The 144,179-nt window shown below is 42.0% G+C and overlaps 2 protein-coding genes and 3 pseudogenes across 5 annotated transcripts; 2 read left to right on the top strand and 3 right to left on the bottom strand.

Annotated features, from left to right (window-relative positions):
- Positions 1-3,964: 3,964 nt before the first annotated feature.
- Positions 3,965-4,372, bottom strand: LOC308421771 (small ribosomal subunit protein eS26). The gene has a single exon (XM_080918206.1). It carries the CDS (start codon positions 4,361-4,363, stop codon positions 4,016-4,018), a length of 348 nt encoding a protein of 115 aa, XP_080774332.1. The 5' UTR covers positions 4,364-4,372; the 3' UTR covers positions 3,965-4,015.
- Positions 4,373-36,959: 32,587 nt separating this feature from the next.
- LOC308422099 (large ribosomal subunit protein eL15-like) lies at positions 36,960-37,536 on the bottom strand (annotated as a pseudogene). Its single transcript has one exon. The product of its transcript is annotated as a large ribosomal subunit protein eL15-like (transcript).
- Positions 37,537-42,732: 5,196 nt separating this feature from the next.
- LOC308422100 (ribosome biogenesis protein NOP53-like) lies at positions 42,733-43,879 on the bottom strand (annotated as a pseudogene). Its single transcript has 2 exons — positions 43,655-43,879; positions 42,733-43,428 (listed from the first exon to the last, which is right to left on the bottom strand). The product of its transcript is annotated as a ribosome biogenesis protein NOP53-like (transcript).
- Positions 43,880-55,400: 11,521 nt separating this feature from the next.
- On the top strand, positions 55,401-97,141 carry LOC308421369 (type-1 angiotensin II receptor A). Its single transcript, XM_080917724.1, has 3 exons — positions 55,401-55,505; positions 63,446-63,524; positions 95,250-97,141. The coding sequence occupies exon 3, from the start codon at positions 95,302-95,304 to the stop codon at positions 96,379-96,381; it is 1,080 nt and encodes a 359-aa protein (XP_080773850.1). The 5' UTR covers positions 55,401-55,505; positions 63,446-63,524; positions 95,250-95,301; the 3' UTR covers positions 96,382-97,141.
- An 8,102-nt stretch (positions 97,142-105,243) lies between these two features.
- LOC308422101 (ADP-ribosylation factor 1-like) lies at positions 105,244-105,860 on the top strand (annotated as a pseudogene). The gene has a single exon. The product of its transcript is annotated as an ADP-ribosylation factor 1-like (transcript).
- The last annotated feature ends 38,319 nt before the right edge of the window (positions 105,861-144,179 follow it).

The raw sequence follows: 144,179 nt of genomic DNA on the forward strand, positions 1-144,179 counted from the left end.
ATGTCTGATAGGATTCTGCACTGAACCAATCTGAACCTGGGCTTTTTTGGTTAGGAGGCTTTTGATGACTGCTTCTATTTCTTTAGGTGTTATGGGATTATTTAGATGGTTTACCTGGTCCTGGTTTAACTTTAGTATCTGGTATCTGTCTAGGAATTCATACATTTCTTTCAGATTTTCCAGCTTTGTTGAGTATAGGCTTTTGTAGTAGAATCTGATGATTTCTTGAATTTCTTCAGTTTCAGTTGTTATGTCTCCACTTTCCTTTCTGATTTTCTTAGTTTGGATACTCTCTCTTTGCCCTCTATCTAGTCTGGATAAGGGTTTAATCAATCTTGTTAATTTTCTCAAAGAACCAGTTCTTGGTTTTGTTGATTCTTTGAATGGTTCTTTTTGTTTCTATTTGGTCAATTTCTGCTCTGAGTTTGATTATTTCTTGCTGTCTACTTCTCTTGGTTGTATCTGATTTCTTTTGTTCTAGAGCTTTCAAATGTCCTGTCAAGTTACTAGTGTATGCTTTCTCCAGTTTTTTCCCCCTTTGGAAGCACTTAGAGCTATGAAATTTCTTCTCAGTACATCCCATAGGTTTGGGTATGTTGTGTTTCCATTTTTATTAAATTCTAGAAAATCCTTAATTTCTTTCTTTATTTCTTCTTTGACCATGCTATCATTTAATAGAGCATTGTTTAGTTTCCATGTGTATAACGGCTTTTTGTTGTCTTTGTTGTTATTAAAGACCGTGGTGATCTGATAAGATCCATGGGAGTATTTCAATCTTCTTATATCTATAGAGGCTTGTTTTGTGACAGATTATATGGTCTATTTTGTAGAAGGTGCCATGAGGTGCTGAGAAGAAGGTGTATTCTTTTGTTGTAGGATGAAATGTACTGTAAATGTCTATTAATTCCTATTGTTTCATAACCTCTGCTAGTTTCACTGTGTCCTTGTTCAGTTTCTGTTTCCATGATCTGTCCATTGATGAGACTGGGGTGTTGAGGTCTCCCACTATTATTGTGTGGGGTGCAATGTATTTTTTTGAGCTTTAGTAGGGTTTCTTTTATGAATATGGGCGCTCTTGTATTTGGAGCATATATGTTAAGGATTGAGAGTTCCTCCTGACAAATTTTCCCTGTAATGAGTAAAAAGTGTCCTTCCTTATCTTTTTTGATAACTTTTGGTTGAAAATCTACTTTATTCGATATTAGAATAGCCACTCCAGGTTGCTTCTTGGGGCTGTTTGCTTGGAAGGTTTTTTCCCAACCTTTTACTCTGAGAGAGTGTCTGTCTTTGTCTCTGAGATGAGTTTCCTGTATGCAGCAAAATGCTGGATTTTGTCTATGTATCCAGTCTGATAGCTTATGTCTTTTTATTGGGGAATTGAGTCCATTTATGTTAACAGATATTAAAGAATAGTGGTTGCTGTTTCCTGCTATTTTTGCTTTTAGAGGTAGAATTGTGCCTGTGTGTCTTTCTTCTTTTGGTTTTCTTGCTTAGGTATTTTCTTGTTTTTACTAGGATGTAGTTTCCTTCCGTGTATTGGGTTTTCCACCTATAATTCGTTGTAGTGCTGGATTTGTGGTTAGATATTGTGTAAATTTAATTTTGTCCTACAATATCTTGTTTTCTCCATCTATGGTGATTGAGAGTTTTTCTGGGTACAGCAGCTTGGGCTGTTCTCTTAGGATCTGCATGACATCTGTCCAGGATCTTCTAGCTTTCATAGTCTCTGTTGAGAAGTCGGGTGTGATTCTGATTGGTCTGCCTTTATATGCTACATGACCTTTTTCCCTTACTGCTTTTTGTATTCTTTCTTTGCTTTGCATATTTGGCAATTTGACAATTATGTGTCAGGAAGAATTTCTTTTCTGGTCCACTCTATTTGGAGTTCTGTAGGCTTCTTTTATGCTCATGGTCATCTCATTCTTAAGGGTAGCGAAGTTTCCTTCTATGATTTTATTGAAGATATTTACTGTGCCTCTTAGTTGATATTCTTTGCCCTCTTCTAGTTCTGTTATCCTTAGGTTTGGTCTTTTCCTTGTGTCCTCGATCTACTGGACATTTTGGGTTAGGAGCTTTTTGGCTTTTGCATCTTCTTTGACTGTTTTGTCTATGTTTTCAATGTTGTCTTTGGCCCCTGATATTCTTTCTTCCACCTCTTGTAGTCTGTTGTAGATACTTTTATTTGTGACTCCTGATTTCTTTCTTAGGGTTTCTACATCCAGGGTTGTCTCTTTTAGTGTTTTCTTTATTGTTTCCATTTCCATTTTAAATCCCTTCTTCTATTCCTTTATCTCTTTGGTTCTGTTTTCCTCTAGTTCTTTGATTTTGAGTGTTTTTTGTGTTTCCTCTTTAAAAGCTTCTAATTCTTTTTGCTTTTCCTCCCGTTCTTGTTTAAGTGAGTTATTCACGCTCTTCTCAAAGATCTACATCATCATCTTGAGGTATGATTTCAGGTCTGAGTCTTCTTTTTCTGGAGTGTTTGGCATTCTGCTGCTTGCTGCAATGGGAGATCTGAGTTCTGATGTTGCCAGGTTGTCTTGGTTTCCATTGGGTAAGTTCTTTTGCTTTCCTCTTGCCATCTTGTCTGTGGTTATATATGGTCTTGTTGTCAGTAATTAATTCCAGTCTCTCCTGTGTACCTGGCCTGTGTCCCTGGATTTCTGCTGTTTTAGGTGGCAAATGGCTTGAGCATTTGGTCTGCATGCAAGGGCCTTCTGGGTGAAACCAAGTCCCTATGGCAAAGTTCCTGCTCCCCTGGACTAACCGGAGGGCTGCACCTACTGCGTGCTAGGCCTAGCCCTCTCTGCCCCCTGTGTACTCGCAGCGCAGTCTCACCAGGCCTACATCCCTGGATCCCTTCTTTGTCTTCTTGAGAGAGGTAAGTTTAATAAGTTTCTTAGACATGCATTACTGGTCAGTTGTGTTGTTGATGTCAAAGTGACATCATATGGTATTTGGTTCTTAGAAGGGAAGACAGCAGACTGTGTGGCATCTATTAGAATTCCTTATCCAGACTCTTTTGATCCCAACTCACTTGGTAGAGTTTCTCTATCCCCACACATGGTGAAGGTTAAAAGGCCCACGTAGGGCACCTGTTCTCCCTTTCCTAACCCTCCTCCACTGGGTTACTTAAACCCCATGACTGCTTGCCAAACAAGACTACATCTCTGCCTGTCTTCCATCTTCTGGGACTTGCCTTATTTATCCTGCTTGCTACTAGGACTTGCCTAATTCCAATATGTTACCAGGTTCTCTCTAGCAAATAGGGCGTTAACTACATCGTTCTTTTTGCTTGAATTCTAGTTGGTCTATATTGTGTGAGCACTGCTCAATCCAATGTAGGTCATAGGAGATCTCAGATAGGAGGCCTGCAGGAAGTATGTAGGTTAGTGCTGCACTCATGTAGTTAGGCTAGGGTCTTTGGTATGAAAGGTGGGAAGCTCTGAACAGTCTTCAAGTGGCAGGGACTACGTCTGAAGGTGGATGGTGTTGCTGGTGTGAGGTGTGTGGTTCCATGTGGCTCTCAGGTGGTGGGAGTTTGGATTGGCAGGTGGGCAAGTCTACCTATGAGGTTTCAGGGCTCTGTTAGGTCCTAGAATAGTAGTGACTCAATAGTGTTACCTGTATGAGTGCACGGCACAATTCATTTACTCAGGCGTCAGGGCTGGGGTCAGTGAATGTGCGACTTTACTTCATACCTAGGTGTTAGCAGCTAGTTTTGGTGGTTGATTTCGGCTACCCATGACATATACATCTCTACAAAGCCCTCAAGTCTCAGGGGCTAGAGCCAGTCTTGTCTTGTATTACCTGCAAGTGGTTCATGGCCAGAGATCACATCCAAAGACCTAGGTATATACAATCTGGCTGGAATGCAGATATACCCTGAATTACAGTATGATCTGGCAGAAATATAGACATTTCCTTAGTACAAATCTTTTTTTTTTTTTTTTTAAAGTACAACTTTCACTTTATTTTCTCAAGGCATTTTTTCTTCCCATCCTTACGAAAACACTTATTACATGGGCTTTGGAGGAGGTCGTGGAGCAGCGCCAGCAGGTCTGAATCGTGGTGGGGGTGTACGGTCCTTCCGGGCCTCCCGAGATCGGTTCCTGACGACCTTGCTGTGGATGGCACAGCTCACACAGTAATGCAGCTTGACGTAGAGCTTGGGAAGCACGTAAGCATCGAAGACGCTTGCTTCAGATATGTCCCTGACGGCAGCGGCTTCTACAATGTTCCGAATGACAAACTTCTTAATGGCCTTATCCTTGGGCACGCACCGGGCGCAGTTCGTGCAGCGAATTGGCTGCACATGGCCGCGGCCCTTTTTGGCACGACCGTTGTTTCTTCTTTTTTTGGTCATCTTGGAGCCAAGACTCGAAAGAGCAGTACAAATCTTTAATCCCTAACAATGAAGGTAAGGTTAGTTTGTAGAAAGAAGCAGCCATGTTTGAAAGTGATGTATAATTGAGGGGCAGCCAAAGTGATGAATCAGAGAAAGATCTGGCAGAATGAGTCAGAAATCAAATAAGCCCAACTCTCACGAGGGCAGCACAGGAAAGAGACTATTTAAGAGCAATGCAGGGACAGTGTAGGCAGTCAGATTTGGAGTCAGAGTCAGTTGGGAATAAGTACAATGGAGTTGAATTTCTCTGTGACTTCATGCAGTTCAGGGCAGGTCAACAGAGGCAGTTGAAGCCAGAAACTAAGAAGGATCCAGAAGATTAGAACAAATTTCCAGAGTTACTTTAAGGTGAAGCAGAGCAATTCAGTGAGAAGCTGAGAGAAGCCAGATTGAATCAGCCAGCTCGGAGAGGAATTTGTTATGACATTTGTACCACTGTTGTACCAGTGTACTTGCAGGCAGGTCACTGTTATAGGCCACAGGGTTATCAGATTGTGGAGAGCAACCAATAAATTTGGGTATTACCTGCAATGTTTTGGGATGTCTAAGGGACATACTTTCACCAATGACTCAATATAATGTAACCCACTTCTAGTATTGTGGGCTTTACCTGCTATTATATTGAATTGTTCCATCAGTTTGTATATTTTCTTACATTTCTTTCGTAATATCCAGCTTTAATCCATGGTGGTCAAATAGGATACAGGGCACTATATCAAACTTTAAATATATGTTGAGACTTGTTTTGTGTCCTGACATGTGGTCAGCATTGGAGGAGTTTTATGGGATGCTGAGGAAAAATCATATTCTTTGATGTTCAAATGAAATGTTTTGTTGATGTCTGCTAGGTCACTTTGATTTATCACATTATTTAACTCCAAGATTTCTATGTGCTTGAACAATATGTCTATTAGCTAGATTGGGTATTGAAGGCACTCACTAACTGCTGTTTTCTCTAATACATTATGTGATTTTAGCTATAGTTGTGTTTCATTTTTAAACTTGGGTTCTGTTTTGTTTGGTAAATAAATGTTTAAAATTGTAAGATCCTCGGTTTCCTGTCTTACAATTGTAAGAATTGTAAGTTGAATTTTCTATTTAATAAGTCAGTTGTATCCTTCCCTTTCTCTTTTGGTTAGTTTTGTCTTGAGGTCTGTTTTGTCAGATATTGTAGTGGGTACAACTGTTGGCTTCTTGATTTCATTTGCTTGAAATACCTTCATCTTTTTATCCTAAGATAATGTGTATCTTTGGTGATGAGAAGTATTTCTTAGATGCAGTAGAAAGATGAATCCTGTTTTCTAATTCATTCTATCAGTTTTCAGAGATTTGAGACCATTATTATTGAAAATTATTAGTAAGCAGTATTTATTAATTCCCATTATTTCATTGTTTTGTTGTGGGTTTCACCCTTTTTTGATTTACCATTTTAAGGGTATTTATTCTTTGTGTCTTCTTGCAAGCAGTTGACCTCTTCAGACTGAAGTTTTCTTTCTGGTGCCTTTTGTAGAACTGGATTGGTGGATAGCACTTTATCAAATTTGCTTTTATTGTGAAATGTTTTTATTTTCAGGCAGCTGTGATTGATAGTTTAGCTGGGTATAGTAGTCTGGGCTGGCATCTATGGTTTCTTAAAGCTTGTAGATCATTTGTTTAGGCCCTTCTGGCTTTTGGAGTCTACATTGAAAATTCAGGTATTATGCTGATGGGTTAGCCTTTATATATCACTGTGTCTTTTATCTTTTTAGATTTTAATGGTTATTCTTTGACTTGTACTGTGTTTTGATTGTTGTATATTATGAAGAGTTTCTTTTCTAAATTCATTTGATTTTCTGTATGCCTGATAGATGTCTCCATTTTTTTAGATGGTGGAATTTTTTTATGATTTTGTTAAAAATATTTTCTGTGTCTTTGACCTGAGTTTCTTCTCTTCCCTCTATATGTATAATGTATAGGTTTAGCATTTTCCCAGTGTCATAGATTTTCTGGGTGTTTTGTCTCTGGATTTTTTTATATTTAATATTTTTTGACTGAGCTATTTGTTTAGTCTGCCTTGTCTACATTAAAATTTCTTCTTCTCTGTCTTTTAATCTGTTCATAGGACTTATCTCTGAGGGTTTTGTTTGACATCCTGGGTCTTTAATTTCATTTTCTTTCAGTTTGGATTTTCTTTAGTGATTCCACTTCTTTGTTAAATTCTATCTCTATGCTTTGAATTATTTTCATTCAGCTGCTTGTGTTTTTATGGTCTTCACTAAGTTTATTCATATATTCTTTAAGGTCTTTGAAAATATTCAAAATTAATATTTTTAATATTGTCTTTCTCAGGGCCTAAAACAACAGAGTTTCTGATTTCTGGAGGAGGTAAATTCTCTTGGTTCTTTATGTTTGTGTTTTTGTGCTAGGGTTTGGCATCTGGAGTTATGATATTTGAAGGTTTTAAAAATTTATTTATATAACTATATAGTCTTGTATTTGTTGAGGAAAAGTTCTATTCTTTTGTTTCTGTCCTAGCCAACTGTGGAAGCTGTGAGGTTCTTGATACACAGCATTTTTGGATTCCAGCCAAGTATGTTTGAGAACTATCCTGCAGACCAGAGAGATGTCACAAAGAAATGAAGATGGGCTAGAAGGTAAGGCTGAGAGAGGCAGTGTAGAAAAACTAAGGGACCCTGGGTCTGCACTAAAAGGACAAATCCCCAGGGGATGGAGTTGAGCTAGAAGCAGGAGCTCCCATGGACAGACAGAAGGAGGTGTAAGGTAAGTCTAGATAGACAGAATGGGTAGCAGGAAGAATAATAGAGATCTCCTATATGAGTTCTGGCCCAGTGTGGCTGCTTTGGGTCCTTGATAGAGAGGGCTCTGAGGAGGTCCCCACTAAAGAGCCGAAGTCCCTAGGGAATGGTGTGGGCTGGATTTAAGAAAGATTCATATCATGTAGTAGATATAATGTTGACAAAAACTAAAAAATTTGAGCTTGTACAACACAATGTATTGAAGTTGATTAATGATGCATTGATGTCTATCATGGAGTGTAAAATGCTAGCTCATTATCAGTTCTTTCCCTTTTCTAAAGGCTGTCATTGTCACCCTTATCAGATATTCAATATTACATGTCATAAACACTGACTTAGGTATCTATTGCTGTGAAGAGACACCATGACTGCAGCAACTCTAATGAAGAAGAGTTTTTAATTGAAGCTGGCTTACAGTTCAGAGGTTTAGTCTGTTATCATCATGGTGGCTAGCATGCAGCATGCAGGCAGACAGGGTTTTGGAGAGGCAGCTGAGATTTCTACATTTGAATCTCTAGGCAGCAGGAAGAAACACTGAGACTCGAGGTCTATCTTGTGCTTCTGAAAACTCAAAGTTCATCACCAGAAACATACTTCCTCCAACAAGGTCATACTTATTCCAACCTTCTAATAGTGCTCCTGCTTACGAGCCTGCAGGGTCACTTTTATTCAAACCACCACATTCCACTCAAGCCCCCATAAGCTTGTAGCCATATCACAGTGCTAACTGCATTTAGTCCAATTTTCAAAGTCCCCTCTGAGACCCATGACAATATCCTCTAAGTGTAATTTTTATAAAATCAAAATGAAAAAGAAGATCACATATTTTCAACATATAATGGCACAGGATATATATTATCATTCCAAAATGGAGTAAAAGAAAACATAATGAGGAAATACTGTATTAGAACAAGAATGAAAAACATCTGGGCACACTCCAAACTGTTCATCTCCATGTCAGATGTCAACGTGCTCTTCACTTCTCCAGCTCCCTTCAGCTTTGTTGACTGCAACAGACTTCTCTCCTCTGGGCCTTCCCCACTCTTTGTTAGCAGCTTTCTTCAGCAGGTATTCCACAGATCTGGCATCTCCAACATTTGGGGGTTTCCAGGCTTTACCTTCACAAATTCATACAATGGTCCCTTTAGGCCTCCATACAGTGACACCCCTGACACATGCCAGGTCTCCCTAGCTTTTTTTTACTAATGGAGGGAGATTCTATGACCCTTTCCTTCTCTCCTTGACTCTAAGGCCCAAAATTCAGGGATGAAGCTGCTATTGCTTCCCGGGGCTGGAACATTGCCCCTTTGTTTAATTACATCTTCACCAGCTTTCTGTTTCTGATGGATTCCTTCATTGCCTAAGCTTGTCTGCCCTACAAGTTTTGCTCTGTAGACCAGGCTAGCTTTGACCTCGAAGATTTGCCAGCCTCTGCCTTCTGAATGCTGGGATTAAAGCTGTGTGGCACCATGCCTGTCCTAAGTTTATCTTTAATTCCTTTTCATCACAAATTGGAAGCTTAACTGGGTGGGGTCTTGCTCTGAGGTCACCACTCCTTGTATTCCACGTAACACCAGGCTTCTCTTTAATCTGTTTACACTTCCCGGTGTCCCTTTTTCTCCTGCAACAGAACATTTTGTATTTTTCCTCTCTCAGCCTGCTCCTTTCCATTATACATCTGTATAAACACGACTGCTAATAAGCAAGCAACACAGTCACCACTAGGGCGTCTGGAAATTTCCTCTGCCAAAGCTGCTAATCCATAACTCTTTAATTTAGCCTGAGGTAGATTCTGGATAAAGGCAGAAATCAACCCCATTCTTTGCCAAAATATCGCAGTAAAGGTCTCTAGGCCACATACTAATATGCTTTTCCCCTGAAACCTCTTGAGCTAGGTCCCTACAGTTCAAATCACCCTTAGCTCCACTTTCTTCTTTGTTCCTACTAGAATGGCTCATTAAGCCACAATTAAAGCATTCAGCAGCTTTTCTGATACAAAGTCCACATTTCTCCAAATAAAAGTACAGCCAGGCCTATCACATCAACACTATAGTCCCAGTACCAAAGTCTGTCTTAGTTAAGGTTTGCATTGCTATGAAGAGACACCATGACCATGGCGTTTTTCTTAGAAAGAAAAGCATTAAACTGGAGCTGGCTTATTGTTCATAGGTTTACTCCATCATCATCATGATGGGAAACATGACAGCATGCAGGCAGACATGATGCTGGAGAGGTAGCTGAGATTTCATTTCTACATCCGGATATGCAGGCGTCAGGAAGAGACAGATCTGGCTTGAGAGCCACTAGATCTAATTTGAGCTTTTGAGACCGCAAAGCCCACCCCAAGGACACTCTTCCTCCAACAAAGCCATACCTACCCTAACAGGACCACGCCTCCTAACATTGCCACTGCCTGTAAGGCTATGGGGGCCATTTCTATTCAAACTACCACAGACACCCAGGAGAGAAGACAATGTGTTCATGCTGGATGAAAAAAAGTCAATGAGCAATAGTATTTTTTCTTAGACTGGAAGTAGAGAACAGATTCTTTGTCTTTTCAACTGTCTCCTTTTCAAAGGCTTTAACAAGCTTCTTGTCACATGTTGAATGTTTCATTCATGAACGCTAAAGTGTGCTCTTATAGAAATTTTGTCATGCTGAGTGGAAAATGAATCACACATTACACGATGAATTCTTAATCTTACATAATTATCTCCTCTGAAATTTCTTGTCACAGAGCTACTTTCCCACTTATGAACCCTGGCGTGTGTTCTCGTAAGGCAGGATGTGCTCGTGATGAATGGAGAATGCAGTGCTCACAAGCTCACTGAATGCAGTGGGAACAGGTGGCATGTTTAATGTCCCTTCCCAAATCTCTAACAAGGGGCTTTGTCACGTGATGAATATAGTATAAAACACAATCTTTTCTGATGGGTATAAAATAGACAGTGTGTCCAGAATCTTCTTCTGAAATGAATGTATGGTACATTCACATTGTTCTATAAAAAGTCTCTAAGAGCATTTTTACAGATTGTAAAAATATGGTGGCACATATGGCAGTAGGGAATATATGCTTAAAACATACTTTCTCGATGCTTGTTGAGAGGTGAATCATACAAAAAATTGTCTAGACTTATGGGATACAATGACACACTTGTATGTCTCCCATGGAGAAAGGAAGCATCAAACATCTTTTCACATAGTGACTGTATCTAACTTGGGCAATGTTAACTCTATTCTTACAAAACTGAATAAGACTGTTCTGTGGGAGTAGCTGGAATCAATACCTGTGATGAACTCTGTGACCTCACAGAAGGCCTGTATTCCAATCAGGGATATTGCAGTTTACCTGAAAGATGTATATGTATACCACCAACAAAACACAAAGGACTCATGGATTGAATTTTACCCAATCTTTGCTGAAGTGCCTGCTTCCTGCTGGTGGCTTGCATTTCAGAAAGATTAACTATTTTTGTAAGTAAAATACTTCTGACATGAGAATAGGGGTGCCAGGTTGCCTGTTTGTCTTATCTCTTTTCTCTCCAGGATCCTGTCCCCCTTTCCTCCAAACTATCCTGAGGATGTGACCAAAACCATGAGGGAGACTAGACTGACTAGCACAATCCTCAGTCCCTTTGTCCAGTAAAGTCTTATTAACTCAAGACAACAAGACCTAAAGATATTCCTTTCAGGACTTCCCAGGACTCCTACTGCCATACGGGAGCTATGCCCTCTTTCTATTGAGTTTCTTCTAACAACTTACTTCTTCATAAGCACTCAGCCTCTGTAGTTGAGTTTCACTCTTCCAATATTGGAGAACTCCAAGCCTCTGCCTTTGGGTAGCTTTAGTGGCTATTGAGCTTCTGGGATCCCAACCTCAAGATAAGCACACAGAGCCAAGATAGGCTCTGCCATATTCAAAGACACTTCCAAACTCCCATACTGTTTCTGATTTGTTGGCTGAACATCTGAGGAGGAAGGGAGGGCACATGAACCAACATTTTGCTTTTCCTGTGCTCACTGTCTCTATCTTTCCTCTTCCTGGTTTCCTCAGTGTTCCAGTTATTTCTCTGTTGTAGTGATCAAACATTGACCAAAAGGAACTTGGGGGAGGGGAGATTTTATTTTTTCTTACAGCTTGCAGTCCATTATCCAAGGAAGTCAGGGCAGGAGCTCAAAGCAGGAATCTGAAGGCAGGACCTAAGCCAGAGACCAAGGAGGAATGCTGCTTACTGGCTTGCTCAACTACTTTTCTTTTCTTTCTTTCTTTTTAAAAATATTTATTTATTTTATGTATATAAGTGCTTTATCTTCATGCACTTTAGAAGAGGAAATCAGACTCTATTATAGATGGTTGTGTGAAGTTGATGTCATTATGCAGGAAGGCAGGTTTAGGATAAAGCAAGGCCTGTCATTAAACAAGAAGAAATGATGGTCAGGGACAAAGTTTTAGAAGGAGAGGAAGGAGCGAGAGCAAGGAGAGGAGGCAAGATGGAGGAAGAGGAAGATGACCTTCTGTGTGTCTCTGCATAGATACAGGTTGTTATGAATATTTTTAAAGGATGGGTTTGTACAGGATCAATTGGATCAGAGATGTTGTGTGGCATGTCCTTTCATGTGTCGACTTAATTGAGTTCAAGAGAAAGTGGCATGGTAGGGTGTCACACAGGCCAGAGAGAGCGGAGTGCAGAGGTGCACAGAGCGGTACACCAAGGTGGGCGGCACAGAGCGGTACTCAGCTGGGTCAGAGCCAGTGGGCGGGGCATGCGGGGCAGTAATGTGCAGGAACCGGTTCACCGTTTTTTTAAATATTTGCCACAACAGTTGTGTTGCTGTGTATTGAACTCAGGAATTCTGATAGAGTAGTCTGTGCTTTAAAATGCTGAGCAATCTCTCTAGGCCTCTCAACTGCCTTTCTTATGTCACAGAGGTCCACCTCCCCGTGGGATGGCACCATCTACAGCTGCCAGAGCCCCCCATCATCAAGAAAATGCCTCAAAGACATGGCCACAGGCTAACGTGATAGAGGTGACTTTAGTTGAAATTCTCTTTCCCCCAGCATATCTAGGCTTGGTCAGGTTGACAAGATACCAGCATGCTCAGAAATGAGCACATTTATCTCAGACTAGAAAGGTTGACTTCTGTGGGGAATCTGAGTCTCCTCCCTCTGTTTGCCTTCTCTTCAGCTGTGAGAAGGTGTGTTCTATGGGGTGTCAACTGAGACTTGCACCTGGGTAGGAGAGCATTCTACACTGTCAAGTGCCAAGGAGACTGGCACTCTGAGATGGTGGAACCGGGAAGGCCACCCTGAATCTGCAGGGCCCTGTCTAGGGGAAGCTCAGATTCTGTCCATGACCTTAGAGAGTAGATTGTCAGGTATTAGACAAGCGTTACTAGCGAGAGAGTGGCCACCAGAGTGATGGAGACAGCCGTGCTCAGCTGGTGGTTACAGTAGCGCCTAGGAGGTGATGTTGGCACCCTGAGTGATGAGAGACAGTCTCATGCATGGAGTTATGAATCTGTTCTCTCTGCTGCCCTCACGACAGAGACTTCTGAAGCGGCTAAAGACCCCTGGCAGGTGCAGCGACACTTACCACAGGAGAAAAACTTCTCGGACCTCCAGACCCCAACAACTCTGGGCTTTTCAAGGTCCTTGGTCCTCTCTCTCAAATGGACCCTTCTTTCCTGCCATTTCAGGAGATTAGCACAGACACCCACAAGATGGGGAGACACTCTGGTGCATGCTCCCTTTGCTTGCAAGACCTGAGACAAAGCTTACCCTGGTGAGTTTTCAAAGATCCAGACACGTGTAGCAAGGTCTTGATGGGACTCATGAGATTCTTTAAACCAGCTCGGAGAGACATGCTACTCCCAAATCACACTTTGACCTCCTCCGTAATGACTGAAGCCTTACAAGCTGCCCTAAGTCATGGGGCCAGATATACACATAGATACATGCAACAAATGCACAGATACACACAATGCATGCACAGATACATGCAACAAATGCACAGATACACACAATGCATGCACAGATACATGCAATTAATGCACAGATACATGCAGTGAACTCACAGATACATGCAATGAATGCACAGATACACACAATGCATACACAGATACATGCAGTAAATGCACAGATACACACAGCAAATGCACAGATACACACAATGCATGCACAGATACATGCAGTAAATGCACAGATACACACAGCAAATGCACAGATATACACAATGCATGCACAGACACTCGGAATGAATGCAAACATAAACCTCCTAGCAGAGGAGGCACAGGTACAAATAGAAAGCCAGCCACCTTTCAGAGTGGGGATGATGAAAGCTATCTTTTTTTTAGAATTACCTTTTCTCTCAAGGGGTAACCCTTTTCCAAGGAAACCATACTAAGGGCATGACCGAGGCTGAGAAGGACCTCAAATATTAGAACAGATAATAGGGTGACCTGAACACTTTCCCTGCTTCCTGTAGGTGCCCAGGAAACCCCAAGTGACTTTGTAAAGAACAGGTAAGTCTGGAGTGAATGTGTATTTTATGAACTTGGCCATGCCAAGGACTCACTCACTGCCTCAGACCTATGGAGTGGCAAAGCCTTCCCTCCAGGGTGTGACTCGGAGGGATATTTAAACCTTCCTGTGGTAAGGAGTGTGGATGCTGGCAGTGTGTGTGAAAATACAGGCATTTACAAACAATTGACCAGTGTACAAACTCTAGCAGCTTCAAGTTTCTCTTCCTGATCTTTAGAGCTCGAGTCTGCTGCCTAAAGACCCCTATATTTCCTCATCCTTCATTTCTCCCTCCCAGGGTGTCCAGATGCCACTGAACACCAGGCTGGAAGGAGGAGGCCGAGTCCAGAACTGGCAGGATCCTGGTTCAGCTGAGCACGAGTATCTCAGGGGCAGGGAGAGAGAAGGCCTTCTCTGAGGGTCTTCAACGAAACAGCTCCCTGAGATCTTAGCTTGTGCATAGACCTTTATTTGGGGTGGGTTTGTATGCGTATACTCTTTTCAGGGTGATCCAAGGGTTATATAGTTTTGGGGAAAGGGGAAGACAGATATCTAGGATGGGCAAAGGTCATTGGCTGAAGGCTAAGGCTACTGAGATGCCTCATTAGCATGACGAGATATTCTAGGAATTTGAGGTACAGGACTACATGACAATCCTCAGGTTGTTAGTGGTGGGACCGAGATCCCCCAGAGAAGAGAAAGCCCCCTGACAAGGCAAAGGGAGTCAGCCATTATGCACTGAGCTCAGGGCTGTCCTGTACTGGCAGACTTGGACCTTAGTAGTAGAGCAACTTCCCCCCCCCCCCACAGTGCTGGACATGAATGTGCTGAGGTTCTGCTGTTGCGTAGGTGGTATTATTTTGTCTGAGTGCTACAACCCATTTGGTTCCAGCCTTTCTGTGTGTTGGTGCGTGTGTCCTATCTTCATTCCCTTGCTACCCACAGCCAGGTCAAGGCTCCAGATCAGACCGGACAGGGCATCTACCTGGTAAAGCCTAGACAAGGAGGCTTAACGATATCCTATTCCCAGGAGCCCTTTCTACTATACAGGAGCTCTAATATCTTCTCTACAGAGGTACTGGGGAGTTCTTGCTGACTCAACACTAGCTGGAGCCACCACAGTGAAGAGGACCTCAACTGAGGAAGTGCCTCCCTCAGACTGGATTGTGGGCATGACTCTGGAGGCCTTTTCTTGGTCAGTGATAGATGTGGGAGGGCTCACTACACAGTGGGCACTGTCACCTCTGGGCAGGGTTGTAGGAGGAAGCAACCTGAACAAGCCAGAGAAAAAGTCTTTCTCCAAGTTCTCTGCTTCAGTTCTTGCCTCCAGGTTCCTGCCCGGGTCCCTGCTGTTTTCTCTCAATTGTAAACTGTGACTTGGAAGACAAAGTCTCCCCAAGCCCACCTGGTTTTAGTCAGTGCTTTGTCACGTTAAGAAAATGTGAGCTGGAGTAGCTCTCTAAAATGCTTCAACAGCTCACCCTCTGAGTGCCCAATTACAATCAGACACCCCAAAATGTTCCCGTATCAATATTCCGATAATTCTGCAAGAGGAAGAAAGTATACCACAACTGTTTATGACAGAGTTTGCTTGGGTTAAGATTCCTCTCTGTTTGTGGAGGTTTGGGATAGACTGTGGTTTTGATCATTTCTATGATGGGGAGTTGAGGAGTCTGATACTTCCCAATTACCCATGGAAAATACTGCAATATTGTCTCATTTCACATTGTAAATAAACACGCACACATCATATATATGTGCTATTTTATACATCTATATTTCAGTAACACTTGCTGGCATTTTCTCTTGTTGCTATGGTTCTGTTTGAAGGTGCACATGCCTGTGCAAATATACTATGTTTACTTTTTACAGTCATATTTAATCCCGAAATTTGTTTCTGAAATGAGTCATTTCCTTCAATTAAGTGTAAGACACACTGCTTCATGAACACTACGTTCTTGGCCATCATTGTTAATTCACTCTCTGCAAAAAAAATCTGTAATTTAAAACCTAGACTTAATAAAACAAGATTTTGTTCTACAGAAAAAAAATGAAGGTAATGAGGATTTTGAGTACAGGGATACAAGAGCCTTCATTAAATGTCATTAGTCTTATTCGAGTGTCTAGAGTGCTCGTTCTTTGGTACAAACACATTTCGTGATGTACTTTTAAAAGCATAATACGTGTTTTGATATTGAAGTGTGTTTTGAGGTTTGCTCGGGACCAGTAATCACATATTGATCACCACGTTGGTTTTATTCACTCACTTACTTGTATATATTTTTAATGATGGGAAGCAGATAAAATATTTAATGTAGCAACACCGGGAAGGTGAACAATGAGACCCAGTGAACAGACCTCCCCCACCTACTCCATCTGAGACCGACGGAGGGTCTCACCTTACACACAGGGTCTAGGATATGCACCACGCTGTGTCCCACCACCCTTGCCAGTCATTGCTTGGGTTCATTCTCATCCTGTGAGGTAGTCTTAGCTGTTAGAGCGATGTGAAATCTCTGCAAGGTCAATTCCATGCTGGCTGGGACACTTTCTCTGCACATGAGATTCCTGGGAAATTTCCATTTATTAGGGGGATTTTTTTATACCAATAATCTGATAGTGACTCTTTAGAATATTTTTATTTCTGCAAGGCTGATTAAAATTCCCCAATTTTAAATTGACACATACTGTTCATGTCCACAAGCTATCATGTAACATTTTATTATTATTTATTATTTATTCTTTTTTAATTGAATATTTTATCTATTTACACTTTAAATGTCATTCTCCTTTCCCAGTTTTCCCTCTGGAAACCCCCTATTCCATCCTCCTTCCCCCTGCTTCTCTGAGGGTGCTCCCCAACCCACCCTCTCCTGCCTCCCTGCCCTGGCATTTTCCTACATTGGGGTATCAAGCCTTCCCAGGACCAAGGGGATATCTACCCATTGATGTCCAATAAGGTCATCCTCTGCTACATATGTGGCTGGAGCCATGGGTTCCACCACGTGTACTCTTTGGTTGGTGGTTTAGTACCTGGGAACAATTTGGGAGTCTGGTTGGTTGATATTGTTGTTCTTCTTATGGGGTTACAACCCCTTTAGCTCCTTCAGTTCTTTCTCTTCTTCACTGGGGACCCCATGCTCAGCCCAATGGTCTGCATTTGTCAGACTCTGGCACAGCCTCTCAGGAGACAGCTACATCACGCTCCTGTCAGCATGCACTTCTAAGTATCTGCAATATCATCTGGGTTTGGTGTCTGTATATGGGATGGATCCCCAGGTGGGGCAGTCTCTGGATGGCTTTTCCTGCAGTCTTGATCCACACTTTGTCTCCATATATCCCCCCATGAGTATTTTGTTCCCCCTTCTAAGAAAGACCGAAGCATCCGTGTGTTGGTCCTCCATCTTCTTGAGCTTCATGTGGTCTGTGATTTGTATCTGAGATATTCTGAACTTTTAGACTAATGTCCATTTATCAGTGAGTGCATACCATGTGTGCTCTTTTGTGACTGGGTTACCTCACTCTGGTAATTTTGTAATTCAATCCATATGCCTAAGAATTTCATGAACTCATTGTTTTTAATAGCTGAGTAGTACTCCATTGTGTAAATGTACCACATTTTCTATATTAATTCCTCTGTTGAAGGACATCTGGGTTCTTTCCAGCTTTTGGCTATTATAAATAAGACTGCTATGAACATGGTGGAGCATGTGTCCTTGTTATATGTTGGAGTGTCTTTGGGGTATATGCTCAAGAATGGTATAGCTGAGTCTTAATTTTCTGAGGAACCTCCAGACTGATTTCCAGAGTGGTTGTACCAGTTTGTAATCCCACCAACAATGGAGGAGTGTTCCTCTTTCTCTACATCATCACCAGCATCTGCTGTCACGTGAGTTTTTTATCTCAGCCATTCTGACTGATGTGAGGTGAATCTCAGGGTGGTTTTGATTTGTATTTCCCTGATGACTAAGGATGTTGAGTATTTCTTTGGGTGCTTCTCAGCCATTTGATATTTCTCAGTTGAGAATTCTTAGTTTAGCTCTGTCCCCCATTTTTAATTGAGTAATTTGGTTCTTTGGAGTCTAACTTTTTGAGTTCTTTGTATGTATTGGATATTAGCCCTCTATCAGATGTAGGAATGGTAAAGATCTTTCCCCAGTGTGTTGGTTACCATTTTGAACTATTGACAGTCGTCTTTGCCTTACAAAAGCTTTGCAGTTTTTTGAGGTCTTATTTGTCGATTGTTAATCTTGGAGCATAAGCCATTGGTGTTCTGTTTAAGAAATTTCCCCCTGTGGCCATGTGTTCAAGGCTCTCCCCCAATTTCTATTCTATTAATTTCAGTGTATCTAGTTTTATGTGAAGTTCTTTGATCCACTTGGACTTGAGCTTTGTACAAGGAGATAAGAATGGACCGATTTGCATTCTTCTACATGCTGACTTTCAGATGAACCAACACCACTTGTTGAAAATACTGTCTTTTTTACACTGGATAGTTTTAGCTCCTTTGTCAAAGAACAAGTTACCATAGGTGTGTGTGTTCATTTCTGGGTCTTCAATTCTATTCCTGCCTGTCTCTGTACCAATACCATACAGTCTTTATCACTATTGCTCTATAAAATAGCTTGAGGTTAGGGATGTTGATTCCCCGAGAAGTTCTTTTATTGTTGAGAATAGCTTTAGCTATCCTGGGTTTTTTTTTTTTTTTTTTTTTTTTTTTTTTTTTTGTTAATCCAAATAAATTTGTAAATTGCTCTTTCTAACTTAGTGAAGAATTGAGTTGAGATTTTGATGTAGATTGCATTGAATCTGCATGACTTTTGGCAAGATGGCCATTTTTTACTATATTAATCCTGCCAATCCTTGAGCATGGAAAATCTTTCTATCTTCTGAGATTTTTTCAATTTTTTTCTTTAGAGACTGTAAGTTCTTGTTATACAGACCTTTCACTTACTTAGAGTCACACCAAGTTATTTTATATTGTTTGTGACTATTGTGAAGGGTGTCATGTCCCCAATTTTTTTTCTTAGCCTGTTTATCCTTTGAGTAGAGAAAAGGATTTGTTTTAGTTAATTTTATATCCAACCACTTTTCTGAAGTTGTTTATCAGGTTTAGGAGTTCTCTGGTGGAATTTTTGGGGTCACTTAAGAATACTATCATGTAATCTACAAATAGTGATATGTTGATTTCTTCCAATTTGTATCCCTTGACCTCCTTTTGATTTCTGATTGCTCTGGATAGGACTTTCAGTACTATATTGAATAGGTAGAAGAATGGGCATCCTTGTCTAGTCCCTTATTTTAGTGGAATTGCTTCAAATTTCTCACCATTTAGTTTGATGTTGGCTACTGGTTTGCTGTATATTGCTTTTACTATGTTTAGGTATGAGCCTTGAATTCCTGAATTTTCCAAGTCTGTTATGATGAAGGGGTATTGAATTTTGTCAAATACTTTCTCAGGATCTAATGAAATGATCACATGTTTTTTTCTTTGAGTTTGTTTACATAGTGGATTATGTTTATGGATTTCTGTATATTGAATCATCCCTGCATCCCTGGAATTAATCCTACTTAATCATGATGAATGATTGTTTTGATATGTTCTTGGATTCCGTTTGTGAGAATTTTATTTAGTAATTTATTATGAGTAAGAGAAAATGGTCTGAAGGTCTCCTTCTTTGTTGGGTCTTTGTGTGGTTTAAGTATGAGTGTAATACTGGCTCCATAGAATAAATTAGGTAGTGTTCCTTCTCTCTCAATTTAGAGGAATAGTTTAAAGAGTATTGGTATTAGGTCTTCTTTGAAGGGGTGATAGAATTCTGCACTAAACACATCTTGTCCTGGGCTTTTTGTGATTGGGAGATTTTTAATGACTGCTTCTATTTTTTAGGGGTTATGGGACTGTTTAGATGGTTTATCTGATTCTGATTTAACTTTGGCACCTGGTATCTGTCTAGAAAATTGTCCCCTTCATTTAGATTTTTCAGTTTTGTTGGGTATTTTGTAGTAGGATCTGAAGGTTTTTTTTTGGATTTCCTTAGTTTTTGTTGTCCTTCACTATAATTTTTTTTTTACCAGATTCTTCCAGTTAAGCTTCTGTGCCTTTTCAATTCTAACATAAAGAAAAAAGAATTTAGAAATACTTTAATTATCTTTGGATTCTCACCAAACTGCCTGTGTGGATTTTAATTCTTTTTATTATAATATAGCATACTAAAATTGTAGGAGATTTTTAAAAAGTTTATAAGGAATGTGATGCAGTAGTTTTCCTCAGTTAGCATTATTACACAAGTAAAGGAAGCCCTGCCAGGCTCACCTATTCACTCCCCATCTCTGTCATCCACACATGGTGCTCTAAGTTTCAGGAGACGTCTTTTCTTTATTTGTTTTATCTTAATACAAATATAGAGATTTTATAGTCTGAAGATCTCCAAAAGGTTCACAGTAAGTCTCTGCCTTTTAAGAAACTCCCAGGGAAGTCAAATCAATTATTAAGTGTAGGAAGTCTTCATCGACTGCCCCGTGAAATCCCCAAGACCATGGCCTCTTTAAAAAATGGAAATAGCCTTTCTGTGAGGCATGTGGACCCTACCCCATCTTCCCAAGCCTGGGATTGAACCAAATTATGTCTTAGACCCAATTCTCCTGCTTGTATTTTGTTCCTAACTTTCTTCTCAGCTCTGTGTTTGAATTTCTACATCAGTGAGACTAAGAACCAGCAGCATATTTAGATATTAAAACACATTATTTATACCACTGTATATCACCCCAGCAACTGTCAAAGTATGAGCCTAGTAAATGAGCCAAGGCAAAGGTATTTCTGCACATAGGTAAAACCTGAAACTAATCCTCTTTAGTGTGACCAATGAAAGGAGTTTACATATTTTGGAGGCACTTAATAGAAAAAGATATTTTAGGCCATTTGTAGGTTATTCCATCTCAATTCTGTAATTACATCTCATTTCAACTGGACTTCCCATAATTAACATTTGAAAGTACCAGACTCAGATCATTTTAGGGAGTAAGCTTAAAACAATGGTTAAAACAAAACAAAACAAAAATCATCAACCCCTCCCCCAATCCAATTAGTATTTTCCGTAAGTCTGCCAGAGACATATCTCAGAAACCAGTTTCCTTTTTTCTTATTTTAATGTCTGCATTCTTGCGTTCTTTTCTAAGATGTCTTTATTTCCGAGTGTTTTGCACTCGTGGATATCTTTGACCTATGTTCCTTCAGTGGCTGCAGAGGCCAGCAGAAGGTGCTGGCTTCCCTGGAACCGGGGTTGTGAATGGTTGTGAGACACCATGTGGGCGCTGGAGTCGAACCTGAGTCCTTTGTAGTGCAGCCAGTGTGTTTAACCATGGGGTCATCTTTCTACCCTGAGTCCTCGGATTTTAGATTGAAAACACACACACACACACACACACACACACACACACACACACACACAAAACATATAGAAGCAGTTGCTTTTATGAATCTACAGTAATCCTAACCACATCTACACACACAAGCACTCACATATTTAAAAAGGGTGCTGATCATATTTTGGGTGCACAAAGAGCTTCGGGGGTTGTCTTTTGTCCCATTACTGTTTTAGAAATCGTTGCATGTTGAATTTTCTTTTATTCATTTTATGTGTATGTGTGTATATATACATGCATATATGTATTTATGTATGTATGTATGTATGTATGTATGTTTAAGCAGTTACTTTACATGGAGCAGTAATGCTTCTCCCTGAAGCTATATGTTCTCAAACAAAGAGCCTGGTGCCAGCTGTGGGAACCTCCCTGAGTTGTTGGTCATCGACACACCACAGACCCCCGAAAGGGCAAAGGGTGTTGCCATTGCTCTTGTCCCACCAGAACAGGGTAAGACCTTTTCTGAAAGTCACATGTTGGCCATAAGACACGGAAGAGTCTTATGATTGGTACTTATTGATCAAGAAGCTTTGTCCCTGGCCGCTGCTATGCACGATGCTGAAAAGTGCGGAGAGGAGAATTCTATCAACGGTCTCACTCAGCGGTGGACCCTTAGAGCTCCCTTAGCAATTTAACTGGCAAGATATGCCCATTGGAGATGGCAGCAGATGCTGGCAAGGATACAGAGAAAGAGGAACACTTCTCCACTGTTGGTGGGGTTGTAAACTGGTACAACCACTCTGGAAATCAGTCTGGTGATTCCTCAGAAAATTGGACATAGTACTACCTGAAGACCCAGTTATTCCACTTCTGGGCATATACCCCAGAGAAGCTCCAACATACAACAAAGACACATGCACCACAATGTTCATAGCAGCTCTATTTATAATAGCCAGAAGCTGGAAAGAACCCAGATGCCTTCAGTAGATGAAGCAAACACTTTTGGATTTGAGGCACACAGCACAAGATGAAATCTTACCTGGCCTTATAAACCTGGCATCAAGTCCAGAGTTGGGAAAAATGATTCTTCAGAATCTATGTTTATGTTATTTATACCAGGTCTATGACTTAAAACTAAAATTACTGTTGATTTTTAACATTCTTTTAAAAATTAGATGTAATTTCTAAAACCTTCATTAATCTTTTTATCCACACCAGTAGTTCTATAATTTCTTTTTTTTCAAGATGTTTTTTTTTTATTTCAAACAAATTAGGTTAATTTCTTAATGGTGATCAATTTTGTTGATGAGGAATTACAGTTTAGTGTGGAAAAAAATTGAAATATTAAATGTTTCCCACTGGGCAAAATGTAAAAGCTTACTTATCTTTAGTTTGATTTGCCCATTTTCCAAATTCATTTAAGTTTTATTAAGATAATTATCAAACATTACACCAGCTAGAGTATTAAATAGAAGTATTTCCCGAATATTTCTCCCGTCGTCAAATCTCTGCTCTCCATTTTCTACGGACAATAACAAGCTTGTTCGCGGTAGCTGGGATCCGCGTTTGGGTTAGATGTATGTACTTGCTTTGGTGAGTAATTCCCTCAGCTCCCACCAAACTCAGCTGCTCACACTGTGCCTCAGGCTTGTTCTGTACTTCATGAGAACGGGAGGAGGCTGAAGACACTGGGTAACCAGCCTCTGTGTGTCTTTCTGAGTCAATAAGTTCTTTCCACCTTGAGAGAGTGTGTGCTTTGAGGAACACTGAGATTGCATCTCCACGCTGCTGGGCGGAGGCAACAAGTCCCTCTTACCTTCAGCATCTCTACGATGAGGTGCTCAGGGATTCACAATCAGAACGCCACGGCATGCAGTAAACAGGAGAGGTCCCAAAAAACAGACCGGATATAGCAGGACTGACAGGAGGGGAAGGCCAGCTGTTAGCCAATCAACAAACGCTCCAGAGCAAACGAAACCAGAATGCTCTGAAGCTGAGTACTCGGGACAAGATGGATATCTCAAACAGAAAGGCTGAAACAGAGCAGAATCCTAACAACCAGCTTATAATAAGCCAACAGACTGATGGCCAAACCAAGGGAGGGTGGAGCCTTGGAAAGAACTCACCAAAACACACCAGGGAGGTGATGTTGAAGGACAAGGTGCAAGGGACCACGCTCATCCCAGATACGCATCCAGGAGACGCATCCAGGAAACGCCTCCAGTGAAAGTGTATTATTTCCGCTGCTCCATACTAGATGTGTAGCTTTAGATACATAAACGCAGCTCTGATCACAAAGGGAGTGAGTTTCTTCTGCAGTCAAATGTGGGTGACACTGTAGAATACATTTGGAGTATCTCAAATGCCATATTCTACATATGATAATAGTGGGTTTTTGTTGTTGCTGTTTTGAAACAGCCAGCTTGATCTTAGTTCTAACTTCATTTGGAGTGGCTAGCTCTAATTCTTAGGTGAAAATGGTTTTTAATATCTAAATTACGGTAACTTTTATTTGTGGATATTTAGGATACTGAGTTGATTTGTTTTATTATACCAGATTTAGCTTGGAAATGTATATGGAAAGCCACATTTTAGAGACAATTAGATAACAACATAGTATTCTCTTAACTTTTCTTTTAACAAGATTGCCTTTTTAGCTGTACCAGATACTGACTGGTAGGTGGAAGACACAGGGGATGAGGCCCATTAGAAACCAGGATTCTGCTGGCCTTGTAGGCAAGACCAGCCCTTCCCAGCCCCTTATTTTCCTGGTTAGAGGTAGAAGTGGGATTGCAGAATAGATCGCTGTGGTGCTGCCCACTTCCTTTTTATTGTCACAGCTAGTCAGAACAATTTCTGTGTACTGCCTTTAGCTGTGTGTGTCCTTATATGGTTTGATGCACATGAGTGGAGGTGCCCCTAGAAGTGGAGGTTCAGAAGCTTAATGTGGGTGCTGGGACCCACAACTGCTAAACCAACCCCAGCCCTAAGTAATATTTATAATTCCTGGCTAATTATAATAGATGACTACTTAAATATTTAACGAAGGGACATCAGTGGTCAAGGTAAAGAACACCATTAATGTTATTAGAGACTGGTGCCTTCTGCATAGTTTGTACAAGAAGAGTTAACGCAAATCTTTGGGTTTGTCTAACTGGAAAAGATACTTCCTTTCTTAAACATCGGAGCACACGATAGGGTCTTTTACAACATTTAATGTTTTAACTTCAAGAGAAATACAATATTTAGTATATATGTTTTTTACTTAGAAAAAAAGTTTATTCTCTTGTTTTAAGAATCTGGGTATTTGCAAACTAGAAATTTTTTTTAAATAAGGGGTATTTTGGGGGGGTAGTTCAGCAGAACTTGATTGATGGTATTCAAAAGAGTAGGTAAGGCTCCCTAGGCCCCTCCTATTATTATGGGGGTCTGGGTTGGAAATTGTGAGGGAGATGCTCAGTTGGGGGCTGAGTTGGGATGGGACTCCTCAGCAACCGAGGGCCTCTGTTTTGCTCTCAGTGTCCTTGCTGGGGTGGGCGGTCCAGGGTTTCTTACTCCTTGGAGGCCATGTAGGCCATGAGGTCCACCACCCTGTTACTGTAGCTGTATTCATTGTCATACCAGGAAATGAGCTTCACAAAGTTGTCATTGAGAGCAATGCCAGCTCCAGCATCAAAAGTGGAAGAGTGGGAGTTGCTGTTGGAGTCACAGGAGCCCTTCCACGATGCCAAAGTTGTCATGGATGACCTTGGGAGGGGGTGAGTACGGGAGCTAAGGTGGTGCAGGATGCATTGCTAACAATCTTGAGTAGTTGTCATATTTCTCATGGTTCACACTCACCACAAACATGAGGGAGTTGGAGATGATGACCCTTTAGGCCCCACCCTTCTAGTGGTCCCCGGCCTTCTCCACGGTGATGAAGACACCAGTAGACTCCATGACATATTCATCACCCCATTTGATGTTAGCAGGATCTCGCTCCTGGAAGATGGTGATGTAGACTCCATGACACAGTCATCACCCCATTTGATGTTAGCGGGATCTCGCTCCTGGAAGATGGTGATGGGCTTCCCATTGATGACAAGCTTCCCATTCTCAGCCTTGACTGTGCCGTTGAATTTGCCATAGGTAGAGTCATACTGGAACATGTAAACCATGTAGTTGAGGTCAATGAAGGGGCTGTCGGTGGCAACAATCTCCACTTTTCCAGATGCAGAGCTTAAGGCAGCCCTGGTAACCAGGCACCCAATACTGCCAAATCCATTCACACCGACCTTCACCAACTTGTCTAAGGGATGGGGCTGGCACTGCAGGAGAAGACGTGGCTGTCTCTGGAACAGGGAGGAGCACTTAACTAAGTTTCTGTGAATTTAAAATCTAGATTTTCTTTATCCAATTTACACTGAACTGTGGTGAGAAAAGTGTGTTTCACTGAGTGTAAAAAAAAAAAAAAGACGCTTGAATCCTTTAAACACGAAAGCTGGATGTAATTAAGATGGGAGTCTGAGATAAACAAATAGTCACAAAATTAATGATTAACTAGAGGAAATGTTAGCACTATCACGTACAACTTCATTAGAAACAAGATTAGCCTTATTTTGTTACTTAGGAATGTACAAGAAAAACCGTAATTAAAACCTAAATCGGAAAGGATTTAAGAAACATAAAGAGTGGGAGGAAGCTCAGTCACTCGGGGAATTTGGTTATCAGTGGCGTTGAGGGTGAGCGTCATCAAGCATTTTTGAATATCACGTGGGTTTGTGTTCTCAGATGTAGTTGGCATGTGTTGGATGTGGAAAATGTGAGTCTAAAACTTTACCTGCATTTGTAAGCTGGGTGTTGGTTAGCAGCTGCCGGATACTCCCTGCCCTCTAGTCAAGGAGGGTTTGTAACCAATTCTGACTTTTTAATTATCACATTTAAGGTCCTCTGCAATATGTATATCTCTATATTGTAGAGATGGCTCACAGTTTGTACTTAGTTTTTGTGGGATACCAGGTATTTGCTTGGCAGGGAGATCTGAGTGTGTTCATAAAGAAGTGAATCTTAGTAGAAAGCCCAACAAGTTAGTTAATTTTGATAATTAATTAGCATGACTGTTGGTCTAAAAAGTCAAATTTAGGAACAGATTTAAAATTTGTCCAGTAAAGTAAGTTTCACAACCATCACCAAATTTTAGTAGGAACCTGTTAAGTAGGAGTTGTTCCTTGAAGATAATTTTTCCACAGTAAAGTAAGTATTTAACAAAGGAAAGGCTTTGCCCAATGAAGAAACATGAGACATAAAATAAAATCTAACCACAGGTTGTAAATGCCTCACAGTAAAATAATAAAGTGAAGTCCTTATTTATCTATGCCTAGAATTTAAAGGTTTTATACTAGGAATATTTATTAATAAATTAAGCCATATGCCTTTTACATTAATCATGACTATTACATAAATTAGATAAACTTTTAATTTATATGTTTTAATTTAGAAGCTGTTTTGAAAGGAAACTCATCAAAATCAATGTATAGAATGTTACATTTTATAATTTAAAGAAGCTTTTATCTTATAAATCCAGTGAATATTTTTATAGAAACAAGTAACACTTTAATATTTTATTAAATACTCAATAGCTTCAAAGATATCATTTTAATACTTTTAAGAAATTTAGATACCCAAAAGATGCTCCAAAATATAACAAAGACACATGCTCCACTATGTTCATAGCAGCCTTATTTATAAGAGCCAGAAGCTGGAAAGAACCCAGATGTCCCTCAACCGAGGAATGGATACAGAAAATATGGTACATTTACACAGTGGAGTACTACTCAACTATTAAAAACGACTTCATGAAATTCTTAGGCATATAGATTGAGTTATTAAAATATCATCCTGAGTGAGGTAACCCAGTCACAAAAGAGCACACATGGTGTGCACTCACTGATAAGTGGATATTAGCCCCAAAGTGCAGATTACCCAAGATACAATTCACAGACCACATGAAGCTCAAAAAATGTAAGACCGAAGAACAGATGCTTCAGTGCTTTTTAGAAGGCGGAACAAAATATTCACAGGAGGAAATACAGAGACAAAGTTTGGAGCAGAGACAGAAGGAAAGGCCATCTAGAGACGGCCCCACCTGGGGAATCCAGCCCATATACAGACAAAAAACCCAGACAATATTGTAGATGTCAAGAAGTGCATGCTGACAGGAGTCTGATACAGCTGTTTCCTAAGAAACTCTGCCAGAATCTGACAAATACAGAGGCAGATGCTTACAGCCAACCATTGGACTGAGAATGGGGTCCCCAGTGGAGGAATTAGAGAAAGGGCTGAAGGAGCTGAAGGGGTTTGCAACCCGATAAGAACATCTATATCAACCAACCAGACAGCTTTAAAAAAGGAGATAATTTTAAGGTAGTCAAGGCAGCCTGGCATTCCTACAACCTTAATGAATCTGAAGCTAATTCAAAAGTGACACCTGCATATATGATTGATTGAAAAACGATTCCTAAGATCATTGGGAAATGACAGTTTTCTTTAACAAATACTGATGGAAAAACCGGATATAAATATGAAAATGTCATGATCTACACAAAAGTTAACTCAAATTAGATTGTAAATATTTTGAAACCTAAATTTATAAAACTATTATAAATAAACAGGAGAAAGTCTTAAGTTTGAGATTAGTAAAGATGTTTTAGGGCCAAAGTAAAAAGCTATATATGAAAGGAAGCCCCATCGGAGTGTGAGAGCACACATAGGCAACCCAGGCACTTGGGAAATGGGGCAGGACTGAGAAGCCAGTTTGCCTGAGCCCCACAGTGAGAGTCTGGGTTCAGTCACCGAAGGCTGGGCGTACAGCTCAGTTGTATGGAACTGGCCTAGTATGTGGTTCATTGTTAGATCTGGAACCAAAGGAAATAAAAGAGAGAGGAGGGGAGAGGAGGGGCAGGGTAGAAGAGCATAAAGGAGGAGAAGGAGACAGACAGGAGGAGACACAAGGGAGGGCGGGGAAGTGGTGGAGGAAGGGAAAGATGATTAATTGGGTTTCACTAACATGAAAATATTCTAGCCTTCTAAAAAGAGATAAAGAATTAAAAGTCAAGTTAAATGAATGGAAAATATTCACAACACATATATCTGATGAATGCCCAGCATCTTTACAATAATATATGAGATATAATCTATATTTCTCAGTTTTTACTCTCTCTCTCTCTCTCTCTCTCTCTCTCTCTTTTTGTGTGTGTGTGTGTGTGTGAAAGAGAGAGAGAATCAACAAGCATAGGCTTATATTTCATGTGCTATAGGCTGTAGTCTTACTGGTTTCAGGAAAGCTAATTTGATATTCAGGAATTCAAACTGAATAAAAATGTAAGACAATGTGGCGAGAATACTCTCGAAGCACAGCTGCATGAGAGCGGTGCTCTAGTCGCACAGTGAATGCTGATGCCTGCATAACAGTAAAGCAAATACAATAGAACGTTGGCACATTTGAATGAAAACGAACTTAAGATGAGCAGTCAGGGGAAGACAACTATAAAATCTACAATTTGGTCCGAGGGTGTAGGTCAGTTGGTAGAGTACTTTTCTAGCCTCCATGAAACCCTGGGCTTGATCCTCAGCACCACAGAAACTGGGACCCCAGTCCCAGAAGTGAGTGTGACTATGTGAGAGCTTCAACATCATTCTCAGCTACATACTGTGTTTGCAAAGCCAGATTGATGCACAAGAGGGTCCTGTCTCTAAAAACAAAAGAGAAAATCTGATGCTACTGTATAACAAAATGACTAAAGTACACTCTGATGATTCCAAGGCTGAACATGGCTATGAAAGTCCACAGCATAAAGCCTAGGCTTACAAAAGCATATATCTAGATATATGAGGACTGGTGGGAAATGTTCTTGGAAACTTTCTTTATTAGTAACATCTCCAAACTGAAAAAAAAATTTTAACTAACTAACTAACTAACTAAATGGCGATAGATCTATACAATGAAATATATGATGTATTAAACTGGTTATATATTTATATAAGCATTAATCTTTTTTTCCAGATGGGGCTAACATAACTTGTTAAATTTCTAGTGAACTAGATGATTTCCATATGGCCACAGACATCATTAATTAGTTTAAAGACTATAGAGAATGTTTTACGTTCCATAAAGGTCAAGAGAATCCTGTGAATAGTCTTCAGTATAAGGTCTTTCACAAATCTTCAGCCTTCTCATCTACCCTCAAGATTTGGAGACTCATTATTGTCTGCGATTACAAGAGACAAAGCCGTATAATATGCTCCTTTTTCTGTGTGGAAAGAGTAGATTGATGGGTAGGTCAATGATAGAAACAGTAGAGATAGATAAATAGATGATAGTGGTGATTACAGTCAAGGTAGATGAATGGCAATAGAAGGTGGGTAGATGGATGGATGGATGGATGGATGGATGGATGGATGGATGGATGGGCGGATGGATGGGTGGATGGGTGGATGGATGGATGGGCGGATGGATGGGTGGATGGGTGGATGGATGAATGGATGGATGAATGGGCGGATGGATAGGTGGATGGATGGATGGGTGGATGAATGGGCAGATGGATAGATGGATGGATGGATGGGCAGATGGATGGATGGATGGGCGGATAGAGAGATAGATAGATAGATAGATAGATAGATAGATAGATAGATAGATAGATAGATAGATAGATAGATGATAGTGGTGATTACAGTCAAGGTAGATGAATGATAATAGAAGGTGGGTAGATGGATGGATGGATAGATGGATGGATGGATGGATGGATGGATGGGCAGATAGAGAGATAGATAGATAGATAGATAGATAGATAGATAGATAGATAGATGATAGTGGTGATTACAGTCAAGGTAGATGAATGATAATAGAAGGTGGGTAGATGGATGGATGGATGGATGGATGGATGGATGGATGGATGGATGGATGGGCGGATGGATGGATGGATGGATGGATGGATGGATGGGCGGATGGATGGATGGATGGATGGATGGATAGAATTAGTTTTGTTTCCCTGAAGACTTCTCATTTGTGTTGAATACAACCCAGCAATTAAAATGGGATAAACCACTTTTACATGTCATACTATGTAAAAAGTCATGTGAGTAACAGGAGTCATCTAAAAGACAATATGATTTAGTTCCATTATGTAAAACTCTAGGAAAAACCCAACTTCTCTTTACCAACAGAACCCAGGCCACTTGTTACTTGGGGATGGGCATGGATGATATTCAGTAGGATACAGCCTAGGAAACCTTTCCCTTGGACCCACAGGAAGCTCTAGCCAACAATGGTGATCCTTCTAGTGGCAGAACGAAAGAAGGGCGAGGCAGGTGATGAACACAGTGCCCAGGGTCTCACAGCAAAGGTGAGCTGAAGACAGCTTTGCTTCCATCCACACTTGACCAACCACATCTCAAACACATGTCCCATGCAGACGGATGGTGCAGCTGGGAATGGCAGGTTGTGCTTTGCACAGTGTCTGCATACAGATCTAACATGAAAGACTCTGGTACCAAGAAGAAACAATCTCCAAAAACAAGCCCCAAGAACAATTGCAGCAATTGTTTGAACAGGAACAACGTCACACAGAAATTCCATTGCTTCTCTTAGTTCAGTTATGCACCAGGCAGACCATGTGCTAAACAGGAACAACGTCACACAGAAATTCCATTGCTTCTCTTAACTCAGTTATGCACCAGGCAGACCATGTGCTAAACGACAGAATGCGTCAGCAGCATTCACAAGGGTAATGGTTTCTTTCTCCTCACAACTCAGCACAGAGGACCGGGAAATGTGTGAACCGCTGCTTCCTAGCAGTCAAAGATGGATGTGGTTCCATTCATTTCATAAAATATCTCTTAAAACTCATTTTGTCCCACTGCCATATTATCTCCTCCCAGATCATTAAAATAATGACTGTTTTTATTCCTGATATTTTTACTGGGAGATGCTCAGGGCAAAGCATACCACTCACACAGAAGTCATTGATATCCAGGTAAATCTGCCTACATAATGAATTAATTCTAATGGGAAATTTATTATTTCAAATCATGCCCTCAGTGGGACCCCACGCAGCAAGGAACATATGAACACACCCAAATTCACAGCAATAATATCTAAAAATTCTTGGACTCACAAAGATGATTCATTAATAATGTATTCTATTAAATAGTTGAATGTGCCAAGAGAATATAAGAATCCCATTATAATTGGAGATACACATTAATTAGTGGATGCTACATTACTTTTCAACAAGTGAAAAGGTGACACATTCCCAGCATCCAACCTGTACACATTCCCTGCATGTGTAAATATCTACAGAAAGCCTGGGAATAGATTTCACTGGGTCATCTTTTGTCACAGGTCCACCTGTGAAGCCAAACATTCTGCTCTAAAAGATGCCATTGCTGTTTAGTCAGGCTTGGGCCACTTGGCTACTCTAAAGCCGGTGGATAAAGTTACTTTACTGGGACACACAAACTGAGATAGTTGTGAGTGTTTTTGCTGTGTAAAAGGGCAGAACAGACATCACCATAACTCTGCACAACAACAACAACCTTAGTAACAATAACAGAAACAATAATATACAAATTCCTCTTCATATGTTACAGAGCTTGCAATCAGCTTGTACATTTTGGGTGTGACCATAGACACACGGATGCGTGCACGCTTGCACGCACACATGCACGCACATCCTGGAAACTCTTCTCTACTTCAAATGAAATTGATCTTCATTTACCTAAGATGCCTGAGTTTTCACTTAAAATTGTGTCTTTTTCTTCATCCATGTCAAACAAATCAGTGACCACTACAATGAAACCACTTGGCTCTACAGACTCTTGGACGAGCCAGTTTTCTTGTAGTAACAACGACCAGATCATAGTTCTTCCTAATTTTCATGTTTTTGAAGCACACACCATCATGTTACCTGTTTTACTGAAGAGAAACCACATACTTCAAGACAAGGCATAGACTAGGTGAATAAAACAGTGTGTCCGGCTGGGGAGATGGCTCAGTGGTTAGAGCACTGTCTACTCTTCCAGAGGTTCTGAGTTCAATTTCTAGCAACCACATGGTGGCTCACAGCCATCTGTAATTTGGATCCAATGCCTTCTTCTACAGTGTGCTCATATATACAAATTAGATTTTAATAATATCTAAAAGGGAGGCTGGAGAGATATCTCAGTAGTTGAGAGCACTGGCTGCTTTTCCAGGAGTCCTGAGTTCAATTCCCAGCAACTACATGGTGGCTCACAACCACCTGTAATTGGGATGCCCTCTTCTGGTGTATCTGAAGATAGCAACAGTGTAGTCATACGCATAAAATAAATAAGTATTAAAAAAAGGAATAGTTTAAAAAAACAGTGGTGTCAAATGCTTGTCTCTTATAACACAGTTAGAGATACATTGCCACTAGCAATGATTTTTCCACATCATCACTACGTGACAGAGTGTGTAAGGACTGTGACAACACATTCTCTCAGCCAGGGTGTCATGGAACCACAGGTCTAGTGGACTGTCACTGCTTTTACAGAAGGCAGAACCCAATCCTTGTGTCGCTAGGGCTCCAGCTACACGCTTCTGTTATTTCTTTATCCATGTGCCAACGTGTATTTTCAATCCACCCCTTACTGTTTTAATCAACATTTAAAGGAAAAGAGAGGTAGGGCTCCGCTAGGAGGAGTGGTAATTTAGTTAGTTCAGTGCCACTGGTTGTCAGATGAGCCTAAAATAGTCATTCATCACTCCCCAGCACTGTTGGGATTACAGTACCAAAATAGTGCTCAGAATGTTTAAAACACCTATTAAAATAAATCTCTCAAGACCTTCCTGCATAAAAAAGGATTATAAGGCTTAAAAGAAATCTCTTTTTTTTAGTCATTGATCGACAATTGGTTTTATAAATCATTCTTATTTTTCTTCTGAGAATAGGAAAATTAAAAACATTTTAAGGGATTAATTTTTTCCAATTAAAATGGGTTTCAGGAAGCCACAAAATGCACCATTTCCTTAGATGAAACTCACTTCTGCTTTTTTATTTTTAGGAAAATTAAAAAGTGTACATTCTCTGCTATCATTCCTGTTTTCCAACTGCAGCAGACATTGTACTCTAGGACAAGGCATTTTATATACATATGCAAGATCTTAACGAGAGGTCGCAAGCAGACTTACGGTGATTTCTGTTGCTTAATGTTGGTTTGCATGCATGCTGTTGATTTTGCTGGGGGAAGCAAGCATGTATCAGAAACTGTAGCTACAGTGTTTTCGTGAACCACTGCTGAGTGGCGGATGTCAAACTGTAGCTCCTCCTTCACAGTGTTTGTATTCAGTTATGCCAAATCTTTACAACAATGCCTCCTGTTATGAGAGGAGCCCATCCTGAAGCGGTTTATAGTGACCACCATTTGGAAGGTCATAGCGTGAGGCTGTAGACTCTGATGCATTCAGAATGACAAAGGATGTTTTAAAATTAAAATCATCAAAAAATTGTTTAGGGGGAGGGTTTTGTGCCTAATATAGGTAGACATCTTCATGGAATTAAACTGTAGTTGAGATATGTTTTACAATCTGGAGCAACGTTTATTTTTTATGACAGTGAGTCAGAAATCATTGGGAAGTTGGGTGGTATGTAGTTTCCTGCCAAATGCTGACATTCCTACTGCACAGTGTAGGCATCTAAGGTCTATCTACTGGCCATTTTGAAAACTATGAACTACTTGAATTCTGTGTAAAGAGAAGCTTAAAATAGTTTAATAATCTGCCACAAATGAAAACCTATTCCTGGCTTCAGGACATCAAATCATTTTCCTGATATTAGATGCGTTGTAATTATAACCTCAAAAGTAATTTTAAAAAACCTGATGGTACAATTAAAAGGAAAATATATGCTCTAGAAATAGTCACTAGTTTTATTTGATTTTTTGCTTTTGTTTTCTTTATTTCAATAATTTACATTCTACAAATGTAAGTAAATATAATGAGTAATTTATTAAAAAATGAAATTTAGACACTTTAGAGAAAAAGAAATTTAGCACTTTTTATATGCTGATTACAGAAGAAAAAAATTCCATTTATGATGGTCTGATGGGAAATGTCCCCCATAGCCTCAGTTGGTGGCACTATCCTCCCTCTCCCTCTCCTCCCTCTCCCTCTCCTCCCTCTCTTTCCTCCCCTCCCTTCTCTCCCCCTCCTCCCTCTCCCTCTCCTCCCTCCCTTCTCTCCTTCTCCCTCCCCCTTTCCTCCCTTCTCTCCCTCTCTTCCCTCTCCTCTCTCCTTCTTCTCCCTCTCCCTCTTCATCTCCTTCTCCGTCTCCCTTTTCTTTCATCCCATATATTTTTTATACATATACACATACACATACACACACACATACACACATACACACATACACACATACACACATACACACATACACATACACACACACACATACACACACACACATACACACATACACATACACACACACATACACATACACACACACATACACACACACATACACATACACATACACACACACACATACACACACACATACACATACACACACATACACATACACACACATACACACATACACATACACACACATACACACATACACATACACACACATACACATACACATACATACACACATACACATACACACACATACACACATACACATACACACACACACACACACACACATACACATACACATATACATAAGCATGTGGTTGATGATGTGGTATCCCATCTTCTTGTTCTGACTGCTCGCTGCCACACCTCCCAGGCCATTATGGATTCTCCCTATGAAACTCTAAGCAGGACTAAACACTTTCTTCCGGAAGTTTCTTTGGGACATGATGTTTTGTCAAAGCAACTGAGAAGTAGCAAATACCCTGCCTAAACTCTCTATCTGCTATTTGTATCTTTAGAATAATGGCTGAGGGTAGAAATCCTACGGGCTAATGGTACTCTTCAGGCCATCCATTGAACATACACTCTATGTATGAGTTCCTTTTTACAATTTCTTAAAGCTCCCCTTGGGTTTTCTATGTTTTTAAGGAGATTTGAGAAGTTTGGAAGACTTAATTCCTGAGTCACATGTGCCTCCATCTTATGTCTTCAGTTACACCTGAAAATCTCTATTTCATAGTCAGCTCATGTTTCTTTTATTCAGTTCTTAGCAGCTGATCAATGGGCTGTCTTCTTAACCCAGCGAGTCTTCAAGTGCTACGGTAATCACTCTATCACTTGCCCGTCTAAGCCGATGTGAGCTTTACCAACACAGCAGACGCAATCGTCCTTTTAGACCTAGTTTATAGATTTTCTGAGCATTGACAGAAGCGCATTGAAGGGAACAGAACTATCGCAAACACAATATCCCGAATGAAAGAAAGATTTCTGATTTCTCTGTTTTGGGTTTTAGTATGGTTTTGTTTGAACTGACATGGTTGAAAAGGATGCAATTAACTTACAGAGGGAACACTGACTGGAAAATCGATTAGTTATGTATCTCTCCTCCCTAAGGACTTTCTGCAATATTTATTTTGGACAGTGCTTGATTTCTTATGATGAATCATGAGTTCTTTGCAGGAAAAAATATGTCTAGGTCCCTGAGCCAAAATGATTACAGCTGAAAATTTTGGCTTGTTTCTTGAAGATGAAATTAAAAACAGTCACCAAAGCAGATCCTAGAGAGGGGTTTGCTTCCTAAGACATGTGAGACATTTTCATTCACTGAAGTGTAAAAGTGCAAAAAATTAACTCGTGGTTCTCAGTCTATCGTTTATAAACCATTCTTCATTTGAGTAACAAAATAACTACTGATAGTTCATTCCTGATTTATTTATTAGGATCTCACATATTTAACTTAGGCAAAATTCTGGGTATGCTGTATAGATGCCCAGGAAAAATCATGTAATTAACTTAACATTCTCCACCAGTTTAACTACTAAGTATTAATTGGAAAACTCCAGGCATTCATTCTTACCTTCCATGTTGTTTGAGAAAAGAACCTCTTGATGTTTGCTGCCACATATTCCAAGTGAACTGGTCCCCAAGCCTGCAGGAATATCCTGTCTCTACCTCCCATCTTGTCAAAGGAACACAAGGAACCTGAATTTAGCTTCCCACATTTGCACAGCAAGTACCTTGCCCTGTCTCCCCATCCCTGCCAAGGCTCAGAAAACAGCAGAAGAGAAGGCAGAAAAAACCCAAGAATTGGAGGACAGACTAGGGTACTTTGGGATGCTGTCTGGATATCACATGGATATAGTGTTCTCACAAGACCTGAGCTAGATCAAGCCAGCCAAGATTTCAGCAGGGATATGGATATTTTCAGCAGAGTTTTACAGGGCCCCACACATAGCTGAGGAACTATTGGTGGTCTATAGATGCTAGGAGAGAGGGAAACATTCTCTTTGAGGATATGACCAACTGGTAAGTGTTCCACACTCCAGTAAATGACTCCACAACCCTGCACATATGAGAGGCTCTAATTGGTTTGAATGGATGATTCCTAAAAAAGAAGAAACGTGAAGTTGGAGGGGGGGCTGGGGGTGGGGAGTATAAGAGGGAAAATGGGCAGTGATCCTATCTCATTGTATATATATCATTGGAGGTCTCAAAAAATAAATTCACAGAAACATTAATTATGACTAAGTTGGCTTCATTCGAGACATGAAAGGATGGTTCAATAAACACTAAACATCAGAAATCACATGATCATCTTAACATCTAAAGGTTTTTGACAAAATTTAATATACCTTCTTGATAAAAGCCATAGACTATAGGTATAGAGAGATTATATCTTTTTTGGCTGTCCTAAATTGTTTATTGGATATGAATTTTCAAATATTACGTGTATTAGTGGTAACGGTGGAGCTGGAGTGCTGCGCCTTCTCCAGGCTGCACAGCGAGATCCACCAATAGTGTGGTGAAATTTGTGACGCTTTCCAGGGCCATAGCTCTTGCGGCCAGCAGATGTCAGCCCACACATCTCTCTGTGCTTATGGACTGGTTTGGTGATCAGGGTTTCTTCTGATAGCTTTATGGAATGGATCAATGAAGATAAACTCAAAAAATTTATATGTGCAATCTTCACCAACCCAGTAAGAATTCAAGACTCTCAAAGTTCCACAAGAGCACCCAGCTCTCTCCTCAGCAACAGACTGAAGGCTTCAGGCAAATTTTGGCTGTTAACATGGCTTGCCGTAAGTTGCACCGTTAGGAACTGGGCGTTTGTGACCACCATGTCAGACACTAATCCTGTAAATGACATAACCTTGTTTAGCCTTCGAGATTTATCAGGCCGGGTGGGGCGGGGAGCCCTGTGCAGCTTGGGGAGCTGGCGGTATTGCCAGCAGCGGATCCTCAGGCGGAAGCGCATCGCGTCGGACTGCCTCTTCCTCCATAGCTCCTGGATGTACTTGTATGCACCCATCTTGGCTCGCCTGGTGGCTGTCGCCAGTGGAAAGGCGAGAGATTATATCTTAATGAAATAAAGGCTGTATATGGTAAACTATTGCCTATATCGTGCGAGGTGTAGACATCTCCTAATAAGGACAAAGCCGACGTCTCCATTTCTACATGAGACTGCACTTCAAGTCTCAGCTAAAAGCTGAGAGAAGAACACAGCCATTCCAGCCAATCAGTGAGCTTCGGGATCCCTGTCTCTGAAAGGAGAGGAAGGGCAGCTGCAAAAGACACCAGGCATTGACCTCTGGCCTCTACGTGTGTACATGCACATTCACTTGGCACACCTGTACACATATGAACACACACACAACATATATGCACATACACTCTGTTTTCTCCATCACACACATGCACATATCCATGCACACATGCACACACATTCACACATGCATGCACATACACACATGCATACACACACACATGCAAAATTCTATTGATATAGTTAACCTGAACATTTCTTCAGGGCAGATGAAAATATTTTATTTTCATCATTGATAACCAATCCTATGTTTTAGGCAAATTTGTTGTCCCTGTACCAATTCATATTCTACATTCCAGCAGCAAATAATACAGGCATGTGTGTGCATGTGTGTGATAGAGAGGATAGAGTATATGTATATGCACATTTATGTGTGTCTTCACATGTGCACAGGTATGTTATGTGAAGTGCATACATGTATGTTTTTGCTGCTGGAAAGTGAAAAAAACAAGTTAGAAGAGGTGAGCATACGTAGATGATTGTCTTCAAAACATCACTAAAGCAGGCTCTCACGTGTGCACCTAAGTAGAAATTACCTAAATAAATTGATGTGGCTAAGCGCTGTAATTAAATTTCCAATTGAACTCTTCTGTAAGACAAGATTACTTCAGAATGAAAGTGGATTTCTCTCAGCCATCTTAGAATCTTCTTTAGAAGCATTTACATTAGGTGTTGTGAGAAAGAATAAGGCGGCTTCATCCAAACCTCAAAAGATAACCAGGAGGAAAGGCAATCTATTATCTGCTTCCCATTTCCACAGGCACACATGCACGCACATATGCAAAACCCTTTATCCCCAAATGAACAAAACTGTTCAGGAATATTAGCTTTTCCTTAAATGATTACCTAAATTCTTTTCTCCCCTTTCAAATTTAAGAAAGCTTATTTTATTATTTCATCAGCTTTTTGGTTATTTCTTAGCCTGTTAGAGAGGACTGTGTGCTCCTTTATGCCACAGAAATCAGCTTTGCTGGGTCAAGACGCAATTGATCTATTTCAGGGCTCATACATTTTCTCCGGAACCTAGACCTTCCTCTACAAACCAAGACCCAATCTACAGCCTCCTTCCTGATTCCACATGGCTCAGGATCTTAGAATTCTTTAAACATTTGTACATGTTTTAATAAAAATGCAGACAGATAATATACAGATTTAAATAAAATATGGCTGAGACGCAGCCACTGCCCGTTTCTTGTCGACATCATTTTCACATGCTGGTGGCAGAGTTGAAAAGTCACCATAATGACAGGGTAGCCATGAGGTCAAATGCAGTTAGTCCCTTGGTAGACTGGGTAGGTGGGCTTGACTGAGAAGAAGCAAAGAAAGCCACAGCTGTTTCCTGGTAGCTGTCAGAGTGCTCCATGGGTGACAAGTTCTTTCCCCTGTGTCAGAAATCTAGTTGTCTCTCCAGCTGCCTGCACATTTGTATCAACAAGTGATCTATGACCTCAAAACACTCTGGATTCTTTGTAACAGCGTTTGCATTGGAGTTTTGTTCCCCCTTGTTCACCTTTCAAGAGGATCATAGGACGAAACACACTAACAGGAAGACATAACTTACTACGATTTGGAAAGTAGAAAGAGTCACTTTATTTTTAAACAGATCTCAATGGTCTAACAGCACACCTCTCTTTTAGGACTTGACTAACTAAACTTCTGTTAAAATGTCTATATCTCTGAATGAATTGTTGCCTCCAAGATGACAAGAACCAAGGAGAAATCTTCATCTATTAGCATAGCCAGATTGTAAGATGAATCTTCTAGAAAAATTTGCAAGCCCCCTTCTGCTTCTCCTTAGGTGCTGAGAAGATCCAATAAAATGTGCTGGGTCCTCAAGATATTATCTGTCTCACTGTTACTATTCGAGTCAGTATATTCCCATGATGTCTTCTGTCTTTGGTCATTAGATATGTGTGTTCCCTTCAGAGTCCCACCTCTACTTCTTCATGTACTTTTTAATCCTTAAACCCCATTCCCTCCTGTAGTCTTTGCAGAGGTTGACAGTCATTTGCCAACTTGACAGAATCTGGAATCTCAGAAAAAGCAAGCCTCTGAGCATATTTGTAAGGAATATTCTAGATTAATTGAAGTGGAAAGTCCCATGCTGACTCTGGGTGGCACCATTCCTTAGGCTAGTGTATTATTAGTCAGGGTTCTCTAGAGTCACAGAACTTATGGGTAGCCTCTATATAATAAGAGGATTTGTTGATGACTTACAGTCTGTAGTCCAACTCCTTAACAATGGTCAGCAGCAGCTGTGAATGGAAGTCTAAGGATCTAGCAGTTGCTCAGTTCCACAAGGCAAGCCGGTGAAAAAGAGAGGACCTTCCTTCTTTCAGTGTTCTTACATAGGTCTCCAGCAGGAGGTGTGTCCCAGATTAAAGGTGTGTACCAACAAGCCTGGATATGGGACTTGCTTTGTCCCAGATGACCTTGAGCTCAGAGATGTTCTTGTCTTAGTCCCCTGGGATTCATAACCACTATGCCTCATGATCTCCACACCAAGATCCAAGTTAGAAACTTGTATCTACCAGCCTCAAGATCAGGATCACAGGTGAGCTTTCCAATCCTGGATTGTAGTTCATTCCAGATATAGTCAAGCTGACAACCAGGAATAGCCACTACAGGTAGGATCTCAGACTGAATAAGCAAGAGAAAGTGAGCTAAGCACCAGCCTTCAGTACCCTCTGCTTCCTCACTGCAGACACAAGGCAACCAGTTGACCTCCCTCTCCAGCGTCTGTGCTACCACAACTTCCCTGGTGTATGCCTGGAACTGCAAGCCAAAATAAATCCTTTGGCCTTGCATATTTTCTTGTGAAATATGTATGTTTTGACACAGCAATGAGAAAAGTCACTAATACAAGACTCAGACATAATCTTGCTGATAGCCGCTGACCCGAGATACATATCCCAGCTCAGATTCTGCTGGTTTTGGATTTACTCCAGTAAAAATCAGCTTAGCATATCCCAAATTAAACTCCTTCCTCCTGTAAGTTTTGTTCCTTACTTGCATTCTTAAACCCTAGGAATAGTACAGAACTCTTCACGCAGCCACTAAATAGACAAATGTCTCTCCTTGCATCTCATTTTTATCCTTGATGTCCATCTTAATCAACAACTGCCCTCCACTGCATCTCAGGTCTCACCGCACACCTTCATAATGATTACTTTCAGTTTTCTGCAGTCCCTTGGGATGCCAGGTGTGGCGGTGTAAATCTGCAATCCCAGCACTCAGGAGGCAGACATACATAGGTGGGTCTCTGTGAGTTTAAGGTCTGCCTGCTCTACACAGTGACTTCCAAGACAGCCAAGGCAACGTAATGATAGACCATCTCAAAAACAAAACACCAATTTAACTTTCTGTCAGAAGTTGCTTTATATCTGAGTTTTTGCCTTCTATTTCTGCCAGAATTATCTTCTGTCTTCCTATCCAACAAGTGAGATCTCAGGAAGCTGGTGATCTTGATTTTCCACGATCCAAACACTAGGATCTATCTGTTCAGAAACCAGTCATTCTTCCAAGCAGTGCTTGTTGGACATGTACAATGTGCAAACTCTTGCCTAGATCAGTAAGTGTTGTATTAACCGCTTCCACCTGAATGAGCCCGTTCAGTGAAAACACAACTCGGTTGCTGTGAATACAAGCTCTGCACATAGCTTGGACAGATTTACCACTACACTACTCTGTTCCCCGGCTATGAGATCCATTATAACTTGTGGTTTCTCCAGGCCATGAGCTTCAGCTACATCTTCCTTCCATCTTCTCCTTCTCCCCAGATCCTCTCTTCACCTTCCCTTCTCCTGTCCAATCACCAGCTCTCGCCTTTATTTACAGTTAAAATGGGAAGAAGGTTCTGATAAAGTCACCTGAGTCTGTACTAGGCAGCTGTTCTTGGGGTAGTGGAATTAGCATCAAAAAACAAACAGCTGCAGGACAATCCACAACAAGTAAGACCAAAATATTCTTTCAGAATAGAACCATCACACTTTTCCCTAAGCCACAGTGCCAAAGGCACCATTTTATACCCAGTGGCACCTGCATGGTTAACCTTCATCTGGGTTACACGAACCTTTGACACATGGCTCAGCTGCCTCCTCTTCTGTTACTGGGACCTTCCACTTGCTGTTCTCTGAGTAAATTCTGGCCCAGCGAATCTCCAAGTCGGTCTCTGCCTCCCTATTCTTTAAACACAATGCTATACATTCCTAGTTTTCTAGCCTACCTGAGCTGTGTTCTGATGGTGGTGGTTGTGATGCTGGGGGTCACATCCAGAGCCTTGTACAGAATGAGCTGTCACTCAACCACTGAGCTGCATCCTTAGCATGGTTTTGAAGTTTTTCCACTTAGAGTCTATGCAGTATCGATGCTGTCATTACTAACTAGAAATTATAGTTGGTTTGAAGTTGTTTTGATTAATCAATTAGGCATGTCTTTTGGTAACTAAAGCCTATATGTGTGTGTGTGTGTGTGTGTGTGTGTGTAATGTGTGTTTGTATGTAATGTGCATGTATATGTAATGTATGTGTAATAAACATTACTTTAAAAATAAAATTTATGGGCTGGATACATAGCTCAGTGGTTAAGAATACTGGCTACTCTTCCAAAGGTCCTGGGTTTAATTCCCAGCAACTACATGGTGGCTCACAACCATCTATAATGGGATCTGACACCCTCTTCTGGTGTACAGGCAGAATACAGGATACATAATAAAGTCTTAAGAAACTTGTGAAAATATTTTAAATGTGTAAAATGGATCTGAAAAAGTATTCAAAGAGATAGCATTTCGTTCCCCCACAAGGTCATATGCATTGATAAGCAGTCACTTTCAATGTGATTTTTGTTTTTTGTTCTGTTGGTCACAGCACTTTATTGAGGGACCGGGCTCCGACATCTGCACATCTACAGCTGAATCTCACCGTAGGCCCGCTTCTCCACCAGCTTCACTTTGTGTTTGCACTTGAACTTGGCTCGCTCCCGGGGTTCAATCATATTTTTCTTCTGGAAGCTCTAGAACCTGTCTCAGAGAATGTTACCCTCTGGCTTCGGTGTCCTGAGTGACAGACAGCTCAGAGCTGAGCCGCACATCAATGTCAGAGGCCTGGTACTCGAGCTGCCCCAACCTCCAGTGCTTGTCAACCTCTACCAGTCGACACATGCGCCGCTGCTCTCCCGGGCGTGCCAGTTCTGCCAGCCTCTTGACCACTTGAACCTTGAAGATCCCACACAGCCTGAAGAGTTCTTGGTGTTGAAGCCGGGCTGCCCTCGCTCCGGCAGCTTGCAAGCAGCCTTCTCCCGCCCGCTGCTCTGTCTTCTCCATCCTCTTCTGAGGACCAGCAGCACCAGTGGGCGAGGTCTTGGTGGCCCCATCATCAGCCTCTGGCTGCTCAGCACAGCTGGGCTCATCCTCACAGTCAGACCCCTCCAGCAGGCCCTCACAGACTCCTGAAACACAGACTCCTGGGTGGCAGCTTGCTCTGCGGTGGGCAGGGCCAGCTTTTGCTCCAGCTTTTCTGCCTCTTTCTCATGCCGCAGCTCCACCCCATGGGCCTCTCGAAGCAGGGCCTGGTGATCTTCAAAGGTTGGGTTGTAGGAGGGCTCCCGCAAGAATCACCACCGCAGTGCACATCCCTGGGCAGCTCTCCCTGCTTTGCCAGTTTCTCCTATAGCTCCTTCTTTCGCCTGAGGTTCTTGGCATTAGGGACCTGGTGTGCGAGGATGTCTTTAGGAGCAGGGATCTTAGACTGATTCTCAAGGGCAAGGTCAACCCATAGGGGTTTTTGAAGACGCCAGGACTTCTTCTGGATCCAGGACCTCTTCTTACTTGGTTCTTTTCTCTTGAAACCAGTGTCCACGAAGAAGAGCTTTTCGTCTGGGGCCTCTGCCAACAAGCCACCGGCCGTGCGCTCTTGTAGCCATCTTCTAGGAACTGGTCTACCTCTAGTCCCAGCGGCTCCTCCACCGAGGTGGGCCGCAGCCCCAGGAAGCCAGAGTCCGCCTGGCTCTTCGAACCGCACTCCCCACCGCCCTTTTTACTACCCGCAGCCATCTTCTTAAAGGAAGAAGAACTTAGTCCAATTTTTGTATTTTTATTCAGGAAAAGTCAATGGTTTGTGAAAAGACTAGTTTACCTATTAATGCTTCACTTTTTTAACCATTACATTTTTTTTTTAATTTTAATACGTTTCAGTGCAATAAGTATCTTTGCAGATGAATGTTGAGGGTAAAATGTATGTTCCATATGAATTATGTTTCTGAATGAAAACATCGTTATGTTTGTTAGCAGAATGCTTGAGCCTCAAACACTATATTAAACAACTTCATTTGGAAATTAACAGGCAGGTTACATGAATTGAAAACTTCTTCCCCAGAACTGTATTCTATAGAAATCGAGCCTTTCCATTCATTAAGGGAATACACGTGATCGTGGAAGACCATGTCTGTAATCCAAGCGCGGGGACATGAAGCAGGCTGGTCACGAATATGACATCAGCCTAGGAAAGAAGTTCAAATGCAGCTGGCCTACAAATCGAAAACCTTGTCTCCAGAGCAGTTACATTTCGCTGACAGGGCCCATAAGGCGCCACGAATTGCAATTCCTCCACGTTTACTTTTACTTAAAAAAATATATATATCCATGAAGGTGGACATTGAAAATCCAGACCATCTGCAAGAACTTTCTAGTAAGAAAGAACAGGTGCTCCGTGTGCTTGTCAGCACGGTGTGACAGTCACACCTCGCAACTACTTCTTCAAGCTGAAATGTGTTCGCACTTTCCTGGGTGCCATCTTACCTGCTGAGCGGCAGGCCTCCCCCACAGCCTCTGGATTCACACTGTGTGAGCTGTTGATGCAAAGCGAAGGGAAACTCTGAGGTCACACTTCCCTGCAGGAACTTCTGACGCCCGCTGAGTTCTTTTAGAAACTTTGAACGTCTTTTATGTCCTTGTGATTTAACAGGAAAGTTGGTTCCGATGTCATATAAGAATATTTCCAGGAGGAAAGAAAAACCCTCCACTTGCTTGTTTATATGTTTATTTAGAAACCAGATTGTCCTATGCAGCCCTGACAGGTTTGGGACTCACTATGTAGATCAGACTGTTCCCAGAGTCACTGAGGTCTGTCTGACTCTGTCTCCTGAGTGCTGGGAGTGAAGTCAGGTTCCACCATATCTGGCGTTACCTCCATGTTTTTATATGGCGTCTCGCTCTGTTCGTCAGGCTAGCCCTAAATAGTGCGTCCAGAGGAGCTTCTGCTAAGGTCCCTCAAAAGGCCTGCGGTGTAAACCTGTCCCCGGATAAGCCATTTGCCACACAAGATCTCACACTTTTTATCAGTTTTATAAAGAATTTTTTTCGACATACAGACATTCAAGTCATAGACCATGCAGAAAACTGGCAATGGCCGACAGGCTGCACAGCTAGTTAAAAATGTAATTATAGCAACGGCTATTTGACTTTACAAGATGTGCAGGGGGAGGGGGTTCAGGGGGGACTCAGGAAATTACCCAGTAGTTAGCATCAATACCAGGGGAGCAAAAGAACAAGAAATAAGAGGATCGATCAAGAGGTACTTAGGCAAGAGCACATTAATGAACCGGAAGCAGCAGGAACTCATGCAGAAAAGACTGTGGAACGCAAACCAATTGGACAGGACGGATACAAGGGCTGGAGCCAGAGGAACCCAAATTTGGCAATTTTGTGTTAAAGCAACAATCCTGTGAAAAGTATGAATTAAAGTCATCCTATGAGAGTAACGATAAAATTAGCTTTTGAGAGGAAGCGCAGTCTTTTGGAAAATCTCGCTACTCAGAAGACAGTTTGAACCCAATCGATGCTTTGAGCACCGGCTCCACACAGCACATAATGAGTGTTAGAGAATTAGCTCGCCACCCACTGACAGGCTCAGAGCTTAATAAGCGATTATCCAGCCAGCCAAATACGGGCAGTTTGGGAAGGTTAGTTTTAAAGTAAACCAAGGATAAAAACTAGTAGAGATTAAGTTCTAAAACGATGAAAACTCTTAGCAATCCCAGGCCCTTGAGTTGCTATATTAATTTTTACTTTTTTCTCATTTACTTTATTTCATTTGAGAATTTCACACATTGTTTACAGCCCACTCAGATCCTCTTCCAATTCCAATTTCTCCTGTGCATCCCCAACACACACACAAACACACACAGACACACATGCACACACACAGACACACATACAGACACATATGTACACACATACATATACACACAGACACATATAGACACACACATGAACACACATAGGCACACATGCACACAGACAAGTACACACACACACACATACATACACACACACACACACACACACACACACACACACACACCACTGAGTTTATTTGGTGAATATGTGTTTAGGACTCACCACTTGGGTTTGAATTACCCATCCTTAGAGTAGACAGTCCCTTTCTCAGCAGCCATTACATACCATTAGCTCTTTATCTAAGGGTAGGTTATTTTCCCAAAGCAGTGTAATTCTCAACTGCACTGTAAACACCTATCCTTACATCTCATCTCTCATGGAAAAAAATTTTTTTTTCTTTTTTTGCAGAGGCCATTTTTTAACTTATGTGAGGGCTTGTAACACAGAATGGGGGTTGACAGAATGGAAAATATTTGGACTGTAGAGGCAAGCTGAAAATTCCAAGTGGACCAGAGGAAGATGGTGACTGGGCTCTGTTTACCAGGAGTTCTCCCTAAGCCAGTGGAGCTCAGGACAGTTCTAAGCATCTCTGCTCTAACAAGACATGCTCTGAGAGCCTGTATGGATGGTAAATCCTGCCACTTGGCAGGAATATGTACGTGCTCTGGAGAACAGAGCTAAATGACAGCCATTGTGCGATGTGAATAGACTGATGTCCAGGGAAGATGGGACTACTATGCAAAACCGGGCCAGTGTATGACGTATGGTAGCCGACGCTGGGATTGTACCGGAAGTCATGATGGAGTGTCGCCGCAGCTGGCGCTCCCTAGTCTCCTTACTTCTTCTTAGTCACTTAGACTCAAGTAGAATTTTGCAAATCTCACTCAATTATATGAAAATTAAACTTGAAAATGTGTGATTTCTTTACCCAGGTGAAACTATGCATACTTCACCAACTGGAGTGAAAATTCCAAATAATATTTGTGAAGAAAGAAAGAAAGACGGAGGGAAGGAAGGAAGGAGGGAAGGAAGACTTGACCTACTAAAGCTATCTAACATTTATTAATCTTAATTACAGTCACAATTACCATACTTGTTCATCTGATCCCATTTGTACCGAGTTAGGCTCTATTATAAGGGACATTTTACTGATGACTAAACTGAAGCAGTTTGAACAACTTGGCCAAGTCAAACAACTAGTAAATGGAATGCTAAAATCCCTTTTCCCAAGTGTGTTATGTAGCCATTTCCTCCAAAGCTAAAGTCTTCCATCTTGGAAGGAAGTGTTCTTAGTCAGGGAAGGAAAGTGAAACACCAGAGTATTTTAAGACAGGAGGCTTCCAAGGAGGTAAGACAACAAGCTGTTCTGGAGCTGTGGTCCTCACCCTGCCAATTCTGAGACCTGTTAATTCAGTTCCTCGTGGTTGTGGGGACCCCCCATCATTAAATCATTTTTGTTGCTACTTCACAAATGTAATGAATGAATCTTAATACAAATATCTGACATGCAGACAGTTTAGATGATCCCAGTGAAAGGGTCATTTGACCTCCAAAGGGATTGCAACCCACAAGTTGTAAACCACTGTTCTAGGGGACGGACCAACACTCCTCTGTTGTACAGGGAAGCCCCCATCAAGACAGAAAGAAAACAACTCAAAATAGTTTTGGGAGGTTCCTGAAACTGATCAAATTTACTAAGCTACCCCCTTCCTCCCTAAGAGTCTAAGAGTGAGGACCAAATATCACTCTCAGACTAGACAAGCTGCGACTTTGACACAAGCCCAGCCTCCTGGAGGACGTTGACATCAGCCAAGAAGCCTGAAAGCAGTAAACCAGCCAAGCTGCCTAGAAGAAGAAGAAAAAAGAGGAGGATAAGAAGAGACCAGTCGAGCTGCCTAAAAGAGACTCAGACCAACCTCTCCATCTGGAAAGGGCACTCTACAGCCTTCTGAGGCTCTGCGGAGTGCTCCAGGTCCCCTCACAGGCAGGCTGTCACTGATGCTGGGTGGGCTTTCATGATAGAGCTGTCCTACATCTTCTATAAGTAAACCCAATAGAACTCATCTCTTCCCTGAGCTGGAGTTTGGTGTTAGAATATACGTGACCCATCATGGCTCCCTGGGTGGAGTGAGTAGACATTTGTTCATGTCTCTCTAGGAAAAGTCTCTCTTACAACTAAGTGCCAGGAATCATCTGTAAACTGGCGTTTCCAAGCTCCATCGGTGCCCCTTTAAATACGTGTCAGGTCTCTAGACACCTAATTAACTCCTAGTTGTCCACAAAATTGTGCTATGTTTTTATCTTCAAAAAGAGGCATAAAGTTCAAAGGAGAAAGTAGTAACTACTGGTAGATATGAAAAGAAAATTAAGCTCTTGCTCTCTTACACTCTCTTACTGTCTCTTGTTCTCCCCCCTGCTCCCTCACTCTCTATTCCCTTCCCCCCTCTCTCTACATGCTCATGGCCAGCCTCTACTCCTCTCCCCCGCCCCTGCCTCTACCACCCTCTTAACTCCTCCCACAACCTGAATAAACTCTATTCTGTACTAAAAAGCAAATTAAGAAACTAATCTTTGATCTCAATTTTTGAGGATAGGCAAGTTTTCAAATAGAAGGTTAGAAGGTAGGACAGTCTGAACAATGTGTCATATAGGATAAAGATTAAAGTAGAAAATTGGGAGAATGTAAAGATAGAAAAGGATACGAGAAAATGAAGTAAAAGGAAGCCTTCAAGGGTTGAGAGTGAGCAGTAGTCTTTTCTAGCATTAGTCCTGGCATGCTACAGTACCAACTGGCTAGGCAAGAGAGCTTTACTGGTGGAATAGTGGTATTGCTGTTACATGGATAACCAACTGATTTCTGATTGGCTCCGAGGATTATTCCATACAAGGAAATTAAGGCTCACGAATGGGGAGACACTAAAGTGAGCCTACTACTTGTGTTTTTCTAGGTTGTCTCCCAAATACTTATGTTTGTACATAGTGCATAGAGTCAGTCTTGATCAAAGTAGCTTCTCTTTTCGGCAAATGGCTGCAAATTCAGATATTGTGACTGACTAATAGATTAAAAACAAGTGACTTTTGAGTGCTCAACCATAAATGGGACACTCATGAAACTTCCTTCAAGCCTCAGAGAACATTATGAAAGACAGGTTCAAAATAACACAAGGGCAGACGGTGGATGGGAGGGAGGAGAACTGAGTTTTTTGTTGAATGCTGTGGTTGCCTGGATAGGGCCACCACCAGACTGAACCTAGGAATGGTTACTTATGAACAGGGAAGAGGTTAATAGGGCCCTGCCCTGCCCTGTAGAACCAAATGGGAGTCAAGGGCTTTGAGGAAGAGGAAGTCATTGTCTTCAGGGATGTAGCTACTGGTGAGTTACTTGTTCTCAGCAAATAGCTTCATGATCATGCCTACACTATGGTCCAGGTTAATCCCAGGGGGCCACAAAACAAAACAAAGCAAACAAAAGAAAAAGTCAGGAATTGAGAATGGCAACTTGGAGGCAGCTGGAGGGTCTGCAGGGGACGAGGACGGCAAGCGGTGGGGAGGCACACGCGTGACCACAATGCAGTATGTACACGTATGAAATTAAGAAAAATAAATTCATTTTAAAAGATAAAATGGTCCTATATGACTTTTGGTAAAAGAGGTGAGACACAACTCTGTGAATTTGGGCCTTAAAAAAATAATCTAAAACCTACTTAGAGGTTTACAGATGCATTTTGAGGTTTAATAATGATCATTATTTTTCCATTCATGATAATTATATTTTCCATTTTGCAAAGTGCCTGGGATGATAACTCATCCCTAGGCTTTTAGCTTTAAAGAAAGAGAAAATGAGTTAGGTAAGATACTGCTGATGATGAACAAGCTTATCTACAGAGGTACTTCAGCTCAGCGGAAATAAGATAGGCAGGAAATAAAACCACAAACACTGAAACTTTATCCCGCCTCGAGTGCCTTATAAAAAGGAGTCCAAATAAAAAGTAGAAACTGTGAACGGAAGTGTGCTTCTATGTTCCTGTTTCACAGAACTTAAATGTCCCACAAGAGTTCCCAAGGCCATTGATTGATGGCGTTGTCTGTGTTTTAGATACAGTTTCCTGGCTTCTGTTTACAGATACTTAGCTTATTCAGAAAGAAAATTTATCCTATAAAATGTATCGAAACATTTATAAATTCTACAATTATAGTAGTAATACTGATATAGGAAGGAACCAGTATATTAATAAAATATATAAATTTTATAGATATAAAGTAAATTTTGATGAAGTGCTGAAGAGCAGAAAATCCCATTTATAGGAACTCTTTTTATATATACAGAGGATTTTGTCACAAAATAGAAGATTATTCCAAGACAGAGAGAGGAAAGAGAACAAAGCTGAAGGTTGGGAGTGCTGAACTTACAGACAGAAGACATGGTTACAGCCAAGTTAGCTGTAATATAAAAGTCATTAAAATGTTAAGGTCACTGGGCGGTGGTGGCAGATGCCTTTGATCTCAGCCCTTGGGAGGCAGAGAAGCGGATCTCAGGGTTCAAGGCCAGCGTGGTCTATATAGTGAGTCCCAGGACAGCCAGAGCTACACAGAGAAATCCTGTCTTGGAAAAACAAAAGACAAACCAACAAACAAAAATGTTAAGGTCAAAATTAAACACCCAGAGCAGAAACTGGATCTCAGTTCTTTACTCACAGCAATAAGGTTTTCCTCTATGGTGATCTATCCTTAAGGACTGTTTACTAAAATCTAGTGTAGAAAACAAGAATTTTGTCTCTTCCTTTTGCTGAATGAGGCGTTTAAATCTGTCTCTAACCACTAAGTTTATGCTTCATTGGTAGATAAGACATCCACTTGCTGGTGGCCTGCCCAGTAGGAAAATTTTTTTTTCCTTAATGTTAAAATGCATTTGCATTTGGGGTATGACAGAAGATTTATCTTAATGGAACAATTCAAATCTACAAATAAAATTTAAGTTGTTAAACAACACAAATATTCTTTCAAAATTAGTCAAAGCTTTGGCTTTACCTAAGATCCACCTCTTTTGGAAACACCATCATCTTTTGATAACACAATTTCTTAGAGTGTTATAAAAATGTTTAGTGAAAGTCATCTGAACAGTACAGATTATAGGGAGACACAGACATTCAGTTCACTTTAAATATAATAACCAAATATTCAGAGATGATGTAGTCCTTCTCTGAAGATGGAGACAGCCAGCCGGGGAGAGGCATCCTGCCAGGTACTGTCAACCGGCTCCTGTGCCGAGAAACTTCGGGACATGACCTCTTGAGTTTCCATTTCTCACATCAAGCATGTTCCAACTGCTTTTGTGAACACATCCACATACACTGCAGAAGTGCTGGTAGATAAGCCCTTCAGCTGCGTTGTGAACTGAGTACCATGAGGGGCTAGAAGTCCTTTTCTACATGTTTTTTAACTCTGTGCTTAATTTTTTATTGTCTTGATTCTGTGTATATGTGTGTGCTTGTGTGTGTGTGTATGTGTGTGTTTGAGAGAGAGAGAGACCAACTGAGTCTACCTAGCATTGCTAGTATGTATGTATGCTTAGAGCTGAGCTTTCAGGGATCCCATCCCTGGACAAAACTGATTCTCTTCTCTCCACAGCCACTGAGCTCTTCACTGGAGGTGGGAGACTCTGGGATCTCCCCATTTACGACGGCATGTCCATTGGGTTTGCCATTATGCAGGTCTTGTTTAGGACCATAGTGGATCTCTGTGGTAACCTCTGAAAACAGAGCTTCTTTGGTGAGGAATGAGAGCTACACTAATCTGTGGGATATTTATAACACACTTAGGAATGGTACTGATTTAGAAAAATGGCAGTAGTAGGTTCTCCTCTTGGGTCTGTGACATCTCCAGCCACTGGGAGTCGGCTAGGCACAGTACAGGCATGCATTTCCTCCCATTGTGTGGGCCCTAACTTGAATTAGGCAGCTATTGGTACCCCAAGATAAATGTGCCACTGTTACCCTACTGGAGATATCTGGCCAGTCCAACCATTGTGGTTGGTTCATAGGCTTTCAGTCTTTTTTGGCAGCCCGCCCACCACCTTCTGATAGAATGTGAGCAAGTCCCTAAGGTCACAGGTCTTCCAACTCCTGTGTCCAACGTGTGTGGTATATTCAGAAGTCGGGTCTTACTTTTGAGCTCTGGAGGACAACTAAGGGCATTGCTCATAGCCCATATTGTTTTGGAAAGCTGACCAACAACTTAAAGACTTCTCATAGTTAACACTGAAGTTATGACAAGGGAGTGTATGGCTCTTGTGAAAATTATTATCACCTAATGTAGTATAACTCATGTAAGTGTACACCACACACACACACACACACACACACACACACACACACATACACAAGCACACACATACACATGTACACACACACATATTTTAAAATAAGTTCATAAAATAATTTGTTGTTTTATGGCCCTTTCAAACAGCCTGTCATTTCTTTCTCTTTCTTCCCTCTCCCTATGAATTATCCTTCCTTCTTGCTCTCCAGTATGGGTCTCCCTCATTTTCTCTATTTGTAGCATAACCCTCCTGCTACCCCCACTCTCTAGGGTTTCTCCTCCCCTCTGCCAATGATCTTTCGTTTTCCTGGTTCTTAGGACACCTCAGGTTACATCTGGGTTCTCTTACTCAGTTTAATACTTCCTAGTTCCATCCATTTACCTACATATTTGGTGATTTTATTTTCCTTTTATAGAGTTGAGTAGTGATCCGTTTGTCTACAAACCCCATTTTAGTCACCCATTTGTTAGCGGAAGGACATTTCCATTTCCTGGCTATGATGAATAGAGTGGCTATGAACGTGAATTCAGTACAGTGAGTAGCTGTCGGGTCCCTTGGGATTGTGACAAGGAGCATTGTAGCTGGCAGATAGATTTTTAGTTTCGAAAAATGTTCACCCTGATTTCTATGCTGGCTGCATCCGTTCATAATCTGACCAGAAGCAAACAAAGGTTCCCCTCTTCGAGGTATCCAAGGTAACATTTGCTACCAGCTGCTTTCTTGGTCTTCACTTTTCTAACTGGGGTAAGATGGAATCTTAGACTAGTTTAATTTTCATTTCTCTGACTGCTAAGGATGTTGAATGTTTCATAATATATTTCTTAGCCATTGTTATTTCTTCTTTAGAGGACTCTTTAGATCCAGAGGCCATTTTTTAAATTGTGTTTTTTTTTGACTCTTCCCCGCCCCAAGTTATTTATATATTTTAGAAATTAATATTATAATTTAATAATTTATATATATTACATGTTATAAGCTAATACTATATATTATATCATATGTCAAATGTCAAATGTCATAGATTATATATGTTATATGTTCCATATTATATGTTATATATATTATGTCAAATGTCATGTTATATATTATATATCATTTATGTATGTTATATATTATATATAAATTTATATGTATATCACATATTATCTATAATCAAATAATTTATATATTTTGGAAATTAATGTATAGCTGAAAAATATTTCTCTCCTACTCTGTGGGCTTCCACCTTCCTCAGTTGGCTGTTTTTGTCTCTCTCCCTGTGCAGAAGACCCTTAGTTTCTATGGGGTCTCATTTGACAGGCTTTGGCCTCAGTTCTGGAGGGAAGAGAATTCAGGGAACTCTTTCCTGAACTTGTCTCTTGCAGTGCACTGCTTCTGTTCTCTTCCAACAGTCACTGTTCCACATTTCATACTAGAAGGCCACCTGCACCTTTAAAAAGATACTGAATTTGTATCTTTGCAAAGATTCAGCTAACATGCCTGTGACTTTTCACAACATCAGAACTGATTGGATAACACTAAACTCACAAGGAATATTGACTTCGTAAGAATCAATTTGCTAAGTAGTCTCTAATTTCTTGATAACCCAATAAGGCAAATGCAGAAGCAGACTCTTTTATTCCAATCTTAACTATGAACATTAACATTAACTATACATCACACACACACACACACACACACACACACACACACACACACACACACACACACAAGTGCTTTACAGATTGGCTACCTAGGATTGAAGAGTATCTAACAGGGCTCAGGGAGTTGCAAAGGCGCTTGAGGAGCAGGTAGAGTAGCTAAAGGGGTCAACAAGGGTAATAAGATAACATGGAGGTCTGCTGCTAAGAGTCGGGCTTTGAGCAGAGCCATGGGCGGAGGCTTTCGATGCCAAGCACAGGACTCAGTCCAGAAGGCAGACAGTGGGCAGATGAGCGTTTTCTGGGGCACACAGGGTGGTAAGATAAGGACTTCTTGTGGCCGAAGCCTTAGGGCTTCTCTTCACGGGACTCAGATGAGAGACCTGCACCCTTTCCCGGTCTGTGAGTGCAGTGTGCTGTCACCCCGGTTATGGTCCGAGTGTGTTACGGACCCCATTTACTTTAATTTTTTTAAATAGTAGAGCCCTTTCTGCTTTAAGGAATAGGTTGTTAATCCTGTGGCTAGCGCTAGGCAGATGGTGTTTATGTACCCACCAAGGTGTGAATTCTACGTCTGCATTTTCACTTGCAGTGGAGTTGGCCCTGTTTGTGAAACACGACTTTTGCTGTTTGTAAGCCATTGTTTTGCACAGTGTGGGGTAAGTCAGAGCCAGGCAGATCCTGGCCTTGGTATCTTTATTTTTCCACTGGATTTGAATGGCTAGTGAGAATTTGCATCTCCATTCATAGAAGCTGTTAGTCTGAAGTAGGCTTGTACACTGTTGCCCGAGTTTGGTATCAGAGTAATTCTGGCCTCATGATGCATTTTGTCGTTTCGTTTCCTTCCTTCCTTCCCTTCTTTCCTTCTTTCTCTCTTTTCTTTTATTAAATTTAGAATTGAGTTCACTTTGTTCATCAATATTTTGTGCTACTTTGTTTTGGCAGTCTGTTTGTATTTTTTAAATTACTGCAGCTCGAGCCACGTGTAAACGAGGAGGAAATGATAATCTTTCATTTTACAACTCTGAAATTAATCCATGCCATCTGTGATCCACAACAAAAGCGACAAATTTTGAGTCAGCCACAGCAAAGACAAGGGAGTTCCCTAATTCATCCTTAGAAGTTCTCCAAGTTTTTTCCCTCTCTTTCTAAGTGGAGCGTTTATCTTGGAGTCAGTTCATGTGGCCTTACGCCCACCTCCCTCCATTTTCAACACTTCAGGACCAGCTGAGCATGGATCAGGAAGGCGACACTGGGTGACTGAAGCAGAAAAGGCACCGTCAGAAACTGGAGAGGGAGCGGGTTGGACAGAGGGTCTCGGGGCGGGGCAGGGGAGGAGTGCAAAGCCCAGCCTCAGGGCTGGAACCTGCGAAGCAGCGACGCCCCCTAGGCTATAAATATGGAAGTGCCTAGCTGCTGATCTCAGGCAGTTGGGAGGGACTGGATGATGCTGTTGGGCTGGAGAGGACTCGTGGCGGCTTGAATCCTACTCCTCGGGTCGCCTGGGTGGCCGAGGCCGGTACCAGCGCTGCCACTTTCCCGGGTGAGTCCCAGCCCAGGCGTCCCGCCAGGGTGGTGATAAGATGCGGAAGGGGTCGGTTCCTTGTCACCACATCTGAATCCAGAGTACTGGGGACCCAGGGGGACCCAGGGGAGCGAGCTCATTCCCGGCCAGCGGAATGAGCCTGGATCAGGTGGGAGGGAAGTGCGCTCGTTTGCAGCGTGGTCCAAACGAGTCATAATGTTTTGATCAAACTCTTTCGAGTACAGGATAGAAATCTACAGAAACGGGAGGCAAGCAAGCCCTTTTCCCTGCGTGCTTTAAAATAACGGTTGTATTTTAGCCATGACCTGAGTTTAACCGTGGCCTGTATGACCGCGGGGCCAACTATCCCAAGTTGTGTTACTTTGAGTTTAAGATTGTCCCCAGGCTTAACTTTGTTTGCCAGTAACCCCTTCACCCCCCACCCCAGCCCCGCACCGCCTTCTCTTCTTTCTCTCCCTGTCTGTTCTGCTAGTGGGTCATTGGTGTCAGTCAGGTGGGCCGAACTCCATCACCACAGGTCTCCCCCTCATTCTGATTCCTATCAGAGATGGAGAAGCTGGAGGCTGCGCCTAGGCAGGCTGACTGCCTGTAGTCCCCAAAGATCTGCAGTGGTCCCGTTTCGGTACTGAACCCAGTGAGCTTAGGGCTCTCCACTCTCCTTCCTCATTCCCCATTCCTCAGTCTGTAGAAAATGTAAGCCAATCCTACCTAAGGCTTCACCTCCCCCCCACCCCATGTTTTGTCAAGCATAGGAAAATAGGCTAAGGATGTCTTTGTTTGTCCATGTATTTCTTAAGCATAAAGACCCACCATCAACTCTGGAGAGACAGTTTTGCGTATGTAGTTTTTTTTTTTGTTTGTTTGTTTGTTTTGTTTGTTTCATGGAAGTTTGTGCACTTTGTGCCCTGAGGCCTCATTTGGAAATTGGCAACATTAATTTCTTGTGTCATTCTAGGAAGAGAGGGAGAGAGAGAGAGAGAGAGAGAGAGAGAGAGAGAGAGAGAGAGAGAGAGAGAGAGGGTTTTAACCCTTTTTACAAATCTAAGGACGCCAAGAAGCTTGTTTTGGTGTTTCATCTCCTTCTTTGACCACAATCAAACACTACCTGTCCTGTTTTCCTGTTTCGGAGCCATTAAGGGTCCACCGGGAAACTCACTTCTCCATCCACAGGATCAGTTTCCTCTTACTGCCCTTCTTGTCCTTACCCTGAATTAGCTGCGTGCTACGAAGAAAAGAAGGTTTTTACTTGTCTAACGATTCCGAGTCTCTGGTCACTGTCCAGAAGGTCTCTTACAGTCATTAAAAACCCTCTATACTTTTTTCTTCTTGTTTATGCTGACAAAATAAAAGCCAGCTACATTATTGTCCCATGATAAGGGTTTCGAAACTGTTCAATACTGTCATCTCTGGTCAAATGTTTCTTAGTGTGAGTTCCACGGGTCCATCCTCAAATCACAGGTGATGATTCCTATAATGTATAATGTAAAATGAATAATGCTTGAGGTTTAGGGAATGGCCTCAAGTTGCAAGGTGTTAAAATTTGCTGACTTTTCTGAGCCCTTCTTCACTTCCTGGATTCCTTGTTTTTGGTCTGTTCCTGTTTTTTGTTGTTGATGTTGGTTTATTCCCCTTACCCACCCAAGGTTTGGATTTCTAGTTCTGCTTTCTCTTGGCACTCACCGAACAACTAACTAACAAAATAACTAGTTAACTAACCAACTAACTAACCAACTAACTCAGCATCCACCACCCTAGAAGAGAGTGGGCTTTCTCTCACTTGAAAACCAGTCGTCCGGAGGTTTATATAATGTTTGCCCATCACAGGGTCTGACACAGGCTTCTTGGGCTTCAGTCAGTGTAAGAAAGAGACATCATGGACCTTTTGGCTTTCTTCAATCTCTTTGTCTCCTGTCTAGTTTGGAGGAAGAATTGTCTCCATTACTTTAGAGCATATTGCTGCTGCCTTTGGCTGCTGTCATGGATGACTGTGTAGATCCTGTGTTACTAATTAACAGTAACAACTAATTTTGCTTGTGCCAAGGAAAGAAAAGTTTAATGTTATACTTACTACAGTGCGGAGTAAGTTCTCCGCCACCAAGGACTTTGAAACATAGTTTGAGCCACGATGTGTGGCTTCTCCGTGCTCCCATGATTCCTTTCCCGAGCAGATAGTTGAGAACGCTACGTTTTTCTTTCAAATCTGTTCTTGGGACAGAGATCGAATTCTTGTCCCCTTTGCACATTCTGATGCCCAGCACACTGCCATCCCTTAGCATTTTATTTACTCCTGTACCTGGACTTTCCCCTGAATTTTAGGTTCTAAAAAGTAACTTCTGAATGACTTGATACCTACAGTTACTTTTAACTGGTATTACCTAAGTGGCTGGAGGTTAATATTCAAATGACTTGACCAGTGACTGCTATTAAACCATTAAAGGCTCTAAAATATAGTGTTTCCCTTCCAGGAAAGGAATTCAAAGTGGAATAAGGTTACCAGAAGTTTCATTAGAGTTATGACTTTACCATCAAATCTGACAGGTGGGAATGCACAACAAAGTCTATATCTAGGGCGCTCATAGAAATGAAGGAGAATAGCCGCATTGCTATGGAATATTGGCTGAACTTCAATTCGTTTCATAGCAGATATTCAGAAAAGGAAGATTCCTTCTAGTATGCAAAGTAAAATCATGTTTCAAATCTCTTTTATAACAAAGAGTTTGCCATATGGTTTGAAGGCCCTGTAATTTCTTTGTTTACTTTACTCTTATAGATTAATTTACTTTAATTTTTGCCCTTTTTTGGGGGGGTCCTCAATAGGTGTTTCCTCTAAAGGTCTTACGCAGAAGCGAGTGCTAGAACCTGCTCGATGCTGTTGTAACTCCCATACCCAAGGACATCCTCGGACGTTTTAAAGCTCTTACACTCGGTCATATTTATGATATCTAAAAGTTTGAGGGACAGATGAGCCCTGAGACTTCCCTGTTCTACTGCAGCCAGATGTGTTCCAAATTGTAAATCATGTGATTAACGATCCTTTGGTTTCGACCAACTGATTTCTTACTCATTTAGTATACACAGAAGACACCTTGGTCTTTACCAAGTCTTACTTTAGGTCAATGAATTTAATTCTTTGTCTCAGTTAACTGCAGGTGAGAGTACTGAAAATGCACACGTGTGGCTTAGAAAGAGATGCTCTGTTGCTAACTGGCTCTAACTCTGGGTCGCTTCCCTCATTTTCTGTGAACCAACGATCATACTCTGCTCTGAGAAATGAGGGCCGGTCTGTGAAACCAGGGACGGCAGCAGCAGCTTCTTGCAAAGGTCATTATGTGAAGCAGAATGACACTCAGCCCTCGAGGACATGTCCAAACATAAAAATGGTCTTTGCCCTGCAGACTTCTGGTCAGGCCTCATGCGTATTGAGAAAGAGAAGATTAAAAACCACTTTGCCTCCTGTCCTAGTCCTAGTGTTCAGACAGGATAGATGTCTTGTGGGGCTGAATTGTTTGGTTCTCCTATAATGGCTGCTCCTTCTGTTCCTCTTGAGAGTTTCCTTAAAATTCGGGGCATGTCTGTGCACTTTCATAACTTCTTATGTAGCACGAAGTGAATTCCCCATGCCAGAGGGAAAGTGTGACAGGGGAACAACTTTCTAGTGGGATATTTCATCCTCTCCTCTGCCTACGAGCCCCCCACGCCCTGTATACGCAGGCACACACACACAGGCTTAAAGTCAGTTTCACTGGGATGTGGGCATTAATACCATTTTCAATCTAAGGAGACACTGGCTAGGAAAAAGTAAAGAGAATGGAAGGATTAATCAGTGCTTTTTAATGTGTCATGGCAAGCCAGGTGTCTCTTTTCTGTTCAGGCTTCCCACATTTCAAATTAGAAGCCACTACCTAGTCACCTCAGGTACTATCATGGTCCACAGCTCAGCCTCCTGAGAACGAATGGAAATGGAAAAATATCAGACTCGTTGAATAAAAAATCTGCATTTTTGCAAGACTCTTCGGCGATCCGAGCATGTGAAAGACAGAAAAGCACCGTGGTACCCATCCCTCACCTAAAGTGATTACCTTAGATCTGATTTTCTTGGCCTTTGTATGAGACAATGTTTTAAAACTGGGCAGTGGTGGTGCATGCAGGCAGAGGGGGCAGAGGCAGGCAGGTCTCTGAGTTCCACAAATCCAGTTCCAGAATAGCCAGGGGGATGGGAAGAAGCTCATTTCCATTGAAATAAAGTAACTTGTCAATAAAGCTAAAATGTATCCATTATATATCATGAGCCACATAGTGTCTGTTCTGTAAGTGTCCTTTATGTGACCTTCGTAAATCTCTGTGATCTGGCTTCAGTCTTCATGTTATTAGTTGGAATACTAAGAGGTAAAGGAGAGGAAGAGATGCCCCAAGCATGGTAGCTGGCACTTAAGAGTTAAACACGGCAACCTACAGCCCAAAGTCACGTTCTCTGCCTCATTGCCTGCCTTCCATTAGGCTGCCTACTTTTTGATGAAAGCCCATGGCTGAAGAATGTCTTCAGAGTTATAATTTGAAATCAGGACATAGTTCTCTAAAGGAAGAAGAACATCAAGAATGATTGTTTTATTTGTAATATTTATTCATAAGAATGCTAATAAGAAATCTAGGAATTTCAGCTACCAGTTGGAGGAACTATTAAAACTATGTCAGGATACCGTTTAATGTGCACGTGAGCAGAGAGGCCTGGCAGCTCAATCAAGCTTTCTGAAAATGTAGCTGGACACAGTGGAGCCTGTAGTCAAAACTGCTTGGGAAACTGAGGCAGGAGGCCTCACTGAATCAAGAGTTCAAGGGCAACCAGAAAGATAAGCAAAGATGGTTTACAAAAGTTTTTTTTAAGGTGATGGTTTTAAAATTGTGATGGGGCTGGGAGTGTAACTTGGTAGAGACTTTGCCTAGCATGTATGTGTTTTCCCCAGAACCACACGAACTGGTTCCTGGGTAGATGCCAACTCAACCACATTTTATTCTCAGCTTTCAGTTCAGGCTCTTACTGACCTAATGTATGGTTTCTAAACTGTAGTAGATTCTAGATATAAAGTGGTCAGATTCCAAGCAAGCAGGGGTTTCTTTTAAGCCAGTGACTCTTCAGATGTTTTGGTTCCCGAAGGATTCCTCCCGAAAGATGCAGATTTCTGGCAGCTGATAGACAGACGTAGCCAGATCCGTTCTGCTTGGACAGAGTCTCATGGATGCTGGATACAAGACTAATCTGGGCCTAGATTCGCTGCAAACATGTCTGAGAATCATGTGCCGCCTTCGGGACAGTTGTCACAATGTTCTCAGTGATGAATTTTACCCGCTGCTTAGATCTAGGACTGAAGCCTGCAGGCAGTTTTAATAATACAGAATTTAACATTTATGGGAAAGCTTGAGGTCAAATTCAGCTCAGATGCCAGCCACGCTGTGGCTGAGAGAGGGAGCCGTACACAGCGCACACTAAACACTGGCAGGCAGAGCTTCTCGGTGCTAACAAGTGACAGAAGAACAGTGACCACCCTCACCTCACGTGCTTTACAAAGCCTGGCTTTCAAGTCAGACACCTTACTTTTTTTTTTTTAACTTCCACACACATTAAAAGATCTCATTGTACTTCTTCCAATGAACATCATTTGCTTACAATTTTATCGTCGAAATCTTCTCTACTCTTTGACCCAAATTCTTCTTGGTTTTCAACTCAATTCCATTTGTGATTCAAAACCTATGTGCTCTTTCTCAAGTGAGGAAGCCCTGCTAGGCTGGGCTAATAACTGTCTTTCTGTTCAGATGATGTCACGCGCTCGACCATGAGTTAAACACACGGTACCATGTTCCCCAGCGGCACACGGCCCACTGCTGCCGCTTTCCCCACAATGGGAGAGGATGTGGAGTGTTTCCTATATATTAGTTTCTCAAATACCTTCTGAAACTTGACCTGCTGAGAAAAGAGGTTTGCTAACAACTGCCAAATTTGTGCCAAATTGCCACAATTTTAATTAAGCAATACGACAAAGAAGTATAAAGTCATAGTATATGTATTTATATTTTAGTAACACTTAATGACAACATATTCATAAGCAATATATAAAACATAAACCATAAGCACCATTCTGTGTGCACAGGCTTTGTAGATTCTTGTCAAAATACTGTTAAAGCTGGACTTGGGCTCTTGCTATTTTCATGAAATAATCTAGTTTTGTTATCACTGGTTCGCAAGTAAAATAATCTCTTTTGTTTTTATTAATGCCTGGAACTTTGTAAAGCAGAACAGCATCAGCAACAGCAAAAGCTGAAGGAAAATATACAACAGGCCTACAGAGCTTTAGGTTAATTAATTCAAGATTATTGCTGGGCAAGCATTCTAGGATTTCTTTAGTGAGCTTCTGTCGGTTTAATAGTCCCTCTTCGTGTTTGCTTTAGACGGTTGTAATCCACTCTGCGTTTCTCTCCTTAGCCCGCCACTGTTAACACACTGAAGAATAGGATTGTAACCTGATGGTTTAGAAAGAGCCCACTGCTTTTACACCATCTTAGCATGTAGAATAACAATATTCTCATGAAAAAACCTTTTGATAGTGAAGACAATGGCAAAGTCCTGCAGTTATGACACGAGTCAAGGTGATTTTCATATTGGGTTTTCTGTGTCACTGCTGTGCAGTCCTTCTCAGTAACTCTGCAGCTTAAAATAACCTTTCCAGAATCTTCTGACCCATAACAGACGCTGCTGATGAACTTAGCTGTCCCCAAAACAGAACACTAGTAAGTAGCTCAATAAATAAACCCCAGAGATAAACTGCAAACTTATGAAAGTGGTTTTCATGTAACATGTTACATGTAACTCATTAGCTTCTATAAATAGCATGCACTCCTTAATATGAGAGACTATGAGACTGGAGGAAAAATAAGCAAAGGTAATTGCTGTGCAAAATATGAATAGAAAATCTCCGGAGAAAGTCAGTTTCATCCCGAGGTACAGAGATGCCAACAACACATAAAGAAGGGTTTGCAAAAACCTAGACTTCTGGCATCAGACTTTTATTGCAAACTTTGTATATGGTATTTTATAAATATCCATCGCGACATTAATGAGTACACAAACAGTTTAGCTCAACAATTCTATTTTGGACTTGTGCTATTGATGATGTTCATGTAAGAATAAAAATGCCTACGTGTGCATGTAAGCATTGAGGCCTCTTATTGTAGCTGAAAGAAAAGAGATTTAAGGCCCCAAGAGTAGGCTGGCTAAATTAATTATCAACAAATAATGCTGCTGTAAGTGTGCTGACATAGTTTCTGTATAGCCATAACATTAAATAAAATTAGCAGGTTAACGGCAGCAGTGAGCAGAGATATAACATCTTCGGAGACAGAACATGAACCTACCCAGTGTGCACATTTATACACTTTGAGTGCTGGGGGAATAAACAAGAGAAAATAGATAAACCCAGAGACAAGAGTAGAGAAAGACATTCATGTTATTAAGGAGTAACGTTAATATAACATGCAGGTCTTACTTATATAAAAGGAAAACAAAACAAAACAAAAGCCTTTGACAGAAGAAATTTCAAAATACAGTATAGCGACACTTGTATTAACCTCATAATAAAAATAGAATATTTAGCAAGGTTTAACTTCAGATTCCTAAATAAAAACCCAATCTGTTGGAGTCTGCATCAAGAAGCGGGACCTGAGAGTGTTTCTCCACTCCTGTCCCCCTTGCTGAGTGAGACCCAGGAAAGGATGCTGACTGTCACCAGGAAGATGGGATCTGTGACAGTTTAACTCCGTACCAGGGAAAAATGTCAGTGTGCAACAGGTGGTTACACAGTCTTAACATGCAGGATTAACAATCATTTAGTCAAAAACTTAAAATCTGATCACTGTTGTGAGTCACTCTAATATCTCTTCTCTTTCAGAGGTAACATAGACTGGTATACAATGGCTGGCTTTTTGTCGGGGTAAATTGCAGCAGCCCTCCCAGAAAGTCATCGCCAGGTAAGAGTCTCGTACCTACCACATTATACCCGCCAGCAGTGTTCCCTAATCATAGATGGTGGGATAAGCAGGGAAAAGTAAAGTTTCAGTCTTCCTTTATTTTCTTGATGTGTGGCTTATGAACGTGTTCTCTACAACTTGGAATGCACACACTGGCATAGTTACCACGCATTCGTGGATGGATAGAAAAACCACACGTTGGATCTGCACACCTTTGTCAAAGAGCCCCCTGGCCTTCGATGGTCGCCTGCTGCATTCTTTCTGCACAAGGGGTGAAGAGACTCACTAGGCAATGGCTGTGGGCTCCTCAGCTACCACTTTGGGTATTTAGACTCTCTGTCGGGGGTCTAAAGACCAAAACCTTCGAATCAGACCTGCTCCCTTTCAGAAAGCTGGCATGTCTCGGAGGCTCCCCTTGCAAATCTCTCCCCTATGCTAATGATAACATGGGGTAATATTAGCAAGAGAGGGAGGTTCTGTAAGTCCTGAGATAAGCCCAAGGGAGACATGGGGTCACAGAGTAGGCCACGGATCCCTTAGAGAGTAACACAGTGCTCCGAGACTGTTTTAGAGCCATCTATTCTGCAGTGGACCTTACCTCTATTTTTCACTAAGCGGGTCGTTCATTTAGAGAACAAGCCCACAGCTTTTCCAGTCTGTCTGGAGAGATTTAACAACAGCGTGTGCTGTCCAGAATGTGTGCGCTTCGCTGAAGCAGGAGCTAGCTGGGAACTAGGTGGGTTGAAAACTGTTACCAGCGACTTTGCTTTTTTCCCTCACTGGCATGTGGGAAATCTGAAAGGTACCCCACGGTGGTGGTGTGAGGGAACTATTTAGGACTACTTTAATCTTGACAGTAAAAATAGTCACAGTTTATAGAGTTGTCACTGCGTATCTTTGGAGTTTGTTTTTGGTTTGGTGTGAGTATGCAAGTGTGTGTGTGTGTGTGTGTGTGTGTGTGCACTACTGAACCCAGAACCTTATACACGATGCACTTTTGAGTCACATCAACAGTCTTCCTTTTTTCTTTTAACCTTTATTTTGAGACCTAGTATTACTAAGTCACCCTTGCGTTTGTGATTTTTCTGGGTTGACTTCTTTCCAAGTGCTGAGGCTTTTAAGACTGCAAGCCCCATTTCTAGCTGACATGTTATATTTTAAGAGTTCTTGTGCTGGTTTGTTTTTGTCCACTTAATTTAAACCTAGACTTGAATCTGGGGGGAAGGGCTATTCACTGAGCAAACCTCTCCATAATGTTGGCTTATATGCAAATCAGTAGGTATTTTCTTAATTAGTTATTGATGTGGGAGGGCGCAGCCACTGTGGGTGGAGCCATCCCTGGGCTGGTAGACCTGGGTTTATAAGAAAGTAGGCTGAGTGAAAATGTGAGGAGTGAGTCAGAAAGCAGCACCCCTTCAAGGGCCTCTGCGTCAGCTCCTGCCTCCAAGTTTCTGCCTAGATCTCAGCTTAGATCCCCAGGCTGATGGACTGACTACAGACTGAGATGAAGTGAAACCTTTCCACCTCAAGTTGCTTTCAGCGTATTAACATAGTAATAGAAACCTCAACTCAAGCTAGGTTCCTCTGTCATTTCCCATCAGCCTCAGGCGGAGGAAGCCAGGCAACCAGTCAGAGTGCTCCCTCTAGAAAGGGTTTTCGTCCTGAACCTGCCTCTCTTCCCTACATGCCCAAAGACTTTCTGATTCTTACACCTGCAAGAAAACTTCCCAAATAACTAAGACAACTTGCTTAAGAATAGCAAACCCAGAAGATACATTATTATGCATGTTGTTTTCAAACATTTCAGTTTCAGGCTAAACAAAACTAACATTCTTCCTTCTAAGGGGACATTTTTTGTTGTTGCTAGGGAACTGATGCTCTACGAATCCTTCTAACTAGAAACAGTGCCTTGTTTCTCTTTAATTAGTCCCAAAGTCCCAGTGTCCAGCTGTAGGTGCTATGCTAAGATACAGAAGATGCTTGTTTGCAGAAGAACCTTGTGAATTTGGTAATATCCCTTTAAAATTTTTACCAGCTTACAACCAAGGAACTCTGATCCCTCATTGATTTAAATGTGTAAACAGCATTTTAGAGTTTGTTTTACAGGTCCAAAGTGTTTATGTTAAAACCAACTTTTACAAGTAGGGAAGCCCGACTAGCACATTTAAAAGAATAAAATACTGGGTCACAGACACAAAATCCGTAGACCCTCACTGCCTAGTGTCATGACCGCTGGCCACAGGTGGGCACTGAAAGTGAAACAGAAATTAATTCTGACTACAGAACACAGAAATTCAGCATCGCCAGTGTTTGGTAGACATGTATTTGGTGGATGGCACGGAAGGAGAAAGTTCCGGTTCCTGCAGCAGCTCCGTTTGACAGGCTGCAGTAAACACAGCTTTAAAGACTAGATCGTGTGCGCTCTTTTGAACTTGGAAATTTTAAAGCGGTTTGAGACTCAAAGTCCCTTTGTGCCCATCGTCTGGGATACAGACCCTTTGTGTCTTGTGTATTAGTCTGTACACTTAAATATTTCATCTATTTCATCCAAAGATGTAAACAGGGACCTATATCACCTTGAGCGAGGGACTAACGGGTGGATGTGACAGCTGGCTTATTTACCTACACCAGTAAAGAGTTTCCTCTCGTTTGTCTAAACTTAAACAAGACTGATTGATATGCATTTTTTTTTAAATAAAGAATTTGGTGAGCTAGACAAAATCAGTTACAGAGCACTTGGTTTTTGTTTTTTTGTTTTTGTTTTGGACATCTCTAGTTTTATTTGGCTTACACACATTATAGATAATAGCAATTCAGTTTTGTTTTAATGAATACAGTCAACCACAACATGTTCTTGTTCTTGCTGTTTCCAAGTGTTCCATTAACAAATGTCAGCCTCAAATACATTCTAGTCATTACCCCTAGCAGTACGGTTTTATTTAATCCCTGGAAGAATACAATAGCAGAAGACAGAACATTAAACACAAAATTGTCTTCGCCACTACAGCTCAGGAATTGATGCCAGCTGTCAGTTTTGAGAAACGGATGTCACAGCTGCCCGTTCTCCTGTCACACTCTTACTAGTCACTTTTCAAGCACAGCAGAAGTAGTAGAAGCCTGGAGCCACCTGAGATTTTAAAAATACAACTCCCAGAATGCTTTGTGTGTGTGTGTGTGTGTGTATGTGTGTGTGTCTGTGTGTATGTGTGTCTGTATGTGTGTGTGTGTATGGTCTGTGTGTGTGTGTGTATGGTCTGTGTGTGTGTGTGTGTGTATGTGTGTCTGTGTGTCTGTGTGTGTGTCTGTGTGTGTATGTGTGTCTGTGTGTTTATGTGTGTGTGTGTCTGTGTGTCTGTGTGTGTATGTGTGTCTGTGTGTGTGTGTCTGTGTGTCTGTGTGTGTCTGTGTGTATGTGTGTCTGTATGTGTGTGTGTGTGTGTATGGTCTGTGTGTGTGTGTGTGTGTGTGTGTGTGAGAGAGAGAGAGAGAGAGAGAGAGAGAGAGAGAGAGAGAGAGAGAGAAGGAAACTAAACTGTAATTTGGTTTATATGGCAAATTACCTAATAATCAGATTATCATGGTAACTGATTCCTTTGCTGTAGACCTACCTGTGGACACACTAATTTACATTAGTTGAGGAAGATGCTACAGTATCATACATTTTTGTATGCCATCAGTTTTTTTTTTCTCTTCTGATTCTCTCTCTCCCTCTCTTCATATACATATATGTATACATATATATATGTGTGTGTGTATACATATTCAGAAATATCTCCCAACAGAAAGTAATTCTGCAGTCTTTCTAAGTAATTCATTATAACAATTAAAATTCTTAAGCTAAAAGTTAATTTCATAGAGAACTTTTATTCAATATATGTAATTAAATTTCATTAACTTTATCAATGAGAGTTTCATGTTGGTTAGGTTTAGGTTTACAGTAGTCTGATGCTGAAGACCCAAGAGAGGCTGTACCTCTTACAAGAAGATGACACTTAGTTGGGAAGCAAATGTGATGACATTTGGACAGTTGGCTATTCTTGTCTTGACCTAGAGTCAGGCATATACTGAGGCTGGAGTATATACTGAGAAGAGATAAGAAAAAATAGTGTGGTTTTGCAAATGTTGTCTTGGACTATTGACGACTGGTGGCTAAAGAGAGCCTTTGAAGTCAGACACACGCTTCATTTAGAGAGGGCTGCTATTAATTCTTTATCAGCCAGAACTGGATTCCTTCACAGTGGGGCAGTTAGCTCACCTCCTCGGACAGACCCACTGCTCTTGATGCCCATGCTCAGTACAACTGTCGACATCCCTGCTCAGCTTCTCACCGTCAGTGCAGGACACACTCACTGAGCAACTGTCAGGTGGCTGAGGGTTGGAGAATCAAGTAAATGTCATGGTGTAGTGAGTTCTCAGTGAAGGTGATACACACGGTGCTTATTCAGCAGCACACTTTGCACTAGGTTCTGCCCTCATCCCAGGCCGTGCACACTTTTGGAAAGCTGCATGCTGGTTAGCACAGAGCCCTAAGGTGTGAACAGATATGAAAGGTCCAGGCAAGGGTTCAGGAAAGTGGCTCACTTGGTAAAGTACCTTCCGTGTTTGGATGTTCAGAACCCATAGGAAAGCTGGGTGTAGTTAGGGAGGCACAGCAGAAATGGCAGGGGTTATGGGCCCATCAGCCCAATTAAAATGGTGAGCTCCGGGTTCAGTCAGATATCCCATTTCCAACAGTAGTATGGAGAAAAAAGGGGGGAGATACCCAAAGTCAAGCTCTGACCTACACACACACACACACACACACACACACACACACACAAGTATTTGTATACAACATATGTATACATACACTTACACTACATGTACATACCTACACACACAAGTACACACAAAAGTGAGTATACCTACACACACATGCATATATACCTACATTACACACCACACACACACACTTAAAGGTGAATGTACCTATACATGTGTATCTACACTTACACTACATGCACATATATGCATATACCTATACTACATACACACCAAGCATACACACAGGTGATTATACCTACACACCTACACTACACACACATCCATACACATACTTATACTACACACACATGCATGTACACACACACTTTTAAAATGTGTATATATGCATATGTGTATATGTGTATGTATGTATATGTATATATGTATATGTGTATATGTGTTTATGTGCATGTGTGTATATGTGTATATATGTATATATGCATACACATATATACATGTATTTGGTATTATGTTTATTTGCCCATATATTCTCATGTAAGAAGGAATAAAATCATTTACTAGGAAAAATTCAAATGTACTCACTCTGAGCTGTACAGATGATTTGAGTGAGAACAAACTATTCTGATGTTGTTATTTTTAATTGGTGGTGTTTTTAATGTTCATTGTGGTGTTTATTTTTATTCGGTGTTGTTTTTAATGTTTATTATTTTTTTAATTGGTGTTGTTTTTGTAGTCTTTGTGTCTTCTCTTTCTCTGCTATCATTTAAGACTTCTAATGAGGGCTGGGGAGCAAATACATTTAGCAATCTGTGTGTGTGGGATGGAAGCAAGAACATGGAGATTAACAGTATTATTCTCGTTAATTAGATTTTCTACAGCTTAAGTAAAGGTCTTTGTTACTATTTCCAGCTAATGGCCCCAAGGAGAAACGACATCTCTGATGTCATGCCTCTCTAAGAGGGCCTGCTGCCTGCTGTAGAGGCTCCAGTTAGAGAATTCCTAAGTAGAAAAAAATTATTTTAAAAAAAGCAAAACTCCCTTCATTGAAGAAAATTAAAATAGCTCAAGGGTTAGGGTGTTCTAGAATCCAAGAGATTGTGAAAGTAATGTGATTTCTGATAAAAAAAAAAAGGGAGAGCGAGAGAGAGAGAGAGAGAGAGAGAGAGAGAGAGAGAGAGAGAGAGAGCAACACCATTATTATCACTTTACGAAGAAAAATATCCTTAAGGTTTGTGTCAAGTAAGCACCTTTCAAATAGTCTAAACCTTGGTAAATCAGCAATTAAATATGATTATTAGCAAAAGGCTTAGGAGGAAATTATGCCACATGAAACCTTTTCCATAATGTGCATTTTCCCACATAAAAGGTATTTAATAATGCGAAACTGCTTTTGTTGGTCCTGTATAAATGAAAACTTGTTCGATTTGGTGTGCGCACATCTCTGAGCCTTGGAAAGTGTTATTTGGACAGTTTTCAAACAACTAATATTGGCAGATTCATAACTGTTTATTTACTTTTTTTGAGGCAGAGCCTTGCTATATAGCTTGGGCTGACTTAGAACTCTCTGCCCTCCTACTGGGATAACAGGTGCACACCACATTCCCGGAGCCCAAACTTTCTTAAAAACTGGGTCACCATGTACACGTAACCTCTGTACAGCGGAGGCTGCATCACATGAAAACACAGTTCCAGTAGTGTTGAACCAATGTGTGCTTGGGGAAGCAGCTGGGGAACAGCCTTCTGCCCTGAGGCATTTGGTACCCTCTCCCTTCTCCCTTAGTCTCCAAAGGGTTCAGGCTTAAATGATGGTCAGGCAGCTCTAAAGATGAGGTTGTGCTGAACAGACAAAAACATCTGGGAATCAGTTCTGCACTGTTGGTGCGTGGCTTCAAAACTGAAATGTGAGCCCAAAGAATATTTGCGGTTAAATCCCAGGCTAGAAAATACTCAAACCACAGTCAGTCATTGATAACTAGGTGCAGATTTGTTTTCCACTGTCGCTCTGTGAATGAGAACACAAAAGGCAAGCCCTCTTCGGAAGCAGCCTGCTTGAGAATACAGGATACATACCCTCAGTTTTTTCTCAAAAATCATCAAAGGCTTTTATGTTAAGATCAGTGGGAACCTTTTTGCCAGAGCCTCTGTGCCTCTGTTGCTGACTTCAGGGGTCATTCACTGTTTTTTGTAACTCCAGTGAGTCCTTTGAAATTGCTGCATATAAAGGCCAAACTGCCGAAGTCTAGCCCTTCTTCCCTGAACCAAACCTTTCTAGTTATATATCAGCATCTGGTCATAGTTCTTTTCCATGCTCCCTGCAAAATGAGGCAGTTTTGGCTGTGAGTTCCAACAGCACCGGGGTGACCTGTTAAACTAACAGAATCCCTGTAATTTAATCAGCATCCCTTCCAAAATAAGGAGTTTCAAATTCCATCCCAGTGGGTTTCTTGTCTGAAAAAGCAAGCAAGCAAGCAAACCAACAAACAACTCCACCTCCCCAACCCCAGCAACAACTGTCTTTGAGAGAATTATAATCTCTTAGCGAGAGCTGGTGGAATTGTGAAAGGCCCCTAAGAGTTCTAATAGATTGTTTCCTTTAGCTCATTGGATTTGAACAGATTTTTAACCTCACTATTTACTCTTGCAAACTGTTCCAAAACAGGTTTGTGTCAGTTTGTTTCTCCTTTAATTTTTTTTTCTTTTTAATAAAATGATTTGCTTATTTTTATTTTATGTGCACTGATGTTTTGCCTGCGTGTGTGTCTGGTGAGGGAGTCAGACTCCATGGATGTGGGCTGCCATGTGGGTACTGCGGACAGAAGCTGGGTCCTCTGGAAGAGTAGCCAGTGTTCTTTACTAACAGTCTCTCCAGTGGATTCTTATTTCTACCCACTGTTTTGTCTGGTAGAGCCACAGACATAAGTCATCATCCAACTTAGAAAAAAAAGTCATACTTAAAGGAATTTAAATGTCATAGTGTTCTCACTTAAAAATCAAAACTAAAGATTAAAATATTGCCAGTCCTGGGACGGTTTGTCTTTAACATTCTCTCAACTTTGATCCAGTTTTAAATGTGAAGACAGTGGTGGCCAAGCTGCAAGAGCAGCTAGAGTTGAGGAGTGGTCTTACCTGTTCCTCACTATGCTTGGAGGTCACCGTGTTAGTGACATGATATTATATTGCCATGTCAGCAATGAAAACAGGAAGAATGGGCTGGAGAATTGGCTCAGTGGTTAGGGGCACTGACTGCTCTTCCAGAGGTCCTGAGCTTAATTCCCAGCTACGGAATGGTGGCTCACAACCATCTGTAATGGGGTCTGGTGCCATCTTATGATGTGTCTGAAGGCAGCTACAGTGTACTTATATAATAAATAAATGAATATTTAAAAAAGAAAACAGGAAGAATGATAAAACAACAGTGAACATCTTACATGGACACTCCCTGACCCAGGGCAAAGAGTCTGTCAGTTTGCCTTACTGTTTGTAAATCGAAAAACAGTTTTCAGAATGTATGGCCAATTTCTCTTACTGTGCCTCCTTTGTGACAGCCAAACAGTATTGGAGCCAGAACCTCAATCTGGGACTGACTCCAATAGCTGGTGTCCACCACAGCTCTCCCGAGCAGCCATCCACCGAATATGCAGCCCTAAAGACCCTCTGTTATCCGTTATCTGCTGCTGTTGCTATGGCTGTGATTGCAGTGGGGGTTTCTGACCCACTGTGTTCTGCTTAGCTCCCAAATCAAAGGCGCAGGAACCTGGTGTTTTTATTAACAAGCTGCATGCCTAAGCTGAGCTGGTTATGAGCGATTCTAACTCAACTAGTCTATTAATAACCAGAAAAATGCCCAGTTCCTTGCCAGCTGAGCCTTCGCTGCATGTGTTTCCCTAGGGCAAGCTTCTCTTGGCTACATGCTCATGGTCCATCCTGCGTCCTGTCAGCCTTCCCCTCCTTTCTCTGTTCTTCTCGTGGTCCCTACCTGAGACCCCTTACCCAATCTGAAGTCTCATTTTCCTCTTTCCCAAGCCCAGTCACGGGCTCTAGCCTTTTTATTACGCAATCAGAGCATTCTTTATAGTACATTGGTTGATACAATACATGTTCAGACTGCATCCTAATCTTGGGGGTGCAGAACTCAACATCTGAATACACAGTACACAAGACAAAATGCAATGGTTGGTGGCATTTGTTTCATCTAAGTGAACATTGTGCTCACATCTAATTATACTTTCTATTGATACACTGGCCAAGTAGACAGCAACATTGTTTGAATGATGGAGTCAGAGACTCTAGAAGATGTGTGCAGTCATGTAAAATAGGTACTATGTCATATTTCAGTGAAGAAAATTATATGCCACCCTACATGCCACCAACAACAGACCCAAATGCAACAGAATGCCAAGAAACAGTTAATTACTTTAATGTATTCTGTAGGACAAATCACTTCACTGTGAATTGTTTTCTCTTAGCTATAGAGTTGGCCATTTAGGATGTGTAGAAATTACTAAGATTATTCTTGAATTCTACATAGAGATCTATATAATACGCAAGGCAATTTGTCTTAGAATATATCAGACAATCTAAAGACACTTTAAAAATATTTTATTTTAAATTATATGGGTGTGCATGTGAACACACACACACACACACACACACACACACAAGTGCATGTGTTTTTGGAGACCAGAAGAAGGAAACAGATACCCTAGAGTTGAACTTACAGCCAGTTGCTTGCTAACCCTTCACGGATGCTAGAACCAAACTCAGGTCCTCTTCAAGAGCAGTAACTGTCAATTACGAAGTCATCTTTCCAAACTCACAAAAACCTGTCTTTAAAATGAAAGGTATGGTTTGTTTCCCTTCCTGCTTAATAGTAACCCTTGAAATAAACTCAGCGGATCTGTTCCATAGCAGTTCCAAGTTATACTTTAATAAAGCCACAGATAGTACAGACCTCTATTGCTGGACAGGTCTCTAAGCCTTTGTGGGAAGAAGAAGTCTTAAAGAAGATAAATATAAAAATAAATATGAAGAAAGGTGTAATAAGCTCAGTCCTTTAAAACAAATGCTCATTCAAAACGGAAAAGAGGAAGAAAAGAGGAAGAAGAAAACAAAATGAAATCCCAAACTTCGGGCCCTCTGACCAAAGGTCCAATAAGGAAGTCTGTGTCTGGATATCTTCTCTAAAAGATTACATAAATGAGGGGAAATGGAGAAAGCAGAGTCATACTATGTAGTGTATACTTTATATTTTATATTTCCTGACCTGGTTTGGAATATTTCCTTTTTATATACCAATTTCTTCCCTGCAACAGAACTTGCATCAGCCTGAGCTTTCTGGTCTTAGTCTCAGGTGGCCGTGCCCCAGTGGAGTATGGGTTAGTGGGTAGGGTGGACTCTAAGGGCTACCTGGTTGGGAAATGCTTTGATTCACCCCAAAACTTACACATTGCTAAATCTTCCTCTCAGCCTTTAGTCGGTGCCAGGTTTCCTGGAGAACCTATAATCTTTGAACTTATACAACATTACCATCTCTCACTTGACTTATGTGCAGATTTCTGTTGTTGAAGAGCTAAAATTCTGGTCTTACATTTTACATGGACCTGCTGCCATCTGTCTAGGTTGGTGACTTACTGGGCATTTTAAAATAAGATCAGTGGGAGGAGTGGTCAGAACAGGTTTTGTTCATGGCACATATGTCTGGAAAAATTAATGAGGGCAGAGCATCCACATCATAAAATGTGACATTTGAAAAGCGTAGGTGGATGTGTGTGGCTTCAGATCAGCATTAACAGCAGGATGGGTAACAGGGGCCAGGCCCTTTGAAACTCTCTTATCAGACTCGCTGCCTAGGTTCTAGAACTTATGTCATAGGATTGGTTTAATAAACAAGTGACCTGGTGACAGGCTGTAGCGTGAAGGAGAGCTCACATTCTTATCACATCTGGTCAAATAGGGGTCTACAGGTTTGAGTCAGTCCACCGGGTGAAATAATTAGCCCGGCACAATACTTACAGTAACAGTATGAAAGTTAATCTGCTGCCCCATCGTAAATAAATACTCACACCGAATAAGTATGCACACAAACACAGGGTTTTTATTATTTTCTCACTCCCATTCCCACATTCCTGGCAAGGTGAAATCTTAATATAGAATGAAGGGACTTTCATTTAACAAGATTCTTTTCAATTGTTAATGTACTCATCTACGCTGAATGAGTTCCCTGTGGCGGTGGCATACATTCTCAGTTAATATTTCTACTTCATAGATTACTGAAAGCAATTAGCTACTTGAGGTGTAAGGAAAAAAAATGTCTTTATTACTGAAAAACTACATAGACTCTGGTTTGGGCCATATCCTGTGTCATGTGCTCTCTCTTGAGACATTTCACATAGATTTAATGCCCTGTGAGTTCTGAGTGAAGGCAAGTCATTCACTGGCTTTTAAGCCCCGTGGTAGCCAGTGTTGTGGTGAAGAACAAGGTAGACCACAGGCAAGGGGGAGAAACCCAAAGCAAACTGCTCTGATTGGGCAAGAGAAAAGGCCTCATGTGATCCTGCCAAAGAGAACAAAGATTCTCTGAATGTGGCCCTTTGTGTGTAGATTCGGGTGTGTACAATATTGTGTGTGCAGGTAAAGGTCAGAAATCTCTTAGTAGCTCCCCACCTCAGCTTTTGAGACAGCGTCTTACACAGAGCCTGAAGATCAGCAATTTGGCTAAACTGGGTGGCCTGAGAGAACTGCTTGTCACCATCATTCCAGTGTGTGTGTGGGGGGAGAGGGGTCACCATCATTCCAGTGTGTGTTTGTGTGGGGAAAGGGGCCACCATCATTCCAGTGTGTGTTTGTTTGTGTGGGGGAAGGGGTCACCATCATTCCAATGTGTGTTTGTGTGGGGGAAGGGGTATAGTGTGTGTTTGTGTGGGGGAAGGGGCATAGAATCTCACCTGCACCAGCTCCTACCAGTGTGTGTTTGTGTGGGGGAAGGGGTCACCATCATTCCAGTGTGTGTTTGTGTGGGGGAAGGGGCATAGAATCTCACCTGTACCAGCTCCTACCAGTGTGTGTTTGTGTGGGGGAAGGGGTATAGTGTGTGTTTGTGTGGGGGAAGGGGCATAGAATCTCACCTGCACCAGCTTCTACATGGTGCTAAGGCTCCAAACTCTTGTGCTGGTGCATGATTGGCTCCTTTTCTGTTGTGATAAAACGCCATGACCAGTGGCGACTTTTGGTGGAGAGAGTTTATTTGGGCTTACAGTTCTAGGGAGTTAAGTAGAACTTTTTAGACAAAGCTTCAGATGTGTGTGTGTGTGTGTGTGTGTGTGAGTGTGTGTGTGTGTGAGTGTGTGTGTGTGTGTGTGTGTGTGTGTGTGAGTGTGTGAGTGTGTGTATGTGTGTGTGTGTGTGTGTGTGTGTGTATAACCCTCCTGGCTTGTTTCACAGAGTAGCTTCTGATGCCTTCCAAAGGGCTGGATTTCCTTCACACCTGATTGACACTCCTCAAAACTGTAGTCACCAACAGTTTTCAACATGGTACTTTCTAACTCAGCTGCAGGAAAGTTCACATCCCCCAGACTACCATTTTTCACCTAGGTTGACAATTTTGCTATGAAAACTCTGGATAGAGGACAAACACCTGCTCTTTACACAGAATGTAATTCACCTAGAAGTCAGCACTTTGGCTGATCCTCAACATTCCCATGGTGAGGGGGGTGGAGGGAGTGAAGAATTAGGGTGTGGGGGTGAGTGGGGTGGTCATGGAGGAGAGAGAGAAGGCCTTCTCTGAGGATCTTAGTGCCATGCCTTTTTAGACCTTCTCCAATGATCTTTAGTGAAGCAGCTCTCTGAGAAGATCCTAGCTTGTTCATATTTCTTTATGGGGGATGGGTTTGAATATATACACTTTATTTGGGGGTGAACCAATGGTTATATAGTTCTGGGGGTGAGAATACCCAGGGTGGGAAAAATTATCAGCTGAAAACTAAGGTATTGAGATGCCTCATTAGCATGGAGAGGCAGTGTAGGTTCTGGGTACATGACTAACTGCCTGTGATTATGCGGTTAGGGGGTCTCTAGGTTATGTGTTCTGAGGTAGGCATGGAAACAGGGCAGGAGTTAGCCCGTCTCCTGCCAGTCTCAGGATGAGATGCTAATCCCAAGTTTTGAGATTCACAGAGTTCCAACGTGCTCAACCTCACCTGTTCCCTGCCAACTCCTCTGGTTGGCTCAGTCCACATGCCCTCCACATGTGGATCAGACACAGCAGCAGAGTGAGGCCCAGACTAGCACAGGGTCATCAGGCTGCTGCTAGACAGGGCAGCCTGGCTGTCTGAGAGCCATAGGGGTCAGTCCTCTGCCCACCACATCTCAGCGTGCCTTTGGCAACCTCCAGTGTCTGGGCCATGGATTTTTGCTGAATGCAGAAATAAACGAGGGCTGTCTAGCAACCATAGGTATTTTCGCTTCAAGTATTCAACATCATGTAGAAACACTGGATTGGTGTCTGCAACATCCTGCCAGAGTTTCAAGGCTGTTTTCTCGGTTGTGAAATTAGGTGTTTGGCATAGTCAGTCGATTGGCAGCTGTGAGACCAGATCTAGTATGTAAAAGAGTTCCGCTCAGTTCACGGTGTTGTTTTTTTCATTTGCTCCAGTGAAAATATTTCCAAATAAGACATTTTACATAAAAATTGAAATTCCCAGCTTATCATTAAACCCCTACCCACCCATTCCCAACCGCCACAGCTGGCTGAAAAATACATTCCCTGTCTTCCTACAAGACAAAGGTAAGCCTTCACTTCTCGCCTAATCAGCCCCCTTGCTTGCTGATCCCGGCCCTAAAATATGTGAGTTCAGGAAACCTGGAGCTCACAATTCAAGGGGTCATTCCAGAAATGGATGGAATGAATCTGAGTTGTTTCAAGGAAAATGAAAGACTGTAAAGAATTGTTCAAATACACTAAAGGTTCAACATACACAGTTTATTTGGATAACACAACAATCAGATCACCTCTGAGAGTTATCATGCCCATTGTCTTTGTAACCAAATACAGTGTTATGAAATATATATATTTTTTTCTCTGAATAAGAAAGCAATAAGCTTGAATCACAAACCTCAATCAAAAGAAAGCTTCGTCCCTTCCTAGCCTTGATCAACAGTGCCCTAGTTGTACGTGTAAACAGAACACCTTTGGTTTGGGTACAACATGAAGCCAGACTATTTACCTAGAGTGGAGTAAAAGTTGAATATTGCCCTGTGTGTACTGCTGAGGCTACTGAAATAGGCTGGCTTCTAACGCATCGTTTTTGTAGACTGGAACCGCTGCATAGCCCAAAGTCATTAGTAATTGTACTGTTCTTACAGAAGTCTGATAAACTTCACAAATCTGCCTGCTCTCTGGTGAGTAAAAGAAAAGATTCAGGGTTAATTGTCTTTCCACTATTTTATATAGTAATAAAATAATGAAATAATGCCAAAGAACAATTGTGAATGTTAAGCCAGATAACCCAAGAAAGAATCACACGAGTATACAAAGAAGTGTAAGCAGATAAAGTTTTGGACTCAGAATGCTGTATTTTTAAGGCCTTTAAAAATATTTTTTATGACATACTCTGATCGTACTTTCTCTTCCACCTCCTCACAGATCCTCCCCAACTCCCCACCCACCAACCTCCATGCCTTTATCTCTAAACAGCCAAATCTCTCTCTCTCTCTCTCTCCAAAACAAACAACCAACAAAAAAATCCCAAAAAATACAACAAAACAACAAACAAACATAAAAAATACAAAGGCCCATAAAAACACGAAATCAAATAACAAGACATGAAATAAAACAATACAAACAAATAAACAAAAAGTCTAACAAAGCAATACGAGACAAAAGGTCTATAAAATCACCATTGAGATTGTTTTATGTTGACCAACTACTCCTGGCCATGGGGGTCTATACTGAAGTGTAGTTGATGTACCCAGCGAGATTCCACAGGCATAAACAGATTTTTCCTTTGGAAGAAGGTACAAACTATAGGTGTCTTTAGTGGGTAGTGGTGTGAGCACAGGTCTGCTTCCTTATCTCAGCACCAGGACCAGGTCAGGCTTGAACCTGTGCAGACCTTAAAGGGCATTTTGTCACTGGATTAGTCCAGACATAATGTGCCAACCGAAAGTGTAGATGCTGTTTAGTGAGATGACTTTATTCCCTCAATGTAATCTTGTAATCACCCTCACTTCAAATGCTCACTGTTACTTTTTATTTCTTGGAATCCAGTCTTTAACTTGACATTATTGGGTCAATAACATTATATGATCACATAATATTAGATTAAAAGAGCTTCTAGCATTGTTTGAATTTCTTGGCTTATATGTAATGAAATGAGCATGAAATGTAAAATGTCATTGAATAATTTAGAATAGGTGTAAGGACATAGGAACATATAAGGAAAATGATATAATAATGTATCATTACAATGAGTATATATACATATATACATATATATATACACACACATATACACATATACATAAACATGATGATAGTAACGATATATAGTATTTGATGGTGGCAGGAGAGAAGACTTGATGGTCAAAAAGCACTCGTTGCCCTTGCAGAAGACCTGGTTTGGGTTGCAGCACCTGTACGGTGGCTGACAATTATCTGTAACTCCATCTCCGAGGGCCCTGACACCCTCTTCTGTCAACTGCAGGCAACAGACACACTTAGAGGCATAACACTCAGAAGCATAAAGTAAAATAAGTAAATCTTTAAAAACCAGATGGCATTTGTTGAGTAGGTAGTATTACAACCATTTCCCCCTTCATTTGATTTAGCCTTTAGGTTAAAAGTATACAGTTGATTTTAATTTCATTTAAAACATAAGGCTACCGAAGCCCAGGGAGGATGAGTAAATTGCCCAATTACGTGGTTACTCAGAGATGTAGTGGGAAGTGTAACCGTGCCCAAAGCTTTTGGGTTGGTTGGCTTCTAGTCAGTAGACTCTAACCATCAACCTTTCTACATGTTAGACATAGAGTTTAGTCTATAGGCTGGTTTTTCATTCCAGCCAAGTACTCACCTTGTTTTTATTTTGATCTAGTCTATTTGCCATTTCTGCTTCATCCCTGACACCCCACCCCCAGGTTTTAGCTAGTTCTTCCTCTGCCGTTTTATTTCTACTAACCCTACAGCCAACACCCTCTTCCACCTCTTGAGTTACCATACTTTTTTATTCCTAATTCCTGGAGTATCTATTTGGTTGCCTGTTTTTTTCTGTCCTTTATGGGCCTCCATTTTTGTTTTCCCCGATTGTCCAAGAGAGGCCGTTTGATTACTTCCCCAAATGGAAAGACTTCATAAATGATGCTGTTGATGCCCCATTTCCTCGAGTTGCATATCCTGACCCCAAGTGCATTACATCTTATCTAATTCAGCTTCAGCATACAGAGGAGACATCTGTAATAGGCATTTCTTGGTGTTTCCAGATAGAGAGAACAGAGGTCTTCATAGGGTAGGGGGGATGTTTCTCTGATGTAACTGGTCTTTCAAATTTCTTGGTGCTTTTCTTCTTAAACTGGTTTAGAAGAAGATGAAGCAAATGTTTGAGGGCAATGAACTATTAAGATCAGGCCACAGAATTTTGTTTACAGAAGTCTATTGATAACTTGTATTCAGAGAGTTTTCTTCCCCCTCAGAAATATTCCTTAACTGTGAGAACTGTATGTTCTGATGGGGTAGAAAAGCAACTTGTTCAGGATACAAATAACAGGAAATCAAGCTAAGTGGCTGCACTCTTGCTGTGCTGTCCCCGTATAACGTCATTTGTCAGTATAATACCCCCCCCCCAGCAGTGTGCATCTCTCTCCTGGACATCTCTAGTTGGTTTATTCATCTGAGTGCCTCCATGCCTTTCTCTTTAATGTGCTGTCCCACAGAGAGAACTTAGAATGAGTGCAAAGCTGAATTTATTATGCAATTATTTGCCAATTCAGTTTAGACACTAAAGGCTGCCCAGCAGCCCTGAAGTCCATCTGAAGTCTGTGGGTGTGATGCCACCAGAGGGCAGACTTTGATTTCCACAGCGGGTGGCTTGTGGCCTCCAGGGGAGATCTGGTGGCCACTGACTTGTTGACTACCTCATCTACTGTGCTTGTCCTTGAGGCCTAGAAAATGCTTGGGGAGACTATGTGCTAGAATGATCTCATGGTTAGATGTTTAGGTAAGTCCCATTTCAGAGCCAACTTGCATCCAACAAATACCACCTTAGTCTTTTGAAGGATTACTCAACAATATGTGTCTTTTTGTAAAATGTATGGGCATATAGAGGCAGCATATAGTTAACTTATTGCTTTAGAGGTAAAAGCTTTAAATTATCATATTTAAAGAAAAGAATTAATGAAAAGAAAAGGAAAGAAAACCCAAGTAAAGGACAGGAAGGCAGGGGAAGGGAGAGGAAGGGCGGGAGGGAGGGGAGAAAAGTGGAAGACTAGTACTCGCCAGCTGCAGCTTGGTTGACTTCTGGCCCAGGTGGTGGTGTGCTGAGGCCCATCCCTAGCATTGTGAATTGATTAGCACTCTCAGAGGCCTCAATGGACCAGACCCTAGTGACCTTCCTCCCACTGTTTTAAAAATAAAATATATCCATATAGTGTCTCCTTAAAGGGAACACTGGCCCTGATTGACAAGCACTGGACTGTGGCATAAACAGGACATTTTCAGAAACTGTAAAAAGCACTCCAGAGCTGGACGTGCACGTTAGAGAGTCAACAGCAGACGATGCTCTCAAAGCCGTTTCCTTATCCGACAAAGGTAAAAGTGCCCGAGCTTCCTCAGAGCTGACTCTTACAGACATTCAAGCAGGGGACACAGTGCTTGGCATGTAGTAAATGGTCATCAATCATAATTTATAAATTTCAGTCTCATTAGCCACAATCTAAGTCTTTTCTATGAATCAGACACCACCCCAGAAGTACAGACTCAGGCAAGTCACTGGGTATTAAATAAGCTTAATTGGACACTGCGTTCGTGTAGCTTGGTGCTACTTAAGTAGCTGACAAGGTTAATTTGTCATTTCCCCCATTAGCATTGTAATCAGCTCATAGCTGCTAAGTCTTCCTTCATTGAAGTTCAAAGGACTGGAAGGTCAAAGGACGCTTCCTTAGCATCAGGCGTACTCAGTGTCCCAGAAGTAAACTTCAATGTTTGGCAGGCTTTCCTTACGGGTTAAGTTCTGTGTCCACACTGCTCGAAGAGGAGGCTTGGGCATGAAACCCCACTTTCGCTTTCTTAATTTGATTCCTAAATTTCACTCAGTGTTTAGAAGATAAGCATCAAAATTAATTGGGGAGGAGAAAAAATAAACAAATGATCCCAAATAGCTGGGACACTCAGCTGGAACTGATCCCTGAGAAGAAACTAAATCATACCGACTAGCCAAAAATATTTTGTTTCTAAAAATCAGAAAGTGCGGCTGGTGAAGTGGTTCATTGGAGAATAACATTTGCTATCAAGCCTGGTGACCTGAATTGTGTCCTTGGGTTCCACCTGGTGAGAGGAGAGAACAGATTCCCTAGAAGCTGTTCTTTGGCTTCCATGTGTATTTCATGTGGCAGGCAGGTCCCTGAAAATAAATTACCTTAATTTAAAAACCGGGAAGTTTTAGCTATTTGTCTCAAATCAGGTTACTAATTTCTTCCGACTCAAGAGGAATCTGGAACCCTGCTATTCTTCGGCTGGGCTCCCCCATAAACACAGTTGTTTTGGGGTTCAGAGTGGACTGGGCTCTCCGGAAAAACAAGTGGGGCTCTCGCCGCTCCGTGGAGACATAAGCTTGTTGCTGCAGTGGAATGTGGGCAGCACAGATGCTGAGAGAGACGGAGTTGAACTGCTTTGTTGGCAGGGGTGGGGGTGGGGGTAATTAAAGCAGAAACACTAGTTGGATGCAGGGCTGAGAAAGGGAGAAACCACATGGAAGAGAAAAACGGAGGTGACAGTTGTGATATGGCACTGAACTACCTGGTGCGGTGTCACCTGCCACCTTCCTGGCACAGCGCTTCTAGACAGGCAGGCTCTTTCACCTTCACAAATCAAGTGAGAAGAGGAAGGAACTATCAGAAGGCAAAATGGAGTGTTGGTACATGATTGTGCTTGGGAAGGGTTGCCTTTTGACTACTGCTCAGACTGTACATGAATACTGGGGATGTCTTTTAATTTCAAGTTGACATGTGACATCTGGTTACTCATTAATTGCAAATGAAGCTGCTACAGGAAGCCAAAGTCACTGCCAGCAACAGCTCAGTTTAGGTTTTGAGTGGCAGAGGGCTTTGCCTTTTTTATCCCAGCTCCCATGCCTCTTGTCACAGGCTCTGAGAAAGCACAAGGATTCCAGTGTTGAAAGGGTGGCAAATGACAGCAGGTAGAGGAGCTACATAGTCTGGATTTAACAGGTCAATGGTGTAGTATTTGCATTTTAGAATTATGCACAGTTCAAGGGGAATTATCTAGGCTGGCAACAATGCCCAGTACACACTTATTTTTGTCAGTCTCTCAGTGTCTTGCTCCTAAGTCTACCCCATGTGCTTGCTTTAGTGTATTTTGTTCCTAGCACTGGGTTCGGCACCCCAGTCTCTGTCGAAATTTACTTGTAGTGAGAGTGATGAGTTATTTAAACCATTGCATAAATTTAAGAAAGGTCGTGAGGTAGGCAGGCCTGTCTGTCTTCACGGCTCTACAGAACAACCTTTTTTTTTAACAACTGTATGATCGAACTCTTAGCATAATCTCAAGTTGTCTGTTAGTTTACAATTATGCCCTTGACTACATTCACAGCTGTGCTCACACAGGCCACAGCCACAGGTTGGACAGGCCTGCTAGGGCCTCAGAGCCTCCCATCTCCTGTTGCCAGTGGCACTGTATGACAGAGTGGCATGTATTTGCCACTTTCCCGCCATCCATCACAAACAATATTGCCTCATCAGTTTCCAAATTTAAAAAAAAAAAACCGAAACAGTCACACACTAGGTGAAAATCTCAACCCCCCGAACTCATGAGAAGTAAATCGTATCTGTAGTCCGAGCACTGAAGAGAGAGGCTGAGTTAGTCTGTGCTACTTCATGATTTTGAGGCTAGCCTAGGCTACAGACCGAGAGCCTCTCTCCTACCAAATCTGTGTTCTTAAGGTGGAACTACCCGCTCTAGTAGGAAGCTTGTTCCAATGTTCCACAGGAGAGTAACTCAGCCCATACAAACTAGACACACACACCTGTGAGCTGATGGAGGAAGTGTTTCAGGAGATGCTAGCGCCATGCTGGGTGGTTCGCCCAGTCCTGAGGATGAGCAAGACAGGCAGAATTTCATAAGTAATTTCTCATATGGCTTCAGCAGGTTCTCAGGCTTCTAGTTTTGATGTCTGTTGAAGAGCAAATGAAACACCACTGACAGCGTGGCTGCTCGCTGGCCTTGACTCGGGTTTTGGGTAATGGTTGTCATCAGGAAGTCACGTTTGCCAACTCAGATGCCTAAAACCGTATCCACAATGTTTGGTTTTCCTCACGGGCTCTTCCCGTTCCCTCGTGTAATGCTCACCTGGTGAAATGGGATGCTGTAGTGAGGAGTCTGGGAGGGAAGGCTGTGTGCGAAGTCACAGTTCCCTCAAGTCAGTCCCCTTGTTCCTCCCCTCCCCCACACATTTGGAACTCTCAATGATAGACTATTGTCCACTAACATCAGCGTGGCAGTGGGAGATTTTTCATGCGTGGATTAGTCTTGATGGCATATCTTTCACCTCAAGTTGTCTTTAACCTTTGGAATAAAGAGATAATAACATAAACAGTCAAGTTTAAGATAAAGGGTAAAGAGACATTTATCAAAACTGAATTGTGGGGGCCAGGGAGATGGTGCAGTGGTCAGAGTGCTATCCAAGCATAAGGACCTGAGTTTGGATACCCAGGACCTATTTAATACTGAGCATGAAGTATCTGAAACGTCAAATTGGGAGGGAGGAGACAGGCAGAACTGGGGGAGGGTGCTACCCAGTCAACAGGGTTAAAATGGCAACTTCTGGGTTCACCCAGGGACCCTGTCTCATAAAATAACATCCTAGGGTCACCCTCTAGTCCCTTCCACACACCTACATGACAAGCTCACCAGCAGATGCATGCATACGGGCATACAGCACACACAAGGGAGTTGCTGAAGCCGTGGTTTTTAAGTAGGGATTCCTAATAGGTTCTTACCTTGAATAGCTTTCGAGAAAAAGAGGTATTGGGGTGACACTTAACTCCGTCAGTATCTGAGTGTCCTCTCGTAATCCTTTGGTGTTATTTAAATTGAAGCAAAGGCTAAGTACTAATGACAGCACATTTGGCTGTCATCACCACAGCTGCTTATAGCTGATGTGCAGGTGAGGTCAGACCACAGCAGATGGTACTAACGGGAAAGGGTTTACAAGCTGTTGTTACCACTTAAACATACCAGCCAGGCATTACTTAGCGGAGATTGCATCTTCAATACTTAATTCATAGGCACCAATATTTGAAGAACAAAAATGTCTTTTACTGAGGGGAAATATTTACCCAAGAATTGCAAGTGCAAAGGGAAACAAAATTATCTCCAAGGAAGAAGTTAGACGTTTCTTTTTTAAAACTGCTGTGTACTCCTTTCTTAACCTTCTATTGTATGCATGCTGCATTCCCTTGATTTCCTCAAGCACTCGGAATGCTCTGGAAAATCCCTACCGAGTTGCTCCATGCTTTATGGCTCCTCCTCTAGACTTGCTATTTGCTCCAAGTGTGCGCACTCTTGCCTTCATTTAGGTTCTGTAATGTTTTCAGTCCAGCCCTGTGAAGGGGAACCTCCTTTGGGGGTCTTAGTATCTAGGTATGGAGTTTCCACTTGGGCATGGAACGATCAGCTAGTTTTAAAGTCCAATTCAAGGACTCACTTTCAACTTGTACTCTTTTCTGTAGACATACTGGATCAGGGCCCCAACTCGGACTTTGGTCTCAACCATGGCACAAATGCTTCTGTACGATATTCTTCTAATTAGTTGTGTCAAGGCTGTGTTGAGCCACCTATAAACGCATCAGTATTGTTTCTAAGGATGCTGCCTTCTTCCTTGACTGCTCTGAACAGCCTTTCACATCTTTAATATCAGCCAGCGAGAACCACTGGTACTGAAGGAGAGGCTGACCTCCGCTCATGCAAAGGCTGGATTTGAAAAATCTGCTTGGAAATTGATCCTTTAGAACGCAAACTCAGTCCCGGTTCACTGCGACGCGGATGCTGTTGACAGTTTCAGGCGAGTCAGTACAATTTTAGACACTCCAAACATAGGACTAATGGAACCAACTGATTTGTGTGATGTCGAAGTAGGGTCAGGGGAGCAAAGAGGGAGAGGATCATTTCCTCCTAGCACTGGCAGCTAGGGCTCCCTGGAGATTTTCAGGCATTAAATAAATCCCTTCCTGCTGTTTTAGCATCCCCCCACACACACTCTCATGTGCCTCAGGCTGGCCTCCAGCGATGTAGCAGAGGTCGGCCTTGAACTCTTTATCCTCTGTCTCTGTCTCCTGGGTGCCAGGATTACACTGCAGCACTGTACAAGAACAAAAGCAAAGAGATAAACTGATTAATCCTTGTTAAGACATGAATGACTGCTCGCCAAAACAATTTTTATGCAGTAATTAACTTTCATAAAGAATTATCCAGCAATTTTACTGCCACCCAGGCATAAGTTCAAAAACCATAATGAGATTAGTGGAAAAGTCAATAAAACATAAGGAAGTCTTTCTGAGAAGAAAAAGCAACAGACCTCCCCCAAAGCTGAGCCTAGCTTTCACATGTTAAGCCTTCTTTTAACTGTCTACTGTCCCCTAAAGGCCATTTCTAGAGGCTTTCTGACTGCTGTCTTTTCTTGTCTGGTTTGACCCTGGGTGTTTGGTGTTCGAGAGGAGGAGGGTGAATCGACTCCACGAGTCTGATAGGAATCGGTGTCCATGCCTAGATGCGACCTCCCACTCTGAAGCTGTCCCCCTGTTAGGTAGCTAGTTGAAGACAGCAGTTAGTAAAGCAACAGCTGGTAAGGCAGTGCCAGACTTAGCGTCATGGAGGAGAATGGACACCTCCTTTACAACCCCTTTCGGTCCTATCTTACATGTCTCTGTAACACAGTGGTTTTAAGGAAGGGAAACGGTATCACAACAGACCCTCCTTAGAATCTGGCGTGCCATCTAGGGAGGGGACTGCACAGATGCCTTGTCCTGTAGATTAAAAGTGGCATATGCCCAGGAAGAAGGTAGCAGGTTCATGGAAACCCTTTCTGGTGAAGGTTATTTTTTCAGAGTGACCATAACTATTTCACAGATTTAGTCATTAGAGTTTTCTTGAATTCTTTATAATACATGATGATTTAGTTTGGTCTCAAGAATGGCTGGAGGTGGACCCTGGGGGCTTGGTGGGAGGGGGTGTGTATGGGGGGGGGCGGAGACATGACTTTCTAAGCTGTCAAAACCCTACAAAGACACTTCCATTCCTCCCTTAAGAGCTAATAAAAAATAGGCTTATCTAGTTATTTGGACAGGAAAACATCCCTTAAAAATTTGTCTGTTCCAGGACTTCACTCCCTGGGGACTCTGCCCAGCCGCTGGCTATTCCAGCTGTGCTCCTCTGTGGGCCCTCCCAGTACCCCCTTCTAGCTCCTTTCCATTCCTTTATGCCAGCCACCAATACCTGGTAGCGAGCACTCTCTACTTGGGAACCTGCTGACCATGCAGGCCTGGGAATCAGAAAGGTGATTCCCATTCCCTTCTTGTCCTCTACTGCAATTTCCTAAGTCTCATTCCCAACCTGTAGCAGACCACTTGCTGGGGCCTCTCTCTGTCTCTCTGTCTCTCTCTCTCTCTGTGTCTCTCTCTGTCTCTCCCTCCATTAACCTCTAGTCTCATCCTCCTTCCTGTGGACCCTTTCAACACCTCCTTCCAGCCCGTTCTGATGCCTCTGTGTCAGCCATCAATAGCTAGTCTACCTGGAAACTCAGCAGCCATACTGGTCTAGAATCAGTTAGATCCCTACTCTCCCTGTCCTCCACCACAAATTTCCCAGTCTCCTCCCCAGTCCTGTAGCTGACTCCTTGCATGGACCAGTCCTCCTGGGGACTCCACCAAACCTTGCAGTGGACCCAACTTTCCTCATTCCTGTGGATGCTCAGTTCCCTCTTCTAGCTCATCCCGATGTCTGAGTCGTCCAGGTATACTGAGAAACAGTCTACTTGGGACTCCCAAGTAGGAGTTTGAACCTGGCAGGGACTCAAGAAGCACTTACCAGCCAACCCATAGCTAGCACACTTTCCTAAGACCCAGAGAGGCCAACAGAAACCAAGGAACCAAGTCATCCCTACTCTGGATGGTCTGGACACCAACCCTCCAAAAACAGATTTACTAACACCCAAGACATGTCCCCAGCAGAAGCCAGCAGCCTTGCCACAGCTGGTCCTGAGGGGTGCAGTCTAGGTGAAGCACAAGACAAGAACTTCAAAATGCCCAATATGAATATGTTCAAGGACCTTAGAGAGGATGAGAATAAGGCCATTAATGAATGGATGAGCACACAAACAGTAGAATGGAGGGAAGAAGACATGAAAGTAGAAATAGAATTGCTAAATAAAAACCCAAAGTGAGGTAAAACTGGAAATAAAAAATTGAGAAAGTCATGCAAAAACAAAACAAAACAAAACGAAAAACCAGTGTGCTCTAAGACATGGAAGAGAGAATCTCAGGCATCAGTCAAGCAAAATGAGAACTCTGAAAAAAATCCAGGCACAAATCAGGAAAGCTAAGACACAATAAAGAGAGCAAATCTAAGAATAATGGGCAAGGAGAAAGAAGAAGAAATCCAGGTCAAAACAACAGAAGAAAAAAAAACATAGAAGAAAAATTCCCTAACCTAAATCAGGAGGTGTCAGTGAAGGCACAAGAAACATTGTTCCTGTCTAAGAGGACTGCAGTGCCAAAAATGGAGAAGAGACTGAAAGAGAGGCAGTCTAATGACCGACTCAACTTGGGCTCCATCTCATGGGGTGGGGGTTAAGGGGCAGGAAGACCTGACACTATTACTAATGCTGTGATGTGTTTACAGACTAGCATGGCTGTCCTCTGAAAGGCCCAATCAGCAGCTGACTGAGACAGATACAGATACTTACACCCAACAATTGTACTAATGTCAAGAACACCTATGGATGAATTATGGGAAGGAATGAAGAAGCTGAAGGAAGGGTAACAGTTTTAACTAACAGTTAACCAGCAGTTTAGCTAACTGGGACACCAGGGAGCCTCCAAAGACCGAGCCACCAACCAGGGAACATATACATATACAAGCTGGTCCAAGGACCCCAACCCCTGGCACATAAGCAAAGGGCTGCCCGGCCTGGCTACAGTGGGAGATGTACCTAAACCTGGAGAGACTTGACGCCCAAGGAAACAGGGAGCACAGAGGCAAGGGGGAGGAGAAATGGGGTGAGGCATTGTGGGAGGGGAGACCAGAGGTGAGGGGTAATGGCTGGAATGTAAATAATAAGAAAACAAACAAACAAATCATAAGTAAAGCATAGAGAATACCAAATAGACTGGACTGGAAAAGAAAAACCTCTTGTTTCCAGAATCTCACACAATACATCTGAGGACACAGTAAGAGAAACCCTTCCACTGCGGGTACGGACTCTGTGTTAAACCTCCCCTAAAGTCTGAGGTCTTGCGCTAAACACAAGTGTCCTCACTTTTCTCTTTCCGGCTCCCTGTTTCAGACACGAGTGACGATCCTAAGAAGCTGTCAGTCACTTCTCTGATGCCCTTTACCCCAGGAAGGTCTCTGTAGGTTTCTGTTCTCATCCTGCCTGCTTGTTTGACTCCAACCCCCCCCAAACCCCACGACTTTCTATCCTCATGCCAATGGCTTCTGTCTCCCAGAAACTTCCCAGGTCCCTAGCTTGTGTGTGCGTGGTTGTTTTTCTTCCACACCCTCATAAAACTGACCTCTAGGCTCCTTCTGAGTCTGTTTTTAAGTTTGAGAGGAAGACCCCGCAGAGGGGACTCTGTGTTCCCTGATAGCAGGCTCTCATTGAAGAGACATTTATCATCTGCTCTACCCCCCCTGGACTATCACAGAGCTTACAGTAGTAAACAAGATGATTCAGAACAGGCCTCTCCTCAAGCAGCTGGCTGGTAAACCAGTGGGGAAAACAAATATGTCAAGATGATTAAAAGTATCAAGAGCCATAGCCAACGTTCCGAAGCTATGTAGGAAGGTTGGGAAGGCTCTGCAGAGAACGGGACACGGAGAGCGGACAATGTTTCTGTGTGGGTACTAATGGCTCTGCCAATGACAGGAGAGGGTTTGGGTGTATAGGCTTCGTGAGAGGGACAAGGGATGAAAAAGGAATGTTGGGGCATCTTTTTAGGACAAAGGAGTCTTTCTTGAAGCCTAATGGTCTGGGAATTTGATAACCACCAAAAGCTGCCCTGAGCAGTTGGTTTCTGGGTTCTTGAGAACTGAAAGACCCGAAGTTCCCAGCTAACATGGGAAGAGTTTCTTATAGACTCACAGGTGGGGTGTGTTGGAAGAGTCCTATATTTCTACTGTTGGACAAAGGGACACAGGAACAAAGAGAAAGTGACTTGGCAATTTACTTCTGATCCAGCACTCAGAAGTAGGGGAGTTCATGTAGTGTTTATCTCAGGGTGGTGACTGTTTGTCACCCCTTTGTTGGAAGCTTGACCTAATAAACTGACACAATTGGATAATTCGGAATTGGAGCAAAGGGGAAGGGTGTGATAGAGTCAAGTCTCAGGAATGCCTGGCATCCAGAACTTGGGCAAACAGACAAATATATAAAAGTTTCTCAAGCTGAGAGAGGCTAACAGAAATGTTTGCCCTCGGTGGGCTAGCCATCTTTAATAGGAAAAAAACCCCAAACACCACATTTCTCACAATGGTTACTGGATTTAGGGGTCATAGCTTGCGTCCAACAAGCGAAGTTCTACCATTTATCCTCAGTAAGTCAATTAAAGGAGCCAAACCAAAGGTAAAGAAGAAAAGGGGGCTTCATTTGATGTGGCCACAGGGACAAAGAGATCCAGTGACTCATCTGCAGTCCATTTTCAGGGAACTGGTCTGAGGGCAGAATTTAATAGAAAACAAGAGATACATATATGTCAGGTGTGAGCCCTGCCCTCTGCTGTCTCAGCCCCAGTCTCTCCTGTGAGGGATGTCTTCCTTCAGGACACAAGCTGCCTTTGGGCCTTCAGCTACTTCCTCTCACATCAGGAGATACCTGGGGGAAATTGTAATTTCTTTAACTTCATTTTTTCCCCCTTGAAATCGTCTGGTAGCCAAAGAGAGAAGCATACAGTATTTCCTTAGAATATGTTCATTCCCGCCAGATAGGCCAGTTACAGGAGCAGAAAATGAAGATAGCCATGCTGTTTGGGTGAGCATTGAAAGTCAGCTGAAGGCAGAGTAAACGTGGGGGGAGGAGGCTTCAGAGAGATAGAGATAGATAGATAGATAGATAGATAGATATATATATATATATATATATATATATATATATATATATATATATAGAGAGAGAGAGAGAGAGAGAGAGAGAGAGAGAGAAAGATAGCAGGAGCCCAGGGCCCTGGGTAAAGTCTACTTGAGTTCTGGAGAGCACCCAGAAGAAAGGCAGAAGAGCAGGAAAAGGCAAATATATGCCTACTGGAGTTAGGACTCAGAAAGAGACAGACCCAACAGAATCCCAGACTCTTCTAGGCTGCCCCAGGAAAGGAAAACTCAGCTCCTCTCATTCAAGAAAAAAGGGTCCTCCTGTCTCTTGAAGCTTCCTGCAGATCTGCATTTCTGGGGTGGGGGTCCTGCTTTCTTGATCTAACCAGGTGACTGACGTGCCCACTGCATTAGTGTTTTTGTTTGGAGATTGCTAGGACTGTTAGGCCTCCACCTGAGAAACAGCTTTCCCTAACTGTCTCCCACTGAGCCCTAAGGGGCTACTGTAACAATAATGGGCTGGAAACTAATCAATCCCTTAGATAGGGACCTCGACTTCACCTACAAGGTCACCTAAAAATCTGCCTTTGATTTTTTTCCTCCTGGAGAAACATTAAGATTACCTTCTCATGATAATTGGGCATAGAGTGTGGATGATGGCTTACTGACCAGAAACCTTGGTGACACCAGCCAGCTGCATCCGGGTTTCATGGTCAGGGGAGTGAAGGTGCCAGGTGGCTGTGCCATCAGGTGCTACTTCTGTCCTCAAGAGACTCCTACAGCCACCTGCAGTGTGACAGGCAGGAGAAAGCAGAATGTCCGATTAGGGTTCTAGGATCCTTTTCTCTTCCTATTGAGTACTGACACCATTGCTATGATAATGGCTGTCCTATTGTCCTGCTCAATTCTTTGCCTTGGTTACGTGTATGTGTGTGTGTGTGTGTGTGTGTGTGTGTGTGTGTGTGTGTGTTTGCACGCACAAAGGTTCTCTCTGCACCAAGACTTAGTTATGAGATGGTTATTTAAAGCCTAGAGGAAAAAGCTACAGAGCAATGGGAATCTTTCCTGTCTCCTAGTCATTCATTCATTTATTCATTCATTCATTCATTCATTCTCTTTCCCTCCCTTCTTCCCTCTCCCTATCCCTCCCCTTCCCTCTCTTCCTCCTCCCTCTCCCCTTCTTCCCCCTCCCACTCTCTCTCTGTTTCCTACTCCAAATTTTTCTGATATACTCAGAAGTCTTCATATGAATTTCAGAATCTTATAAATTTTCAGAACCGTATAATTGAACAGTTTGAGTGATTATGTAAAATCTAGGGGCGCGTATTTGCAGAAATCTTTAGGGAATTCTTTCCCAAGCACCTGGTTATTCCTGAAACACCCAAAGAATCAGTTCAGGCTCCAATGCCCTGTAAAGACAAGTCTTGTTGGTAAACCTTGTCTACATCTGCATCTGCCATCCTTAATGAACACATGGTTAACCTTGTAGCTCAACCCTGGATGATCTAGTGGAAACCGAGATCCAGACTGCTGGTTATTAAAGCACAGAGCCCTCCAGCCTGTATATGGTGAACAGCCAAGGACAGAACACTGGGCCCAGTGATCTCAGAGGGTATTGGCATGTGGATATCACTTTTGCAAGGGTTCCTGTGTGTGTCCCTGACCAAGGATTTGGGCAGAGACACATGGATAGCATCAAACTCAGTGAGAGATGCTATTGGGTGGTTGTATTTCCAAAGAAATATGTAATGGAGGCAGGGAAAGGTTAGAAGGCCAGTGGCCATGCTGTGGATAGGATGGAGGTTTTTATGTCACATGGGCATTTTGGCTCATGGGGTCAGCTTATGTTTTCCTACCCATGTTTCCTGTTCTGTGTGGTGCTAAGTACAACTCCATGTGTCGTATGTCTCCCTGCCCTTGTCTCCACTAGGATGTGCATCTCACTATTTCACAGAGCCATGGGTCACCTTCAGACTCTAGCGTGAGCTCCAGCCGGATCTAGTGGCCGAGGTGCTGAGTGTGTTCCCACTTCTTTGTCAGGTAGACCATCCCTGAGTGCCAATCTTGCAGCTTTGGAGCAAAGCCTCCCAGATCTCAACCTCTACCCCGCTCCTCCCTCACCTGTTGGTCACACTGAGTATCCCTTCCTACCCTGTCTTACGCCTACAAGTATAACAACCAAAAGATGGCTATTTTGACTATTAGGAAGGGAGGATACTAATAATTTTTATTCCCACATAAAGATTGAGAAGCAAACTAAGCTGTTTAATGTCTAGGAAACAGATGTGTCTTTAACCTATAATGCTAAAGATAAATTAATTAGACTATATTGGAAACAACTTTCAAGTTACTCTGAAAAATTAATTTCATTTTTTGACTTAGTAGCAGCATTTTCTGAAATTTAGTTTGCATTTTCAACTAGTTTGTTTGTTTGTTTTTTGCCTGCAGACATACTCAGATAGGACCACACTTCCATTTCTTGCCACTGTAACTGGGGAAAACATACCGGGTCTTTTTTGTGGGTTCTTACACTCAAATATAAGAGGAAATGAAAGTGGACTCAGGAGAAAATGAGGACAGTTTTATTGTGGTTTGAGAAAAAACAACTGGGCAGATGAGTTAGACGCTTGGCAGAGATCACAGAAGCTTCTGGGAGGAAGAACTAGCTAAGAAAGAAAGACATGGTCTTAAAAGTTAGAGTCAAAGAAGCAAGCAGGCTCAGCGATAAAGATCTAGGGACAGTCCCATCTTCAGAGAGAAAGGATGTCCAGCAGACATAGGATGCTGGACAACATCTGCGAAGGTAAAGAAAAGAGAAAATGCTCTAACCTGGAGCTCAGAAAGCAACAGGCTTACAAGTGAGGGCCCTAAATGACTGCATCTAAGGGGGCTTCTGGGATGCATGAGTACATATTTCAGCGTGATAGCAATTTCTCCCAGCTTACCATGCCTAGATATGCATACATATATGTGTGTATATGTATATTATATGTATATTATCTGCATATATATACATATATGAGAATTCTTGAAGTTTCAGAGGCACATAGTATTTTTGAGGAATGGTTTCCTATTCAGGTGACCAACTGGCCTATTTGGATTCTCTCTCTCTCTCTCTCTCTCTCTCTCTCTCTCTCTCTCTCTGTGTGTGTGTGTGTGTGTGTGTGTGTGTGTGTGTGTGTGTGTGTGTGTGTGTGCGCGTGCGTGTACAGAGGCAACCTTGGTGGTTGGTCCTCACTTTCTACCATGTTTCCAGACAAGGTCTCTGTTGGTTTTCTGCTGTGTGCCAGGCTAGCTGGACTTGTGAGCCTCCAGGGATCTAGCAGTCTTTCCCTTCCACCTTGCCATTACTTGGATTAAAGGCATAGCTCTGAGGATCCACACGAAAATCCTCTGAATTGCAGAGCAAGAACTTTACCAACGGAGCTATACTGCAGACCCCATTTAGACTAACTCTCACAGTAGGAGACAACAATCTGTTGTTGTGGCCTCACAGTCCTCTGTACAGTTGAGGAAGTCAAGTCTCTTCTTAGACCGTGTGACTTTGTTCCTGGTCTTTTGATGGAACAACCAGGTATTATAAAGAATGTAAGAAAAATAAGAAAAGTTAAACACTATTAAACCGCCCTGCTTTCTCAGACAGCAATAGAGTTTCCTTAATGGAGCTCATACAGAACCTGTGTTCCTACCTTCCTCCTAATATGCGTTTATAGAGTTCAGGAGAGGCAGCTTGTTGTCCTGCCCCACATCTTTACCCTTTTGACAGATATACCTCTTTGACAGGCACTTCAAATCCCAAGAAGAGCCACCTGTGATACAGTGAGACCTGTATGAGCTGCTGGGGTTGTTGCTTTAATATGGGACCTGAGTATAGCAGGTTAAGGGAAGGACTTCTGGTGTGAGAGTATGAGCTGCTCTGAGGAGGGAGCATGGCTGTGGGGCAGGACAGCAGGCAGCTGTCATACTGCATTCACATCAAGGTGTGCTAACGTTCAGCCAACTTTCTCTTTTATGCAACCTGGGACACCAATTCATGGAACAGAGACCCTAACGGTACAACACTGTCCTTAGCTCAATGAACTCAGTCTAGACCATCCCTCAGACATACCCAGAGGCTAGTCGCTTGATTTGGTACATCTACATCCTGTCAGGTTGACACCTGTGCTAAGAATCACAGGGTTGATTATGATTATAAAGGAGGGGGTAGGATCTTCTGATTGGCCACTTAACACCCCATAGGCATACGCTCTAGAAACGTGGACCATCATAGATTTTATCAGCTCATGAGATTTCCTCAGAAAATATGTCCTCAAGTTTTTTTTCCCAAGAGTCAAGTAGAACTACTTCTAGATTTGTGGTTGAGAGTGAAATCTGTTTATTTACAACTGAAACTTAATGCTTTTAACTTTTATCTTCTTTGGATTTTTTTTTTCCAGGTCAGGTACATTTCAAATAGTGTCTGAGACCAACTCGACCCAGAAAAGCAAAATGGCCCTTAACTCTTCTACTGAGGATGGTATCAAAAGAATTCAAGATGACTGCCCCAAGGCCGGCAGGCACAGTTACATCTTTGTCATGATCCCGACTCTCTACAGCATCATCTTCGTGGTGGGGATATTTGGAAACAGCTTGGTGGTAATTGTCATTTACTTTTACATGAAGCTGAAGACTGTGGCCAGCGTCTTTCTTCTGAATCTCGCCCTGGCTGACTTATGCTTTCTGCTGACATTGCCACTGTGGGCAGTCTACACCGCTATGGAATACCGCTGGCCCTTCGGCAATCACCTATGTAAGATCGCTTCGGCCAGCGTCAGCTTCAATCTCTACGCCAGCGTGTTCCTGCTCACCTGCCTCAGCATCGATCGCTACCTGGCCATTGTCCACCCGATGAAGTCTCGCCTCCGCCGCACGATGCTGGTGGCCAAGGTCACCTGCATCATCATCTGGATGATGGCTGGCTTGGCCAGTTTGCCGGCTGTCATCCACCGGAATGTATACTTCATCGAGAACACCAATATCACGGTTTGCGCTTTTCATTATGAGTCTCGGAATTCAACGCTCCCCATAGGTCTGGGCCTCACCAAGAACATCCTGGGATTTCTGTTTCCGTTCCTTATCATCCTCACCAGCTATACTCTCATTTGGAAAGCCCTGAAGAAGGCTTACGAGATTCAGAAGAACAAGCCAAGGAATGATGACATCTTCAGGATAATTATGGCGATTGTGCTTTTCTTCTTCTTCTCCTGGGTTCCCCACCAAATATTCACTTTTCTGGATGTGCTGATCCAGCTCGGCGTCATCCATGACTGTAAAATTGCTGACATAGTGGACACTGCCATGCCCATCACAATCTGCATAGCGTATTTTAACAATTGCCTGAACCCTCTGTTTTATGGCTTCCTGGGGAAAAAGTTTAAAAAATATTTCCTCCAGCTCCTGAAATATATTCCCCCAAAGGCCAAGTCCCACTCGAACCTGTCTACGAAGATGAGCACGCTTTCCTACCGTCCTTCAGATAACATGAGCTCATCCGCCAAAAAGCCTGCGTCTTGTTTTGAGGTGGAGTGACAGGTTCAAAGCATTCCGGCAACGTAACACCCTGACGGAAGCCAGGGCAGCATCTGACTAAATGGCTCATGACCAAAGGACCATTCACCCGTGTAGATGTTGTCTAAAGCACTGAAAGAAAGCTTTGAAGAGGTCGCCAAGCAAAGCTGACTACCTTCATAGACGGTGGCTACCCGAAGAGAGGGTCAGGAGCTGGATGGATTTGTGTGTTTGGAAAGCAATTTGCTGGCAGAAACGCAATCTCACCGGCCTCCTCTTGCTATGTTCCTTTTGATTTCCACATAGGTATGTGGCACATGCTAAATATTTAGACAAGAAACGAGATGGAAGTCAAGGCTACTTGCTCTGCTCAGTCCCCACAGGGCCAGGAACCTTTGTTTGCCCCTTTAGTCATCAGCAATGGAGACCCTTTTGTCCCTGTCACTACACATATTGTGCAAAGATTTGCTAATCTGTAGTCATCAAGTTTCAGGACCCCTTTGTAAAATTCAGCCAGTGACTTAGAAACGTGTAGTGTCCCCAGACAGTGCCAGCCAGCGGTGTATTTATGTAGCAGCAGCATTACCAAGGTCCTTCATCAAAGTCAGAGTGCTTGTAAAAGCCGTGACATCCTGAGTACATCAGCTTTATTTCGCATCTGAGAAATGTATACAGTCAGTGGTGAATAGACTATATATCATACAATCTGCCTTGCTCTCTAAACGTATATATTCTCCACGTACATGTACACCCATATCTCTAAACTGTCATTTGATGAAATGTTGGCAATGTTATGTTTACCTCTAAATAAAGTAATTTTATTGAAATGTAGCCAAATCTTCATTATTTAAAATAGAAGCCTATCAATTTTTACAATAACACGGATAGAAGTAAAAATTCAAATTACAAAAATGTATTTTTACTTTGTTTCATCTGGTTGATGGTTTAATATGGTCAGATACAGGTTTTATATCCCACTGTTGAAAGGCAGGAAGGAACCAATCTGTAACCTATAGTGTGGGGTAGATGAACCATTTTAATTTTTTTAAGCTATTTACAAAATGGCAAAACCACTTTTATTGCTTATAACACTAAATTTATACATTTTTTTACTCAAAAGCTTTTAAATATTTGGTTACATTTAGTTACTTGCATGGTCCTTGCAGGAAATTTAGAAGCACTAGAAAGCACAAAACAATAGTCATATTTAGTTCTTCAATGCAAAAAAAAAAAAAAAAACTCCATTAATTTTAGTATTTTAGGCCATAAATAGGAAGCAGAGAGTGACTTGAAATGTTTCAACTGGGGACTAAGTTTTCATACTTGTTGTGCATGTGTGTGTGTGTGTGTGTGTGTGTATTATGGAGTTGGAGTATAAAGTATACAATTCTGTATACAGGCTTGTCCCCCAAAGTCATTGCATAGTCCTGACTATACCAGGACATGTATTTCCTCAAACATTTCAGTACTGTTACAAAACACATACAAACCCGATATTATTAGGGTATCACCAGATTGGAACTTTTCACCATTCTTGTAAGAATACTTTTGGCATCAGAAGTCACACTGAGCTGGTCATTCAAACACGGAAATCCGATAAACTCCCCAAACTCAAAGAAGAAGTAGAACTGAGAACATGGCTGTAAACATTTTTTTTCATATTCCCAATATGTGTGACCATGATTTCCAGGAAGCCTAAAACAGCTTTTATGGTACCAGCTATGGTTAGCTATAGCTCATGACAAGCTCAGTAGAAAGGAGTTTAATCACTGTAAGAACCAAGGTGCCTCTTTTTTATCTGGAAGCTTTCACAATTCTTACCCCAGGGATGCTGAGGTGTCCATTCGCTGCAAAGAACCGAGTGGTACGTAGAACAGCAGATTGATTGATAGACGCTATGGGCAACGGGTTGAGTAATATGTAAAATAGCCAATAGATGCTATAGGCAAAGAGGTATTCAGAGACATTGGTGGACAGGGCAGAACTTGCATCAACAAATCATCTTAAGTCATATTCTTGGAAATAGATGTGGTGACATGTGCTTTATAATTATTATTTTGTTCTATTTCAAATTTTATTCACACAATACAAGCACTTATTTCACTCCCCCACACCCCAAAGGATTGTGTGGTGCTTTGAATGAGTATCTCTCATAGGTCTCAGGCTCCCAGTTGATGGCTATCTGGGGGTGGAAGGATGAGGGATTAGGAGGTGTGTCCTTGCTGAGGCACGTGTCACTGGGAGTGGGCTTTGAGGTTTCAGAAGGCTCAAGTCATTTCAAGTCACCCTCTCTGATTCCGATTTATAGGTGGAGATGGGAACTCTCAGCTGCTGCTCTAAACCGTGCCTTCCTGTCTGCTCCCACATTCTTCATCTAGTTGGTTATGGGCTCTTATGCTTTAGACTCCGAGCCCTCCAATAGCCTTTTCTTCTATAAGCTGCCTTGGCCATGGTGTCTTATCACAATACATATTTCTCCGAACATTAAATTCTACTCCATCTCAAATGACATGCCAAGATTTATATTCCATGAATATGTTTAAAGTAAGTACAACTTGTCTTTGGAATATCTTCTAAGCGTACAAAACCCAAAGATAGCCCATAAAGATTCCAGGTGCTCCATGAAATGCAGGAGCTACAGATTCCAAGTCTTATTTCTCCATGAACAAATCCATCTCTTTGGTTAATAATTCACTTATTGATCAATTCAGTAAATTACCTATGTGTACCTAGTCTGCGTTGGGACTAGAGAGTTGTGTAATTTGTAGCTTCCCATAGTCTGTAAGATTGTCAGCTAAGAGATAGTTTGATTGACAAGCTGTGAAAGATCTCAGATTTTTTATACAACGCACTTTGTTTCACAACATTACACGCTGCTGTGTTACCCCCAATAAAACACACAGCAACCTGAGGCTCAAGAGAAGAGAAAGTAGGATCAAGCAGGTGAAAAAGATATGCTTAGAAAATTCCAGATGTGTATGAAGGAGAAGATCCTCGAAGCAGAGGACAAAGAAAATCAGAAGAAAGTCAGAGGAGGAGATAGGAGGACAAAGACAGCCAGTCACTGCCTCAGACTGTGAGGCAGACCTCATGAGAGGACCACACACAGATGTCTGGGACCCAAGGGCTATGCCGGATTTAGGCCTAGACCAACAGGAAGAAGAGGAAGCTAACATATCAGGGAAAGATATAAGGTATCAACAATAGTATGGCCACGACACTGCTGTACAAGTTTTAAATATCACAGGTTGCACAATAGGAAGCATCCCTTTAATTCAGAAGGCACAAAGGAGATAAATGAATAAGGAAATGACAAGGATGTGCCAACCAACAACCAGAGTGGGATGTTCGAACTTTTAATTTTTTTTTTTTTTTACTTTTTTTTCAGGTCTAATATGCATTTGCTGGCTAGAGGTTTGGCAGTGGTAGGATGTTTGGTTAGTTGGCATAGGGCTCCTACTTCTTTTATGACTGCAAAATCCATCATGTATAATTGCATAAGCTTTTTTATTTGTGCAGTAGACTTTTGCACTGTCCCATTCCTTTTTGAATGAAAATTATTTTTTTCATGCCATCTAAGGGCAGGACCGCTTCAGAATGAGCCATTTTTCTACCAACTCCATCCCTAGGCCACAAAATGGGCGCAGGCTTGACATGGTCCACTGGTAATTTTATAAGGACAGTGAAAACAGGTGTGGAGGGAGGGGAGGGCAAAACCGCTACAAGGCTCATCCTTCTGCACCAGCACGGGTGCCCAGGGAAGAAGCATTCTGTAGTAAGACATTCATACTTGTCCCATAAAGATGGTGAGCCTTCAAGACAGTTCTCAGTGACACGGATATACTAAGTGGAATTAATATATCTATATCTATCTAACATCTATACCTATTATATAGTATATAAAATTATATAGTATATATATAATTATATACCTATTATATAGTATATAATTATATATCTAATGTTAATTATGGTAGATTATGAATCCTGCAGAAGTTTATCTTCAAGCAAGGTGGTCAAACCAAGGTTTCCACACAAGTGCCGTATTTTCTTCATTTCTTTCCTAATAAATGCTCAGATTTAAAGCGACAGTTAGGAAAGTATATGTTGAGGAAGAACAGCAGCTCAAACCCAGCTCTTCATCAGCTTCTTGCAGAAGTATGAGTTTTACTCAAAAAAACAGACAAGTTTCTATGACTAGTTGTGGGGATTTTTTTTTTTTTCAAAATAAAATACTTTTAGTACTCTGATCTGCAAATCTGGAAGAACTGAAGAACTCTGGAAATTAGATCATTTAAGACTCATTTGCTTTGTGTGACTTCCTTGCAGTTAAGGTTTTATCTTTCACAGTAATTTACAAATTGCCAAATGAAACAGATTGTACACTGGGAAAATGTATAAACGTCTGCATTTGTGAGATGCATCTTTGGAACTCACTAGCTGCAATGTCCCCCATGAATGAGAATGGTATCAACAGAGCTGACAATGGAGTTAAGGTCACACCTGAGTCCTTGAACGGACCCATGTCTGACACCCACCTGTATGAATGGCAAATGATAAAACTGACATTCGTGGTTTTAAACATCACCACATTTTAATGTATTGTGTGAATATCTGGATATCCATGCATGTGTTTGCCACAGTGCATGTGTGGAGGTCAGAGGATAACTTGCAAGAATAAGTTATCTCCTTCCATTATGTAGGTCCTGGGTTTTGAACTCAGATTCTTAGGCTTGCTGGAAACACCTTTATCCATTGCACTCTCAACAGCCCACTACCCAGGGACTAGAATGCAAAGATTTGTGACTAAGATCTACAAGTTGGGTAGTGATTGATTAGAGTTACCTCTTCTTATTGTCTAGCACATCATTGACCATCCAATAAGAGTTCTCTCATCAAACCTCTGCAACCCCCTGGTTTAGGTCCAAATGAAAGAACGCAATATGGACCAGCCTCTTTCCTGTGCCACCTAGATAGTCATGAGAGAACAAGCAGCTAGATATTCATGAGTGTATTCCTAAAGGGAGGAGCTATAGAGCGACCTGCTACTAAATGGAACAATACCAGCTAATTTAAATTATTGTAGCTGAGATCTGTAGCCCCTGAGGTGGCACAGAGGGAAAGTATTGACTATAATAAATCTCATTTGAAGCATGGAGTCATAAGGAAGGAAATGTGTCTACAGCATCTGACAGTCCAAATACATAGCCACCCCAGTAGATCCTCTAGTCTATCAGTCCACTTGGTCTCACCAATGGAGCAAACATGATATCCCTCTGTGTCCAAGTCAGTAGACAATGTCTTTGTCAAACCAATTCATCCTGCTTAAGAAATCTTGTAGTGAGGTTAAGAAGTGGATTCCCGTGATCAGAACAAGCCAGAACTAGTAGTAACTTGGAATGAGTTTGTATAGCCTTAGTAATATTTAATTATGTCATTCATACACAAGAAAGCTTTGCATAGATAAATTCCCAGGAATTGAAAAACCCTAAGACTTACCTTTTATCAGCTTTTTAAGAAATTATTTATCTATTAAGGTGAGATGTACATTTAAAGAAAATTATATGAATCTTGAGACTACTTAACGCAAGTTATTTTTTATTGCAGTTACTTAGTTTCAAGAATCCCAATGGCATTGACTCATATAGGCCCCTGGGCTTAGTTCCTAATTGTTTCCATATCTAAAGTTCCTTCCAAGAAACTAAACAGGATGAGAAAACAGAGATTCTTTCTGAACCTGCTTGCAAACTGAGTTAGAGCTCACAGAAATACTTTTTCCAAGCACAATGAAGTATTCTTATGTCATACGGGTACACACAGTTACCCGATGATGGTTTTCTAGAAATAAACAAATAGACTTTGAACTTCCAAAGCTGCAGATATAAAACCAGGCTGATGGTCAGCCTGAAGCAAGAAACTCTGCCTAGGATTCGTCAGAGAAGAGAGAGATATCTGGGCGAGTGTGCTGTGCATTAGCAGTATGTAGTCCCAGTGTGGACCCTTTCTTACTGCGGCCTTCTCCTGAATGGAAGCTACTGGAACCGTTCCATGCTGTGCTCACTGCTCTCAGAGCAGAGTGCTATCCTGGAGATGCATAATCAGTCCCCCAACAAGCACTCAGGTAGTGAGTGGATGATGGGGGAAAAGACCCTTCTCCTGATATTGCCTTTGTAGCTATGTCTTGAACTCCCAAAGACTCCATCTTCTTGCAGAAATATCCTGTGCAGACTGGCTGGAGTTCTGCTCTAGAGCTCAATGGGCCCAACCAGAGCAAACCGCAGGATTTTACCAGAAGAAGCCACAAAGGTGAAATGTTTTCCTCCCCCTTACACAAAGTCTAAATGAACACGGGGAGCTTTTCCTATGAAAGGACACGTGGGGATTTCCAGGAACATCTACAGAAAGAATGAGAATATTAGCAAAATAATGAAAAGCCTGACAGTATCTTTAGGACATCATCTGAGAATTTCCAGGAGGTAGTACTTCCCTTCAGATATCTGTTTTCTGTTTGTCTGTCTTTTTTGTTTATTTGTTTTTTGTGGGATTTTGTTTGTTTTGTTTTCTCCAGCCAGGTCAGGATGGAGACATTTATACACTAGAACCTAAGTCTGAATGTAACCATCATGAAGTTCTTACAGGAGTTTGGTATAAGATGCTTAGGTCACATGCACAGTATTACCCAGTCTTCACAGCCATCTTGCAGTTCTCTTATCAAACAGTGAGATACAAAGAAGCTTAGAGGCCTACAAAATCATTGTTACAGCATTCTTTGTCAATGCTGATGCTGGTGATGGTGCTGCTGCTGCTGGCAATGTTGTTGGTGCTGATGCTAAAGATGGTGCTGATGCTAGCAGTGGTGCTGATGCTGGCAATGGAACAATATACCCTAAGACTTCTTTGTTCTCCATGCCACACCCCTACAGGGGCATCACAGATTCTAAATCATAAATCTACTTTCTAAAATAGTTGTCCATGCAATAACTTCAAGTCTCTCAAGAAAGAAATTGAAGATATCAGAAAATGGAGAGATTTCCTATGCTCATGGATTGCCAGAATTAACACAGTAAATACAATCATCCTACTAAAGGTAATCTACAGATTCAACGTAATCTCCATCAAAATTACTACATAATTCTTCAAAGACATGGAAAGAGCAATTTATAAATTCATCTGGAAAGGCGCAAAACCCAGAATAGCAAAAACAGTTCTTAACAATAAAAGAACGGCTGGGGGAATTGTCATCCCTGACATCAAGCTGTACTCTAGAGCAATGGTGATAAAAAAAAAAAAAAAACAAAAAACAAAAAAAACTGCATGGTATTGGTACAGACAAACACATTGATCAGTGGAATAGAATTGAAGACCCAGAAATAAAATCACACACTTACATGCCCTTAATCTTTGACAAAGAAGCCAAAACTATACAATGGAAAAAAGAAGCATCCTCAATAAATTGTGCTGGTCTAACTGTCTGTATAAAGAAAAATGGAAATAGACCCATATTTGTCACCTTGTACAAAACTAAAGTCCAAGTAGATCAAGGACCTCAACATAAAACCAGATACACTGAATCTAATAGAAGAGAAAGTGAGAAAGAGCCTTGAATTCATTGGCACAGGGGGAAATTTCCTAAACAAAATGGCAATGTTTCACACTCTAAGATCAATAATTGACAAATGGGACCTCATGAAACTGGAAAGCTTCTGTAAGGCAAAGGACATAGTCAATAAGACAAATCAGCAACATACAGATTGGGAAAAATCTTCACTAACCCCACATCCAAGAGAGAGCTAATATCCAATATATACTATATATAGAACTCAAGAGCCTTCCTGTTTCTGTCTGTGTCTAGAGCTGACCCTGTGCCAAAGCTCTCTGTACACACAAATCCTGCACCAAAAAGAGCTGGTCTCCTAGGAGTGTTCTCACTACTAAGATCACAGGCCCACAGAATGGACAAGCTCCAGTCAGGATCAGCAAGACCAGCTAACACCAGACATAACCAGATGGTGAGAGGCAAGACCAAGAACCTAAGCAACAGAAACCAGGCCACTTGGCAACATCAGAAACCAGTTCTCCCACCACATCAAGTCCTGGATACCCCATCACACTGGAAAAGCAAGATTCTGATTTAAAATCACATCTTATGATGATGTTAGAGGACTTTAAAAAGGTCATAAATAACTCCCTTAAAAGAAATCCAGGAGAACACAGGTAAAAGGTAGAAGAAACCCCTAAAGAGGAAACACAAACATTCCTTTAAAAATTACAGAAAAACACAACCAAACAGGTAAAGGAATGAAACAAAACCATCCAGGATCTAAAAGTGGAAATAGAAACAATAAAGAAACCACACAGGGAGACAAGCCTGGAGATAGAAAACCCAGGAGAGATCAGGAGTCATAGACACAAGCATCACCAACAGAATACAAGAGATAGAAGAGAGAATCTCAGGTGCAGAAGATAACATAAAAATCATTGAGACAACAGTCAAAGAAAATGCAAAATGCAAAAAGCTGCTAAGCCAAAACATCCAGGAGATCCAGGACACAATGAGAAGACCAAACCTAAGGATAATAGGTATAGAAGAGAGCAAAGACTCCCATCTGAAAGGGCCAATAAATATCCTCAACAAAATTATAGAAGAAAACTTCTCTAACCTAAAAAAAGAGATGCCCATAAACATGCAAGAAGACTACAGAACTCCAAATAGATTGGAACAGAAAAGAAATTCCTCCTGTCACATAATAGTCAGAACATCAAATGCACAAAACAAAGAAAGAATATTAGAAGCAGTAAGGGGGTGGGAGTGAAACCAACGCCTGGCTGGGAGCAGCTGTAGCAGAAGTCTCTGGCCAGTATTGCTTCCACCTGCCCACAAGCATGGGGAATATCTTTGCAAACCTCTTCAAGGGCCTTTTAGCCCTCCCCCCACAAAAAACATTCTCATGGTGGGCCGGGACGCTGCAGGGAAGACGCCAATTCTATACAAACTGAAGCTGGGGGAAATAGTGACCACCATTTCCACAGTGGTTTCAACGTGGAGACAGTTGAAGACAAGAATATCGGCTTCACCGTGTGGGATGTGGGCGGCCAGGACAAGATCCGGCCGCTGTGGCGCCACCAATTCCAGAACACCCAAGGATTGATCTTCATAGCGGGCGCAATGACAGAGAGCGTATGAACGAGGCCAGTGAAGAGCTCATGAGGATGCTCGCTGAAAATGAGCTCCGAGATGCCGTTCTCTTGGTGTTTGCCAACAAGCAGGACCTCCCAATGCCATGAATGCTGCTGAAATCACAGACGAGCTGGGGCTGCATTCTCTCTGCCACAGGAACTGGTACATTCAGCCTACCTGTGCCACCAGTGGGGACGAGCTCTATGAAGGACTAGACTGGCTCCGGCCCAGAAGTGAACCAGATCCCTGCTTCCCCTTTACTTCCTCTTCTCCATCTTCGGCTTTCCTTTCATGGGGCAAACGTGCGACTCTGTGGTCCTGAGTGCCAGAAGCTGTCTCCATGGGTTGGTCGCAGTGTGAATCGCACCGTGATATACATGTGCAGACGCAGCCTGCAGCCAAGGCTTTATGTAATGTATGTAGTTTCTGTTTCCACTGAGGCAGTTTCTGGTGCTCCTATGCAATATCACTTAGCCTTTTTATTGGAAAAAGAGAATCAACCCACTGTCAGTACTGAGAAGGGATTTGGGTGTAGGGGCACCTGGCTTCGGGGAGTCATTGGGCTGCAGACTGGTGTCGGTATTTTTGGTGGTTGGTTTTTAACCCAAACTTAGTGCATTTAAAAAATTAGTTAAAAATGCAGGACAAGAACACCGGAACACACAGAACGGAGAGCATGCTAGTGTAGGTTTTGCAGTTAGTGGCCTGAATGCTGGTTAGAGATCACCTGTTTCCCTGTGGGAACAGGAGAGAAGGTGCCGAGCAAACCACCACCCACTGCATGGTCGCAGTAGAGCCCCCGTGACTCGCCTGCCCTTGGGTCACCTGCGTTCCACAGCATTGTGCTTATTTATACCTGTGCTCACATGGTCACTTAGGGGTGGGCTGGAGCCATTGTGGGGTGCAGGGCCTGGCTTGTACTTGGTGTGTGGCCGGGCCCAATGGCAGCCTGCATACCCAGCTTACTCTGGGGCCCACTTGGAGGCGCTGGCTGGAGGCCTGGGTCTCACCAGCAGGAGTGTGTGCAAGGTGGGAGGGTCGGTCCATTACAGACCCACATCCTGGAGCACCCCCATCTCCTCCCTCAGCCTGCAAGGGTCCGATTTGCCATCGAAAGACGACCTCTACTTTTTTCTTTTGTATTTTGATAAACACTGAAGAAGCTGGAACTGTTAAAGTTATCTTGGGAAGTCTCAGAACTGGCTTATTTGGTATCATGGAACCTCTGGCTGCTTTCAAGACACAATTAGTAATCAATTGTTTTGTATGCTTGTTTTCAGCTTTCGTTTCGACAAGCAGCGCAATTATAGCTATTAGAATGAAGTCTCTTAACTATTAAAACAAAACAGAAAGGGAAAAAAGGTCAAGTAACATATAAACACTATCACTAGGCTATGGAGTGCTCACAAAACCGACCTACCATGGCTGCCCCCTGAAAGACCCAACAAGCAGCTGAAAGAGTCAGATGCAGATATTTACATCTAACCAATGGACAGAAGCTGCTGACCCCTGTGGTTGAATTAGGGACAAGCTGGAGGAAGCTGAGGAGGAGGGTGACCCAGTAGGACCAGCAGTCTCAGTTAACCTGGACCCCCTAGATCTTTCAGACACTGGATCACCAACCAGGCAGCATACACCAGCCGATATGAGGCCCCCAACACATATCCAGCAGATGACTCTTGGGTCTGGGTTCAGTCAGAGAAGATGCACCTAACCCTCAAGAGACTGGAGGCCCCAGGGAGTTTAGAGTTCTAGTGGGATGGGGCTGGAGGTGGGGTCATCCTTGTGGAGTCAGAGGGCAGTGAGGAGGTTTGGGGTGTGGAACAGTCAGAGGATGAACCAGGAGGGGAATAAAATCTGGAGTGTAAAAAAAATTAAATAAAATTAAAAATAAAATAGTTGTGCATGATCACTTATTCAAAATCAATATAGTACCTTGTTTTTCATCTTAGCACATTTAATGCATTTTATTTAGAATTTGCCCTTGAAACTTGGGCTTACTAATGGGAAGGGCTGGCTGAGTAGACAGGAAGGTGCTGAGTCTTATGTTTATTTAACTTTGATTTGGCTTGGGCCTGTATTGCATCAAGCAAACAAGCAGGCTACAACTGTTAGCTGCCTCAGTAATGAAATGCTCTGTTTCCTTCTCTAGCTAAGAATTGGAGAATGAATGAGGTAGGAGAGGAAAATCTCAAATCAGTTTTTATGGCAAAATTTTACCTTTTCACAAACAGTAAAATGATGCTCTTTGGGAAACACTGAGGCAAGACTATATTACGTTCTGGAAATTAATCCTTGTTAAGGCGTATGGTTCAGATTTGGCAATGGATTTCAGTGAGGGAGTAACTCAGAAGTGAGAAAAGCCCACAACTGTTGATTTATTTCAACTGCACACAGAAAACCTAGGGATAAAAAGACCACAGATTTGAATTTGAGGTTGGTTCTAGTAGCATCTTTGAAAACCACCTCAAAGGAATGTTGTTTGGAACAAAGGGAAAGGAAGCGATTAGCAACATGACAGACTGAGTCTTGACCTTGTATTTTGCTTCTGGAACTATCACAGGCAGAAAGGGAACAATTATTCATGAAACATTTAAAAAATGAAGCAATTCATCCTGGAGCCAAAGGAATGACCATGTGGACAAACCCTGCGGTAGAAGAACAAGGAAGGAAGCACAGTTAAGTTCCCTGGATTAGCTGCAAAGCCTTGTGGTAGATACTGTGTTGCAGACATACATTTTTTTTTTTTTTTTTTTTTGGAACCTGCTTTTAATAAGGGTTCCACCTCTCCTTTAGCCCACCATGCAGCAGAGGTAATGGAAGAGATACGTTATTATGGGGGAAATCGACCTGTTCTGCAATAGCTCTTTGAAGGAAGCTCCATCTTCTTTCTCAGCAGTTCAGTCCCATAGCAAACACCTAATAGGACTCAGCAGCTGCAGACCAGTCCTCTAGGCAGGCAGACAGCACACATGAACCAGCAGCTTCAGTTCAATTCTGAAGGAACAGCAAGGCTGGAACCTTATGAGCAGTTTCTCTCTGGTGTCACCACTAGTGGAGTTCAGCAATGCTATATAAAGTGAACCAAGTCCTGTTTATTGTTAGCAAAGAACAGTGAGGTGGAGCAAACCAAACTGTTTTCCACTGTCTGTGAGGTCATATTTATATCATGTGTTCTTTCACGTGTTTGCTATATCAAAACATTCTTTCACCTGTGTCTGCTCCTGCACAACATCCTCTCACTTGTGTCTGCCTCAGGAAAATATTCTTTCACGTGTCTGCTATAGCAAGACATCCTTTCACCTGTGTGACCCAGCAAATGTTTGACATTACCAACTTTCCCAAGAAAGTAGTTTCCACTTCAATGTGTGGCTGCCCTGATCTTTTTTTTTTTTTTTTTTTACAAGTTATAATGTGCTTCTTGCTCTGTTTCTCCTGTTCTCCCATGCAGTGTCTCAAATTGCATTGTATGTAAACTTCAGCTACAAAGACCAATCTTGTGGAAAAGTTGTGTGAAAAGAACAATGCCATTTCTTGAGTTAAGTAGGCAAATCTGCTAAGATTGGACCTAGATCTCTGTGTTGTAAAGTCACAGAGGCATTTTAGAAACAAAAGCAGGTGCAGTGGGTGGCATGACAAAAATTTAAATTGCTATGTAAAACTGAAACAGCAGCCATGTTGCTATTAAGAGACCACATTGCTAATGCGCTGTTATTAAGTGTCCATACCTTACAAAAAACAAGTTGCTATTTTCTAAGCCTAATGTATCTTGCAAACCATTGTTTCTACCTATGCTGAACTTGTAACCCCATGATGTAACCCACCCCTTTGCCTTGCTAAACTCCAGAACCTGTAATATACCATTGTCACTTTTTGTCTTATGAAAATGTGTCTCCCCAGAAACCTTGATGATTCTCTCTCTGCAACATGATGTATTGTTGCACTTGTCTGTCCCACAGCAGCCTGGGGCCCTGAATCTCCCACTCTTTTTTCCAAGCACTATGATCACAGTTACTACCCAACAGGCAGCCTTGAGCCCTGAGTCCCCCCTCTTCTGGTCAGATGCTAACCTCCTATTATCCCCGACAGCTGTTTTCTACCATCCCTAACCCTTCACCACAAAAGGGACCAAAAAGGCCAGTGATGGGCTGCTCTCTGAAACCCTGACTTAGGGGGAGGCAGTAGGGCCAGTTCCCTGTGCACTTCTAACTACAGCTAGCTTTAATCAGACAGTTGTGAAAATGCTTCCCTGGCTCAGGTCTGACAGTTAAACTCCTGTTTCCATGGAGATATGAGAAGATGTGTTTCCCACCGAGCAGCTAATCCTCAGAGATGACACCAAGTGGGTAAGTGATGTCCACATGAGATGGTGCTGGTGGCTCTGAGGGACTCACTGGCATCAGCACTGGAAGCAATTCTGATGAAAACTTTTATTGAACAAAACCAAAGTGTATTTTACTTTAAATATTTTCATAGAGGGATTGAGTTGTTCCCACTGAAGAGCACATTTAATCAGAATAATAGTAATAAATCAGAGAGAGGAGCCACACAAAGACAGAAGCAAAGACACTGATGGGATTATCTGACAAGAATGCTGGGCTCAGAGATTCTTGACATCACGAGATGCCTGGCTCCTCTCCTCAATTCGAGAGTAGACTATGCCCTACATGGGGCAATTTCCTTGACATTGAATTCCTAAGGCAACTATTCACATGGAAAAAATGGGTGGATGAGGCAGTCATACAATGAATGTTTTTTATTTTTGTACATTAATTTGTGTGTGTATGTGTGTGTGTTTGTGTGTGTGTGCATATGCACACGTGCACATGTCCAGGCTGCACATGCAGAAGTCAGAGGAGGGTTTGCAGTAATTGGCATACTCCTTCCATCTGGGGTTGGAGTTTCCACATCAGATTGCAAGTGTCTTTATCAATTCATCCTTTTCGCTGGTCCAGTGGGCAAGTTTAAAGAAACATCGCCATTTTTATTGAGCAAGGGCTAGGTGCAGTGGCAAACGCTTGTCACTCTAGCACCCAAGAGGCAAGCTCAGGACCAGCTTGATCTACACACTACATCCCAGGCCAGCCAGGGCTGTATAGCAAGATCTCTTTAAAATAAAAATCCCAAGAGCATGAAACCATTTTAATGAGTGTTGGTGACAGAGGATTATGACCTGGGCTCAGCCAATGGTGTGCTTTGTAGACTAATGAGAACCTTCTGGTGTCAGTGAGCACCTCTGAGGCCATTGGAACCTTAGATGAAATCAGATCAGGTTTCCAGAGGGGGTGTGAGATCTCCCGAAATGTCTGCAGAATCCTAAAGAGTTTTACATTTCTGTGGTCTCTGGAACTTCTGATTATATAGCTCCTCCCCAGCTTTCCAGTCACTTCACTCTTCTGGGAAGGCTTTGAGATGCTTCATTATATGTCACACAGGCATCAAAATGTTCCAGCCTAAAGAGGGGACAGCAGAAGACACACCACGTTGCTATCATGTATCATTAGGCTGACACCATTGATATTAAAAGCCCTCTGGTCCCTCGGGTATCTCTCTCTATATATCATCCAGGGTCAAATTTTAGGCTCTTCTCACAATCCACTCCCTCTTCTGTCTGTCTCCCTCCCCCCTTTCTTTCGTTCTTTCTTTCTTTTTTTTCCCCCACCATCTCCCTTGGGGAAGCAAAGCCCATATCTAGTTTCTCACAGGAAACAATTTAGATGTTTATCTCATTAGCTACTTATTCAAAGTCAGCCATGCCTTCCTTCAGACAGGAATTCACCATTCCCAACAAGTCTGTCAGGAACTGTTCTTAAGAGAATTTCCAACCTACCCTAGGCTGGATCCCGGGTCCCACCATCACTGACATTCCAGAGCAGATCCCCGTACTAATAAGTCGAAATGTTTTAAGAAAATGCTGTCTACATGGTTTGATTTATTCAGAATTCCTTCTCCGTCGATTCTCTCATCTTCCTAACAATCAGCTATGTCCTTCTTGCCTGAGTCCACCCAATGCTTCCGACATATGCAGCAGATGTTTAAGTCAGGCAGGCTCCTTGTTACACTCATTTATCAGGTCACTAGGCTTTCTAAAACTCATTCTCCATAGTGATTAGCTAAATTTAAATAACATCATCTCACTGCATATAATCTAACTGCCTGTGGGGCACACAGTTTAATCTGGAGATTTGCATGTCATCATGTCATCATATGCTCAACTCCAGACACAGCCTTGAAAATAGACGTGAAGAAGGACTCCCCACTCCCCACTGAACAGTGTTCAAGGACACTGCCCCTGTCACTGGAGTGTGCCCAGGACACCATGGTGCAATCGGGGAACTCACACACTGGCTCTTTACAAGCCTACCTATGTATTTCATCTCTACTCTGACCTCCAGCACTGCTGCCATCATGGAGACCAGGAGGTGGGGGGAAGGATGAGAACCCCAGAAAGAATTCCACCCCTCCCCCACCTGCTGGCGTGTTTGCAAAGTAAAAATCTATGTAAGTTCAGCTGCTGGGAAGCCAGAAAAATAACAAATGAACTCTTGGAAAATAGAGAGAAGCAAAGAACAAGGAGAGAATGCTGGGAGCAGAGCCCACTCGGACACAAAGGTGACACGGTCACAAAGGTGACACGGTGTGTGCCTGGTTCTCTGAGGTTCCTCCCTACAGGCCCTGGGCCTACATTACCAACCCTCTTCACCCGCTATGATTCCTTTTCCTTTCCTTTATCAAACCATCCCTCAGTTCTGCCAGAACGGCTGTAAGAATGCTTCCTATGTGGATCTCAGGCATGACTCAGAGGGAGGTAAGGGCACCTGGGATGAAGGCATTAGGCTCTGCCTTCCGATCTCTCATGAAAGCTGGATGTGGCAGTACACGCCTACGATCCAGCTCTGGGGAGCAGAGACCCAGGCATTGCAGAGGTTGGTGGTCTGTCAGCCTTGCAAAACAACAAACAGACAAACAGCTCTACAAGAACTCAGTGAGCTCCAAGATCAATAAGAGTCTGTCTCAAAAGGATAAAATGGGGAATAACGAAGCAGGACCCCTGATATCCTTCTTTGGCCTCTACACATATGTGTACAGACATGCTCATCCATGGAGATCAGCATTCTCTCTCTCTCTCTCCCTCTCTCTCCCTCCCTCCCTCTCTCTCTCTTTCTCTCTCTCTCTCTCTCTCTCTCCCTCTCTCCCTCTCTCTCTCTTTCTCTTTCTCTCCCTCTCTCTCTCTCCCTCTCTCTCTCCCTCCCTCTCTCCCCCCTCTCTCCCTCTCTCCCCCTCTCTCTCCCTTCCCCCTCTCTCTCCCTTCCCCCTCTCTCTTTCTCCCTCTCTCCCCCTCTCTCTCCCTCCCCCTTCTCTCTTTCTCTCTCCCTCCCTCCCTCCCTCCCTCTCTTTCTTTCTCTCCCTCTCTCCCTCTCCCCCCTCTCCCTCTCACTCCCTCCCCCTCTCTCCCTCTCTCCCCCTCTCTCTCCCTTCCCCCTCTCTCTTTCTCTCTCTCTCTCCCTCTCTCCCTCCCTCCCTCTCTCTCTCTTTCTCTTTCTCTCCCTCTCTCCCTCTCCCCCTCCCTCTCTCTCCCTCCCTCTCTCTCTCTCTCCCTCCCTCCCCCTCTCTCCCTCTCTCCCCCCTCTCTTCCTCCCCTCCTCTCCCTCCCTCCTTCCCTCCCTCCCTCCCCCCACACATATCCACCACGTTTCCTATATTATAACATTTAGGAAAGAAAGAGTTCTTGGATTCTGACTCCCTTTATAGATTTCACAGAGGGTTCTTGTGCTTCAGTACGGGACAAAGCCTCCAGAGGAACAAAATGTTGGAAGTGCAGTCCCAGAGGGAATGCAGCTTAGGAGCAGAGGTTTCAGGGCTTCTCAAAGTCACACTGAATGTCAGCCCTAAGATCCGGAAAAGGAAATGAGAAGGAATGAAGAATTGGCCCCCAGGGGTCTGGAAAAGAGGAGAAAGGGAAGGCTGCTTTTCCGGGATTAGGAAAGAGAAGGCTGGGATTTTGGTTTATGTATAAACTGCTGTTTTTTTTTAAGCCCCTCTTCATCAGGAGCGGCTTGTCCTCCTTCATTCCTTCCCAGGCTCACACCTCCCACTGAACAGATCCTGTACTGCAAACCATCTGCGGCAGGGAGGGGTCTTCAAATTGCTGATGCCTGCCTTGGAGACCCACGGCCACAGGCCAGTTTCCCCAAAACTTCACAGCACCCGATCACCTCGACTGGAATCCATGGTAGGCTGCAGTTTCTAATGCTGTAGGGCGCACAAGTCTAAGAGTCTGTGAGGTTTAAAATCTGCCAGGGAAGCCTTTGGCCCTCCTGGGTAGGTCACACTCTGGGTAGTGAGGATCCAGATGAGACTTCAGCCAACGCTGGAGACCCAAATCTCCCTGCATCTGCAAGGAAGATGACAATCTCTCGAATTTGCTTATGAGAGAGCTGTACTCAGATACAGCTGGGGGAAGCTTCCTCTCGGAGGAAGTTTGTTACTTTTGGCACAATAACTATTTTTAAAATAATTGTTTAAGCTGCTTGAGAATAGTAACAGAAATTCACAACACTGAAGGCATCCAGAGTAGAAGGCCCTTCCAAACCGCAGCGCGGGGTTCCTGCAGCTCTGACTTAGGGCTTCTGTGTGACTGAGGCGTCCTGTATGCACAGCGAGCAAGCAAGTAGGAAACCTTACTCAACGGTCACTGAATGTCCCCCCAGTCCAAACCCACCATCACAAACACAGACGTGCAAGTGTCCCAAACTCAGGCCACTTAATGGATATTCAGAGAATGTTATGATCATCAAATGCATTAAATCACCGATAAATACAGACAGCTGCTGTCTAACGATTTTATGTCGAATTCAAAGGTTTTTATGTTTACATTTTTTTCCCCAAGACGGAGTTTCTCTGTGCAGCTCTGGCTGTCCCAGAACTCGATTTGTAGGCCAGGCTGACCTTAAAGTCAGGGACTGACTGGCCTCTGCCTCTTGAATACTCTGCCATGCTGGGCTCAAAAACATTTAGTTTACTATTCAAACATGCATACCGTGTTTGGATCAGATCCAGCCCCATTCTTTCCTTGCCTCTCTCTTATCCCTTTCCGCAGCCAGTTTTCTTCCAATTTCTTGGGTTATCTTTTTATTGCATTCTACCTCAGTACGGGGAGGAATAGAGACAGAAGGGGGCTGGGGGGGCTCCCAGCCCAGGGCTAGGTACAGTGAGAGATCCTGTCTCATAAAAATGAGGTGATGAACGAGATCCAGACACCCACGTCTTCCTCTGGCCTCCCTACTTACACACCCATACACACACCTCACGTAAAAATACAAGAGTAAAAGTAACTCCCAGGCTTCAGAGATGGCTCAGTGGTTAAGAGCACTCTCTGATCTTCCAGAGGCCCTGAGTTCAATTCCCAGCAACCACATGGTGACTCATAAACATCTGTAATGAGTTCTGATGCCCTCTTCCGGCAAGCAGGTGTCCATGCAGATGGAGCACTCAAATATATTAAATAATCTCTTTAAAAATAAAGAAAGCTTGAAAATAGGAATAACAATACCTCTTAAAATATGAGAAATGAAATAAAAATGCCAATATTTTTCTCATCATTGATTACGCTTTTTTCATCAGAATTTAACCCTTCCAACTTTTATTGAAATCTACAATTTGTAGCAATGGCACGGATTAAGGAGTACGTTGGGGGAGCAGACACAGTGTTGTTTAGTAGCTGATCTGTAAAAACCAAGAATTGCAAGTGTTCACGGCAGTGTAGCACACTTCCGTGCAATCCTGATTACGGTTTCTCTTCTTTCAACCCTTTTAGCTCCTCCCATCTCTTCTCATCTGGATCCACTCTCTGTCTTTCATTAGGAAACAAACAGGCAGTTAATAACAATAATAATAATAATAATAAAATTATTTTATTAAATTATTTATTTAATACATATTAAATTTAAAAAGGAAATCCCTGGCACACATTATGAGCCGAAATCCTCTTACACTGTAAGTTCATCTTCTGTTGGCCATACGCTGCTGGGCATGCAGCCCTAAGAGCAGCCTATTTCCCTAGTGAGAGTCCTTTGGGGAAAACTAAAGTTTCATTCTCAATAATCATCAATTAGAGATTGCTACTGGGTTAAAAAATGTACGTGTGCGTGTGTCTGTGTGAGTGTCTATGTGTGTGTCTGAGTGTCTGTGTGTGTGTCAGAGTGTGTGTGTGTGTGTGAATTTGTGTGTGAATGTGTGTGAGTGTGAGTGTGAGTGTGTGTGTGTGAATATGTGTGAACTTGTGTGAACTTGTGTGTGTAAATGTGTGTGTGAATATGTATGCATGAGTCTGTGTGTGTGAATGTGTGTAAACGTGTGTGTGTCAATTTGTGTGTGTTAATTTGTGTGTGTGAATGTGTGTGTGAATATGTATGTATGAGTCTGTGTGTGTGTGAGTGTGTGTGTGTTATGTGTGTGAACTTGTGTGTGTGAATTTGTATATGTGAATGTGTGTGAATATGTATTTATGAGTCTCTCTCTGTGTGTGTGTGTGAGAGAGAGAGAGAGAGAGAGAGAGAGAAAGAGAGAGAGAGAGAGAGAGAGAGAGAGAGAGAGAGAGAGAGGGAGAGATTGTCTACTTTTCCTTCCAGCTTAGGGCCCTATCTGGTTCAGACCTCAGCAGGATGAATGCCTGCTTCCTCAATTTCTGTTGAGTTAGAGGACCTTCCTCCTTTTCTTCTTGTCTTCCACCTCCTCTGGCTCTCACACTTTCTGCCTTCTTTTCGGGAGATTCCTCTGAGCCTTGAGGGGAGGGATTTGATGAAGACATACCAGTTAGGTCATTCTCCTCATAGTGTCTGGCTCTTTATTTGTTCCCATCTGCTGCAGGAGGGAGCTTCTCTGATGATGGCTGAGCAGGCCACTAATCTAGGAGTGTAGTAGAATGTCATTAGGTGTCATTTTGTTTTACCCTGGGTTCCTAGGCTACTTAGTCTCACTTTCCTGGTCACCTAAGCAGTGTCAGATATGAGTTCCATCTCATGGAGGGGGCCTTTAGTCAAATCAGATATTGGTTGGTTACTCACACAAGCTTTGTGCCACCATTGCCCTAGCATGTCTCGTAGGCTGGACGCCATTGTGGCTGGGTTGGCATTTGCGTTTTTCTTATGGTAGCATGCAGAGTGCCCTCCTATAGCAAAGTCACTAGAGTAGAGGGCGGCAGCTCCTCCACCCCATGCTCAGTGAACTCTGTAGATGTTGTCTTCAGCAATGACCTTTTAGTCTAGGCAACCTACAGCTTGACTGTTTTACATGGACGCCTTTGGCCAACAACTTGATTACATGTAACCTATTCCCACTACTGAAACCTTTATTTGGTGACAAGAGTGGCCAGTTGGCGCTCTGTCTCACCATAATTTGGTGATCTCGTTTAAAGTGTCTTCACACATGTATTTTATGAAGCGTCTATTAGGTTCCCTACTACCCCTCAAGTCCCCTTCATCTTAGCTGTCTCTTCCTTTATTCCATCCCTCCCCTTCAGTGCTTGATCCATTCCAGTCTCCTACTTAGAAGTTTATCCATAACTCTGTTCTATTTCCCTTTCCTAGGGAAATCTGTCTGTCCCACTCCCCAGTCTCTTACTCTTCTTACACCTAACCTCCATGATTTTATGGGTTAGAGCTTAGTTATTCCTGACTAAAATCCACATGTAAGAAAGTAATACCATATTTTTCTCTTTGGACCTGGTTACCTCACTCAGAATGATTTTTTTCTAGTTCTATCCATTTCCCTGTTTGTTTAATGATTTTACTTTATTGTTTCAAAACAACTGAGTAAGATTCCATTCTGTAAGCATACCACATTTTCTTCACCTGTTCTTCAGCTGTGGGACTTCTACGTCGTTTTGTTTCTGACTGTTATGACAGAGAAGCAATGAATATGGTTTAACCGATGGTTCTGTGATAGGCTATAATGTCCTTTAGGTGTATGCCTAAAAGTGGGAGAGCTGGATATTGAGGTAGATCTATTTTCACCACCCGCAGGAACTGCCACACCAATCTCCATAGTGACTACACAAGTTTACACTCTCACCAGCAATGCATGAAAGTTACTATTAGTCTACACCTTTGCAAGTATAAGCTATCTATATGTATTATTGATATTAGCCATTCTGACAAGGGTAAGATACAGTACCAAAGTAGTTTTAATTAGCATTGTCCTGATGACTAATTTTGTTAATTTGGATCTTCTCTCTCCACCATTTGGTTAATTTGACTAAGGATTTGCCATTCTTATTGATTTTTCTCAAAGAACCAACCACTTTGATTTATTGATTCTTTGTAGTATTTTTTCTATTGTTTCTATTTTATTGATTTTAGCTCTGAGTTTGATTGTTTTCTGCCCTCTCCTCCTCGTAGGTGTGCTTCTTTCTCTTTGTTTTAGAGCTTTCCTGCGGCTGCTAAGTTACCAGTATGAGATTTCTCCATTTTCTTTTTATAATGTAGGCACTTCGTGCTACAAACTTGAACTTTAGAACAGCCTTCATTGTGTCCTGTAAGTTTAGGCATATTTTGCATTAATTTTCATTTAATTCTAGGAACTCTTTAATTTCTTTCTTGACTCATTTTTTATTCGGCAGCAATTTGTTCAGTTGCCATGAATTTGGTCTCTGTTGTTTTTGATGTCTAGCGCCCATCTGCGGGTATTCTCTGTATTTACATTTCAATGTTATCCCCCACTCCCACTCCCTCCCCCTTCACTTGCTCCCATGAAGGTGCTCCCTCTCCCAACCACCCTCTCCAGCTCAGCACCTTGGCATTCCCCGACACTGGGAAAATTTATCTTCACTGGACCAAAGGCCTCTTCTCCCATTGATGTCAGACATTGCCGTCCTCTGCTACATATGCAACTGAAGCCATGGGTGTCTCCACGTGTGCTCATTGGTTGGTGTTTTAGTCCCTGGGAGCTGTGGAGGGTTTGTTTGGTTGATAATGTTGTTCTTCCCATGGGGTTGCAGACCCTTTCAACTCCTTCAGTCCTTTCTCTAGCTCCTTCATTGAGGTTCGAATTTTTCTTGTATCTGTTGAGACTTGTTTTGTGTCTAAGTATGTGGTCAGTTTTGGAGAAAGTTTTCTTAGCTGCTGAGAGAAAGATATATTCTTTTGTGTTTGGGTGAAATATTCTGTATATATCTGTTAGGTCTGTTGGGTAGTAGTGGTGCATACCTTTGATTGGATTTGGAGGAAGGTGAATATCTGCAGTTAGCCTACCTGTCCCTGGCTGTCCTAGCCTGTGGGTTCCTAGGGCAGCAGATTTTTTTTTTTTAATACAAATTTCCTGAAATACATTTTCTAACACATTTCTAAACTTTTTATGTATGTATGTATGTATGTATGTATGTATGTATGTATGTATTTATTTATTGAGACAAAAGTCTTACTGTGTATCTATAGTTATCCTTGGACTCATAGTAATCCTCCTGCCTCAGCCTCTGAAGTGCTGAGATTTCAAGGCTTACACTCAACAACACAGTAGGCTCTAATAATTTTTTCTTTATTTTTTCAGTTTTGTACAGGCATATAGCAAATTTCAGACATTTTTAACCCCATTACTCTCTCTCATCCTACCTCCCTCTGCTGCTCAAGGTCTTCCTCCCAAGGTGTCTCCCTCTTACTTCCATGCCTGTTTGTGTGACTTATTGGGTTTAATTAGAGATGCTTGCCTGAGCAGGGGTGGGAGGTTATTTACTAGAGCAAGAGCAGCTCCTCAGCTGGAGAATGTGACACTTTGACCAGCAAGAGTCTCTGCATTAATCACTGCCTACAGCAACGAGAAATGTCTTGGAGGAAGGTTGAAATCAACACTAATCTGAGTACAACTGAGTAATTAGAAGACAGATTGGCAGACATGTCCATTAGCAAAACAGTAGTATAGGTTCCTATCTAGGGCTTATCATCTCCCCATAGGTCCCTGTGAGATTTATAGTGCATGAGGAGTGGAGCTCAAAGCCAGCAGGAAGAAGTTGATGATGTTATCTGCACCACTCCTGCGTTGGTGGGCATGTCTTGGCTGTCAGCTTGGTTCTTTAGCTATAAGGCTGGGTAAGACTGTGTAACTAAGAACAGTATCAATAGCCTATATTCTTGGGAGGAGCCTTCTGTGTTCCCCAACCAACAGTACATAGAAAGTTGTCCCATGTTTAAAACTGTTTTTGTTTATTATCCCATGGCTTTTTGGAAGCATCACCTCAGACCCTAACAGATGATGCCACATATTGTCTCTCATTTTCTCACTGTGCTGTCTTCCCTATGCTTTGGTGTAGTGATGCTGGAAGGCTGTGATCTGCTTTTGGATTTTGATTTTACAGGGGATTATAGAGGATGACGATGAAGAGATCCCATGAATCTCAGAAGAGACTTTGAACTTTAGACGTTTAAGCATTGTTGAGACTATGATAGATGATGGGGCCTTTTGAAGTTGGACTAAATTTATTTGCATTATTTTATGGCTATGAGCCTATGAATCCAGGGCTTGGGATATGGAGGTTTTAATAGGTATGGCTCCCATAGACGCACATGCTTGAATGCTTGACCCATTCAACAGTGCCAGGAAGTGGCACTATTAGGAGGTGTGGCCCTGTGTCATTGTGTAGGCGGCTTTGAGGTCTTATACATGCTCAAGCTATGCCCAGTGTAGACAGTCTTTTTGTTGTCTTTGGATCAAGTCTTTTTTTCCTCTAGTACCATGTCTGGCTATAGGATTTCGTGCTTCCTGCTGCAATGAACCTTTGAAATGATAAGCCAGCCCCAATTAAATGTTTGTTTTTTTTAAATAAGAGTTACCTTGGCTAGGGTGTTTCTTCATAGCAATAAAACCCTAACCAAGACAAGCATTGTGTTAAGTTTTTTTTCTCTTACCACTGTGAAAAGATTCCAAACAAATAACTTAAAAGAAGGATTTTTGGCTTACAGCTTGAGAAGAGAGAGTCCAGCATTAATGAGGAAGGTCAGGGTCTGAGAGCCTACATCAGCTGTAGAGCGGGACCACCAGAGAAAGAGGCCCAGCCGAGTCCAGAGGTTCACCCATAGCAGCCCACCTCCCTCTACCCAAGTCACAATTCCTAACAATTCAACAGTCCATGAAAACAGTGCCACTATCCACACACATGAGGACTAACTTTCCAGACCCAGAGTTGTTTCTACAGCCTGAAATGGAGTCTTACAGGAATGCAAACTTGGCAAGTATTTTGATTATATACATATATGGCACTAGTCATACTATGAAAACTGGGAGAGAAAAATCTTGAATAACTGGTAACTTTTTATACCCTCACTGTTAAATATTAGATCCTTCTTTATCCTGAGAACATCTGTCCCAATTCTCTTTTTATTTATTCAGGTTTATTTGCCCAGATAAAAGTCTTGAAGGGGCAGATAATACAAAGGCAAATAGGCTGAAATATTCAAATGTAGAAAGAAATGAATAATGAAAGGGATGATTCCATTAGCAAACCAGTGCTCAGGATTATCCCCTGCCACCCGCTCCATCTGTGGTTTCTCAGCAACAAAAACAAAAATGGAAACAGTTATCTGAAAGTAATTTATCTCATATTACATAATAACATCAGTAACTGATCTCTGTAGTAAAGACTGAGCCTCTAGCACACAACTGTCTTTTTGGCAAGTGCTCTCTTATCTCCCTTGAAGAGACGTTTTTACCTTTCCCACGATTCCAGATTAGACAGCAACATCCACTCAAAAGCAACAGTTTTGAAATTGTGTTCTCCTGGGAGCTGTTCATAGATCCACCTCTTTTCTTACTAAAAAATAAGCCCAGCAAGGAAAATGTGCACAATTATAAGCATTTTAATTTAAAAAGAATTCTTCAATGAAAGTAAATATACAACATGCCCAAACTTTGGAGACACAATGAAGGTATGTCTAAGAGGCAGGTTTATAGTACTGTGTGCCTACTTTTGAACTTATAGGCCCTTGGTGTATATATCATGACTTAGTGGTTTTTTTGTTTTGTTTTTTATGGGATTCCTTACTGTGTGATACAGCGGGCCTCTGGGTCTTCTGCCTTATCTTGGGCTCATTTCCTTCTGTTGGTTTTGTCCAATTCTAACATGTTAGTTTTCTATCTTATTATCTTATATTTTATTTATTATTACTCAGAAGCCTGTTTATTTTCTAATGAGACACAGGAAGGGAGTAGATCCAGATTGGGGGGGGTGGTGGTGGGAGAAATTGGGAGGCGTGGGTTGGGATCATAATCAGAACATATTACGTGGGAAAAAAATCTATTTGCAACAAAAAGGAAAAGAGAAAAGAATCCTTCAAGATCTCAAGATTTAGGTGACAATATTTTTCTCCTAATCCTCCAAAGGAACCTCCCACCCATGATTAATGACCCAGTGATTCTCAAAAACCACACATAATCACGTAGATGCTTTAAGAGCAGAGCAGAGTAGCCAGGTTAGGGCCTGTTCCAAGAGCTGTAAAGACACAGAGGTGGTGCACACTCAGGAGGCAGAGGCAAGTAGATCTCTGAGTTTGTAGGCCAGCCTGGTCTACAGAGTGAGTTCCAGGACAGACAGAACTACTCAGAGAAAACTTGCTAAATAAAAAATAAATAAATCAAATTAAATTAAAAGAAAAAAAAAAGAGCTACAACAAACTTGATTATTTAAGTAGTTTTCACAAACTCAATACTCGGATCAACTGAAGTTTTAGAGAGTACAAAGGTTACCAAAGAAAACATTGCGATCCCAAATCAAATCTAAGAAAAGATACAACAGTAATCCTGGGGTTTTCTGTGGGCATGCAGTGGCCATGCCAGTTGTCATAACCAGAGGCTATAACGGATTGCACTCCTGGGGCTCCTGAGCACAAGAAAGCAATGTGTCCCAGGGAGATGCTCAGTGTGTAAGACCAGAGACTGGATCCCCAGAATGCACACAAGAACCCAGCTGCAAACACAGAACTGTAACCCCAATGTTGAGGGGCTCAAGGCAGGAGGATCATGACAGCCAGCCTAGCTTCAAATCCAGTTAGACACCCTGCCCCTTGGGAATGAGGCAGAGATCAGTAGAGGTGGAGATCAGAATCCCCCCCTTGACGTCTGTGCTAGTGTGTGCGGGTGCTTACTTGCACACACATCTAAGTATGAATCAGACACATACAATACACACAAATGCATGCGCATGCTCACACATATGAAAACACACACACTCACATCAGTGTTTAGATTTCTTTTTCATAGAGTGTACCACTCAGAACTGTTCTTCCCTCGGCCCCTCGGTGTTCTCTCAGACTAGGAAACACAGCTCTTTAGCTTCCAATTGTACAGACTTCTTTTCTTTTGTAAGTTTTGGGGATTGAAGCTAGGTCTCATAAAAGCTAGGTTGTGCTTTACCAGTCCTATGCTCAGATTCATCACCTTTTTCATTTGATCAAGGTCTTTCTAAATTGTTCCATTCAGCCTTTAACTTGACATGTAGCCCAAGCAGACCTTGAATTTGTGATCATCTTGCCTCAATCTCCAGAAGAGCTGGATACAGGCATGTACCAGTATGCCCAGTATACAAACAGAATTTAAACAATTTTTCTAATTGGTTACTATACAAATTACACACACACACACACACACACACACACACACACACACACACACACACACGCATGAGGCAGAGAAAAGCAAATCTCTGAGTTCAGTACCAGCCTGGTCTACATAGTGAGCTCTAGGCCAATAAGGGCAGTGTAGAGAGACCCTTGTCAACAAAACAAAACACAAATAAAATTGAAAATACAAAGATAGAGAGACACTAAAGAAACAAAAACCTACCTATGTTTTCAAAGAGGTTTTAAATGTTGGTTTAGACTAAGTTCTTTACTAATATTCAAATTCAGGTGTTAAAATTCATTTGATGTTGCTTGGAGCAGGCTTGAAGTCAAGTTACTATTTCTGTTAGTAGCATATTTGATTCAGTCCTAAGAGTAGAGGAACACCTCACAGTTCGACGTTATAGAAACTAGTTTTACTTTTGAGGTCTAGCCAGTGCAGCAGCATATGGAGTTGTCTAGATCGTGACCAGTCTGTGATTTTTCATTTTGTGTTAGGAGAACAATAAAAAAACTTAAAAGATTAGAATCAGTTTTTCTCAAATCACAATTTTAGTTGATTCAGTTTTCTTAGTTCCCAGAGTTACAAAACCTTCATGGATACTATTATTAGTGGAGGATATCTATGGTATAGGAATTTTTGTTGAAGTTAATTTTCTTATATCTTTACAGAAAATGAAGTCAATAAAAATCTACAAAGCAAAGGGAAGTCTTCTCCACATCTAGAATATCCTCACATTTCTGTACCCATCTTTTTACAGACACCTTATAATTGGGCTTCAGGTTTCAAATCCTGATGTTCTGCTATAAGCATTTCTCATCTCTTTATCAGATTCCAGCACCTTCTTTACTTCAGCCACACTTATGAAAGTTACAAATTACTTCATATAACTAGAGATTTACCTCAACATTCAACTATTGTTAAAATATTTGTTACTTACACTTCATTACAGTAAAATAATTCCCTCATTAAAGTTAAGCTGTTTAATGAACCATAATTTAAAAATCATAATTAATATGTGTATAGCCAAATGTAAATAAGCACATTAGGGAAGATTCTCTGGCACCAGGAAAACAAAGAAACTGGGAAGTCTTGAGTAAGCAGTGGGAAAATCTTTTGAACAGACAGTTAGAATCAACATAGACTAAGGGTGGGAAGCTGGAATGTAATAGAAACCAGGAGATGGCAGACATCACACTCAGAAATCTCAGAAATAAACTGAAATAGTTAAAGACCTCTGCACGGGGAGTACCGTTCTACTCTATAAGCTGTGCAGGCCAGTCTGGGAACCACAAGGCTGTGGACAAAAGGTAGAGACCGAAAGTAAAATCATCTGTACCACATATCAAATGTTTCCTGTCATGAGGGGACAAGAGGATCTGTTCTTTGGGTGTGGAAATTTAAACATGAGAAATTAGTGGACTCGTCTGTCTAAGTCAGTAAAGCTCAAGAGTTTTTGGAAGAGGCCAATATAAAGTCATTCTCCAGGAATGACTCCACAGGGACAATTTCAAACCCAGGACACTAGCTCTTCACTGGTAAACAAGCATCTGAAACATTACTCAGTAAAAAAGTAGAAGCACTGTGGAGAAATGAGTCATGCTGAAGCAGAGAGAACAGGCCAGCTAATAGATCATCTGCAGCCAGAGAAGCAGAACAGAAAAAATTTACCAATAAATATGAAAGTTAAAATGGTCAAAGAAGATGCATTTCTTTCCGTTCAAAAGACTTTAGGTAAGGCTGAATAACATGCGTGGCCCTTCAAGGTCAAGGAACAGGAGCCATACTGGCAATGAGAAATGAGAAATGGTAGAAAGCATAGGTGAAGATTAACAGTGGAGTAAACCTCCTGGGAGCCATGACTGGAGAAATGAGTGAGAAACGTAAGAGGGGCATCAGTGATATTCATGGATGTCAGTGTAGATGGATTTTCAAGTAAGTGTACAGATAGATGATGAATACATAGACAGTAAATGATAGATTAGTAAGTGAATGGACACACGGGGGGGGGAGGGGGAGGGGAGGGGGAGGGAGAGGGAGAGAGGGAAGGAGGAAGAGAGGGAGAGAGGAAGAGGAGGAGAGAGAGATGAAGAGAGGGACAGAGAGAGAGGGAAGGAGGAAGAGAGGGAGAGAAGGAGAGGAGGAGAGAGAGAGGAAGAGAGGGAGAGGAGGAGAGAGAGAGGGAGAGAGGGAGATGAAGAGAGGGAGAGGGAGAGAGGGAGAGAAGGAGAGAGGGGGAGGGGAAGGGAGAGAAGAGGGAAAGAGGGAAGGAGGAAGAGAGGGAGTGAGGGAGAGAGGGAGAGGAAGAGAGAGAGAGGGAGAAAGGGAGTGAGGGAGCAGGAGAGAGGGAGAAGAGAGGAAGAGAGGAAGAAGGAGAGGGGGAGTTCATCAGACAGATGGATAGACAGACCTAGAACCAATATTAATGACTAGATTCAAGTTTTGACTCTAATTTTGTAAATAACTTGCAACTGCCCTGGCAAGAGACAATCTGTGTCCTCCTTTGGCCATCTGACTACTGAAACATCAAACCCTACAGCGGTTTGAATGAGAATTGAACTCAAAGGCTTCCCTATTTGAATATTTGGTTTCTAGATGATAAAATTGGGAAAGGTTTGGAGGCGTGCCCTTATTGGAGAAGTTGGTAAACAGGCTGTGAGGTCTCAAAAGTTTACACCAGTCCAAGGCAGCTCTTTCTTTCTCATGCTTGTAGATCAATCAGTTTGAAAGTTCTCAGCTACTGATCCAGCAAAATGCCTGCCTGCTGCTATGCTCCCAACACCATTGGACTTCAGCTCTCTGAAACCATTAGGACTCAATAAGTTCTGTCTCCTATATAAGTTGCCTTGGTCATGGCGTCTTACCACAGCAGTAGGAAAGTAAAGGAAACAGAGCCCTAAAGAACAATATCCCTCTCCCATCCCATGAATCCCATAGTAGAAGAGGGGGAAAGGCTAAAACCCTGATTCCGGCCAGAAGAGGAACTTGCCTCACAGGAAGAGTCTTCATGCAGTCTGGCATCTCATGGAATCATTCTGTAGAACAAATGAGATATACAGTAGCCGAGACCATGATGTGGGGGAACGCTCTGACAGGACTGCTTCATTGTGCATACATTTCTCCTCTTACATAAACCTATATTTATATCAGTATCCAAGACAGACTGGGTATCACTGGACCCTTTATTTGTTCTTTCCAATAGGGCTGTCTTAAATGAATTCCTTTTCTTGTCATTACTAGTCATCTTTCAAATTAGCATGATGGGGGATGATGCTCAACTGGAGCCTTTCAGAGAAGCTGTGGGTCAAATGAAACCATTAGGACTCAGTAATTGTACCCTAAAAATCCCAGGAAAACAAATGCTCTATACTAAAAGGGAAAATGTGTTTTATAAAAAAAAATGATGCTGTCAAGGCTGAGGTGGGGAGAGTATAATGCAAACTTAGAACACATTCAAGGCAGACAACTACTCAAAAATGGTGGGGACATTTCAGTGATATAATGAGACTTCTAGCCAAATGTTGGACAGTGTGAGCATCAAAATAAATAATAGAAGCAGGTTACATCCATTTGATAGAGTGGGAATTTGTGACTTCCTGTTGATACAAATTAATAAGTGAATAGTTAATGTAAAGGAAACTTTTTGTTGCCGGTGAATAAATGGAGATGGGATGAAACAATTGAAGGATGACAAATTGACAGCTATAAAAATGGCTGACCCAACCATGAGACATCAATGGTTGCTATAGCTACTTAGATACAGTTTAATAAAGTTTTGGCGCCTTTTTATAAATCCTTTCTAATTATACTGGGATAGGAATATTTTTACAGTGAGAAACCTCAACAGACATCAGATAAATCATACCTATGGTCACCGTTAATGGGACAAACCAACCTACTTGCTACCTAATACAACCCACTGTGTCACACTAAGAAGACATGATAGGCACATAGCAGGTGTGATTTCATCTAACGTCCCATTCTATCATGATATTGTTGGGGCGATTGACAAACTTGAACCTAACTAGTTGTTAATTATGTACCAATATTGATCTTCTGCGTTTTAATGTAGAACATACTTGTTTGGAAGAAGAATACCTAGAGGACTGAGTTAGCTAGAGACAAGGTGACTCCATGACAGGCTGAAAAATGGCAGTTTGGCAGACTGGGCCTAAGTTTCTGTTTCCCAGAGATGAGAACCTGGATCCAGGAACCTGTGGTCAGCCAACCACAGCTGTGGACATTCAATCTGAGGACACCTTGTCATCTGGCCTGAAGAAAGAATAGGTAGCTAGAATGAGTAAGCAACCCTCCTGGGAAGTCTCCAGAGCCTAACCAACTGTAGAACCAGACAGACCACCAGGGGTCTATATTCCCAAATGTGGAGGCCCTGCATACAAGAAATTCAGCTGAATAAATGCTCTTTGATCTTGTATACTATTTGAGTCTGGGGTATCATTCTTTGGTGATTCTTGGACTTTAACAACACATGAATATTTCAGAGTGATGGGACATTGTATTAGCTATTTACTCTTAAAAGTATAAGGGGAGAAACTTCTTCATCCTACTCTTACAAGTTTCCCAGAAAGTTCAAAATTGATCCATATTAAAAATAAGCATGGGGCCTAGCAAGACATCTCAGCTGCTGGTCTAGTTTCATTCAGACATTTCTTGGATGAAATGTTCTGGCAGAAACTAGCTCACAGTTCTCTGTTGCAGTTCAAGATAACATGAAAGTCAGTGTAGTAGGAATATCACATTATATCACAGTCAAAAACATAGAAATATTGATGAGCACAAGCTCATTTGTTTATGTTTGTGCTTAGCTAGATTTCTTTACCCTTACACGGTTTGGGAACACCTGCCTAGGGAATGGTGCTACCCATAGTAGACTGGGTCTTCCCACACCAATTTACTTAGTAAATATAATCCCATACATACATGTCCACAGCCCAACACAATGCAAACAAATCCTCCTTGTAACACTCTCTATCCAGGTGATTCTGGATTCTGTAAAGTTAACAACTGACTAACCATACTATTCATAAAATATTTGCTACATAAGGAAGAAACCTTGAATTAGATCCTTAACACCCATATGCGAAAAGCCAAATATAGTGACGTGTTTGTAATCACAATGCTGGTAGATCCTGACCCTTGCTGACCACCCAACCTCAACTAATCAGAAGGCTCCCGGTCACCGTGAGTGACCATGTCTCAAATAACAAGATGTGCAGTTTACCAAAAAACACAATACCTGAAGTTGATTTTCTGGCCTTCACATGTAAAATGGTGTGGTGGTTTGAATATGCCTGGCCCAGGGATTGGTGCTATTAGGAGGTGTGGCCTTGTTGGAGTGGGTGTGGCCTTGCTGAAAGAAGTGCTTGGGCTTTGAGACCCTCCTCCTAGCTGCCTGGGAGACAGTCCTCTCCTGGATGCAGTTGGATCAAGATACAGGACTCTCAGCTCTTTCTCCAGTGCCATGTCTGCCTGCGTGCTTCCATGCTTTCTGCCTTGATGATAATGGACTGAATCTCTGAACCTGTAAACCAGCCCTAATTAAATGTTGCCTTTTATAAGAGTTACCTTAATATCTTTACATCAATGGAAACTCTAAGACACATGGTATATACATATTTATACCCTATCTCGAAAACACGCATGCATAGCTACACTTGTGCATACACATGCTCACGTGTGTACACGCGCGAACACACACACATACACGCACTAAACATACTGCGTTTAAATATTGATATTTAACCCCCCGCCCAGACCCATGTGCTCCAGACTCAGTCACTCCAGACCTAGTAAGAGCTCTTTCCCCTACCTCAGGTCCCTTTGCTCCAGACACTCCACAAAGATTACTGTAGCCCTGGTCCTGACTCCCAGTAAGAAACCTTGGTCCTGCTTTGTCCCCCTAATTTCCTCTGCCCCTGGACCAATGTGTTGTTGCTCCATATGGTCATTGCATCTCTGAACCTAGTAAGAGACCAATTTTTAACTTATATTCATTTTGGCTATTGAACAGGCACAAATATTAGTAACTTATTTGTTGCCTAGATCAGAAAATTATTTAAAATCAAGAAAACTAAGTACTGGTCTAAGTGGGGGAAATGAGTTGTGGAGTCAGAGTTAAATACTAATAGCACCTTCTGGGAATTAAGAGGAAGATATATGTGCTTGGTCTTGATATAATTAATATAATATAATACAATACAAATACATCTTTTTAGAATCCCTACAAATATAATTGCTAATTCATAAGCAGAATTTTGTTATAAACTGTGGTGGTCTGAATCAGAAATGCCCCACATAGACTCACATATTTGAACATTTGTTCCCAAGTTAATGGCTGATTTGGAGGCTGTAGAGCCTTTAGGAGGTGGGGCCTTGCAGGAGGAAGGTAGCATTTGAGAGTTCATCTCATCCTGCTTTCCAGTTCACTGTTTGTGCTTCCTGTGTGTGGCTAGAGATGCGATCTCTCAGCTCCCCGCTTTGGCTGCCTGAAGCCATGGCACCTTGGCCATTACAGACTTGCCCTCTGGAACTACAGGCCTGAACGAACTCTTCCTCCCTAAGCCACTCTGGGTCGTGGTGTTTTATCACAGAAAACGAAACAACAAACTGACACACAGACATGGGATGTTTCTAGCTTATTCACACACAAGCTAAGGTTTGCTTCATGGGTCTGTTTTATTTTAAAAGACAGAAGCCATGTCTGAAACACCTTTTGGCTGTACTCCAATCACATAAATGTCCACCTGTTCCCACAGCATGGCCTTCTCCCTGCCCTGGTGTTGTCTCTGCAAATGTTGACTTTTCTGTTAGCTCTCTGTTTTATAACTCCCTCAGCCCTGTCCCATAATTGCCACCTCCCCAGAGGGTCACCTTCCCCTAATGAACCCAAGGCTACACTGTGGGGGGAGGGGCTTGCCCTTTCTCTCTTTTAAAGCAGAAGAGTCAGCATCACCCCCCACACCATTAACTTGTTTCTTTTATACATTAAACTTCCATGTGCTGATAAAACAGGCAGTAAAATGGAAAACAGCATCTTTATTAATCCTTAGTACTGCTAATGACTTTTATGATACAGCCTCTCACTACATAAACCTCAGGAAGCTGATGATCAGTGTCTTTTATACACAGGAAAGCCTCATTGTAGCTGCTATAACTGACATCATGTCTGTTCTTCCTTAAAGGTAAAGCCATTGGGCGTGGTGTTATATACCTATAATTTCAGCCTCCAGGAGGCTGAATCAGGACGACCATGAACTGAAGGCCAACCTGAACCACGCAGTTAACTGAAGAACAGCCTGGGGCTAACGTGGGGCCAGATATTAAAAAAAAGTCTTAACATCCCCTAGTCCTCTCCATGCACATCTTCTACGCTGTGCACTCACTGCACATCTGATACCTCCTTCCCCAGATCCCTTAACCCCAAGACCGTATGTCCCAGCAGCTTCATAGAGTGTGTGGCTTTAGCTTCTGCTTAGTAAGAGACCTTGTCTAAGGTCTCCCAGCCCCTGAACCCACAAGTTTCAGCCATTTCATATGGTCGTTGCAGCCATCAACCAGGCAAGAGTTCTGATCTCTGTTCATCTCAATAGTTCTCCAAATGGTCCAACTTACAGACTCAGTTTTGGATTCCAGTCCAGTAAGTTAAAAACCCATATCAAAAGATAACATCCTGACTTCAGATGCACAGGTCCCTTCAGAAAAACATAGCAATATGATTTTCATATGCCCAGTAGGGTTTTCAATGTGCCTTTTTCCCAACAAATCAGCAAGCCCATAGTGAAAGTCCCCAAGGAGAACAACTTAGATGCAGTTCAACAGGAAGAAGTCAAAAGAACAATGATCAGCATGGTGAACCAGTTCAAAGTATTCCAAGAAGACACAAATAAACACATGAACTTAGAGAGGTGAGGAATAGTCAGATGGAATCCCAGGAAATACAAGGGGTGAATAAAGCAATGAGGTCAATTCAGGAAATGAGAATCAAATTCATTGAAGAGACAGACACTGAAACACACACACACAAACACACACACACATTGACACACACACACAAACACACACATACACACACAGACACACACAGACACACACAGACACACACACATTGACACACACACACAGACACACACAGACACACACACATTGACACACACACACAAACACACACAGACACACACACGGACACACACACACAGACACACACATACACACACAGACACACTAATGGACCAGGAAATGAAAAACTCAGTAAGTCTAATAGAAAGCTCAGTGAAGACCCTGGCTCACCGCACAGCTGCATCACGTTGCCACCGTAAGAACCCCAGCTTCCCTGTAAACCGTAGCTTTGTAGGGGTGAATACGTGTTCGGTAGGAGGCTCATTAGAATGTCTTGTGATGGTCACCAAGCCTGAGCTGGAGAATTAAGACACATATGCAACACCGATGGTTGGCAGAACGTTGTATACTCCCCTTTCTTAGTTCCAATTCCCCAGCAAGTGAAGGAAGCAACGTCTGCCGTCACTGCTTTGTAGTGTTTGTGTAGGTGTTCGAGGCAGAGTCTCATCTTACAGTGCTGGCTGACCTGGAACTCAAAGGGCTTCCTGCCTCTGCCTCCTCCAGGCTGGGTCCAGTGTTTGAGCCACCATGCCTTGCTCCTTTGCAGTTTGGATACCAATCCACAGAAACATTAAACACCATTTGCAAAGTTTTTCCCAGAGAGCCTTAGACATTCCCTTCTACCATGACATTTGTATATTTATATTATTTATTTATTTAAAATTTATCTATTTATAGTTAATTATATTAATATTATGCATTTATATATTTATATTGCAATGATGACAATGTAGCAATTTTTATGTTAACAAATAGTAATGGAGTCCCTAACATGGTGACAGTCATTGTTTGTTTTTCTAGATGTCACAGATGTGATCTTGCTACCCAAGAAATCCTCTCCCTTCTCAGAATAGCGCTATACTGAAGTCACATAACTCCAACAGCATCACACAGGTGCCCATGGTACTTGGCTCCAAGCTCAGCAATCCTTCATCCCAAGCCACGTGTATCTCTGGTCATTCTCTGGCTGGGACTGTTGATGAGCATGGGCAAGGAGGAAACATTCTAGAGGAAATTTTAGTTGGGTGGAAGGCACGGGCAGAGAGATTCTTTTAACCATAGGGACTAATCGAGGACTGAAGAGACTGTGGGGTAGATGCTGGAAGTTTCTAAAAGTCTAAAGAACTGTGAGAGCGACTCATGATTGTTCAGTAGACACCAGTCTAGTCCTATTTTCTACGTGAGCACATGGGTAAGGGAAAAGTTTGGAACCGAGATCGTTAGCTCTGGTGGCCAGCTGTGGTAACATGTCCAGCACTGACCCTCATGCACAGTTGCTTAGGCAGCCTGTCTGCTGCACATGGAAGACTCTGCAATAGTTACCAAGCGAGTTCATATTGAACAACAGTGTTCAAAGCAGGTCTCTAATTTTCTATCTGATCTGGTTACTCTTTCCCATGTCATGAGCATACCAATAATAAAAATTCGGCTGCTCCGTATAGATCATCTAACTCAGTAGAATGGGCCCCACGCTTCTAGGGAACCTTAGGATACTGAAGAAATTTGCACCTTCAAACTATTTTTCAGTCATGCTACCTTTAAACACAGTCCCTCAACTGCTGTGTTTAGCAGTAACCCAAAGGTTCTTTTTTTCACTGTGGGGCTTGGGGCTTCCCGTAACCCTGAGACCATGTTGTTCCTAGCATGTGTTAGAGTTCATTGACTTTCTACTATGGCCCCTAGTTGGTCCCTGGAGGAGAGTTTTGGCACCGCAATGATACAGGCCGACCATAAAATTTCCAGAATGAGGAAATGTTGGAAACAGCGAATACATTCAGCTGAGCATTCTTGGCATTTCAAATAAAACTCTGCTGTGGGCTTTAAAAGATCACAGACAGCAACTTAAAAGGTCTGGCCCAGGGACTGGGGGTCCTCTCAACAAAACAAGGCAGGGACAGTGAGTGTAACAGATTTGAGGCGTTGTGGAGTTTCTCCACATTAAAGAAAAAACAAATCACCCTTGCCTGCAGCCCACTAGCATGGAGTCAGGGATTCTCCATCTTTGTGTGTAATCAGCACCCTGGTGCCATCTTTGCTTCCCAGCACCCGAGGTTAAATAGCCCACTGAGATCTTGGGAAGGGAGCCTTGGATGGGCTGAAGCTGGTTTGGATGGCTGCAGGGCACAGATGGCCAGTTATTGGTGTAAGCGGTGTATCTGGCAGGCGTGTGCAGAGAGTATGTTGTTGAAACAACATATAGGTTTCTATGCGTACATACAGAGCTATGGTGGATGGTTATGAATCAGGGTGACATGTATAGATCGCTAGATCAATATGCAATTCTGTGGAGTCTCATAGGCATGTCTGCTTTACTGGTGAGGGCATTTTACAGAGTTAGTCTTAACCCTGCTTGCTTCACATGCTACATGCTACTTTACTACTAAAACTGTGTGTTTTGGAATAAGGAATAGGAATAAGGTTTTAAAGTGTTTGATCCATTATTTTTTAAATGGGGGGAGGGGCAGAGAGAGAAAGAGAGTGCAAGGAATGCCTTTATCCACTTACAGATTACTTAAATGTGTGATGAATTATATGACTGTATACTTCCTGGATTTTCTGTCCATCTATGACGTAACCCCATACTGATAATGGAGAATGATGCAGCACTGCATTGCTCTTTCTGTATATGCACAACACCAGATCCTAATTGTGTTTCCCAGAGCGGAAACTGCCAGGATAATTCACTCCGATAAATAAACTCACTTCTGTAGCCATCTACACTAAACTGCAGCTCCAGTTACTACTCACAGTGTCTTCAAACTAATGAATTGCTCTGAAAGCCTGTTACGCAGAGTTTCGATTGTGTGCAAATCACTTAAAAGGAGATACATCAGCATTAGGCCAGCAAGTGTGTATGGAGCCATCCTTCTTGTTGGACAAATTCCTTGGAAAATTAGTAATAATTTGTAGGCACATAGAGGTACATTGAACTTTTACTATTTGCTGGTTTTTATATATTATAATATATTAGATTAATCAACATTGGCTCAAAATTGCTAGCTGTCCAGTGAAGAGATTCTAATCAGTCAGAACATGGCAAACATGGCTCTGGCAGGCTTTGTCCTTCTTCCTCATTCTCTTTGCCTTGTTAAAAACCTGTTAGATTACACTCCTGACGATAGCCCCTAAAGTCTATAGCTCCCAAGTCTATTTGGTCACATTCTCCTAAGGCTGACTACCAAGGTCCAACTATCAAAGCATTGAAGTCCAGCAATCAAAAGCCCACTTTGGCTCACAAAATTAACATGCCCAATTAAAATTAAGCATCTCATCATAATGAGGGTTTCTCCTTTCACTTTTACTTTTTTATCTTTTATTTTTGTCACTGGATATTTCATTTAAATTAGAACTGACAGTTTAGAAGGACTGGACTGGAATAGTATTTAATATCAACTTCTGAAAATAACTTTTGTATAAAAAAATGCAATAGGCCAGCAGAATAAAAAAAAAAGGTGCAGAACCCAGGTGAAATATACTATTTGGGGTAGGATAAAACTTTGGCTAGACCACAGGAGGAAGATAAATCAGAGCCCCCTTTACTTTTATAAACTGCTATTTCCCTATGGGCCACATCTGTCTTCTGTGTATCCTGAGGCCAAACTTTGACACCCCCCCCACCACCAAATACCCTTCCCTCTCCTCCTTAGCCCCTTTTCTTCCTTCTCCTTCCCCCTCTCCCTCTATCTTCTGTCTTTTTCTCTTATCCCTGTCCTCTGTCCTGGGACAAATAAAGTTTACTTTGTGCTGAACACTTGGTCTTAGGGTGTCTTGAGCCAGCTCAGAGGATCCCTATAGTGCAGCATTTAATGAAGAGGGGAAAACTTTAGATCTCCATCTCTAAAGTATGGTAGGCTCAGCTTATGGCCATTGAGCGGTGCTATCTGGACAGCCACTGAGATCAGAAGGAGAATATACACTTCCGATGCCACTGAGCACCATTAGGTTCTGCACAACTTAAAGAAATGAAGATTCCATTTCCTTCCATTTTTTTTTTTTCCATGTTTGGACTCAGACAACTATTTATACAAGCAGAAAAGATGCACAGAGTCTTTAAAAGGAATCATTAATCCAATCTAGAATAATGGCATTAAAACTTAATTTGTGGACCAGTGAAAAGGCTCCATAGGTAAAAACTCTTGCTGCACAGGACTGATGACTTGATTTTGATCCCCAGAACCCACAACAGGAGAAAACTGACTCCCTCTTCCTCTCACTTCCACATGTGCACAATGACTTGTATGCACCTGCACACACATGAAAACATATACACATGCTCACATACATGCACATATACACATGCACACACATGTACACAGCACACACATATACATGCCACATACATGCATACAGAATGGTAAATGAAATTAAAGTAAGACAATAACCTTTGTGCAAACATTGATGAGAAGTTGGTATGTAAGGACTTTTAGCCTAGAAATTACCAAACACATATACACATCTGGTTAGGTCTCGTGTACATAGAAAAGGAGGAAAACGACAATGGATGTCTTTTGTTGCCTCTTACAAAAAGGTTTGGGCCTTGACTAGAAGTCAGTCTCTTATAGTTATTTTTGAGAGTTAAAGGATAATGCTGTGCTCTGCAAGACAGATTTTAATGACTTAACAACTGTGTGTGTCAGTTAAGTGTTGAAATGATCAAAGCCATTCAGACATGGTGCCCAAATGAAGGAGGGTCTCCATGACGACAGCAGTGCATTTCTTAGCAAGCATCCATGTGGTGTCTTCCCCTGTCACATAAGAAAGGCTTGTTCTCACACAGGGCCTCCTATGTCTCCTGGATCTTCTTGTTCCTCTAGGGAAGTTGTTCTTGACCTTCTTAATGCTGTAACCCTTTAATACAGTTCCTAATGTCATGGTGACCCCCAGTCACAAAATTACTTTTGTTGTTAGTTCACAACTAATTTTGCTACTGTGATGACTCATGAAGTAAATATCTGTGCTTTCTGACGGTCTTAGGTGACCTCTGTGAAAAGGTCATTCTATCCCCAAAGGGCTTATAACCCACAGACTGAGAACTGCTACGTTAGAGTATCTTTAGGAATAAGCCCTTAATTTTTCAGAGGTAGAATTCTAATGTGATATCTGATATGCAGGCTGTGACTCCGAAGCTTGAGAACAGGTACCTTGAGCTCATTTCTGCTCTGTAATAATTTTTTTTCTGTCTCTCTAAAGTAAAGAAATGATGATAAATTGAAATGTGCATTGTCTTTGAAATCCCAACAAGGAGAGAAATCATGAGTGAGAGAACTCCGACTTGAAGTATTATGCTCAAGTATTCTTGTCTCAGCTTGTGAGAAGTTCATGTTTATGTCAATGAAGCTATTTGAGTTCACAGCCCTGAGGTCTTTGGCCCCAAAGATCAAGAGTGTAAATACCTCAAGGCAGCCTGTAAACTGTTCACACAGGAAGTTTTGTTGTCCGTACGGTTCATTCTCCAAAATGTAAATAGACACCCACAATACAAGTTGGCTTGCTTCAAGGTCAATCTGGCTTCTTTCTAGACCTTTCTCTTGTCACATTTAACGGAGTGTGAGTTCCAGTTCCTACCAATGCTACCTTAGAGAGTGCTTGCTTCTCAGGGTAATAGGTTTTAAGTGGGAAAGGAAGTGCTTGGTATTCAAATACCAAAATGTCACTGTCTGCTCAAATCCGAGGTGACAAAGTTTAAGTATGTGCTCCTTACCCGACTGAGGAAAGTTGGATCCCAAACAGGCCCTTGAAGAACATGCAGTCTCTTGTTTTCTTCTGCTACCCTTGCAGATTCTGATGGAGGCCAGGTGGAGGCTTCGGCTGAAGACATGAGCAGAAGGTACCTCGACAGCATGAAAGCCCTAGGTACTAAGTAAACCGCTGGAAGTGTACTTAGAAGAAATTAACATGTGGAGTGATTTTAAAATCCACTCTCTGTTTCATTTTTATAATTAATGGGAAATGAATAACTGAAAAGACTGAGAACAGGAAGAGGAGAAGGTAATAAAATTATTTCCTCAACACAAAACTTCATCGATACTATATTCGAACACAGAAGCAATGAACACAGAAGTAGGTTTTCAGTATTTCCCCCCTTTTAAAGGATAATTATTTTAAAATTTTGTCTTTTTGGGAAACTCATAGTCAAGCCAATGTACTTTGGGTTTTAAGACAAAGGAGCCGCAATATAAATTTTCTTCTGTATGATAGAAGTGTCACAACTAATTATTAAGACGAACATGACTTTTCTTTCTGCTATATCAAGGCAGATGGGATGGTCTTAGGCTAATGGAATCCTGGTTCCCCTTAAGATACTTATATAAAGTGGTTTTTCTGTGAGAAATGAATCAGAATTATCATACCTTGATATATATACTACCAAGAGGAATGGTAGTTCCTGAATGTGTAGAAGACATTCCATATCTACAAAAGTCAACCTTGCTCCCTTTTTATAGGTCCAGATAGTATCTGATCACTTGGCTACATCATAAAGGACTGTTGATGTTGATCAAAGGGCTATGCCATGTGTGGCTCGGTTAGAAATGTATTGTTTAACTTCATTTCTATAATTGCTCCATGAATTGTCCTGCTGAAGCTGGGGCTTATAGAAAAGTAACTGCTGATGGTTACACAACTAGTCAGGGAAGCCAAGATTTGAATTGGACACTAAGCATGGGCGATCTTGTAGGTAAACCTGGAGGGAGACCTATGCAACTATTCTTGGAAAGGAATTACTGTGGGCTTCCTGCTCAAACACCAGGGAAGGACAGGAATATAGGAAGCTGAAGAAATTTCAAGAGCTCACAGAAAGATACACATATTTTATTCCCTCCAGACAAAGGCTGCTAGGCAGACAGCTACCCCAAAGCACCCAGGCACACAAGGATCACCAACAGGCAAACACAAGTACACATGCACACTGGCTTACAGTCACAGTCAGAGGAAGGCTGGCAAGGCAGTTTAGGTCATGCTCCTAGGACAGAGGTTGTCTTGATAGAAAAAAATCACTCAAAAGTGGTATGCTACCAAAAAGAAAAGTTAACATTATATCATTGTTTCCTTTGAGGTCCCAGGATATCCCCTGCAGCCAATTTGTTCTGACTCATAGTCTCTCATCAGTATCCATTGTCACCTTGTTTTAGCTGACTCATGGTGGATATACATATCAGCATCACGTTGTCTAAATATCAACTAGCCCTTAAGACCTTCTGTTTCCAACAACGATAGGCTTCAAAAAGAGTAAAGACTCACATAAGGATTCTCTGTAGGTGAACTAGATTGCCAGTCTGCCATGATGGGTTTTGAAGATCAAAATGATATAGGAAGCCCCGTGTCACTCTATCGAAATAACTGAAATATCTTACTTTTAGTGCTAGTCTGCACAGTAGCTTGTGCATTTTCCAGCTCGCTCTCTCATAATTATATTCTCAGACAGTTTTCTACCCAGGGAGCTGAGAGTTTTCCCCAGTACCTTGTCATATTTCATGTATTTTTTTTAAAATAAAAATATAACAATAAAATAAAACATAAGATATAACAATAAAATAAAACAAAAGCAAACAAATCTGAACTGGAAAAAAACAGACAGAAGGAAAAGAGCCCAAGGGAAGGCACAAGAAACTGAGGCCCACTTGTGTGCATTTAGAAATCCTACTAAAACACTGAACTAGAAGCTCTAATGCAAACCTGGGGGAGGCCCTGTTCAGGTTGACTCAGTGTCTGTCAGTGATTATGAGCTTCGATCGTTTGATTTAGAGTCTGGCTTTCTTGGTGTCTTCCATCACCTGTGGCTCCCCTTTTGCAGGCTTCCTGAACCCTTCTACCTGTAAATTTTATATCTATTTTAACAACTAGGTAATGCTTTATTGTGTAAATGTACCATATTCTTTTTACCCATTCATCAGTAGAGGGACATCTAGGTTGTTTCCAGTTTCTGGCTGTTATGAACAGACCATATTATCAGCAATGGCCCATGGCTGAGCGAATGTCTCCACTAGGATTAAGCATCCTGTAGGTATATGCAGAAGAGTAACATAGCTGAGTCATGAGACAGATCGATTTTCATCTTACTGATTTTCGTAGTGAGTGTTCAAATTCGCAATCCCTCCAGCAATGGATGAGCGCTCCCATTACTCCACTTCTTCACCAGCACGAGTCTTCACTTGTTTTATTGATCTTGGCCATCTGACAGGAATAAGATGATGTCTCGCCATTTTGATTTTCAGTTTCATGATGTCTGAGGATGTTGAACATTTCTTCAAGTGTTTCTCAGCCATCTGAGTTTCGTCTTCTGATTCTGCTTAGAACAGTACTCCACTTCTTAATTGGGTTGTTTGTTTTCTTGTGTGCTTTATATATTTTGGTTATCAGCCCTTTGTAGGATGCAGAGTTGGTAAAAATCTTTTCTATCTTGTTCAGATGATGGTGCCCCTCAAGTGCAGAAGTTTCTCAGTTTGATGAAGTTCCGTTTATGAATTGTTGATCTAGTGACCATGATAATGGTGTTCTGTTCTGAAAGTCTGTTTCTCTGCCAACAAGCTCAAGGCTGTTTCTCATTTTCTCTTCTACTGGTCTCAGTGTATCTGATTTTAAGTTGAGGTCTTTGATCTAATTTTAGTTGAGTTTTGTGCAAGGTGGTTAAGTATGAACCTATTTGCATATTTCTACATGCTCACACAGACAGACAGGTAGACACTATGAGAATCAGTTTAGACCAGCACCATCTGTTGAAGATCCTGAAGATGCTGCCTTTTTTTCAGTGTGTTATTTCTGGCTTTTTGATCAAAATTCAGTGTCCATAGGTGTCTGTGTTTTCCACTTAGTTTCATTGCTTGATGGTCATTTTTGTACCATACTATTGTTTTATTACCATGCTCTGTAGTACAGCTTGGGATTGGAGATAGTGATGTTTCCAGCAGTTCCTTTACTGTTATGTGGAATTCTTTTAGCAATCGTGTGTGTGTGTGTGTGTGTGTGTGTGTGTGTGTATGTGTGTGTGTGTGTTTGTGTGTGCATGTGTCTGTCTGTCTCTGTGTGTCTATGTGTCTGTCTCTGTGTGTCTGTGTCCATCTGTCTCTGTCTGTGTGTGTGTATCTGTCTATCTGTCTCTGTGTGTCTGTCTCTGTCTGTCTCTGTGTGTGTGCCTGTCTGTGTGTCTGTGTCCGTCTCTCTCTCTCTCTCTCTCTCTCTCTCTCTCTCTGTGTGTGTGTGTGTGTGTGTGTGTGTGTGTAACACCTATCTTATCCTTGCCACCCAGGCCATCTAGACAAAAACTAAACATAAATTCCTGAGCTAACTGACATACATCATAAGTCAAATGGTACTAACAGATATTTACACATTTCACCCAAATATAAAAGAATACACCTTCTTCTCAGAACCTTGTGGGACTTTCTCCAAAGTTGTCCACATGTTTTACAAGAGTGGAATATTGAAGTCTCTTGCTTCCATTGTAGGAGGGTCAGTATGTGATTTAAGCTGTGGTAATGGCTCTTTTATGAACTTGGGTGACCTTGTATTTGCTGCATAGATGTTAAGAACTGCAATGTCCTCTTGCTGGACTTTTTTAATTTAATGAGTATCTAGTACTCTTCCCTATCTCTTAAGAGTCTGCAACACATCTGACTAGGCCGATTTGGCTTTTAGAGTTTCCACTGAGATGTTAGGAGTTGTTCTAATAAGTCATCCTTTATATGTTATTTGTTCTTTTCCCCTTGCAGTTGTAAAATATTCTTAGTTCTGCATGTTCTGCATTTTGATAATTATGTGGCTTTCTTTTCTGGCTCAGTCTAGTTGGTGTTCTGTATGCTGTATGATAGGCATCTTCTTTAGGCTAGGATGATTTTCTTCTATGATTTTGTTGAAAATATTTTCTGTGCCTTTGATTTGGGGTTCTTCTTTTATTCTCATTATTCTTAGATTTGGCATTTTCATGATGTCTCAGATTTCTTGGATATTTTTACAAGATTTTTTTTTTTAGATTTACTTTTTTTACTGAAGTATCCATTTCTTCTATTGTGTCTTCAAAGCCTAAGAGTCTCTCTTCTTTCTGTATTTAATTGGTGAGGCTTGTTTCTAAGGTTCCTGTCTGAGTTCCTAAGTGCCCCCCATGTGTCATCCACATCGGTTCCTAACATGAAAAAGGATAGAAGCACTTTACATTAGCCACACTAAGGTCCATAGCCAGTGATTTTCCCATTGGTTCAAGGGTGTCTCGTAAGGTGTTACTGAGCCCAGCACTACAGTTGTGTGGTTTTGACCCTCAGTTGAGCTGCTGTGGGCCTTTAACCCTTCCTTCAACTTCCATTCTGTTCACAGCCCTCATTGTCTGCAGCTAGCCTTGTCTTTTACTTTTGTGATAAAACTGAGGCCAACCCATAGGGGAAGATCCCAAGGAGGCCATGTTTGATCACCCACCAGGCTTCCTGCCACTCCACCCTTTGGCACAACCTCTTTTTCTCTGAGGTTGATACTCAGGTTCCTCCCATATACTCAGCCTCTTTCTCTTTTAAAATTCACCTTTAACTTTTAGTTATGTGTATGTGTTTGAGTATGCGCAAGCATGTGCTGGTGCCCACAGAGACTAAATCATGCTGTCTTATGTCTCCTGGAGCTGGAGTTACAGGGGACTGTGTGCGGCCTAGCATGGGCATGCTACACCTCTGCATGGAGAGCAAGTGCTCCTAACAGCCGGGCCATTTCTCCAGCCCATCATTTTCTTTTAAATTATTTTCTTTCCCTTGGTCTACAAACAAGTGATCAGTCTTGAAGTCATTCTTCTGGCTGTTGTTGGGTCTCCCCCTCCTTCCCAGAATTCCCTGCTCTTACTCAGGCTGCCTTTCCACAGGCCCTGCCTTGGGTGGCAAGGATGAGCTGGTTGTTACATAGCACTGATTCCTCATAAATCCTGGATGTGCTTGATGTCTTTGAAACACGCTTAGTATGGGGAGGAGGCTGAGCTGAGGCCATGGAATGCTGGGTTGGTTGGATCACCTTTCTGAAAATTTGCAACTGTCCACTGCACATTGCTATGTGCATAACACATTGGCAGGGAAGGCTCTCTTGAATATTTTATTTCATCAAATCTAAACTGCCACCAATTACAAAAAAACCCAAAAAAACAAAAACAAAAACACACTGTTCTATGTACCATGGTTTCTACTTAATTAGTGTATATTAATTTTAAGGACCATGCCAAATGTTAAAATGTAGCCATGCCAGGCATGGTGACTTACAGCTATAATCCCAGCGCTCAGGATCCTGGAGCAGGTTGATAGCTGAGTTTCGGCCGGCCTTGGCTACATAGTGATTCAAGAGAGCCTAAGTTACAATACAAGACTCTGTTTCAAATAGAGGAAAGAGTAAAGAAGAGAATAAAGAAAGAGAAAATGTTCAAACAAGGCAAGAAAGAAATGGAGGAAGGGAGGGAAGAGTACCCACCTCTCAAAACAAACAAAAATAAAACAGCAGCACTGTTCTTGATATTCAAGGAATAAAGGATTTCGCCATCTGTGTTTCAGAACAGTGTTTTAAGCAGCTGACAAAGCACAGTCTAAGTCATAGATGTTTGAAAATTCCTGGTCTGTCTGAGTAACTGCGGAATTCAGAAACAGCAAGACCGTCTTCTATCAAAAATATTGGAGCAATTAAATTAAATTAAACTCTAGAAGAAAGAATAATCTCACATTCTCTTTGTCAAGACAGACAATTTGAACAAGATGTAAACAAGAAAAATCCCAGTTTACTGACTTATGCGTTTTATATGTGCCTGGGAGAAATCAAGGTAATGACTCGTACCAGAGATACTTTTGAATTCCAGCGCACGCTGCACCATCAACAGTGAGTTTATAGAAGTAACTACAAAGAGAACGACCTGGAAATTCTAGGGGTGTTGAAGTGGGAGAAGTAACAGGATACATGTCAAAGGATAAGGGGGGAGGGGAGAGGAGGAAAGGGAAAGAGTCAGGCTACCTGTCTGCCTCACCCTGAGGCTGTCTGTCTGCTCAGAGGAGGCAGAGCGTAGTCCATGTGAGGGCTCTCCAGGGGGCAAAGGGAGGAGGAAGGCAGCGGGGAAGGAGGGTGAACAAGAGCAAAGCATTTGCCACAATGAAACCCAGTTCTTAGCAAGAGCTGATACTGAAACAGACACTTGGTCTCAAGGGGGGTTTAAGCCTGTATTCTGGAGCCAAATGGGATGGGTGAACATGGTCCAGAACCAAGGATCAGGGTCGTTCCCAAATCCACACTCCAAGGTAGCGGTTTCATAAGGTGTTTATATTAACAAAGCAAGCAAAGTCATTAATCACGATTCTTTTCAAACATGTGGGTGGAAATATCAGGTGGGCAGAAAATAACAAACTGGGAATTCTGCTACAGCCCTAGGACATCATTTGGTGAAATTCTTTGTCTTTGGATTGATGAAAGCTAGGGGTCCATTCACACATTTCCAAATGACCTTACCTGATAGTCTCTAGGTTGCCAAGTCAAATATAAAAGTTGGATATATGGCCATTATGGGGTGAAAGATAGATAGCCCCCTCATAACTTGGCTCCCTACCTATAACACTCTAGCTCTCCATAATTACAGAAGCTTTTGTCAGTCAGCTTACAGAATCTTTAACACAAATGTGACTTCTACCCGTACTCCAAGCCCCAACCAGAACTTCAGCTCACACAGACAGACATAAAAAACAAGACAGCTTCCACCACCAGCAACAAAAGCTATTTGTTCTTTAAAGTGAGTTAGAAAAAAAAAATGGTGACTTTGGATTTCTCTAGCATTCTCCCCAAGCTCCTAAGAGTCTAAAATTGTCTTTCATGGTTAACCTTAGTTCTTTCTAGTACAGAGAAGGGGCAGGATGGTTCTAGAATTTGGGAGCAAGAGGCAGGAGAATCACTATTAGTTTGAGGCCAG

Source organism: Micromys minutus (genome assembly GCF_963924665.1).
Source record: "Micromys minutus genome assembly, chromosome: 6".
In the NCBI taxonomy this organism is placed as follows: Eukaryota; Metazoa; Chordata; class Mammalia; order Rodentia; family Muridae; genus Micromys; species Micromys minutus.

What these genes read in the sequence shown, in the direction of transcription:
- LOC308421771 (XM_080918206.1), bottom strand. Translation starts at nt 4,363, where the DNA reads ATGACCAAAAAAAGAAGAAACAACGGTCGTGCCAAAAAGGGCCGCGGC.
- LOC308421369 (XM_080917724.1), top strand. Translation starts at nt 95,302, where the DNA reads ATGGCCCTTAACTCTTCTACTGAGGATGGTATCAAAAGAATTCAAGAT.